Genomic DNA, 144,179 nt, shown 5'->3' on the forward strand with positions numbered 1-144,179 from the left:
CTCATGTTCTCTTTTTGTACATTTCTTTTACCAATAATAAGGTTGAGCATATTTTTCTAATGTTTATTAGCCATTTGCATTTTCTGCTGAGAATTGCTTATTTTATATCTTTTGCCCATTTTCAGTGAGTTGCTTCTATTTTTCTCATTAACTTGTGGCACTGTTTGAATGTGGGTCGAAACTCTGTGACGTATAATGTATAATTCAAATATTTTCATCCCAATCTGCCATTTCTCTTTTAACCTTGTTTATAATATTTTTGTTTAATGAAGTCAACTCTGTTAGCTTAATGGCTTCTGGATCTCCCATCTTATTTACAAAGACCTTCTCACCCAAGAATATTAAAAAAAAAAAAAGATTTGTTCATCTTTCCTTCCAACACTTGTATAGATTTGGTTTTTATGTTTCGAGCTTCATTCCATCTGGAATTTACTTTTGTGTATGGTATGAATCCAGATGGAGAGCCAGTTGTCCCAGTACCATTTACTGAACAGTCAACTCTTGAGCTCCTGATCTGAAATCCCTCCATAATATCTGTTACATTCCCCTGTTTCTTAGGTCTGTTTCTGGACTCTAATCTTTTTTAGTCATTTTATTTCTCTATCACTAATCTTGTGTACTAACTGTAACACTACAATCGTGTATTGCTTAAGATGGATACACAGCTTGTTTTGATAATTACTAGGGTAAGTCCCCACTTCGTCTAATTTTTTGTTTGTTTGTTTTTGCATGGCTATTGTCATGCGTTGCTGGAGATGATCCTTAGAATAGGCTGTTCAAGTCCTATTAAAAATCCCGTTGGAAATGGGATTGCATTTCAACTGATGAAAAAAACTGAGTGCAATTTTACATCTTAAATGCATCTGATTTAAAGTGCAAAGTTTCATAAAATGAAATATATTACAATGCTTTTAAAGGTTAAACCAATAAATAAATGGGATATTTTGTCATTTTTGTTAGGTCCTAGCAAGACTTTCAAGGAATAAGTGGAAACACCTCCTTTTGATTGGCTGCTCAAACAGTAGCTATTATCTGCTAGGAAACCATAGTGTATATTATGAGGACTAAGAGATGTACGTGGCCCTGTCCTTGGAAACTTATAACCTACTTCACCAGGTAAGATGTATATACATACACATATAAAGGCATACTGATATACACAAAATACATGTTGATATAAGCCAGCTTATATTAAGAATCAAATATGTTACCACAGACAACAAGAGCAACAAGAGTTCAAAGGCAGGAGGTTCACAGTAGGGAGACCTGAGAGGCTCGCTCTTGCTCTCAGTTTACAGAAGAGGACGTTCAGACCCAGTCAGATCAAGCCACGGAGCTAAGAAGTAACAAAGTGTCATGTCTGCTATTGCCCATTCCAGCGACCCATCCACTGCATCAAGCTGTCGCTCTTTTACACATTTATGTGCAGACCATTTTAGAGTGGTCGAGAAATCTGGATGTGTGAAGCAGAAGAGTCCTTTGGAAAACTCTCATTTATAACCACGTCAATACCCACACAGTAGTTTCCCCAAATGAGCTAAAAAAGAAAAGGTTGCATTCAAACAACTCTATTTGGGCTTTCTTTTGATCTAGATGACATCAAGTAACAGATATTAATGATGTTCCACTTTTCAACCAGTGGTTTTGACATTAGAACACATAGCCCAAGTCTAGGTAATAAAATGCCAGCAATTTTTTTGCCCCTTTAGGCAATTCATCCCCTTGTCATATTTTAAAGCCCTCAGGTAACAAACCCTAAGACCCACAGGAATCTTTACACCTGTGGAGAAGAGATTTCTAAAACTCAACATCAAATCCACTTTTGATTTTCCCTTGAGTTTGTTTCTGTCAATGTTAGGCAGGTAACACATTTCAGCTTTTAAGCCATGAAGTGATCTTTTTTCAGAAAAAAAAAAAACTGCATTCACAGCTTTAATCTTGTATTTCCATGCGTATTGAGTTAAATGTTGTAAAACTATCAATTCTGTCAAAACCTAGCAAAGAGAAAACAGGACACCATGCAATCTTAATGTCCAAACTGACTAGTGATTATCAGAAATTAAATGTGCAGGAATTCCAAATCTTTTTTTGATCTGAGATGTCTAGATAACTTTTGTTTTTCCATAATTGTACGAGGTTTCTACATAGTATTTAAGAATCAATTATATTGCAATTGATGTAATTAACTCTAATAATCCATTAAAAGTCAGTAGGAGGGCTATTCAAGTCAATAGAAAAGAAGGAGTATATTATGAAGGTGTTATTAACCTATACAGAATTTTACCAGACATTTTCTTTTCTTACATAATAAATACACAGCGGTTAGGAAGGCTGTCATTATAATTTTATGTGAACAATAGTCCATCACTTCTTTTCCTGTGCAACCCTTAACTAATTCCATGTACCATGCACAAGTAATATGAAACCTTTTCTAATCAGGGTACAGTCAAATCAATCATCTATTACTCCATGATTAAAGAAGAACTCCTTCCCAGCTGGGTGAAAGAGAACCGAGGACCGGTAGAAGTTTCCAGCCCACCTCTTCTTTCGGCTGACAAGTCTTTTCTGATGGCTGTCTGTATGTTGCAACTAATCCAAGATTAAACAGTCATCCAGAAAGTTCTGTTTAGAATCCTCTAGCAATCACTCAATTGCCTCTGAAAGGGTGGCTCCATGTTCCCTTGGGTGTCAAGTGAACTCCGGAGCATTCCGGACCTTTTCCATTACGTGAGAGGAAAAGGTGCCTCTCCCTCGCGGCGTTCCGCATGTCCACCCTCCTTCCTCAGGCACTGCGTTTGTCCTTCCTAGCTGGGACCCTCCCGGACATCTAACACAGCCAACCTCCACAGAGCTGGCCAGGTCATCCCTGGGGCTCCAGGTCACACGGCAAATGCTAGGGGCTCAGCCTGCTTCCCCTCCCTTCTCCATTCCCAGTACAGTAAAGTCAGGAGAGCACAGCACACCAGTCAGACAGTTCACAGGTCACCAAACACACAGACTGTCCTTCTCCGAAACGATGCTCATTTCTCACCAGGCACCCAGTTCTGCTTTTCCAATTTGATGATGAACCAAAAATACTGTACAGCGATATTTGCAGGAGAGGACACTTCGTTGCTGGTCTTAGCCAAGCATCCTACTCTAGACTTCATTAGGAGTACGGACTGTGTTGGCTTCTTCTGGCTTCACATCTGTATCACAGCAACTGTCCCCAGAGGTGGGGACAGCATGCAATAACAGGAATAACATTTCCCACACAAGTAACGGCGACACCTGCAAAGGTTCAGAGCTGCAGGGGTGGTGGGGGAAAGAGCATGGTCCCTGGAATCATAAGCCTTGGGGTGAGTACCGGCGCTGCCCTGCATTGGCTGTGTGACCCAGAGGCCATCACTCTGTCCCCTCATTTGTAAGGCGAGTAGAAAAAGAACCCACATCATAGGAGTGTTCTCAACTTAGTCCCTTTACATTAGGAGGAAATGAGACGAACATGAGAAATACGCTTTGTGCATCAGAAAACACTACACAAATCTGAGGCTGTGTTTATGTTGATAGCACTGTTCAAAGTCACCGAGAGCTCTCAAAGCCAAGGAGAAAAGGGATAAAGCAATAATGCTCAAACTTTGGTTCACATGAGATTCATCTCAGGACTTATTTCAAAGTACATATGCCTGTTTCCCAGGTGATTCTGATTCAAACTACAGGCTGAGAGACAGTGGGATAAGGGGTTGGCTGAAAATGGATTCCCATTCATTCATCAGATATTTTAAGCACTAGGAAGCCTTAGAGGATACAAATAATTACGAGATATGGTGCAATGTCGAGCTCTACATGTAGAAAGAAGACAAACATCCAGAAATAGATAAAATGCAAAGCTGTGGATGTCAAAGCAGAAAAGGCAGTTCATATATAAGACCTCTTTCGGTTTCTCCCTGGAGCCCTGAAAAATAAATTTTTATTCCCTGGAAGAAAATTCCAGTTCTCTCTTAATCCTCAGTTATGCACTGCATGAACCTCAGTCCTAGGCCCTGAGAGTCACCATGAGTCACAGAGTCTCAGGCAGGAGTCAAGGAGAGAGTTTGGGTCCCATCCCATCCCCTCTCCTGGAGAGCCAGGCCTCACCGTGAAGAGACATCTCTCTTGCTCAAAGGGTTCATCTCAGAGGTGGAACAAAGGACCCTTTTCATTCTGGAGAACTCCTGTTTTATGTGGTGCAGGGAAAGACCGGACGAACCCACCAGAGGCATGGGCAGCCACAGTGACTAGAATATGAGACTTCCCCTCTGAAGGTTTCACTTTGAATCTCCTCCCTAAGGCCAGTCCCGGAGAGAGCGTTTGGACACAGTAAAGCAGTGGCTTCAAAGTCACAGTGACTTTCTATGTGCCTGGGAGGAGATGGAGAATGTCACCTTCCTTTTTTCTGAAACTCCCATCATGACTTTGTACAGGTCCCAAGAACACAGAGAAAAGAGACCTGGTCCCAGAGTCAGGGGACCTGGGCTGTCGTTCTGCCCCGGCCAGTAATGAGCTGGGGAACCATCTCTCTGTCTTCGGCCACATCCTCTTCCAAAGAGAAAAACTGAGGGGACTGACGTCTCCCCAAGCTACTTCACAGGATTAACAGGAGGGCTAGATGAAAACCTCCTTTGAAAAGTAAAAAAAGATCACCGGGATATAAGAAATTAATATTCAAGCCCCCAGGTTAAAAATGTCAACTTCTCAATTATCCAATTTGATTATGAACCTCGTCCCCCAGGTCACCAAAGTTCTCTCTGCAGCTTTGCTTTGAAGGTAGAGGCTGGTCCTCTGATAAGTCACTGCCATTGATTCCTTTGCAGATAAAGACGTGCAGGACTAGAAGGCCGGGCCTATTGAATTCTCTCCGACTCTCGCGGGTGTGCTTTCCTCACTCCAGGCCGACAGACGCTTGAAATGGCCCTGCTCTCCCACCCCCGGCCTCCGCCCGACCACACAGACCTGGAGGGACCCAAGAACAGCTGACCCCGTCGCATTCATGTGACACCTTTGTTCAGCGCTGAAATCCACTTGAGAGGGGAAAAAAACACCTCAACCAGGAAATAAATCTTTTACTGCTATTTCATCCTCCCCTCACGTGGCGCTGGAATATCGCTTTAAAGAACATTCTTGCGGCCTTTCCAGGGCTTTTCCTTTAGGTCTGCAAACAGGAGTAGCCCGTCCAAGGGGAAACTACTGCCCAGCAGAGCAGTTCTTCAAAGGGGACTTCTTCGGGCAGGAAAAGGGAACGTCTGATACTGTAGCTGAATAAACAGACTCATCAAGCCCCGTGCCAGACTGGAAAACCAGGCCCCGTGCGCCTGCGGCCGCCAGCCACGCAGCGCGCGCACCCTGGCGCTGGCCCCCGGGGCTCGGGCCTGCCATCTCTCCGCTCTCTCTTCCGTTCTGCCATCTTCACCAGATGCCTTAATGTCCCTGGGTAGAGAGCTCCTGTTTTGATTATCATTACTTGGTTGATGTAAGAGGCTCTGCAAGTTTCCAAAAGGCTGCTTTGGAACCACAGACTGTCCCATCACCTCTACGCTCACCTTCTCTCTCAACCTTCACATATTCCCACAGTCACCGACCTTTCTCAGAAAGGAGCTCCATTTAGGGGCAGAACAGACAATTCGCACCCTCGATGTTGTAAGCCTTGCACGGGCGGCTAACAGGATCTGAGAGCTGGGCAGGCCCTTCAAAGGTCCTTATTTTTAGGAAAAGCTACAAATTTATAGACTCAGAAAAAGGTAATCGTCTACTCTGGTCCAGAGTCGACAATCCATTTGCAACACAGTTCAGTGTTTCACGGTCTATAGTAGAAGAACTTCCAAATACTTCAAATAAATTTACACTGTATTTAGTTTTTCCACTTGAATAGCTGGTCATAAGTGAAATTCCAAACTGAGGTCACAGTAAGGCTTAGGCTTAGAAATTGGAATTTGTCTTTTCCATATGGAAAAAATTTTTTTTTCTTTTTAAAAAAATTATGCCAGTAAATGTTAATGGTTATTTGGATAATCTGGACACTAACTAGTTTTATTACCTTATATGTCCACACATACTCATATGGACAGGGGCAATTCTCTGTGGATTTCCCAAGACACATTATCAATCCTATGAAGACTTTTTTTCAATCATCCAAAAATTAGGCAGAGCGTCTCACTCTGATTGCTTTAATCATAATGTTTAAACCCTCTCTCAAATATTTCTTTGAGAAAAAAATTCTTGGATGATAAATGTATTTGGAAAAATTGATAAAAGTCTGCAATACCTACTTTGAAAGTGAAAACTCAGCTCTTTAATTCACTTAGCTTCTATCCACCATTGGCTTCTGGCTCGTTTATTATCACACTTCATGACTGTACTATATAAAACGCCTCTTTAACTGGCTTTATAAACTTCAAATTCCAACAAAAGCAACAACAAAGAATTGAAAAAAATGAGCAGGATTAAGTAAATATTAGCTCAGTAAGGATATCTGAGACCCAAAGCATTTTTTCCCTCAATAATACGTTCAGCCACTCAATCACATCCCACTTCCCCATCAACGTTAATGCATAGGATGTCATCTTCTAAAAACTAGTGGAGTTTCACACCATATGTTTGTCCATGCTGAACATGCGTCAGTAATTACTACGGAGTAAGCGAAGAGCAATGCAGGTGTCCTTGCTGTCATTAATCACCACCGCCAACTGAAGTCCAAATTGGCCTTGAATTGGTAAACTTATTTTACTAGTTGCCCAGCACTATGCTGTATCTACCTTTGAGGAAGGAGAAAACAATTCTATTTCAGCTACTCAGATGCTGTCTGACGAGTAATACCTGGAGAGTTAGAAATAGCTCATCGACAAATAGATATCTTAAATAATTTTTGTATCAGCACGACCAAAAATTGCCTATCAAACTAAGAAGAAAAAAAGCCAGTGACTTTTGAACCAGTAGAATTTTAAAATGCACCTCCTCTCCATCTGACTTGCATAGATTAGGTTCTCAGTTATGCAATCATTGGCACAAACACCCCCTTAGACATGATGAAGGGAGAAGGTGGGAGACATTGGCTGCAGTTACCTTTGCCCAGGTTTTATTTGTTCTGCAGATAATAAACTTTGGACTTCTTTACCCAACCAGTCATCTTGCACAAACAGTAAACACTCTCAAAACTTTCTGTACCCAGGGGACTCCTGAGAAAACAAAACTGGGAGAAAAAAAGCATGATTAATATCTACTTTCTTCGGTCAACATCCTAAAATTGAGCAATTTCTCAACATCTTAAAAGGGACTGTCCTGCGTCAGGTTGAGAGTTAGTAAACTACCTATTGATCAATTAACTGAAATCAGTAGTAACTGGAGTCAGAATTTTGAGCTTGCAAACACTTGTTCTGTAACTATTTCCTGTTCCTCCACATAGCATCATGAAGACCTTGCCCACATTCATTCTTTGTAAGCAGTCGTTTCTAACCTTTTAGGTCACATCTCTCCATCAATAAAAAAAATTTGAGGCAACCTGTGTATTTTTACTTAAAAGTTGCATACGTATTTCTGTAAAACATTTCATGTAAGATGAAATTTAAAATTAAAATAAGCAGAAGATTTAATATCTTCTTTCTGTACTTTAATGGATCATTTTGGATTCTCCATAGGGTATGGATATCCTACTTCTGAAACCACTGCTTTAAGAATGCGATGACCCGCCATTCCTGCACTCGGTCACCACCTTGCCCTAAGCAAAACTTGTTTTCAAGAAAAGATCTGCTATCAGTTATTATCACTTTATGCAAATAAAGACCCATCATTATATTAATTCTTCCAATAGGATTTACACTAATTATGAGAAGAAAGCTTCAGTCCACATTAATGTAATATCAGTGATATGGAAATAATTCATGATATTTGGAGAAAGGAAAAGTGTTTCCTGGTGACCCTGAAATCAGACAAATCGGGATGCCCCTTATCAGTGAACAGGCAAGGGCAGCACCAATCTTTGATATAAAAAGCTTTCGGGGACAACCAATTAGTTAGAAGAAGGAAGAATAGAGATGATACGATGGTAGGAGATTTTTCCTGAGGCCAATCCTAAGCTTTTACTAAAATTGTAGGTTCAGCGTTACAGCTCTTTTAGAATTTGCCTAGTAGGTTTTCCGGTCTACACTGGAAAGCCCATATGGAAAAAAAAATTGTATGTTCATTTAGGGACTCAGAATTGTGGGAAGTATTTAAACATTATAGGGGAGGAGCTGAAGTTCTCCAAGCCATCCTTGTGGTTCCCTCACAACCAATGAAAACAAAGCTTGATAAATCTCACAAGGCCAACACGGAAACTCAAAGGCTTGGTAGCCTCAAGTTGAGAAGTAAGACTTCTATAAATCTAGGGGAAAAAAGAATCATTTTTGCCCCAAATAATCAGTCACAAGTACTTGCTCAAGTACTTATGTTTGTCATGGATTTATGAAAAGAATTTTCTCAGAGGAAGGAGGGGAGGGTATAGCTCAGTGGTTAGAGTACATGCTTAGCATGCACAAAGTCCTAGGTTCAATCCCCAGTACCTCCATTAAAAAAATTTTTAAATAGATGAATAAATAAAAATCTAATTACCTTCCCCCCCAAAAAAGAATCTTCCCTGCGGAAAAGATGAGCAATGATCTAGATTATTTTCATCTTTATGAAGTTGAGGTGCTCTAAAAATCTGAATAATCCATATAATATATACTGATCTAATTCATCAGGTAATTATACAATAGTCTATTTTATTATAAACTATAAAAACAAAAGATGTCAATCAACTGTGGAGAGATGGCTCCTGTGTATGTATACAATACTACACATTATTATGTGTGTATGTAAATATATATATGCATGTACATATATGTATATTTGTGTGTATACAGAAGCTCCTGCCAGTTTACCAACTAGTTGGGCAAATTAGATGCCCGTGAAAAGTTATAAAGTGCTATATCTATCGGCAGGCACAAAACAACAATCTGGCACAAAACAACAACCTAACACAAAACATGTCAAGTAAGCATGTGCTGGCCGAAGGAAGAATAGGATATAATTAAAATCTATTATGAATTTCCAGATAAGGTAGAAACAGGCATTTCAGATAGGTAAATAAATTGGTATGGGAAATGGAAAGAAGTTTCATTTAGTAAATCACACCCAGGGGACATAAGATTTCCTAGTGGGAGAAAAGTATGCATATTGATGAAGAATGAGCTACAAAGTTAAAGTGAATGGATTGATACAGGAGACTTGTTATATGACAATTAAGCCAAAATTTACTTTTGTTTGAATCAGTCCTGACCTTAAGGCAAAGTATACATTACTGTTGCTGTTTTACTTAAACTGTCCCCTATAATGTCTTTTCACGCTCTGTGAGATAATACAGCATAAAGACATAATCTAAGAAGGCCCAGTATGATACTAGTTCCATGGCAGGGAAGTTGACGAGTGTACCCAGGAATTCTGCGTGCTCTTGGACCTTTTCAGGCTTTGACCTTTGTCTCTGAAATGTCAAGGTATCTCTTGTGTCATCATGAGTCCCCTCCCCCAGCCCCTCATAGCTGGTACACCAAATGGACACAAACTATGCCAAAAACAATATGATCTGAGAATTGCTGAACAACGCTGATTCTTCTGTCAACACTCCTGTCCTGAAATCTCCTTTTACTTAACAAACCTAGATCACCTTCCTTTCATGATACAAGAGAGAAGAAAACTGAGGCAAATAATCCATTACTTCTCTCCGACAGGTAATTCTCAGGAGGGAAACTGACAGAGCCTTGCCTGTCTAGCTTATCATGTGTTGTCCAGGCTCCCTTCTTGCTTTGTAACGGTCACAAGTTGCTCCACTTGCGCTAAATCAGAAATGCTCAAAAGAACAGAAGCTTGTCAGGAGCAAAATCTGACTTTTCACCTTCTCTTATAGTCCTTATTACGAGTTTAAAAAGCTAATTTCTGCCTCCACACCTGGCAGGAACTCCATATGTTAAGCTACAGATGAATTTCCCAGTTTTATTCAGACCGTGTTTTTAAAAATACATGGATGAGACAGCTCATCAAATTGATTATCAAGTTATAGATTAGATAACTACAAATTTCATTCAGTTTGGTTATTGGGAAGGCCAAAATGACCAGAAAGTCAAATGATCAGAATAACTCTTTGCCAGTTTCATAACCAAATATACTTGGTATTGAGATTTACTGTTCAGCAGTGGATAGTAAAAACCATCATGTCAAACTAAAGTTAATTAAGCTAGATTTTAATCTCCACAAGGGCAGAGGCGGTGCCTGGTTTATACAACACTCTTCCTCAGCACCTATCATAGGGCTTGTCACATAGCAGGTGCCCGTGGTGGCTTGTCATTAAGATGACCATCATCAGTTCCTTCCCTCCTTGTAGGCACAAGCCATTCCACTATTGTGAGGTAAGATCTATTTCTTCTACTCCTGGAGTCTGGGCTGGCTGGTGACTGCTGTGACAAACAGAAGAGAGAAGTAACCTTCCTGACTTCTAGGTCAGAAGAGGCTTTGCAACTTCCACTTGGATTTTTTTAGAACACTTGTGCTGGAGAAAGCTGGTCACAAAGTAAGAAGGCTGATTACCAAAGTACCAACAGGCTCTGAGGATGCCCCAGCTAATCTCATGGAGAGAGAGAGAGAGATCCCTGAAGAGCCCAGTGAAGGAGTGAAGGAACCTTTATCTGGCTCTAGCCTCAACCACCATCTGACCGGAACTGTATGAAGTTCTTCAAGAAAGAGCTGCCCAGCTTTTGCCCACCAACACCAAGAAGGATGTGTGATCAGCATAAATGATTGCACTAAGTGACTAGGTTTTAGGGTAGTTTATTACACAGCAATAGATAACTGGAACAGTGTTCAATGTTTATGGAATAAATAAATTAATTGATAAAAGAAGCCTCTAAGAATAAAGGGTTCCCAAGTGAACCCAGCAAAATCCATTAAATAGATTATTAAGGTGATGTCAACAACAGTAGAGACTATCAGAAAATTGGACAACTCTGTGGATAATTAAGGCCAAGAGGAAATCTGCTACAGAGTAGAGAAAGTAATTTTTTTGAGAGTGGAATTTTCCAGATTCACTAACCATCTTGACTGTATTCACTAGATGACTGCTCAATGCCCTATTCCCCTTTACACAAAGTAAACTCATAATTGTGTTTTAGCCATGATTCTAAGTGCAACAGAGGAGAAAATATACTAACCAAGGAGGCACCTGGATAACCAAGGGAAAAAGACATTGTGAAGCCTGATTTTTCCAATGAAGACTCTCTTCTCTCTATTCTTTTAATTGTATAAAATAGACTTTGGTCCAGGTACACTGTGTAAAGCAACTAAATATAGCCAGAGATCAGGGTGGGTGGGAATGGAAAAGAGAGGCTAAATGCTGGGCACTAGCAGCTGTTACATCATCACATCCCCCATAATTGTGCTGTTATGCACACCGCTCTCTTCAGCTGGATACAGTCACCACCTGATAATGATGAAAAGATTAATTAGTGACATGATCCATATCTTTCATTTCTTTGATGGTTGTAAGTAAGCCTGAGTCATTCTACCATTATTTTTACTATAGGCACAATAGTCTTACCCTTTTTTGGTGAGGAAAATGAGTATCAAGAGGATGTCTTTAATCTTCCATAAAGTTTCAACTCTTAGCCTTTTCAGATGAAATCACACTGGGATCCCCACCCTCTCCTGAGTATCCTTTCCTCATGGCTGAACAGGTCCTTCCTAATAAAACCCAGACCCACCCTATCTCCTTTTTACTTTCAATACTCCAAACCTTGCCCCAGTGTGAACCCATAAACTCCACTTTCCCAAAGAGAACCCCAACCTGCCAAAGTATGAAGGTCGTGTTTGGAACCATATGAATAAAATATAGATACACTTTGACCAGCTCTACACAACCAACTTGATAACGCAGTTCAAAGCAAAAAAAATATGTAACTGACAGTCTCCATGGATCAAAACAAAGTGGACCATTGTCAAATCCTCCTCCTTCTGGATATGCAGACAGGACCTGAAACTCAGGCTTAAGGTCACTGGTTGAGCAAGTAGCCCTTCATGGTCACTCTGAGCAGGCTAGGAAGGAACATGGCTTAAGCTGGGGCAGAATCTAGGGCAGTCATTAGGGAGAATTAGCAGATTCGATGCCAGGAGACCTTGAAATTCAACTTCAGTACATAAGGACAGCTTTCTTATTTTTTACTGATTCTGTTGTCATTCCATCCAAATCAGCTCAGAACAACTTATTGTCTGCTTTTGTCTGGCACGGGGGTTAGAGACTTGATTAACATCTGCCCCCAAGAAGCTTTCAAGAGAAAACGGGTTCCAGAGGAATGACCACCTGAATTTCTATAGGAAGGACAAGAAGCATTTATACCAGAAATTTTTTGTTGGGACTCAGTAAGTACTGTCTTTGTCCTTCTAAGCATCCCTCTGTACCACAAGGGCTGAGAGCCTAAAAACTACATTTCCCAGGCTCCCTTGCCAATAGAGTTCGTGGTATAACCTGCCATTGGGAAGTGCAATCATTGGCAGGTAGAAGTAAAAACCATTTTTCTCTATCAGTAGTTACAAGCAGGTGTGTGGGCACTGGCACGGAGCAGACTTGGGTCTCCGTGTCAGCTTCTGAGCGTCCTTCTAAGAATCACCCCCTCTCAGTGCCGCAGGCAGCTGAGATCACCAGCAGCAACTTGGCTTCTTGGTGATTTTTCCACTTGAGATTTTTTGAAAGTTAGTAACAACCCCCTTGACCTTTATTCCCCAATGCTCTCATGATTCTACACACCTCTAACCCCCTACATTGCATTCCTTCCTGGTGGGAATATTTCAAGGATATTAGTCAGAATGGGATAGGTATGTTTCAGAACAACACCCAAACTCTGAAGAGTGAAACAAAATACACGTTACCTCTTGTTCAGGATGTGGGCTGAGTGGCTTCTAACTTGCGGCTACACTATCTGAACACACGGGTCCTCCCAGACCCCGGAGGAAGAGGAGGAGAGAACACAGAGAAAAAACACACCTACTCTCCAACTCCCTGGAACAAAGGTAGCACAGGACTCCTGCTGACATTCCGTTACAAAGAATTGGTCCTGGGGCCATCTCCTCCATTCAGCTCATATTCCACTTATAAGAGCTAGTCATATAGTCCCATATCAATGCAAGAGAGGCTGGAAGTGTAGTCTCTGGCTGAGCAATTGCTTCAGAAGCCATTCTGCACTGGGAAAGGGGAGGATAAATCTTGACTGGTCAGCTAGCCATCTCTGTTGCAGTACTAGAAAGTTTTCTTTTTTCTTTCCTTTGCTTATCTTTTCTGCCATGTAATTTGTTTCCCCTGCTTTAATAACATAGCTTCCTCCTATTCTTTCTAATTTTTCTTCCTTTTTCCTTTGACAGGCACTTTCTCTCTTTAGCCTCTGTTTGATTTTACTTTCCTCTCTTATTTCACTGTTAATGACAATTGTAGCCTTCTACTATCTGAGCAGTTTCTAAGTGTGAGGTCAAGAAAAAAAGACAGGGCTGTTATCTTGTCAGAACTGAGGAAAGAAGTCATCTCAATGCCTTTTTATTCCAACTCAAATCCTATCTATTTCTTACTGCTGGAAGTCACAGGCAGTAGAAAGGAGCGGTCAAAACAAATCTAAGAGAGCAAACAAAGTGTCTGCAAGATTGTTGATATTTGTTACACTTCCTTGTTCCATGTTCTTCAGTTTTTTTCAGGTTCCGTGCTAGCTTTGGGGCAAAAGTTTCAAGCGTTCATTTGTTTTCTCTCTTTATTCAATTAATAGAGACCAATAGAGACCTAGGGCAAAAGTGATTTAGACAGTTTTCAACTGTCCAATAACACAACTGTAGTGTGTAGAGGGTTTTCTCTCACTTGCAGATGCAACTTCTATCCATTTTTTAGTTTGAGGGAAGAAAGAAATAAGACATTTTTGAAAACGCAAAATTTGAACATTTCATAATGTGCAAATGCTACAGTCCTCCATGAGAGGAACCAGCACAAGTAACTATTTCTTCCTCACAACCTACCCTGCTCTATGCTTTATTTAGAGGGTTGAGGATAGAGGAATTCGCATCCCAATAGCTCCTACCCTTTGGAATAATCCCAATGTAATAAGCTGGGACTGGCCCACTCAGAAATGTGGGTTTTCCAACTTTAATTGAAATCCGTGTTGAGCAATACTGTGTCAAAGCTGTGTCATTATTTGGCAAAGAGTCCCAGTCAAGTCATGGCCTCACAGCATCTTTCCATTGCTATGCTTGCCCTCTTTTCTGGTGGGGTGGCTGACACAAAGCTAGAGCCCTGGAGCCTTGACAAGCTCCCAGAGGCACTTTTGGGTATAAGAGCACTACCCAGTATATTTCAAGCAGCAAAAATAATGATACATTACATGCTTTATATTCTTGCCAGACATCATGCGAGCAGTGTCTGAAATAAGTCTCTCAAAAACGTTATGAGGTAGGTATTTTTATTATCATCCTTATTTTACAGATGAAGAAACTGAGGCTTAAAGAAATTGTCACTTGTTGAGAAGATAGAGCGATTAAATGTTACTTTGAAAATTTAAATTTGGCTCTGTTTGACTGCAAAGGCTGGAGGGTAACCACTCTATCACTAGCCTATTTCCATAAAGTTAGCCTAGTCCCTAAGATTAGCATAATGATGATGGGAGTAGGGCAGGGTAAGTCAGCAGAAAATAAGAAAAAAAGGAAAATTCCCATGGAAATTAATCATAATAACAATAATTACTAACATTTCTTGAGCACTTACCATGTGTCAGGCACTGTTCTAAATCCTTTCCATGGATTAACACATGGCATCTTCACTACAAATCCTAAGAGATAACCGTGATTTTTATTAGCGTCTTAATTTTTTTTTGCAGAAACTGAAGCACAGAGGAAGGACTTAAGTAAGTTACAGGCTCACACACCTAGCAGTCTGTGGGCTGTAGAGGAGTTACAATAAGACCCTCACAAATCTGTTCGTCCTCCGTGGAGATAACTATGGGGAAACCGGAAAAATAACTTTCAGAAGTTCTCCAGTACAGCTTACTTTCTGTGATTTACTCACATTGTCAGAAATATCCGTAGGGAGCAAGACTCCAGAGCCCTGGCCCAGCCCCTTTCCCCAGTGTGAATGCAGGAAGTTTGGGATGACGCCTGTGTGCCCTCAGAACAGTCCCTTCACCATCCCTCCCGCACCAGACCCAGAGGGTTCCAGTGCCAAGGAGTTCTTCTGTCCTATTGAAAGCAAAGAATGCTTGCCTCTGAAATAAGTACAAAGAGCAAGCAAATTTAGTCAGTTTATGCAAAACACAAAATGGCATCTGCCATCTGGAAAAATACACCAAAGCCGTGAGCCGTCAAGGCCCTTTCAAGACTTTGGCACATAAAATCAACATTTTTTTTTAAGTCTGAAAGGTCCACGTGAAAGCTCCCAGCTTCACTAAATATAATTTTCCCTTCTCCCATTCCTGTTGCTGGCCATCCACTCTCCCATCACATACACTCCCAAGTGAAAATATATATATATATGTATTTTTCCCCCTTCTCAGTGGTACAAAGACCTCTTAGAAGATGGATTTGACAAAGAGGGTTTTTAAAAGGATGATAATTTTTTACATCCTTCCTAACTACCTTCTTTTTTACATTTAAAATGGTTTAAACAAATAAATTTGCCCTTGTATCGCATATATATATATATACACACACACACACATACATATATCTGGAAGCTAGTTTGGCATTGATATTCCCAAGGCCCAGAAGTTGTGGGTCTTTGCGATTCCAAGCTCCTGATACTGCCTCCATCTGCACTGGCTTCAAGGAGTTCAAGACAGATGAGAACAAGGAAGGCGGCTCAGGCTTTGCCTGGGGGCCAGGCTGGGTAAGCAGGGCATCCAAGCAGAAATGTGTCCATCCGACAGGAGTGGAAACAAGATGCTGGCAATGCTTATTGAAGAGTTATGGTTAAATGGACAGGAATGGAGGCCTGGAAGAATCACTGATGTGGGGTGAAGGGGAAGCTGGTCAAACCAAATGGACTGAGAAGCGACAGAATCACGGGCGAGGAGAAGTTATCTGTGGGCTTGGAACATGGTCAGAAAAAGCGAGTAAGACAAGAACACAGGATCAACCCATATGTCGTAGTAGCTAAAATGCCATGAGTTGGGGGAGGTTATAGCTCAATGGTAGAGTGTATGCTTAGCATGCATGAGATCCTGGGTTCAATCTCCAGTACTTCTTCTAAGAATAAATAAATAAATAACTAAACCTAATTACCTGTCCCCACCAAAAAATAAAATAAAATAAAATTTTAAACAATGCAATAAATGATTCCCATGGGCTAGCTACCTCCATGCATTATCTCACTGTCACAACAACTCTATGAGGGAGGAACTTTACATAGAAAACGGGGGTCCAGAGAAGCTGGGTTACACTGCTGATGGCAGTGTCTAGATTTAAAGATGGGAGCCTGATTTCAGAGTCTATCCTTGTAACTACCCTGTTTCACTGCTTGGCATGTATCTGGATAGCCTAGACTAGAAAGATATATGTAACACGAGACTGTCAATTTCCCCCTAATAGTAAAATAATAGGGGACTTTGATTTAATGCTTGCTCTGAATTTCCATATTCTCTGTTTTATAATCAAAATGTTTTGAAGAGTTACTGGGAAAGAAGCTAAAACTTGCTTAATGAAGCTGAAACTTGGTTATTGAAGAAAACTTGGTTTTCTCAGGTGCAGGAAACAATATGAGGCCAGAAGCTGAAGCGAGGGTGTGGTGGCAGCCAGGACCAGTCCTAGCACTGTTCAGATCCGAGCTCTTTGCTGTCTACCCCTCCAAGGCTGAGGCTCTAATTTCCAAGGTTGAACCTTTGGGAGTAGGGGAGGGATTGCGGGGGGCAGGGAGGACAGTCTGGGGAACAGTTCACACCTCCACATCTCCGCGGCTGATCTGATCAGAGCAGCAGATTCTCTGCTTCTTTTCTTCACACAGTCTATCCATGTTTGTTTGACCCCTGGCTGACTGATTCTCTGCCCCCATTTAGAAGGACCTGGTGATGGGATATTTCTCAGTTGCATTAAAATGAATGTTCTTTAGATCATTTCTTTACCCTTTAGATTAGGGAGACATGCTGAAGTCTCCTAAATGTCGGTGTGGTACACGTGGCCTGCTCTAATGCAAAGAGGCATAGTGTGGAGTCTGCCAGACGTCAGTTAAAATCTTGGCTCTGCCACTTGTCAGCTACAGAGAACTTATTTAATTCCCCTGGTCCTCAGTTTCCTTATCTGTAAAATGCAAGATGCTAGACAGAAGGTTTGGATTGGCACAATAAGTAATAATAATAATTATTATATAATATATAATAATTAACAACTATAAACACATTAGATTCTATCACACATAAATTCCAGCAGAAGACCCATTCCTGCCACTTCTGGGATGTTGCCAAGTTGCTACAGAAATGATGTGACAGTGGACTCCAATATATTATTGAAATGACATTCTCCAACTCCAGGGGCTGAGGAGTTTGTTGCTATCACAGAACCCCCTTTAGGCCAGTCTTTTGAGTGTCACTTACACCAGTTTGGAAGTAATCTGCTTGCTCGCCCTTCCAGCAAAGGATGTCATGATCAGCTAATGGAAAGTGACAAGAAGGGATATAATGAATGAGAGGGAGTTAAAGTTTGGGATGAAAAAAAAAAAAAGCCTTGTTCTTTTGGGGAATGCACAATGCTAAGCATACCATGTTAAATCGTGCGTGTCAAATAATGGACTAATTAAGAATCTTCATCCATTTTTTTCACATCTCATTTTTGTTGCCCTTTCAAAGATGTATTTTCAAATTAGCTCTTAGCTCTTTAAATAAGCACCGAGGGGAAAGAAAAAGAAAAAAGAAACCTTGTCTATCAGAGAAGCAGAAGATAAACGTAAAAGAAAAGACACAGGGAATGGACATGGGGGCTTTGTGGGAGATGTTGAGAAGTTTGATAATCGTAGCAGCAACTTCTTGAATAATGGAATTTAATAATGTATAATAAACCATGATCCGAGAGAACTCTGATTCAATCCCACTAATTGTCTGAGCCAGTGAAATGAAGGCAGGGTTTATCGTGCCAACACGCTGCTCTTGCCACTGCACCGCAGGGGACAGGCCATTGTTCCCAGCTGCCTACCTCCTCACACCCAGAGGGCACACGGTCCCTGCCCTCCAGACACCAGACTGAATCTCCAGCTTTCAATGACAGTCCTAGTTCTAGGACTTTAAAGTCACAGAAATGTAATTTTTGCAATCAACAAACTATTGTATTAAGTAGAGAACAGAGGGGTAACTAGATACAAAGCCTTCAATTAGGTTAGAAAGAATAATAACCAATATGCTTTCAGGCTAATGCCAAAAAGTACAAAAACCTATAATAAATCTAATTGAGCACATGATCGTAAGCACTGTTTTTCTACCTACATAGTTCTGCTATATTAAGGTAGACTCCAAATAGAGAAACATCGTTTTTTTTCATTGTTATTAAAAAGGGTAGGTTTTTTTTTTCTTTTTAATTTGGATCATTTTACCAATGTCAAAAAATGGGAAGGTATAATTAAGAAAAAATAATTTTCTCTGTCCTTACTCATTGATTATATTTAAGCATTAAAAAAAAAAGGAAGGAATTGAAGCAATTGTCTGGATATTTCAGGTCTCCCCCCAAAGATTAGAGGTTTCTAATAAAAATATATTGTTTTTGCCTGGATTATTAAGATAACAGCCTTAGTTTCCACATTATTTTATGAGTGTGGGCCTGTCTACTGATGAAAAATATTTTGTAACCATTTAAAAGATTTTTTAGGTTTTTCTGAGAAGTATATAATGTTTTGTACCTCGACTTTAACATATCTCAAAAATACACAGTCTAAAATTCCACAGAACATTTTGCAAAACAGCTATGTAGATTACTAAACCTTAAAAAAGGTTAAGTATTATCTTCCCTTTCCCAAAAAGGTCCACAAAAGTTTGGATGCATTTGGGGGCAGAAAGGGGAGAGAAATACCTCTGTAAACTGATAGTCTAAAAACAGGAAAATTAGTATTGTGCCACGGCTATGAGCAGCTAATAAAGAGAACATGGTTAAAAGAGATTAAGGTTCAAATTAAGGTCAGAAAAGAGACTGATTGAGGAAAACTGCCATGTTCCGTTGCATGGCAGTTTAAGTGAGACAGTTTCCCCCTGAATCAGTCTTAGGTTGAAAAATTACACTGTTGGGGTTAATAAAGAGGCCAGGCATTTGTTTGGACTGAGACTTCAATTAAAATGTTATTTGGGGCAGCCAGAGCTAATGTCTTGCTTAGAGGTACACTGAACTGCCTTTTAAGAGGATAGAAAAAAAAAAAAAGAAGAAGAAGAAGAAGAATAAAAAAGACCACCTAATCTGTCAAAGACCCTGAATAACTGGCAGAAAGAATTGTGTTTGCTGGACCTGTGCCCAACTCAGCAGTGAGCATTCTTAAGGGTTTTGTGACATCATCTGAGGCAGCTGAGGTTTTCTGAGTTTTTGATTGTTGCACTGGGTGAGGAATCTCGTGTTCAGCTGAGCCTTCTTTGAAACAAAGAAAAAAATCTGGTTGGTGTAATTCACCTTTTTTTTTTTTTAATGCCATAAAAAGGATGGGATCAAGAATTCTGGGTCTTCGTCTCATGAGTCTATCCCAGAGACAAAAATTGATGAATTTCTCCATCCATACGAATTTGCTCACAGTTAAACAAAAAGCACCAAAGTTTGCTTTCATTTCGTTTCTTCAGGGGGAGTGAAAATCTACCCTGAATAAGTTCCTTGCCCTCCACAGTCCCTCCTGTACTCCACAGAGATTCACAAAACATGCGTCCTCTGGCCAGCATTGGGTATACCTCGGCCAACAAGGCAGATGCGGTTTCCAACCTTTACGGGAAGGAAAACAGTCAATAAGGGAAAAGATAAAGAAATATAATTACAAATTGGTAAGATTGAAGCAAACAGGGTGAAAACGGAGAAAAACTCTATTGTCCTTCAACCTTTTTCTTAACCAGTCCCATGAGCAGCGACTGTTTGAAGCCCTCATTATTAGTGCCTGGGGTGACTGAGAAAGCTGGTTAATGCTAGATATAAAATATGTGATTTTTCTTTTGGGGAGCTGGCGATCTGGTCATGCAAAGAGTGGTACAAACAAAGCAATGGACGCCTACAGACGTGCAGACCCAGAAGAGGGCCCTGGGGCAGGCAAAAAAGATCTAGGAGTGGAGCCAGGTGACGGCACAAAGGAAAAGGTGCACTAGGGTCCAGTGACAAGGAAAGGAACCATTCCTGTTGCTCATTTCCTCCATGCTGTTCAATCTTTTTTTTAACCAACTCTAGAGAATGGACCTAATTTATCTGGATCTTAATTCACATTGACCCGCAAAAGTTCTTTCATTCAAATGAAAGAAGGTCATGAGGGATGAGCAGCCGAATTTCCCTCTCCCCCAATCCCATCAAAATGAAGACAACACAAGGCTGATAGAAGATGTTTCCTCTTTAGAATATTCTTTAAGAAGTCCACCTAGGTTGAAAGAGAAGTGCCTCCAGTCTGAGCCACAGAGAGGCACGATGCAAAATGGGGCCGATTTAGCACTTTGACAAATGAAATGCCAACAATGAGATCATCGCCACGGGAACCAGGGAACCAGCAAGCTGAGAAGTAACACGGCATCATGAGTGCTGCGTCTGTCCAAGTCGTGGCAAAAATCTGCCAGGCCCAGATTGACTTCATTAGTCACTGAGAAGCGCAAAGATCACACACACACACAAATTCTCCTCCTCCTCCTCACTGAGAAAGAGTTGATCATCAGTATAAATAGAAACTGATTAGAACACCAATTCTTCAAAGCATAAATATTTCATTCACCAACCAGTTGCCATTTGCCTACGGCAATTAAGAAGAAAGTAAAGCAAAGCTACCGCACCAAAGGTGTGACTATAATCAATCTGCACAGGGAATCGGGTTTGATGCAACTTCATATTGGATATGAGGCGAACACACAGACTGCATTGTCCCGGACGCAGTCAGGGACCCTGGGGAGAAACGAGCGTAACTACACAACATAGAGACTTCTTCACTTCCCTTCCCTCCCTGGGTCCACTTGAGCCACTATGATTGTCACTGAGCCAATGTTCGTCAGGGACTCTGCAGATGTCGGGCACCGTATTGGGTGCGGGGAGTTCTACCCTGAACAGGACAGCCACAAGCCCTTCTTTCTTATCATCTGCAGCTTATCTTCCGCCTTCCCTGACCCCTTACCCAGCCTAACTTTTTTCCAGAGTATGTATCACTACCTGACACTGTATCATATCTATATCTGTTTCTCGTTCATTGCCTCACTTATTAAAATACAAGCCTCTTGGGCAGGCACTTTGATGTCTCACTGTGTGGGATCCCCAACGTCTACGCCACAAGAAGGGCTCAAGGAATATTGGACAAATAAGGCTTATGATCAAATAACTTCCTTTCAGTTATGATAAGCAGAATGAAAGAAAACCACACTTGTTGGGAGCATGTATCACTAGAGTTTCTAACCTAGGAAATGAGGGAGGCCTTTCCTGAGCAAAGGACTTTTAAAGTCTCACCCTCATAAAGAGGCGGGGTTTGTCCGGAGAAGGAGCTGGAGGTGGGGGGTTTTCAAAGAGAAGCAGCAACGCTTAAAAAGGTGACTATGGTGTTGAAATAGCACGGAAAAGGCCAGTGACATGGACACGTAGGAAGAGTTTCAAGAGAAGAGGCAGGAGCCGTGGGCAGGAGCCAGATTAGGCAAAGTCCTGCAGGACACATTCAGGATTTGGGGCTTTATCCTAAGAGTAATAGGAAGAGTTTTGGGCAGTGAGTTGATCTCCAAGTCGTTAATCTCTCTGATAAGCACAAAAGCAAGCATTTCAGTGGGAGCATTCTGAAATCAACTGGGCTTGGGAAATAGCTGGACCCTTTCAGCAGGTGGAGAAGAGCAAAGTACAAAGACCCAGCCTTATTTACAGGGTATACAGCGGAGGCACCACATCCCAACAAGCAGCATGGGGAAGGTGGTAACAGCAAAAGGATGGGAGTCTTGGTCCCTGAAGAGAATGCAGCCAAACTACAGAAAGGCGATGTGCATTCCTGGAAAACTTAAAGGGAACTGAGAAATCCCAGATGAATGTGCCTGCCGTCTCCTTCCTGTTTTGAGGCCATCACTGTCACCGAAAGCCCCTCCTGGTCTACCAGGCCTCCCCTAGTGCTCTGAATTCCAGCAGGAAGAGGCCACCTCCAGTGTCCCCAGCACAGATGCAAAGTGCCTCTTCCAGGCTTTGCCCAAATTACTATCCCTCACTCCACTCTCATGGTGCCTCCTGACAAACTACTGGTCTCCTGCCCAGGACCAAGCACTAAGATGTGAAACGTAGTATGTACCCAATTAAGTATCTGTCAGATTAATGTTAAAGAGTGTGCTAAAATGTCATTCTTCATACCTTTCTAGCAATCATTTATTGCGTGTCTACTTTGTGCCAGACACAGTGTTGAGGTCTTTTCATACATTCTCATTTAATCCTCACAATAATCTCAAAAGGTGGATATTATTATTATCTCCAGTTTGCAGACAATGAAACTAAGGCTCAGAGAGGTGCAGCCACTCCCTTAAGATTTCTCTCACCCGTGCACCAGCGACGTGAATTCACTTCCATTCCTCTCCTAAGGCCCTGGTCAGATTCTTTACTTGTTTATGCTCACCTCCTCCCTGAAGGCCTCCTTGACACTCCAAACTGCCATGAAGAGAAGCCTCAGGGCTCCTCAAGTACTTCGTGTCAACATATGTTCATAACTGTCCTACCCAGTGTCTCCCCAGCCGCACTGGGGATGCCTCAGCAGGGGCATGCAGCGGGGGGGGGGGGTCTCATTTATCTTGTGTCCACCAAAGTTGAACACAGTGTCTGGCTCCAAATAACGGGAGTGTAAATTAATATTTACTGAAGAATAAATGGACAGATAAATAAGCCCTCTTAAGAAACTCATTAAGAAAACACAGTCTACACAAATTCTAACAGATAAATGGAAGCACGATCACTCACATTAACAAGAATTCTACACTTCTCACCTTTTCCCCCTCCCCACCTGCCACAATACTGGTTTCTGTGGTAAATTGAAAAATCTGGTTCATTTTCAAATTAGAGATAGTATACCGTTACATGGAGGGAGAAAAGGGAGTCAGGAAGACACTCATATGACCACACACAAGCCTTGGGTCCACGCTCAAACTGGCAGGACATCCAGCTGTGGAGCAGGCAGGAAAGGGAATTACTCACTACCACCTGATTCCCCCTCACAAGCACTGACAAAGCTCTACCACATTTAAAAAGGCAGGAAGATGAGAGACGATGCTTTTTTAGCTTGGGACGATTTATGTCCCACAGAAATATTTAACCCAGATGTACAAAAGCTGAAATACTCCAAACCAACCAGAATTCAGAGGCTGGAATCTCCCTGATGAGATTACCCTTCCAGAAACAACATGTTTATTGTTTCATAAAAGACGTGTCACCTAACAATTCATAATAAGGGGTCTGAGGGAAACAACTCACTCATTGTGAAGTCAATGTTCAAGTCAATATTCCTTGGAGAGAAAAATATTGCTCATTGATGGAGATTGATTTTTCTTTTCCTTACGAAATTCTCGAGGGGTAAACAACCTTTTTTTTTCCTTCATAGTGAAGGTAACTAAACAAGCCAATGTCAAGGTCTATATTCCCTATCATCATTAGTATGATACTCAAAAATTATTAGTGTAATTTACGAATGACTTTCAACCTGTTGAAAACAGATGCCAGTTCCATTTTAAAAAATCTCATTTTAATATCCAAGCAACAGGACTTGCAGATAACTTGATGTATGTCTTTTGCTTTACTTAACAGCACTGTCATTTGTAAGATGCTTTTTGATGTTTTAAAACAATCAAAAATTAGCACAAAAACTAAGAACACTGGATCCTAGATTTGTTTCCTTACAAATTGAATAATGACTAATTTTTTTTAAACTTCTCACTGTTTCTCACTTGTACCCCTAAATGTTTATAACAATATTGGATCTAGTGTTCATTGACTGCCTTCATGAAAGCTGGAAGTTTTAATAGGCAAAGGGAAAAGAAGTCTGGATTTAATTGGTTTTATATTTAACATGTTGCTTCAGGATGTTGAATCTTTCAGATTTATTTACAAGGCTACAGTAGATTACATTGCCTAATTCATAGATTGTCTTCTTAAGCTAAATGTGTGCCAGAAAGCAAGCTTGTCTTCTACCCTTTTGAAACTCAGAAGTTGCATAAGAAAGGACAGATGGATGATTTGGGGGAAAAAAACAAATGTCACTCAATTAATGTTTGTTGAAAAGGGAGCCACAGATCACTGGTGGAATTTCCACCCATTGGCAATTCCCCCAAGCAGCCAAAGATGAATTGAGCACCCAGGATACTGAGTTCTACAAGGAGAGGAGAATAATGTGTTGGTGATTGCAGAGGCTGAGCTGTGGAACCAGCAGAAACGTAGCTGGGTGAACCATCTTCTATATGCAAGAATAACACTGCTAATACCCCAGTAGCCAAACATGCCATTTTTGTTGGGGTTTTTTTTCCTGTGATGGAGATGGATTCATAACAAGCTACGCTCTCATGCCCTATTTCCCCCATGTCTAAAAGAGCACATTTTTCAAGAGGCTTGAACAGATAAAATGAGGAACAAAGTTCATTGATTGACATACAGCCGTGACCTACAACATGACTTTATGAAGAATTCAAACTACACTTATACTAATTTTTCTCACCTAATAGTTTAACTACAAGCACAGGGTAACATACTAAATGCTGTACAGAACAACGACAAAGTAAGACAATAACAAAAAACCAAAACATTTAAATTAAAAAAAAAAGGAAGACCTAACCCATCTTCGTAAAAACTTGCTTCTGTAGGAATTAAAAAGAACTTGATCCATGAGAAGTATTAAAATCAAATCTTTATTAAAATCCTACTTCTTTAAAATTGAAAAATTACCTGCATGCTTTGGTAAGGATGCGTGGTTGCTTATCACTTAAAACCTGTTTCTGCTTTTATCACAGATTGGAGGGTAGCTATCAAGGAGACACAAGGAATAGAAATATCTATAGACACGGAGAATAAACTACAGACTAAGATGAGCAAGGCAGGAGAGAGAAAATATGGTCCTCTAGGAAGAATAATGTCATAACCATAAGAAGACATCTGGGGTTTGATTCAAACTGACCACGAACTGAATAGGTCCCCAAGCTCTTTTGAACACACACACACACACACACACACACACTCTCTCTCTCTGAAATTTCCAAAAGTGAAATTTCCAGAAGTTATCCAAAGGAGTTAGCCTAATAAAAGATTTCACTGGCAGATACAGGAATAACTTTACCCCTTCTACGGTGATCCACGAGTAGACTGGATGGCAGGCTAAACAGACCTTCTATCAAAAGGTCCCACCTAACCCTCCCACTCCAGCAGGGTTCTGAAGGTGTCAGCAGGATTTGGTTGACTGGACCATTAATGGAGCTTCGGTTAATTATTGACTGATTAGAGATTTACCTTATCTTTCTATCAGAAGCTGGCTCAAGACTTAACGGTAAGCAATTTAGAGCCAGGGTGAACCTACCCACATGCCTTTTTCTTCTTCTCCTTTGGGTCACTTTAGCTTGTCCTTTCCTGTAATTCATGCTCAGGTCAGAATGGCAGGTCCTGACGGTGCTTGGGAGTCCTCAGAGGACTGGAGATGAGCAGGGCCAAGTTCATGGTGAGGCATCTCTAGAGACAGAGGCCCAGGACAGTGCTGCCTTTTGTGAAACTTTGCTTATGGGCCAGGTTCTCCCATTAAGTCCCTGGAAGAAAAGCAATGACTTTTTTGTCTCTAGAAATGCTGGTGATGCTCGTGGGTCAGCATCAGTCGAAGGCCTCTTGGCAAAGCCAGGGAATCAGCACAGGCGGCTTGGGCCCAGCTGCCCCAGATAAGAGGTGGCCCGTGTTAATCTACAGGCTTCCTCTGCACCTCAGCAGGGCCTTCCTTTTCTAAACAGTCTCCCTTTAATGTTGGCGAATGTTGTTTTTCCATTGACTCAACATCTCGCCTCTGGTGGTAAGCCAGTTGGGAAAGTTGGAGCGGGGGAGGGAGGGGGAAAGTGAGACAGAGTGATGCCAAGGCAGAGGAGAGAGGGATGGGGAGCCGCACTTCCAAACAAGCTGGACACCTGCTTTGGAAAGACAGTGCCCAAGACTAAAGTTCTTTCTTCCTCTTGATTTACATCAGCCTTTTGTTCCTGCACGGCTGTGCTCGGCCCTAGGCCCCCTCCCCACGACGCTGCCCCCTTCACTGGGAACTAATTCAATGTGGAAAACACCATGAGGGATTCATAGCTTTTTTCTATGAATTTCACTGTCTTATCTGAAGGAAAGAAAGAAAAAGAGGGCTATTGGAGGACACTAAAGAGGGAAAAAATTCTAGGGAAAAGATGAAAGCAAAGATGGGAGAAAAGCAAGAGAGAAGAGATTAGAGAGGAAAACAGAAGAGGAAAAAGGGACAAGTGAGGGGAAAAAAAGAGGTCTGGAAAAGAAAAGCAAAAGGGAGAGAATAAAAAGATAAAGCAAAAACTTGAAAAGAAAAGGAGAAAGGGGAAAGGAGAATGACTGCCAAAAAATGAAATCTGAAATGAGAGGCTTTCCCCAGAAGTTCGATTTTTCAAGCCACAGGACAGACCTCGGGTTGAGGATGGAGAGGAGTCCCCTTTGGGGCTTCTCTGGGCAAGACAAGGTCAAGGGGCATCTTCAAAACCAAATCGTGATTAGAGCTAGCTAAATGTTTTGACTTGAAGGAGACATGAAGGATTAAAAAGCAAAATAGAGCAGCATGAGCAAGAAAGAAACAGGAAAAGAAAGAAAATTGAAAAAAGCAACAAAACTCATGGGAGACACAAAGGGAATGAGAGAAAACACTTCTGAATCAGCGAGTCATCTACTAACAAGCTGCAAAGATTTCCAATGACAAGTTGTCACATTAGTTTAGTGAAACTGAAGCAGTACTTATCCCCTTTCCTGTGCTTAATCTCTCCCTGCGTGCCACAAAAACATGCTACCACGTTTAATAGGATTAGTTTCGTTCACTTTCTCCCCCCACCCCTTTTATTTTTTACAATTCTATTTTCAACAATACAGGGATCCTTGAATTCGACTTCCTGCCCTGCACAGCAAAACCTGGCATGCATGGTTTTTACCCTTTAAAGACTTTATTTGAATCTGAAAAATGTAATTTGACTATTTTGTACCTCCCCTTCTCCCCCAATGAATTACTTTCTCCTCCTGGAAATCTCCATAGCTTGGAGGGGATGTTGATGGTAAAAGGGTCAAGGGAGAACCAGGACTAGGAAAGAAGCTGACAAAACCCAATCCCTGCAGAGGCTGTGTGCCCTTAGGAGGAGCTGTTCTGGCTCTAAAGGCAGGCAAACCTGGGTTCTGATTCTGACAGCTACTTCCTGGCTTTGTGGCCTTGAGCACCTCGTGAAAACTTCCCCAGTCTCAGTTTACTCATCTGTACAATACAGTGGGGATAATTCTTAGCAGGGCTACTGGGAGAACTACACTTAATGTGCTTTATTCCTTCACTTAGAAGATTCACTTTTTCTCATATTTTATTGTGTTTCTGCAATCAATATTATCTTACAATCGATGGTGCATTTCAGGCCACTGTGTTTTCCTTTTCTCCCAAAGGGTATCTTTAAATGGATGGTCTGTGTTATAATCTATAGCATTTTAGAATGAAGAAAATGGACGTGCCGAGTACAGAGCATCTGGCACAGTTCTGAAGGAGGAAATACTCAGTAGATGCTAGAATTAGCTATCATTGCTTATCACTATGCCTACTCCCCTCCCTCCCATAGTCTTACAGAAAGACCACTTTGGAATATCCAGAGAAGGAGGTGTTGGCACTTTCGCCCCTCACCCAGATTCCTTTAGACAAAGGCTCCCAACTGAGGCTCCAGAAACCTGACTAAATCGAACACAGATCAAACTGTCCATCCTTGTTGAGTAAGAACCAAAATTGTCTGGTCCGCTCCCCTCTCAACAGGGCCACCAACTGCCTTGCTCAGCAGTGTTTTGCAAACAGTAATTATCTGTTGAACTCAATTATTCCGTCTTCTTTGCGTCCACTTTGGGTTCTGCACCCCCTCCTGCCCCAGGCACCCCTCTCCCCAGGCACCACCCCGGGGGATTAGCACAGAGACAAAGGGGTGAACTCGCCTTCTCCCGGAGGGAAAAGGACGCGGCCTCGGGGGACGTGGGGGAGTGAGGGAGCCACCCAGGGCCTAGGGTGGGGACGAAGAGGAGGTGGGGCAGGGAGGCAGGAGGAAGCTGGCTGCCCGGCCTCCCGTGCGGGGCGCTGTGGGGACCCCGCGGTCGGCAGCGGGCGGGGTGGGGGAGGGGCGCTACGAGAACCTGCCCATTGGGCACGCGACCCCCCTCACAGTGCCCCCCACGGGGGACGCGGGCTGCCTGCCCCGGCGAGCGGCGGCCGCGAGGGGAGGTCCAAGGCCTTCCCGCCAACCCGGCTCAGCGAGCGTGCAGGCAGGCGCCTTCCAGAGCCGTGGCCGGGCTGGCGAGGCGGGAGGATGCCCGGACGCGGCGCCCTTCGCCGGGGCTGGAGCAAGGGCCACATGGAGCCTCCAGCCTCGCCTTCTCTCCCGCTCCCCCGCCACTCCGTCCCTCAAACCATACTTCACATCCCGCGCGCCCCGTGGGAGCCTCCTCGCCCACCGCCACACCGCCATCCTGCAACCCCCACACCCCCCAGTCACCGGCTCCCGCCTTCGCACTCCCAGCCTGGCCTCCTCTTAACTCCACTCCCTCGACCCGCTCCAACAATCTACCCCCACACCCCCCACTCACCTACCGCACGACACCCACTCCCCCCACCTCACCCCTACCCAGCGCCCATTACACGCTCCTTTCCCACCCCCATCTACTCGCTCTCCTTACCTGACCTGTCCCCTCAAACTCTTCCTGTCAGCCTCTGCCCCTCAAAATACTCCTTCCACCACGAGGGTGCTTGGGAGTAAGAAACCAGAAGTTGATACCTGTCACCCTACAGCTTGGTCCCAGATACGTGTTTCTCCGTGGTTGTCTTGAGGGCCTTTGTACTGTCCCCTACGGTCCCAGACTGTCCACCGCTCCCACCCCCAGTAGCCCTTAAAGTAGCAATCTTCCACACCTGCCCAAAGAAATCCACAAACGCTGCGAGGACAGGCGTCCAGGGCTGATGCTCCGATTTTCCCTCACTCAAGAGAGTAGGGAGTGCCCACTCCCAACCCTGGGGTTCACTAGGGGCTGGGCCCACGGATGCCCCAAGCTGGAAATCTCTTTCTTACCCCTCCCCAGGAACACTCAGTCATTTCTTATCTCAAGCCTTCTGAGGATACCAGAACCCCATCCTTGGGATGCTTAATCAGCCCTCCACAGTCAGCCTTCTTGATCTGTTCTCTGCTGGTTCCACCCATTCCATTCCTCCGGGCTTTCTTCCCCCTCACACTGCTGCAGAGTCACAGCCAGTAATGGCCCTTTCCTGCCTATCTTTCTTGCCCTTTTCACAGCTGTCTTTGAGCTCTTTGGGATATGTGCCTATACAATGGGTCGCACATAATTTTATGAAGGGTTGTACTTTATACGACATAGATTTGGGGGAGTTGTTCATTCAGACATGTAAAAACATAGAATAGATGATACACATTTGCTTTTGTTTTACCTAGGAATGTTGACCTTTTTTGCCTTCTTATTGTTCCCTCCTTGAATAGAACTTTTTGTCCTGTGGTTTTGTTGGTCAGATGGGCGGCTTCTGTAGGAAAGGTTTGCCATCTATAAAGCAGGGAAGGTGAAAGGACAAAAAAAAAAAGAAAGAAAGAAAGAAAAAAGCAGATTTCAGATTGGTAAATGCCTCCTGTCTGCCAGTGGGCCTGATGGAAGTTTTAAGTCCAAGAGTACAGGGCCTAGTTTCCAAACATGCACCAGTTCCATTCCTATGGCCTAAAAAGTGAGAGGTGAGCATATAAAGTGTCCAAAGTAGCAACTATGCATAAGCTAAAATGTACATACACATACATATGGCAATCCAGTTAGCTTCACCATTTTGGGGGGGATGGGGGTCTGTACAGAGGGAGCACTGGCCGGTGCAAGTGTGTCAAGTACACATATGTAGACAAAATAGGTTCCAACCAATCATGTGCTGAACAGTATTACTTTTGTAAAACTCTCTACAATTATCCCCACTTAACAGATAAAAAGAACAGAGCCTCAGATAAAGTGGCACACCATGGCCACAGAGTCAGCAACTGGACCCCCAGATTCCTGGGTCCTCCCGCTGACTGCCTAGCTGGAGTGGGCCCAGAAATCTTAATTTTTGAAAAGCTCCCTTGATTATTTTTGATGACTAGTCTTGGGACCAGCGGCTCCACATCAAACCATCCGGCTATCCCTGTCACCAGTCTTGCCTCTTAGCTGCCTTCTCCACGTTGGCTAAAACATTTAAAACATATTTAAATAGCAATTTCGAAAAACTATGCAGCATATGGATTTTCCTTTTGATCTCAAAATGATGACAAACAGACACTTAGATACTTCATAAAAGAAATATTACCAGAAAAATTATAGAAATCTGGCTTTCAACTTGGTCTTGCTCTAATTTAAACAAAATGCAACTTTCCAGAGTCACTCTCTCCCCTCAAATAAATCCAAACTGGGACCTTCCTTTTCTTTTCCCTCCGTGAGCCTGGCCTACACCTATTTATTTCTGAATCGCTCGGCATCCTCAATAAAATGCGTTGTAAAATAGACAGTAGGGATGACTTAAGTCCTGCTATCAAAGTCCCTGAAAATAGAGTATCTCTTCCGAATTAATACCCTTGAGTTAAGAGACCAAAGAAAGAGGAGCTGGGAGTAACAACTAGCTATCCTTAGGCTGATAAAACAAGGGCGGTGGGCAGAAGGGGAAGTCTCCAGCCCTCTAGGCGTCCCCGCCCCTCCCTGGGTCCCCGGCGATGGCCCCCACCTCCCAGGTTGAGCGCGTCGGTCCGCTGCGAGCGCGCTGCCGCCTCGGCCACGCAGCAACAGGCGGGCGGCGCGGGCAGCCGCGTGGCAGCGCTGGCTCGGCGGCGTCGGACGTTCCCGGCTCCGCGCCGCGCGGGGAGCAGGTGGCTGCCCTCCGCGCCCGGCGTGCGCCGAGCTCAGGCCCGCGGAGCCCGGCGCCAGCCCCTGCGGCGGCCCCCCGGGGAGAGGCCCGGCTGCGAGGTCCGGGCGGGGCGACCCCGCGCCCCACGGGCCGCGCGGGCGGGAGGGGCGCGCCCTCCGCCCACAGCGCGGCGCCGCGGCCGCCGCTTCTCGCGCACGTTGTCTCCGGGCCCGAGAGGCCGCGACACCTAGCGCGGGGCCGAGGCGAGGAAGGAAGGGCTGGGAGGGAGGAGGAGACCGGGAGGAAGCTGCTGGCGAGGAAGCCCCGCTCCCGCCGAGGGGCCGGAGAGGAGACTCCCAGCCTTCCCTCCCGACCCGAAACTTTTCCAACACACGCAGGCGTGTTCCTCGCGGGCTTCGGCGGCCCGAGTCGCCATCGGGGAAGAAGCTCGTCAAACAAACCCGTCCCCCCCGGCACGCACGCGGAGGTACACAGGCACACCGGGAGGGAATGGGCCTCCGGGAAGTGCTAAGGGCCTGAAGGGAGCAGGCGCCACGCCGCACGAAAGGGGCTCCCCGCGTTCGAGAACCGGTGCTAAAAATCCTCCCAAAGCTCGGAAGTGTAGCGGTGCCCAGAGGCATTGCGTAACTTTGCCCACTGCGCCCCCGCGTGCAGAGGCGTCCCTTCACACTCACACCCTCACCCCCCCCACCCCGCCCCCCCACCTCTGCTGCAGCCCGAGCCTGTCCTTGTATTTCAGGGACGGGGAAAGAGAAGCTGATCCGCGCCAAAGAGGGAGGGGTGTAAATGGCGCGAATCCCACTCCCTGGCACCCTAAGATTCGAAGGGAGAGCGCCCGGTTCTTCCCGAAAGCGTCCCCTCCACTTCCCTCTGCCCTTGGCTTCTTCACTACTGTGAACTGAAGAAGGTAAAGCTCAAGCAGATCGATGTGTATTTTTTTCTGAAATCACGACCTCTCCAAATCCTAAACCTCAAAGAGCCTGGTTGGGTAGGAGAAAGGCAAGTTATTTCGGGCGGGGGCGGGGGGTGGGGCAACAGCACCCCTCCGAAGGCGCTCGCGCGGCCTGGCGGGCGCCTCGCCGGGCTCTGCGCGGCCGGGCGGAGTGGCTGGATTATGTAAGTAACAGCCCTCCATGTGCTCACCACCATCTGTTAATATCTTGATATTGGAAAGTTCGGTGCCTGAGGCAAAGCCAGGGTTGGCGACACAGGGCTCCCAGCCTACTCCTTTCTACTCCAGGGCAGGGAACGTACCTCCCTTTGAGTGTTTTCTCCCACATCCATAAAATCAAGTAGTAGTGTGCCCCTTCAATCACTGACAGCCAACCCCCTCTCCTCGCTGGTGTGTTTGTGGAAGAAGAGTGATTTTCTTCGAGGCCACTTTTTTGTAATGAATCCTTTCAATGCATTTATATTTTTATGACAATTCTAGGCTCCTTTAGGCTTTGTGGTGGACCCTGATTTGGGGGTGGGGGCTTTATTGTTTTAAACATTACTTTTCCTGGCAGCACCCCTGACCCCAGATTCTTCTAAGGGTTATATTTCAACTTCTTTGGAGTGATTCGCTTCTGTTTACTTTGAAAGCTGTTGGTTAAACAAACATCACTCGGAGGCTTCTAAGCAGTGGGGTTCCCAGGAGAGAAACCGTGCAGCTGCTACTTGCTACTGATCTCGTGGCATTTCACTCCCCCCCCCCCCCCATTCAGAGCAAACCCAGGTTGGGGCTTGGCGTCACACTGAGTGCAGGGGTTGAGAGACACACACAGAGAGACTATGGCAGTCACCCTGCCTTTAGACAGCCTGAAGCAGGCCGGCCTGCACCCTATAGTTGGTTTTTCTTTCTTTCTCTTTCTCTCTTAAGGGTGGTGGGGGATAGTGAATGGTGGATGGTGATGTGTGTGTGTCCAGGCTGCACTTCTCCAGCATTGTTCTCCTGAAATTCACATCCATGTGTGTCTCTCACCTGGATCTGGTTGAAATTCCCAGAATTGGTTTGTTTAGGACCTGCTGACAGTTGTTTGTAAGGTTTTAAATTATTTGTATGCAGTCTTCTCTCCTACCCCCAACTACTGGCTTGAAGAAAGAACCAGAGAGGGAAAAATACACCGGGGAAATGTCAAGGCGAAGTGTGTTTAACCCATTACCAGATTCATAAGTGATAACTGCTAGAGTTTGACTAAGAACGCACAGATAACCCTGCAGATAAATAAGTAAATGCAGCCTGCACGGATCGAGTTTGGTGGAAGACCGGTCAGAACTTGTGTTAAGTTTTTATGTTATTGGGGTTGTGTTGGCAATGGGGAGGAGAAAGGGACTGACCCCAGGCTTGGCTGCTGGTTTCAGAGATGGAGTCAATATCTAGGCGACTTCTCGTCTCCAGGCTGACTGATCGCTTCTCCCCTATCAGAAAACAAACTGGGAGAAGCCGGAGATAGGGGGCTCGGGCCTCATGCCTTGCTCCAGGGCCGCCCGAGACCCGGGAGAGCGCCGAAGCTCTGGGAAGAGAGGTTGCCAGGAGCCTGGCCTGTACGTCGCCGGGACGTTAGGGGACCGGACAGTGCTCCGTATACGCAGCTCGCGGTGATGGGCTGCAGACCGAGCTCGCTCGTCCAGCGTCGCGCGCGCTCCTATTTCAACGAGCCGCTCTTACACCCTGATTTGGGCTGCGAACCGCTGCAGCAGAGCTGGCGAGCCGCGAGCCTCCGCCGCCGAGGTTGGGGGTTGGAGAGCTTCCTTGTTTCCCAAGAGGGTTACTCCGACTTCGAGTCGGGCCTGCCTTCCCCCGGGAGCGATACATGACTTACTGGGGCTCGCAGGGAACTTCTCCAGCCGTCAGTTCCCGGGCGTAGTGTGTGCAAAACGTGCACCCGAGCGCTAGGTGCAATTGACATAAACTTGTGGGCTAAAGTTCAAGCCGTTTCCTTCCAGAGTCTGAACCTTTTCTCTCTCTCTCAGCTTCCTTTCTTCCCCCTTCTCCCCCTCCTCTCCCTGCCCTCCTCCCTTTTAAATGTCAAACTGAGCAGATGGTTTTAAGGTGTGGAGGGCATATATCCTTTACTGCTGCCAGTTTATTTGTGGCCTGGCGCTAACGTATACTTTCTGGGATACTTAAAGAAAGTAATAGGACGAAAAAGAAGAAAGGAAGTAGCTTCGATCCGTTCACAGAACCCAAATTTCCCCGCTCAGTACCCCCGCTTACCTCGAAAGGACCCAACCAATAGAAGCATTACTCCATCCTGCAGCTAATGGGCACGTTGATAGATTATTTCTATCCCCAGCCTAAATTTGTCACATCTCGATTAGAACACTTGATACAATAGCAGATCATTGGAAGTGTGAGTAGTGTGTTTGCGCGCGTCTATATTGTTTCCATAATGGGGTGGGGGCGGTGTCTAGAGGCGGCAAAGGGGGAGAAATGAAGGCTGGGGATGGTCAAGCAAGTCTTTTTTCTTATCCCCAAACACCTAACCGGGCCGGCCTGATTTTTCTTCTTCTTCTTTTCAATGTCTGAATCCCGTGCCAAAAGTTTCCTACGGGGTTTGGACTCGAACATACTGTTATCACTAGTCTTATTCAAAGATTAGACTTCTTCGCAGTTTGATGAATTTGAGGCTGAAATTGTAAATGTCCTAGGAAAAGTGTGTACATATGTGTTAGAGAAGATGCTGATAGTGGTCAGCCAGTGGACTTGTAACACAATTCATAAACACCCTGTCGTCAGGATGCAACATGATTCAACCTTTGATCTGATTAAATTCGAGGGACACACCAAAAGTACTTGTCCCCATCCTACAAAAAAAAAAAAGTGTCTAATCGCCTAGGTGTGAATGTTTCTGCTTCGCAGCCCTTGCAAGTCCTAGCTTTTATAGGATCTTTAAGTCATAAACGCGGTTGCTTTATTAAAAGCCGTTTACTGTGCCGGGTGAAAAAGACGTTCTAGCTGTGGCTGGAAACTTGCTCTTTAGCATTTGCAACTTTCAAATCCCAAGAAGCTCTTTAAGAGCCACATTAAAGAAATCTTGCTGGTTATTTTTCGTCCAAGAAATGTGAAAGCCAAGTGAATTTTCTATAGATTGACTTAGAAGCCCGAAATTTTAAGCGTTTGAAATTTCTTACCTAGGAAACTTTTAAGTTTGTTACCCAGGCATCAAAACTGTGTAAATCCTATAGGAAACCTGTCTTTGATCATTCTGGGATGAGTGAGTTACTGAGCGGTAGTCGCGTGGTAATGTTTGTAACATTATTTTTCCCGTAAAGGTTGTTGTACCTACAATCCAAAAATCGTCGTTAGAAGTAACCCAAGACAAATATTCTTCTTCCTAACAAATTTGACGGGAGATTGACTGGGATTCAGCCAGTACTGATCTTCTAATACCAGATGCAGCGGAGTCGGTGTGAAATCTCTGGCACCTATTATTTTAATCCCAAACCTACCTGTATTTATTGTCCACCTCCCCTTTAAAAGGAAGCAAGGGTGACATGTATTCCTGATACTAGCTATGATCATTTAAAAAGTGTAATGATTTGAAGATCTCCACTCCCTCCTCCTATACCACCCCACCCCTAAAAGCCCCCACATTTTCTCCAGTATACTTTTCCGTGCCTTCCTCCACCCCTGTCCGAGTAGCGCTCACTCGCTCGGCCGCTCGGCGAACTCGATCAGCTGTATCTGGGAAATGAAGGGGGGAAAAAAAAGGGGACCTACGTCCTGGAAGAGCGACTGTGAGCCGAGCGCCGCTCGCGCGGTCGCCCGCTCCGCACGGTGCCCGCGGATGGCTCGCTCCGGCCCCGGCGCGGCGATCCGGTCGCCCCGCAGCAGTGGCTGGGCGACGGTGAGGGTGGGGGCCGGGGATGGAGGCGGGGGAGGGGAGCGCGGGGCCCCTCTCCCCTCCTCTCCTCCCAGCCCCTCACCCCCACCCCTTTTATATATATTTTTTTTCCTCCCAAGTTCTCTTGCCTCACTATCCCCCCTTGAATCCGAAGGCGCCTCGCGATTGGGTGCTGGGGCCGGGTACGTCAGTCAGACTGTGACGTGCAGTCTTCCTGTTTCCTTCAGCTGTGTCTTAAAGTAAATCTTGTTGTGGAGCGGAGCCCTCAGCTGAGGGAGCGCTCTGAAATAATACACCATTGCAGCCGGGGAAAGCGGAGCGGCGCAAAAGAGCTCTCGCCGGGTCCGCCTGCTCCCTCTCCGCTTCGCTCCTCTTCTCTCCTCCTCTTTTCTCTCCCCCTCTTCTACTCTCTTCTCTCTTCTATTCTCCTCCCCTCTTCCTTTCTCTTCTCTTCCTTTCTCTTCTCTTTTCGTCTCTTCTCTTCTCTTCTCTCCTCTCGTCCCTTCCCTTCTCTCCTCTCCTTGCACACCCTCCTCTCTCTCTCTCCCCTCTCCCTCTCCCCATCGGCCCGCTCGCTCGCTCCCGCACCGACCCACCGTTCGCGGTCCAATTACCATATTCATCACCCGCAAGATCTCACCGTGTGTGTGCGCGCGCGGGTTTTCCTCTCTCCGCCTGCAAAAAAAGGCTCGGTCCCACTGCTCTCCGCACCGCGTAAGTATCTTCTCCCCCTCGCGAGTCCCCTCCCCTTTTCCAGATTCACTTGTACTGGCTTGTTCTTGAAGGAGAAGAAAAGAAAAGAGACTCCCATTACTCACACCCGTGTCAACATCTCCCCCCACCCCAACCCCAGAGAAAATGGTGTTCTTTAAATGAATCATAATAAAATAGCCTCTAAACAGTTTCTAAGCAGGAGCCTCAGTGGAACTCAGCGCTCCGCTCCTCCCAGTTCCTAAGAGTAAGTGATCCGCTTGGCTTTTATTTCTTTCTCTTTCCTGCTGGTGGCTGGGGGTGGTGTTGGCGATGGGGGGAGGCTGATAGCGCTGGACTTGCGCTGATCTTGTCACCTTTTGTGTACTGTTTCTGGGGAGTGAGGAGGCGTTTGCTTCCTTTCCTTCTTTCTCTTGTCCTCTCTTCTCAGGAGAGAGGACCGCGAGGGGGACCGGGTCGCTTTTTGTTCGTCTGGATCCCCGCTTTCCTCCCAGCCTCATCCTTCCCGTCTTCCCCGGTTAAAACTCCTGGGCTAGTCCCCGCGTCCTTTCTCTTTGTCTTGTTTATTATAGCTGCCTTTCTTCCAGGCTCTTCCAATTTGCTTGTCATTTGCATACCTTTCACTTCTCCTTTTTAACCCCAGCAGAGGGCCAGGGAGTAGGGAGGAAGGGAGAGGGAGGAGGGGGGCGCTCTATTACTTTCCTCTCAAAACGCTGTCGAAGCCAAAAGGTTGAAATCAGGGTTGCAGCAGTGGCGAGATGGTCCCGGGAAACGAGCGCGGCGCCCCTCTCCTGAGCTCCCAGGCACCAGGGCTAGGTCAAGTGGAGTAGGGTAAGGTGGCACCGGGAGCCCCGGGGTGGGGGGTCGTGTGGTGGAGGGGCCGGGGCTCGAGCTCCGCGGGAGGACGCAAGGATCGCGCTCCGGGTGGGGGTAGGGAATGTTCTTGGACAGCAGATGTGCGAGGCGAAGACTCTCACAGTTATCCCTGGCAGTTGGCGTGATTGGGCTGCTTCGATCTGATCTTGGTTCCTCTGGTTGGTACCTACAATTTTGTCCCACTTTGGAGGATCGGAGAGGGAGGAGAGGAGAGTTGAGGGTAACTGGTACTGGAAGAATAGTGAGGGGGGAGGGAAGAGCTGCTATCTTGCCTGAACAGACAAGGAGGGGGACGAGGGGGACAAGTTGAGGGGGCAGACATCATCCAAATCCCAGTTTAGCAAGTTGTTGCTTCTTCTGATGTGCCAGCCACTTACTCCTCCTGCTAAAACTGAAGGTAAGGGGATAGTGTAGATTGAAGGGGCGAGGTGGAGGGGGGCAGGAGGGAAGTGTAGGGAGAGTAGCTTTGGAGAGAGACTGACAGGTCTCTCGCCACTTCTCAGCTCTTTTCCAAAGTTGAGAGCCCTCCAGGCAGGCAGAGAGAAGAACTAGGAGCAGAGGCTGAGCGGCAGTCTTAAATAGCCCAAGGAGGCAGCTTGGGATGTGAAACTGCTGTTCTTGGCAATCCAGAACCCACTCCGCCTGGGGGAAGGCTGGGAACTCACCTGCTTGTTTTTATGTTTCCAAGAAGGTCTGTGTTGTCTCCTTGAGCTTATAAAAACAGTGCGGGCACAGGGTGGCCTTCTCTCAAAGTCAAGGCTAGAAGGCTCTTCTCTTGTTCTGTCCCCCCACCCCCTTTCCCCCGTCTATAACCTCCCTTACGAAAAAAATAATTTCCTTTCCTAGCCTAGGTAGGCAGAGCTCTATTAGTAGAGGGCTGTGCATGGGCAGGGCCTGACAGGTGTGTTGTGTCAAGAAAGACAGGTGCAAATTTCCTCTGTGTCTGTGTGTGTCTGTACAGTTCCAGACCACAATGCGTGCTCCAGGGTTGTAGAGGTTTATGAATTTATGGTTGCCCTGGTTAATAGGATTGTCTGGGCTAATGGGAACTGGGCTGTTGTTATGTTTCGAGCCCTGCCATGTGAGTTCTTTGGTTGGGGGTAGGGGACCCAGTTGGTATGTGTTTGTTTATTTTTCTTGAGGATGTTGGCAGGCTGCTCCTGAGGCTGTGTCTCAGGCTCCTGTCTGCCAGGCAGCTGAAAGTACCCCCACTTCAGGCAGCAGGTGGAAGGAGATTGACTTTCTCTTTGCTTCCCTCTAGTTTATGCCTGTCTCCCAGGTCTCCGGTGGAGGGGAGTGGTGAAAGCCGTCTTGTGTGTGTATGTGTGTGTGTGTGTGTGTTTTGGGCATCCATGGGTGGTGCGTGTAACTGCCAAGAATACCAAAGTCAGTTTGCAAGTGTTACTGCTGTTAAAGCTTATCTTTTTAGCATGCTTTCTCTCTGCCCAGAAAGAATAGGTATGTATATAAACTCTTTCAAGTCATATGTTAAATACTCTCATAAAGTAGAATGAGCCTGTCATTGTACCAGACATGTGCCAGATGTCCTAGTTATTACTTTGATGGAGAAGGAAAATCTCAAGTATGTGAGAGGTAACTGCGCTTTTCTGTTTGATGCAAGATGCAGGCAAGCAGCTTCATGAAGAGTTTCTTGCAAGAACTTCTGAGTATTTTCAAAATGAAGTGGGCTATGGGTGGTAAGGAAGAAAAAAAGGAGTTATCTGGTTAACCTGCAACACAGACCTGTTCCTACAATGGTTAAATAGACAAAGGTGACAACCGTGGCTTCGTGTGTGTGAGGGAAGTTAGTGAGAATTCAATATGAGCACTGTATCTGGATTCTTAAAACCTGACCTTTTACATTTTTCCTTAAATAAGCTATTTCTTGAGTTGCTCGGAAATAGATTAGATGGTGAATGGGTTTTGTTGGTTGGTTTGGTTGCTTGGATGATGATCTTTGTTTCATGAAAATGAGATAGTATGTGTCATTTAGTCTTTCAACTTAAACAGCAAAGTTCCTTCTACTACTTCCCTTGGATGCTTTTGAAGTTCTTTTATAATTAAAATGTCATCTATGGATGTGTTCATTTGCTTTATTTTTAACAAGGGTTATCTGTGCTTGGCACTTACTGATATTTTTATGTGTCCATTATGCAGAATTTATTTAGTTTAATCACCACCTTGTGGGGAAAAATTCATGCATACGTAACATGAATCTTTGTTCTCACTTTATTCATTCCCTAGCATCGTCCCTCCATAAGTAGCACTTACAATCTTAGAACATAACCTAGCTGCCAGGCTTGCTCTTTATTTGTTCAAAGTGAAATAGGCCTTTTTTCATGAATTTCTTATAGGCATTGTTTTGCATCTGCGCTTGCTAATGTAAGGACTTCTTAGGTTCAGGATTAACAAAAGATTGTAAAATGGTACTGTTTTTATAATATGAAGATGGGTTGTGCATGATATATTATTATTGGATTCTAATTAAGTTCCTATATAAACTGGAAAGGACATATATGTAAGAAATTAATCCATCCTTATTGCCTGGTGTATTCTAATGCCTTAGAGGACATTTAGAGTATTTCAGTTTTCTACAGAAAGAAAAGTGTTTTTTCTTGAGGTTATTTCTCACTCTCTTTTATTTACTAATTTGGTGAATTATTACGTTTTCAATAGGTAAAAATGAATATTTTAGGCATGTCTCAGAAAATCTCCTGTGTTCATTTTGCAGGTGAAAAATGTATGGAATTTTTGATAGGATGGAGGAATTTTAAATGAAATGGTGATGATTTGAGGGCTCTCTGATGATAGGAAATTTTAAAACCTGATATAAGATTTTAACAAAACAATCTTAGTTAATTTAAGTATTAATGAACATCAAGTGGGTTTTTCAAAATAAACACCAAAGGCTTTCTTAACCTGGTGGCTAAGCTAAAACATCTCCAAAGGAAAAGTTGCTAGTTAGCAGACATGCACTCTTCACACAGTGAGGAGGACAGCTTGGTAGGGGGCAGGGGCGGGGGAGTACCTAAATCAAATCATCTGATTTTCCCCCCTGAATTACTGACTTCCAGATGGATTTATAGTGTTCTTTGTTACTGATAATCCACTTGAAATTTCGTAACCAGGTTGACTCAAGGAGATCAGAGGCCCACTCAAGGGTGGTTTTCTAAAAGAAGAAGTAAAGTGTAGGTTTGAGCAATTTCTTCAAATAATTTTATCAACAAAGACAGGTAATCTCAATAATCCCAACAGGAGACCATGCCAGCCTGACACTTCCCCATCTCATGAAAGATTTGACTGAACAACTTGAATGATAACCATGATGAACACTTCTTTGTCCAGAATCTGGACTTCAGACAGATATGTAAAAGTTGCATGCCCCCTCCCCAAATAACTTCTTTATTAAAGCAGAGCGCTTCACTACTGTCTTGCTTCAGTGTTCCTTTGAAATTCTTCACTGAAAATTTCTTTCTACTAACATTGTCATCAGCTTCCTTAGGATTCTCCATGTTAAATTATCTGACATCCTTCAGATAATTCGGATTTTAATGAAGAATCTCTTGGAGTAGTTAAAATCCGACTTGATCGTACTTGGATGTGTGTTCTTATCTTTTTCTGGGAGGAATCTGCCACGTTAAAATACCCCTCGTACAGGAATTATTTAAACATTTGTGCAGTTAAATACTAAGTGGTACAGCCCAATATTTAATAATAAAAATATTTTACATAGATTTTCACATGCCTTAAAGAGACGTTTGCAGAATTAGTGTATGTGTATCCGATCAGCAGTAATTTGGGTTCAAATTCAACTGCAGTGTTTTTCTGCATACTTGCTGATACTGATGTTCACCAGTGCTGATCAAAAGGTTTCATATTGCCTGGTTAAACTCAAAATTAATATTACAATTCAAATATAATAAAAGTCAAGAATAACTGTAGTGGAAACATATGGCTTAGTACATATATTGAGAAATAAAGGAGTTTTTAAAAATCTTAATGGGCAGGATGGTATCAATGATAAATTCATTCCATAGCATTCTCTAAATCCTGAATTGGACAATCACAAAAGCACCCTTGAAAATGTTTTCAAGTGATTTAATTTACATTATAGTCATTTAACAACACGTTTTCTTATGTGGTAAATATATTCATATATATATATATGTATATATATCTTATTTATAAAATATGATGTTACTAAAGTACTATTGTCAACCAGTTATAATTATTTAATCTCACTTATAACCTCCATGGGTTATAATCCCAATGTGTATGACCACTATACCTTTATTTTTGAGTTTAGGTCAAAGCTATATAGAGAGGTATATTTATTTGCCCCTATTAATATAATGCCTTGTCTCGCTGGATCATATAATATTTCCTAGTTTTCCTGTTTGTGTTGTCCTTCTTATGTCTCAGTTGTACATTCTACAACAAGACCAAAAAGTATTTAAATTCTTTTCGCCCCAATCAGAAACAAATCATTACTTAATCTCAGAATGCTGACCAGTCGTAAGGGAATGGCAAAACTCAGTTCCGCTTGGTGAATTTGGAAGAAGTTAGGGGATATTTTCTTCTCAAGAGACCCCAAAGTATGTTTAATTAACACTCATTCTCCACTGAAGATGAGATCATTTCTTTCCACCTTAGGAAGAGTGCAGCACTCCTCTTGGCTCCAGCATGAGGCAGGGATGCAGCTGTTGATACCTAGGCTAGATGAGAGGAAGTGCAGTTGACACAGAGGTAAATGGCAGTTGGGAAAGGAAGGATGGCTGGGGGTGACCTTGTGCTCATCTCTTACACCAGCGTGTTGTTTCTGAGCCTCTGCTGCAGAGATGCTTTTCCTAGAGCAAGGATGGGTTGGAGGAAAACCCAGATTGGATCTTGAGGGGAACGGGGGAAGAAAAATCCTGCAGAAAGTTTGTTCAACATTTTGATGGGAAAGCTGTGTGCTTTTCAGGTGATATTAGAGAGAAAGTGATTTGCACACGAAAAGAAAAGAGGTAAAATTTTTAAATAATGGCAATAAACTCCATTTTTGAAAGGCTGATATACACACACAAAAGTCCTGCTTGCAAAGACCTCCCCCACGATATGCAAATCTTTCTGAGCTTTGAAATAACTCATCCTTTTTCTTGTTTGTCTCAGTCTCCACTTTTTTTTCCTCTCACCTGACAACTACACCCGACTTACCAGATCTAATGTGTTAGTGATACACTGCCATTGCATTTTTGTCCTTCTGAAACTGATTTCATTATTAATGTGTGAGGGGTCTCAATCATTGTGAATTCAGTTTTGAACCCTATGTTGAAGTTATCAAGATCTGTTTCCATTCTAAACTCAGGAAATTTTATCCTGAGGCATACAAAAAGTATTTTATCCTCAAGCATAGAAAAAAAAACATATAAAGAAGCATCATGTTGCTTTCATGGCACTCTAATACCTGCTTTATTTAAATGTTGTATCTTCATGTGCAAACTGAGAACAACGGCTGCATGATGAAATCTTTGTCGCTTAAAAAAATACATGTTGCCATCTAAGCATTGAGCCTTTTCTTGATTTTTACAGGTTATTTCATGCTGAAATTATGCCTATTTGCATGGATAGTCATTCTTTAAAACTAGCCACAGATGCAGTCCTAGGGAGCACGTAGATGTTTTTACAGGTGAACCGAAAGAGATGGGAGCTGTTCCAAACACTCTGCACGCTGCCTTTGGCAATAGACCCTGTTATTGTGAAGATGTGCTCTGTTAAGCAAACGTGAAGTTTAATATTAGATAAACCTCGTGTGAAAAAAATATTTTCATTTTCTCCATAAAATGTTAATTATAAGCAAAAAGATGCAACATCCTAACATTTATACAAAATTTGGGGTTAGCATCCCTGCTTAATAAGTCACAAAATATGTCAAGTGCTTTTAATAAAATGCAAGGAAGGATGTTCTCTTTTTATATTGTGTTCCCAAGAAACAATGGAAGTTCATATGCAGAGACGGTATTTCCCTTTCTCACATATTTAATTGATGTTATTTTCTTTCCTCTTTATGTATCTTCTTTCAGCCTTTTTTTCCCCCTTTGGCATAAGAAAAAAGATTCACAAATGGTGTATGTTAAAGAGTTTCTTTAGGCATTTGAAGTATTATTTTGGCAGATTATAAGGGGAAAAAAACTAGTACTGAAGATGTATTTATCCCTGCCTAAGTCAGTTTATTGTTCCACATACTGGTTTCTAAAATGTGACAGTGTCCTTCTTTTGCACTGAGTCCAACTTTATAATAACCTAAGTCATCAAAAAGACATCATGAAAATCTATAAATATTCTCACACTTACGTTAAAATCTAGCAACAGATCCCACCTTCAAATGTGATTTTAGTGATACCAATGCATATCTGTGCTAAATAAGCAGACTTGTAAAATGAGTATTTGGGCATTGATTTCAGTGTTAAATTGACCATTTCTGTTGGAAAGATGCTGATGGGAGTGTTCTCTTTCCCATTTCACATGTGACAAAAATATTTTAAAATTCAGTAATAAAGGGTGTGTGAAATATTTGCATTTTTAAGAGTCTTTTTTCCTCTAAGGGTGTAAAAGGCACAATAATTTTATTGCAGAAATGGAGTTTTTCATCCAAATTTCACGCATCCTCAAAATTCAGCCTTGTTTCTTAGGTATAGACCACTTTTATTTTCTTTTGTAATATGAATCTCAATGCCCAAAATTTAATCAATTGGTTGTCAGAGGCTGTGTTCTTATAATCTACTGTTTCTTCTGAAGATAAACAGTATCATTTTAGGCATTTGTGAAAGAGAATCATATTACTGGTGCTTAAGCAGTTTTTGCTTTTTTTTTTTAATCTTAATCCATCTTAAACCAGTGGAGCAGAAATATTTAAAAATGTTTCATTTCAAGCAGAGTGCATAATAAATTGCAATAATTGTAATGTGCCATAAATCCCAGAGCCTATGCATTTTGCATTTGATTCAGGATTGAGGTCAGGAAATTTGGAGAAATTTAAAGAAAATGATTCATCAGTCCTTTTGTTCTGTTGGCCAGGGTCCCGGGATTCTTGAGCTGTGCCCAGCTGACGAGCTTTTGAAGATGGCACAATAACTGTCCAGTGATGCCTGACCATGACAGCACAGCCCTCTTAAGCCGGCAAACCAAGAGGAGAAGAGTTGACATTGGAGTGAAAAGGACGGTAGGGACAGCATCTGCATTTTTTGCTAAGGCAAGAGCAACGTTTTTTAGTGCCATGAATCCCCAAGGTTCCGAGCAGGATGTTGAGTATTCAGTGGTGCAGCATGCAGATGGGGAAAAGTCAAATGTACTCCGCAAGCTGCTGAAGAGGGCGAACTCGTATGAAGATGCCATGATGCCTTTTCCAGGAGCAACCATAATTTCCCAGCTGTTGAAAAATAACATGAACAAAAATGGTGGCACAGAGCCCAGTTTCCAAGCCAGCGGTCTCTCCAGCACAGGCTCCGAAGTGCATCAGGAGGATATATGCAGCAACTCTTCAAGAGACAGCCCCCCAGAGTGTCTTTCCCCTTTTGGCAGGCCTACTATGAGCCAGTTCGATATGGATCGCTTATGCGACGAGCACCTGAGAGCAAAGCGCGCCCGGGTTGAGAACATAATCCGGGGTATGAGCCATTCCCCCAGCGTGGCGTTAAGGGGCAATGAAAATGAAAGAGAGATGGCCCCGCAGTCTGTGAGTCCCCGAGAAAGTTACCGAGAAAACAAACGCAAGCAGAAGCTGCCCCAGCAGCAGCAACAGAGTTTCCAGCAGCTGGTTTCAGCCCGCAAAGAACAGAAGCGAGAGGAGCGCCGACAGCTGAAACAGCAGCTGGAGGACATGCAGAAACAGCTGCGCCAGCTGCAGGAAAAGTTCTACCAGATCTATGACAGCACTGATTCTGAAAATGATGAAGATGGTAACCTGTCTGAAGACAGCATGCGCTCGGAGATCCTGGAGGCCCGGGCCCAGGACTCCGTGGGGAGGTCGGATAATGAGATGTGTGAGCTGGACCCCGGGCAGTTCATCGACCGAGCCCGGGCTCTGATCAGGGAGCAGGAAATGGCAGAAAACAAGCCCAAGCGGGAAGGCAGCAACAAAGAAAGAGACCACGGGCCAAACTCCTTACAACCAGAAGGCAAACATTTGGCCGAGACCTTGAAACAGGAACTGAACACGGCCATGTCGCAAGTCGTGGACACTGTGGTCAAAGTCTTCTCGGCCAAACCCTCCCGCCAGGTTCCTCAGGTCTTCCCACCGCTCCAGATCCCCCAGGCCAGATTTGCAGTCAACGGGGAGAACCACAATTTCCACACCGCCAACCAGCGCCTGCAGTGCTTTGGCGACGTCATCATTCCGAACCCCCTGGACACCTTTGGCAACGTGCAGATGCCCAGTTCCACAGACCAGACGGAAGCACTGCCCCTGGTGGTCCGCAAAAACTCATCTGACCAGTCTGCCTCCGGCCCCCCAGCTGGCGGCCACCACCAGCCCCTGCACCAGTCGCCTCTCTCTGCCACCGCAGGCTTCACCGCGTCCACCTTCCGCCACCCCTTCCCCCTCCCCTTGATGGCCTACCCGTTTCAGAGTCCACTAGGTGCTCCCTCCGGCTCCTTCTCGGGAAAAGACAGAGCCTCTCCCGAATCCCTAGACTTAACTCGGGAGACCACGAGTCTGAGGACCAAGATGTCATCCCACCACCTGAGCCACCATCCTTGTTCACCAGCACATCCACCCAGCACCGCCGAAGGGCTCTCCTTGTCTCTCATCAAATCCGAGTGTGGAGATCTTCAAGACATGTCCGAAATCTCACCTTATTCGGGAAGTGCAATATCCTTTCACTTGCCCCTCAGGGAAAACAAAGCCAAGCCAAAAAGGCTTCCCAAAAGGTCAGGTTTACACAATATTTAGAAAAATGTAGATTAGTATCTTCTCAAGAATGCGATCTTTCCTCTTATTCGGAGCCATGGGCTTTTATCAGCATATGTGTGGCACTTCTGGTTGTACAAAAGCTTCACAGGAAACCAACATCTTCACAACTTTCTCAAGTTGTTAATTGCCCCAAAGCGCTAGTCTTTAATTTGTGCTTTTTCAGCAGTGTTTTTCCTATGATTTCGTCCCGTACTATCTCCTAAATCCTTCCCCCCACTCCACCCAAAAGTAGATTTAGAGATGGAAAAGAATCTCATTGTAATACTGAATTCTATCAGATTTAATTTTATAAGATGGTAAGTTTTATCATGGACTAGAAAGAAAAGTCAGTCTTTGGATCTCTAAGATTCCATAAAGAAGAATTCTCCCTTTAACTGTCGACAAGACTGCTGGTTCGTTTAAAGAAGGCCTGGTTAAATCTTATGAGGAACACTTTACTGGTGGGAGGCTGCAGTGGGAGAAAGAGGGATGTGGATGGGGTGTTAGATTCTGTCTTTACTCTTTAAGTGAGATGCGAGTTTTTTTTTTTTTAAGGAAATACACAGGTACTGATTTATTCAGATGGCATCCGTCTCTCTCCCGTCCACCCAAGGTCTGTTCTGTGGGTCTGGTGCAGCTGCCTCTATGCATGATTAACCTCTGTTCAGCCATACACAGAAATCTTTTGTCCTAACATACACAAAGCAAATTATTTTGGAAAGCGAGAGAGCACAATTAAATATAAAACTCAGCTGTATTCGACTTTAAAAATGCCTCTTTTTATGTCTCTTTTATATTTTGAATCTGACTTTTCTGTAGAGATGCCAGTTGTATTTTTTTTATTAGACCTGTCCTGAACTCCAGCTATTTTTAACTCAACAATTTTTTTTCTCTGTAAATTGGTCCTTTCAGTAAATTTTTAAAAACCTGATGGTCGTTGATGTTTGGGGGGAGCAGAATAGTAGCATTTGGGGGCAAGGAGAGGCATGTTTCTTTCATAATAAATTGCCAGATGGATATAAAATTTAGCAATTAAGTTGGCCGTTGCTAAATTGAGGATTTTGAGCAATCGTCTTGATGACTAGAAATCGGCATTTTCATATCTGAGCCCACTTCAGAGGCTGCCATGGAAGTGCAAAGTACCAGCTGTGGTGGAAATGTGCTTTCCTGGGCAGTGAATGTCCACCTTCCAGCCGAGTCAGGGTAGCTGTGAAGATTTCCTGTATGGTGAATGCAAGCCCCAAGGATGAGACCCACTTGGGCATTTCATCAAAGAGCCTCTTTCTTTTCCCTAGAAGGGAAGAAGGGGATGCTGTCTTGAGAGAAAGAACAGAAAGATTTGAGGATTTAATATGTAAAATAGAAACTGAGTCTTGGTTTGGTTGCTGATTTCACATCTGCCTCTCAAAGATCTAGATTTTAATCCACCAGTCATGAATCAAAGCTGGGCCAAGTACCGTGCCTTCCACATCATAAGCAGGCCATAAACATTGATCAGATTGGAATATAGCTGTTGGTGACGAGCAAGGCAAAGTAAGAAGACACAAGGCCAGGCTCCGACAGGAGAGCATCCTCTGGGGTTCATACCAGGCTCCTGTCCAGGGCTAGACCCTGGTACTCCTGAGAGATGCCTTACTTATTTAGAAGCCAGTTGTAGTGGTGGTGGGTTGTTGTCCTCTTTCTATGTCTCTGTCTCTGTCTCTCTCACACACACACACACACAGAGGAAAGGGACATGCCTATTTGGGTGAATATTTGAAGCCAATTTTCAAACTGCTGTAAGTCCCATACTAAACTCTTTAACTCAGGATGCCAGTTTATGTTTTTTTTAAGTAGACTTGTCACTGTATCCAGATAATTCTGCTTCTGCTCTTTTTTTTTTTTTTAACAAGTTGGGTCTTCTAAGAGAAAAATCTTTGGATTGCGCCAAGTGTTGGCTAAGCTCATTGTCTCACCCTCTCTAAATCCCCTGAGGAATTTTGAGGATTTGAATGGAAAGAAGTTCCCTTTCTTTCTATACATATCAAAGTCCTTGAAGAAAATATCGGTGCTTCTTCTTCAGGAGAATAACTTCTCCTGTCTCCAACCATGTAAGATTATATGGAACAGCGATGGTTTAGCAACATCTGTGTTCACATGCAATGTTAGTTGCTTACACCTAGAGTTGTTTCTTTTCTGTCGCTACGTAATTTTGGCCTCTTGCTGCAATGAATGATTACGTTTTCCACCGTCTGGCCTTCTAGCCTCTGTTTCTCTTTTCTCCTCTACTACCTCACACTTTTAACCACTGATCTCATTGGTATATTATTTCTCAGGAAGAAGACACACAAGCACCCTTCCCTGTAGTCCACACAGTTCTGCAGCCAGTGAGGACCTGAGTACTTGCTGGGAGACTGGATCTACTTTCCTCCCATCTCCATCCTTGTGTGGCGATGAGTTCTCCCCTTGATTTACCTGGTGGTGTTTAGGCAAAATTCTCAAGCTTTTAGTTTCAAGAGATCTCTGGGAATCACAGCGAGTGATCTTACTTCCATATTGGAACCTGCTATGCAGTTTTTCTCAGAAAAGAGTGATAGAAATGAGGAGAAATGGGATAAAGTGGTACCATCATGATTGTCATTGTTATTTGTTTTATTTTTAGTTCATGGCTTTCCAAATTGTAGTGAATAATTTAATTCTTAAGGAGCGATTCTCACTCCCAAAGGCATCGTCTGTTTCTTTGAACAAAGTATCCGAGATAAGAGCTATTAAGAATGCCAGCTTATCAGATAAGTCCAGTCTGAGTTCAGCACATTAAGCATGTATGTTCCATATAATAGAGCACAGTCTCGTTACCCTTCCTAGTAGAAAGGAAACGGTGAATGTGTGCGTGTTCAACTGAATGTCAGTGCACCTGCTCTGAAAGCTCATGTCTTGGATACAAAAAATGCGTTCAGTGTCTTTGCATTTATTTAATCAAATTTTAAGTTTTATTCAAATTCCAAAAGAAACAACCAGCCAATTGTTTTTCCTCGTGATGTTCCTTGTCATTCATCCTCTTTGCATCTCAAGAAAAATAGCCTTGTTTGGGCCTCAGACATTTGCATGCACCCAATTAAAGCACAAGAGGAGTGTTCTACGCGCTTAAGACATGCACGTGAAGAAATTGGGCCTCTTCGTGGCAGCCAGCTTTCCCTACTTGACTTTTAGGGAGAATGTTGAAAATATTTGAAGTTTAACAAGGAAAAGGGTTGAGTAATTTGCAACTGAAATCCATCAGGAAAACATGAATTAAAAATGAATTTCTAAAATGGGAACTAATCCATAGAAGTTGATCTTTTACATTTTTGGACATCACGAGGGGTGCACAGTCATTCTGTTAGCTATATTAGCTCTAGGGAAATATATGTTAAAGGCTGAAGGCCTCTGGGTGCCTCCCCTCCCCCTCCCCCAAATTATGAAGTAAGTAAATTTTTTTTAATTTCCATAAGCATCCCACCAATTATGTTAAACTTCTCAGTGGAGCACCAACTTGCTCCATTTTGATTACATGTGAGCATTTAGGTATTTTCTCCCCATTTAAGGTTTCTAAAGGGGAAAGCTTCTTAGAAACATAGGAGATGAGAGCTTAAGGAAAAGGCTAAAATTCTTCACAGTTCAAAGTGTTTTAGAAATTGTAAGCAAGTAGTCCCATTTGGTTGGCACTGCAGCGTGTGAAACCTCTAGCCACAATTCCGAGTGCAGTTGGGGGGAAAAAAAAAGAATTTTCTTCCTGCAGCCTTCACAACCCATTATTCGCCCATTTGCCTTTTTTCTGCCTCCTCTGCTCCCCCGTCTGCTGCTGTTTAGGTGAGGTTATATCGTGCTCGGTAAACAGACAACACTCACATTCTCAGGTTGTTTGAACACCGTTTGAGGTTCAGCTGCAGCACCCTACTTCTCTGATCTTTTATATCCCCGAGCAGATGTCTTTCATTAATTTATGGATTTATCATCTTTTTTTCTTCTCCTTTTCTTTTCCTTTCTTTTTTTTCTTTTTCTTTTCTTTTTTTTTTTTTACACCTGGCAGCTGTCTCAAGTTTCAGCAGTTATTGTCTATTTTGCATTATACATAGAATTGAATGTCATCTGTCTTCACAAAGCTACGGCTAAGAGAATTGAGGCAAAGCCACATGAGCTGCCGGGACAGATCTTGTTTGCGTTCCATCCCCCCTCACCCCACCCCCCCCTTTACCTCCTTAATATTTATTTGTGCTCATTTTCTTTCCTGGCCTTGAATGGAGCTTAGCTCGTGTTCAGTACAGCTGTATGTTTACTGAATCTATTCCATCATGAGTCATTGTGCGTGTGTAAGTATCCTGGAAACAGCTAGAGCTTTCTTGGAAGAACAGTTGCTTTTCAGCACAAGCACTTAAAAGGGAAATTAACCAATTGGTCAGTTCAGATTTATTTTGAGGAGGAAAAAAAAGGATTATCTAACTGTTGGCTTTTAAATGTTTCATTAGCTATTTTTAATAGTTTATTAGAAACATATATTTTATGGGAACTTTATCTTAATTACACGAAGAGCAAGAAATAAAGATGTATTCTGTGTTCCGTTTCAGCTGATCGATTCCAAGTATTACCACCAGGAAGCATTTGAAAGCAAAAACGGACTTGAGAAATTCAAATTAGAATGATTTTTTTCATGAAATAAAAAGCCTCTAAATCCCAATCAAAATAAGATGGAAACGTGCTCTGTTTTTTTAAAATTTTTTTTCTAAATACAAAGAAGGAAAACATCTTAGCATAATTTAAAGGTATTGAAAGTTTGGTAGCTCAATAGCTGAGAACCACAACAAAAAAACAAAAAACAAATAAACAAAATTTGTATGAGACCAAATTTGAAAAGATTTGGGACCTTTCCCCCACTAATAATTAAATGTACAGGGTTGTTTGAATGTCATCGTCTGAGAGAACAGACTAGAACCCAGACCTGAGGATGTTTGTCGAAGTTTGGACTTGCCTAAAACTCTTATCACGAGGCAATAGGAGACAGCTTGTAACTATTATTTCACTTATCCATTTGGACAGATGGTCCTGAAGTGTGCCGGGCTCCTTTAGTCTTCCCCATCAGTCTAATGGAGGTTACTGGAGGGCCTTTCAGCTCTCTCCTTGGCACAAGAAGTATGTCAGTCATAAATTATCGTCTTTGTAATCATTAAGGATCTCAAACAAAAACACAAGTTCAGTTAAGCTGCTCTGGCTTACAGATAGAAAAATTAAAATTTCTTTCTTCGGTGTTGCGTTTCAGCGAAAAACAAAAGGCACAAGATTTAACTTTTCAATTTACAAACCAAGGTGATCTTTTTCAAATTGCATGATATTAAAGGGAAGGCTAATTGATCACATTCTCAGCAGAATATTTGGTTAAACACTCTGTTGTAAGCAGTCAAGGGCTTATCAATATTAATTTGATTACCCGTCTCCAGTACACTTTTTGGTTTCCCTCTGTTCCTAAGATTGGTCACGCTGTACTTGACGGAGATCATTTAGAAACCCTTACCTTTCCTAAATATCTGTGTTGCTTTGACCTTTCTTCACACAGTGCAAAATTTTTGTTTGGTTTGTTAGCAAAGTGTGCATGTGCTCATGTGCGCACACCCACACATGTGTATTTTCTTTTCTTTCTTTTTTTTTTTTTCTTTTTTTTCCCAGACTCTCTTTTAAGAGAAAATCCTTAGAGAAGCTTCTAGGAAGGACCCTTAATTGACCTTGTGGGGGACCACATTGATTTTCTCCACGTGCATCTTCATTTCTGATAAATTATAAAGCCATTAATTTGCTGAGGGAATGGCAGGGCCAGGCTGCAGCACAGATGTGACCAGAGCCATCCCAGCTCCGAGTCTGCTGAGGAGTGCCAAGAATCCGGGGGAGAATCAGGAAGCCTGGATTGTTATGGTTAGCCTCACATTCTCCCGGGAACTGTTTTAGTTGCTGCTGTTTACAGATCTAAAAGGTAATGATGTTTCCAGATAAATAGGCCTTCTTATTTTGGGTAAGTGGCCATTTATTGATCTGCTAACCCACATTTATTGATTTGCTAGCCCCAACCACTGTGCCACTCTCCAAGGAGTTAACTATAAATCCAGGAGAGGCAAATTGTATTTGGTTTTGGATCGTTCTTAAACAAAAGCAACACCCCCACCCCTGTTCTCTCGGTGCCCAAGCGACCCCTCCCAAGTTTTAGCCATTATTTAAAAGGAAACAATTAAACAGATATAACAATAAAAGAGGAAGAAAGTGAGTCAAGATGCTCCGCTGTATTAGCACTAAAAGGTAAAATGCGAAGCTTGCCTAAACAGTGTTCAAAATAATGCATTTTATATTTTCACGTACATTAGTATAGTAATTGGATGTCAACCGCAGAGAGCGGAGAGAAGAGCAAACAGAACTGTAATTGTAGAGAAGAAAAAAACTCTCATGATAAGAGTTGTGCAGTACCTGTTGGGTGCATTTGTCTCCTTAGCAACAAGTGAACGTATAGATAGCATAAGGGCCTCAAATGGGGAAATGGCTTGCCATCCTCACCACCAAGTAGCCAAGATTCTGCAGCTAAATTGTGCATCCCGGCCGTTACGTCTGGCAATTTCTTGAGAGGTCATTTTGAGCAAGCAGCAGCAAGTTAGTGATGGATTCTATGAACTGTGCCATTTATCTTCCAGAATTCCCATGGCTGCTCTGTGGGCCTCTAGATTCTTAGGGGAGAACGGGAGGAGTGTTAGGTGCTTGTGTTTCAAGAAATGTTTTCCTTAACCGTTTGCATCCTACATGCAGGAAGGATTGTCACCCAATCACTTGAAAAAAGCAAAGCTCATGTTCTTTTATACCCGTTATCCCAGCTCCAATATGCTGAAGACCTACTTCTCTGATGTAAAGGTAAGGGCATTTTTTAAATTACTAATTCTTTCAATTCCTGTGCGTGAGGCAGTGATGTGAACTCCTAGAAGTTCGTGGAGATGAGTGTGGAGCTGGTTCATTAATACACCTGTTTTGCAATTGATTTAATGCACTTGCCCTTTGGTCTAAAGCTGTCCCAAGCTAAGAGGAGGCTCCTTGACTATCAAGGCCAAAGGACTGGTCACATGGATTTTCATTGCAGTCAGGGAATCTCAGCCTCTATCTTTCTATGTCTTAATAACTTCTTGGAAGAAATTTCAGCTAGTACTGGTGGGATGTGCTTTAGAGAATGTTTTTGTTTTTTTTTCCTCCCCTCAGCAACAGTAAACTGTTTCTGTTTTTGTTTCTCTTCATTTCCCCATATTTGTGCTTAGGAAAGCAAATGCTAACACCTCTTTTTTCCCCCTGTCGAAAGGAGCGTACATTGAAATTCTCTATGCAGTAGCTGCTTAAAAACAAAAGTGATGATTGTCTCTTATTTACAACTTAATTTGTTGTTGATGTAGAGTACACTGAGCATAAGGAGAATGAATAAAGTGACAGATTCAGGACACATTATTCAAATGAGGATATGAAAGCTGTCGGCCTACAGCTGCAGCCTCCCTCATTCTACAGAATATGGGGACCTCCTGGTTCTGTCTGTGTGTGTGTGTGTGCATCTGTGTGTGCGTCTGTGTCTGTGTGTGGGTTTTAAGTAATTGTTTGCAACAACTTGATGTTGTGTTAATCATCTGTAACTTTTTAAAACATAGATTGGGTTTTGATGATGATAATGACACGCATGGTATCATTATCCAAGGAGCTTGATAAACATTACATTAGCTGAGATGAGTTTATTAGGGTTGGGTGCTCATCCCCCCACCCTCCCCTGCCCACCCCCCATACGTCCAAGTTCTTCCCTCTGCCATGGAGAACCCAAGAGCTGCCAAAACGTGCTCGTTCCCCCCACGGCTCCCCTCTCCGCCGTGTGTTTTGTGCCTGAGTGGTTTCACTGGCCCCTTTTGCAGGCCAGCCCATTTCAGCCTCCCTGGCTGGTGTTTTATTTGGCCTTATAAGAAAAGTTCTGTTTCCTCTCCTGTTTACTTTTGAATCTCATATCAACCTCAGCCTTTTATCTTTCTCCTTCCCTGGCTGAGCTCCTTAAGGGGAAGGCATGTCTCCCCCTCATTCAGTGCCAGCAGACGGGGCAGGATGGGGAGGCAGAGAAAGGCAGTATCTTAAACGGCTGGTTAAGAATCATTAGGCACAAGGAAGGCCGAGTGAAAGGGTTTGGACCTTGAGGGAGACCATCTAAAACTGACAAACTGAAGGGCATTTGCCAGCCGGCTGAGGACCGGCCAGCTTCTAGAGCTAGTTCTTCCAGGGAATCCTCCCAACGCTTGAGTTCTAGGCAAAGGAGAGAAGTGTTGTGCACACGTGCGTGTGCATGTGTGCGTAGGTGTCCGTTACTGCCTTGACGCCTCCTGGTGCAGTGACCTGCAGTGTTGTGATATAATAATGACAGTCCCTTATATAATTTATACAGTACCTTTCATCCGGAAGGAGGCCAAAGGGCTTTACAAACTGCATGCAGAGGGATCACGCACCTACCATTGCAATGCAGCCACCCGGAGAGGGGAAAGTAGCAGCCACGCTGAACCAGCAACAGCCCCCAACAGTGGATGTAAATGTTAGAAGCAGTCACGTGTTTGCGTGTGTGGTGGCTGGAAGGGCCAGGGTGGGAGAGGTTGTTGACTTGTAGTTTTATAAATACTAGGGCGTGTAAACCGACCAGAAATCCTTCCCATTCCTTTGAATACATCTAGTAATTCAGCTTTGCAAATAATCACTCAGTCTATGTAAATAACAATTAAATACCTGGGTGACTATTTCATTTTTTAAAAAGCACTAATATTCAGATTATAGATTCTATCCATACTCAATCCAGACTGGGAGAGTAGGCAGCTAAAGTATACGGGAGTCTGGTTCACTCCCAATTATCCACTCTAATGGAGGGGAAACAGTAGGGCATATAATGCAAAGCAGAAAATCACCGAAGGTCATTTCTCTTTTATTCTGGGGATGAATTATACATTTTTAACTTTCATAGTTGTGTTTTTTCTTTGGCTAGTAATAAATGAATTTGTATTCCTGGAGCTTTCACTAATGATCGTGGAAAGTCATGCATAGAAAGGGAAGGATAGTCCAGGCAAGGTGTTCCAGAACCTTTCTAGGAAGCAATGGCAGGCTTTTCTTGGATCTCTTTAATATGAAGGAAAATCCAGACTTGAATGTTAATGATGCATATACTCATAACACATGTGTGTGTGTATTATGGTTTATATATATTTGTAGTGTGTTTGTATGTATATTATATACACATATCTCTATCTGGATGTAGATATATAAATGTGGATACTTATTTGCAAGGCTGAAATAACTAGAGATTCTCTATCTATGAATATACTCTCTGTGAATATTTGTTTCAGTCCCGATTCAAGAAACCGCAGGATCGAGAGCATCCTAAAAATTGGAGAAGAGACCTTAGGGTTTATGAGAAATGAAACCCTGCGTCACATATCTTGAAAAAGACGTATTCCTGTGTCTATGCACCAAGTAATACTTGTCACAATGGCACAAGCATATTCTTGTTTGTGTCCACGTATCATGAGGAGAAAATTCCTAATTCTAGCAAAATGCACCCTTCTAAATCATAAAGTCACTTCATTTCAAATAGTGCTCGGAAGTTTGTTTTACAAATAAAAACAAAACAAAACAAAACAATACGAGCGGAAAATATTTTGTTTCATGAATAAGGTGTAGCCTGCGTGTCCATCCAAGACACAGCTGGGGGACAGTGCTAGACTGAGTTAATCCTCCCTCCAGCCAGCTCCGGAAGGTGGGCCCGGCCAGGGCAAGGCTCCCTCCCTGGTATTTTTCCTTAGGAACAGATACCCTGCGTCAGTCTCCACACATGACCTCTGTTTGGGAAGGAAGCAAAGGCTTTTCAATTACCTTGGAAAGAAAGAGTAGGAGGAAATGCTATACAATTCTGAGATGTTGGCTTGGTGAGAGAAATTCTACAGCGATGATATATAACCCCAAGGCTGTCTCAGTTTAACTCCCAGAGTAAGACTTTAAACAAAGTTCCGTATTCTCATAGAGACTCCAGCTTAATTCCCTCGCCACAACAGTTAGCCAGACAAAAAGCTCAGCTCATCAGGGCTTCAGATCCTTTCAGAAGGGCAGGGGGGCACATGGAAGACAGAGGCCAAGAACCGATGGAGCACCCCCCTACCACGGCCCCGCATCTTCCCGGGCACTCCTGGGTGCTGATTTGAATGTATAAATTAATAACTCTTAGGCCACTAAGTACAACAGATTTGGTGTCATCTTAGCTTTGAAGAACAGACGCTCACAGCGTTTCAAGCCGGCGGTGCTAAATGATGTATCTCAGTCCCTCCACCCCTTGAGTCAACTGCCGCCTGGCCAGATTAAGGTGTCAGATTGATTTGTTTTATACATCTTTTGACCATGCTCACTGAATATTTAGGAAGTTTCTTCAGCCCATATTGAGGCTGAGATGTCCCGTGGGAAGCATTAATCAAAGTCACAGAGCCCCGTCCACTGTGGAAACACAGCCTCTTTATTGTGGCGATTAGTTTCTGCAGTAACACATTAACACACTACAGAGCTTTCCGTGATGGAACAATTGATCCTTTTCTCATAAGCCACTACAGAGCGGGGGGACATTAACTCTTTAAAGCTGAACACTTCTTCTCCCCCAAGAAGAATCTCTGGAAAAGAGGCGGGGGGGGGGTTCTGCCTCTGCTCACGTCACCAGCGGCGAAAACCGGACAAATTTCAGTCCCCCGCCTGGTGGAGGCGAACCCTGTTCTTCAAGCTGTTGTGCTGGTCATTTCACGTGTCTCGTGTTTGGGGCGTCTGTTGTTTTTGCCCATTCTTCCTCTCTGGTATTTCCATTCTCTAACAATAAGCTTTAAATCTCCCTTTATGTCCCATTTCTAAATAATGGCAAGTGCACTTACTTTTTTGTCCCTCCCCATTAGGTCATTCATGACCATTCTAGAAAAAAAACACCCTTCTATTTTTTTCCCCTACAGTACTCTTGTCCATATGAGACAATGTCTTGTAACAATGCAGAAGCCTAATCTCCATGTCAAAGCAATTTTCATTCCCCAGTGCACAGCCTGCTATCATTTTGTAATGTTTTGTTTCTTATTCTAAAAGAATTAAAAAGGAACAGTAAGCCGTCACGGGGGCCTGTAGTCCTTATCTCAGTGTCTGGAAATTTGGACAGTGTATTTTACTGCTGAGATAAAATGGAAAGAACTCCAAGTTCAGCAAATCGTAATGGGTTTAAGTTCTATTGAAATCGGCAACCAGAAGATCAGATAACGGGGGTCCTTCAGTTGTCTTTTTAATCGGGTTCCCCGCAAGGCTGAATAGAGACAGAGCAGACACACAGAGTAAAAATATAATTCTTGGATAGGTTAAGTACATGTTTGAACTCTTGCAAGCAGAAGCGATTTGCTGATGACTTAATCATTTTCTGGTCAATTATCTATAAGGGCCCTTGCAACTCCACGGCAATTATGATGCAAGTTGGCCTTTTGGGAGAAACACCAGTCCCCCTGCTTCTGTTTCCTTGTCCCTTCCATTCTCGGCCATAAATTTTCATTCATTTATTATCTTTGCTGGTAGAGAAACAACTTTCTGTGCAGTAGTTACAGCCCCAGTGCACACTTTAGCTGTCATCTTGTTGGAGTCTGGGTGTTCTCATGGCCAGTGTTTGATAAGTGGTCTTTGTTGATTTTTGATGAATGTACATCTTTTTCTGGGGACCCAGGGAAGGGAATGCCTGTGATGACAAAAGGCAGGGGGTTGTCTGTCAGCCTGCCTGATAGAAAGCTATGGATTTATTGGTTTTGACTTGGCAAGTTGAGATGCATCTGTCCTTTACACGAGCAGAGGACTGTCAATAAGCTTGGTATCATTTGCAGTGAATCCAGGAAGACATCACCATGTGAAAGGTCATCGGGAAACCTTGATAAACAAAGTTTAAAGCCTAATCATGTTGTGTTGTGGTAATCTGGCATTTAAAAAATGTAATAAAGATTCCGTCTATGCCGCCTGTGGACTGTGTCTTAACCACGCCTCCCAAACTGCATAGACTCCAATGGAAGGGGCCAGGGGTCCTCTCCAATGCTGGCGGTAGGAAGTGTGTGAGCAGGTACGGAGGTCTGACCAGACGGCATCTGACGTGAGCACCCTGTGCAGACATTAAGTAGAATGATAGCCAATGGCCATGAAGATGCCCCATTACCAAAAAATAAGTAAATGCCAGATTCTTCCCATTTTGTCTGGAAGCCATTTTCCAGCATTGTATGAGGTTATCATGTGGTGACACAAATTCTCTTAAAAAAAAAAAATTCATGCTAGTGGTGAAGTCACGTGACTCACCATCTCTGGTACTCGAATGTAACAACTTCCCAGGGTTCTATGACTTGAACGAATTTCCATAAGAAGTATACAAATGCAATTTGTTCTACTGAAAGATGAAGAACAATGTTTCAAAGAAGACATTCAGCTTCAGGAAAATCAGATTTAGAATGTGAGTTTCCATTTGGAAGGTGGAGGGTTGGGATGCAGCCTCCATTGTTGGTAAGCTTTATAATAATATCCCAGAAGTATATCATTGTGTTGCCTCTCTTGTCACCATTTTGGTGGAATTAAAAACATACCTTTCCATGGAAGGCAGGGAGGGGAGTTTTAAAGATGCTTCAAATGCTTAAAGAATGAATGAAGAAAATGACAACGTTCTTACTCTTTTTCAACATTTAAATTTTAACAGTTCAACAGATGCATTACCTCTCAGCTCATCAAGTGGTTTAGCAACTTCCGCGAGTTTTACTACATTCAGATGGAGAAGTACGCGCGTCAAGCCATCAATGATGGGGTCACCAGTACCGAGGAGCTGTCTATAACCAGAGACTGTGAGCTGTACAGGGCTCTGAACATGCACTACAACAAAGCAAATGACTTTGAGGTAGGAACTCATCTTTATTTTTGGTCATCTCCTCTTATTAAAAAAAAAAAATTTACTTTCTTTACAAATGCCCCCAGATCTGTTTTTTGCCTTGGTGTCTCACAGAAGCGTTCCCCCAAATAGGGCAAGAGGTAGGGCGGCAATGAGGAGCCCCCATGGGGTCCAGACAGAGTCCTGGGAGCTGACCCACTTGTGTTTCCTCTCCTGTTCCCCGGCGCTGCTGCTTTGTGTGGAAGACCCACATGGCCACACTAGAGGGAACTGGAGACTCCGAGGAAAATGGCAGCAAGGAACACACACAGAGTGATTCCCTTTCCAGAGAAGAGGTCCCTCCCCTAATGGGCCTTTTTCATATTTAGGTTCTGGCACGTGGACTGAGCTGACATATGCTGTGTTCAATGATAGCTGCCAAAGTTGCTTTCCTTAAAAGTCCAGAAATATTGATGGAGGAGTGATTCTGCGGTTTCTAACATTAATCAGCATTCATTTCCTTTACAGCAGAAATGGTATGGGAAATTTACTTAAGTATGTATTATAAGTGATCTCTTGACACCTTTTTTTTTGTTCGTTTCTGTTTTTGCCCTTTGTGGAGGAGAGCCTCGTGTGTTCGTTTTGCATACGTGCAGCTTCACTAGCATGCTGCCCTTTGTTCATACAGCCTTACACACTCCGGTGTGTCTACGACAGGCGTGTTCTAGACACACACGAAGCAGTGTAGACGATCCCCAGAAAGCAGTGTCTGTGCAGTGCGGAGAGATGTGTGGCTGTGAGTAAGGCATTTCTTTGCTGGCTGATGTGGTGCCTTAGCAAGCATTTTTCATCGCAGCATGATGGCACCCCATGAGATAGCACTAGCGAATCTCCCAGTACCCACAAAGGCATTTTGCTGAGCCCTGCCGGCTGAGACGACAATGGTTAGAGGTGAGGCTGTGACCAGGGTTCTGCAGGCTGAACCCCCTGATGATGAGAGTAGACAGGCTGTGGCTTGACAGAGTTGGTCCTTTTCTTGTATTATCTTGTGGGTAGAATTGTTTTCTCCCATATCTGCTTGTACAGGGACCTTATGTTAATTTCCTTGCTTTCCTTACATAGATAGTTACCCCAGAACGCCCAGGAACTTCTCAACGTCGAAGGAGAGAGGGGCAGCTTGGTCTGGCCTTGTCAATAACGACCTGACCCTGCTGCCCTCTCTCCTTGTCTTTTTCTCTGGGGGCCCTTCTCCCAGTGGTATTAGCAGTGCAGATCAGTCTGGGTGACTTATAAAGACCTGAATGTGAAAGCTTATCAGCAGGGAAGTCATGGTTTTTCCTTGAAAACCATTTCAAGCATTGAATGGTTGCACAGCTAGCCACCAATTTCTCTTTGCTATCCAAGACCAATATATTTTTCTGGCCAAATGGGTTCTAAGCAAAGTTTTTCTTTGGCTGAACACATTAAAAGTGAGGCTCCTTCTTGCACTTACTGTTCCAGTCTTTTAAAGTCTCTGTTGTCACAGAGCAGAGGTTTACTGTATTGACAGAACACTGGTGGATTTCTTCTAAAGCTGAAGAGTATGACTACGGCTAAACATTTTAAAGAAATCTGATTAAGAGGCTTCATTTCTTCCCCTCCCCCTTTCTGATGAGTCTGTTGCTGTCAACTTTCAGCTGAGAGAATTCAGCAGTGTGCTGGGGACCTGGTCACACTTCACAATGCTCAGTGTTCGTTTGGCAGCAGGCGCCAAGCTTCATAAAAGAACTGCCCAAGGTGCATGGGATGGTTTCTGCACTTTTGCTGAGTAACCTACTCAAGAGAACAAATCCTCACAGTGCCCATTAGGATTCTGTAGGGTGGTTTAAGACCTTACTGGTTGATTTTAATCCCCTACTCAATGCGAGGGCCAAAATGAACAGGGGATGGCTGGCATCAAGAGGGACCCGACAAACTGCTCCATTTAGCGTCATCTAAACCCCCCTTTAATATGATTAACATCTGATATTCCTCTCTCTGTGAACCATATCCGCTTCCAGCCAGGCCACCTCTCCTTTATCTGCACTGTCTATTTTAAGACCGCTTCAGCGCAAAGAGTATGGGGCCCAGGGAGCAATTTTGTCACTTCTCATGTGACTTCAGACAAGTTATTGGACTATTCTGGGCCTTATTCCTCCTTTAGTAAAAACTAGGCTTGTTCTGGAAATGCAGTAAGAACGAAGCAGGAGCATGGATTCTGCCCTGCCCCCTCCACTCTGATGCTCACACGCACCTGTGTACACACAGACGTGCACCCACTGCCCCACAGGATCCTGACATCATGAAATAACTTTTCATTTAGCTTCTCAGTTTGGGGCCTTTACTAACAAAAGCTTCAGATAAGACAATCCTTCTTTTCTGTGCCTTTGTGCATGGAGGTCAGTGCTTAAGTGAGATGCTTAAAAAGCCACTGGTCTTATCATTGTCGCTGTCCCACTGTGGGCCGTGGCTGCCAGCCAGAAGCAGACCCAGCACCTCGAGCGGATACCTCCACTGATACTGTGTGCACTGCTTGACTTTTGCCTCTAAGTTTCTCCTCTGGAAGATCGAGTCAAATGAATCTGTAGTCTAATCCAAGCAAGTGAAGAAGATGGCAAAATAGAGAACCGTACACCTTGTTTCTTTGGAAATTTTTCAGCAGAGGAGGGTCCTGGTAGAGCGACTCTGAAGTTGTGTCTACCTGATGCTCAAAGAGCCAGTCAAGTCAGAGGAATATCTTAACCCAACTGAGTATTAGCAGGCCACAGAAGGAAACTGTCTTCTTAACTGCATTTTAAAATTTCTCCATCACTTCAACAGTGGTTTGTAGCAGCAATAAAATTACTGTTTATTATGTTCTGGGCACTCTTCTAAGAGTTCTACCAATATTAACTTATTTAATGGGAGCACTGATAATGATGTGAAGATCAGTGCAAGAAGAACTTCAGTTTGCCTAAAACTTTATGCTGGTTTTAAAGTAGTTCTAAATGGGTGGGGCTGGGGAGGGGGAGTCAGAGAGGAGAGCAGGGTGTGAGGGTGAGTGAGGCAAATGCTTTCTCTCCTTCGCTGCCACTTCTTCCTTCCTTCCTTCTCTCCTCCTGCCCATGTCTTTTTTTTCCAGCCTTCTGCTCCATCTCTCTCTGTCATAGCTTGCTGGTGGCACCTCTGTCACTGCTTAGCACCCTCCCCCTCCAGCCCCGGCTGCTGATGGCTCTCCAGACTAGAGTGGTTGCTGACCTCTGGCCTACAGGAAAAGAAAGCAGATGGGGAAGGTTTATCACTAGTGCAGAGGGAGTGGCCTGACTCTCCTCTCCTGGACCCCGCGTTTCCTGGCCTGCAGGAGTCGGGACCTTCTCCGTGATAGGAGAGCTTGCTCTGCCTTTTGTATCAGTTTACACACTCGCCAAGATTCTTGGCACGGCACTCAGACTTGGGGTGGTGAGAGCTTGAGAAGACCCAGAGGAGGTGGAAGAAGGCGCTGAAGGGGGCGGGGGTATGAACCACACTTTCAGCTTGTGCTCAAGGGAAGAAAGTTGGCTACGGGACCAGGGTCGGGCATCTCGCTCCCAACGGGAGCCTGCGAAGGTGTGCGTATTCAGTGACAGGCTGCATCTTTCACTCCCGCGTCTCACATTTGGTGAGGCTGGCAACAATCAATTTGTCTTTCCAGGTGTTATGGTATATACTTCCATGCCTCGTTTTCAATTCTCTTGGAAGAGCTTCCAGAATTGGTTTTTATGGGGAGGGAAAGGCTTGGGATTCCTTCCCAGTCTTTAAATCACACTGATACCTCTGACTTTAGGGGCACAGGAGTTGGATTTTTTGACTTCCATGTTGCCCTCACAGCTGTGGCCAGGAAAGAAGGTAATGTCAATATCCAATTCTGCTGTCAGTTTGCAAGGCGGGTTTGCGTGTTTTTGCAAAGAACTCAACTAAGGCAAGCAATCCATTTAAGTCGCCAAGGTTAAATTCACTGCTTAAGGACTGGGAAGACATCCACTCTGGTTTGACTGCAGCAGGCTGACCACTGTATATGGGGCTACTGAGAAAGGCAGAACGGTCCTGAGGTTGGGGGTCTGAGATGGTCTCCGTGTAGGCTGAGAAGAGGGTGTGGTCGACACCTTCACCCAGGCTGATCCTTCTGAGTGGAGGGGCCTATGCATTGGATTGTGTTGCTTTTTTGTTTCCCTCTCTGCTGTGGCAGGAAAGAAAGCGATGCTCACTGTCCGTTTGCAAGGCCGCACTGAGCGCTCCTTCTCGCTCTCCAGTTCCACAAGCTAGGTCTTGCCCCACTGTGGTCAGCCAGGCATCCTGCACAGGCCGTCCGTGGCTGGTCAGTTCACTGTGGGCCAGGTCCAAATGCCCAGAAAGAGTGACTGACTTCCCTTGCCCTCAATTAAGACCCAGGGCTTTGGATGGAAGGCTGAGAAACAAATAGAAACAAATGAATTAGCGGACTTGTAAATGCCATTCCCTAAGATACTAGTAACTCACGGGGCAGAAGCTCCATTGTGGAACCTGTGGTTTGGCTTTTTCCTAGGTGCCACGTGACCGGCAGGAAGGAGACCTCTGCGGGTCTCTTTCTGTGTTTCCTCACTTTCCTCTTAGAAAATGAAAAGGCAGCAGTCCTCACTTCCAACCCCCTCACCCACCCAAACACACGACACTCCCGTACTCGGACTGAATCTGTTCTCTCCACCATGCCCACCCCTATTCCCAACCCACTCCCGCGTTCAACTACAACACACATTTAAGAAGATGTAACACATTTGGAAGTCTTTCATTCGCTTTGTCATCTCTTTACAGAAAAATGAGGACAGGTGGATTTAGGAAGCGCTTCCCTCTGCTCCAAATAGATACTTAAATATGAGTGATCATTTGGAAAACTGGCGCACGAGTGAAACCCTTTTACGGCTGTTGCAGTCTTTTGGCCTCAAAGCCGCTGCACCATTTAAATGATCGCACGGCACACTCTTGGTGGGTGGCGAGGAGGAGAAGAAACCTTTACCATTTCCTTCCCTGCCAGTCCCACCATTGACAAGCCAAATTGATCTTTTAAGAGACTAAATGAATGTTCTCTCAATATATGTACGCACATGGCTGTCTGGGAACATATTCCTTCTACAGAATGATTGCCTAGAATTTGAAGGAGGGAGCAGTAAAGACTGAACAGGGGGTTGCGGGGGCGGGGAGGGGGGAGGGCAGAGGTAAAATCGCGTGCCCGAAGCTTCATTTTTGCCCCGCTGTCCTTTTGGGATTCAAGGTGTTGATCGGTATAATGAAGCGGGCCGATTGATTTATCATCTATTTGGTAATGTCATTGCATTTTTAGCTCCCTGTGTCTTTTTTGTCATTGGGTTACATTCAAGCACAGTCAGATCAACTTTAAAACCTCCTTACTCCACAGCTTTATTAGTTACAGCATTCCATGACCTTTCTCCACATTCTTAAAGGAAAAGATACAGCGTAATGTCGCTTTACTTTGCTTATTGTCCTTTGTCGGGGTGAACAAAGCATTTTCTACAGTGGCTATAGCACATAATTATACAGCTTTCAATGGCAGTGTCTTGGCACATATCAAAGTTCAGAGGAGCCTTTAGAAAAAAAAAGATGTTTTGTGGCAGCCTAGGGAGGGTCTCATCTTTCCTTCAGAAAATAGTTCAAGGCTCTTCTGTCAAGCTTCCCTACTTAGAGCTTTTTCTCCTCCTGCTTCATAAAGTTTAAAGCGGATTCAGTGGAGTTCTATGATCTATTTCCTTTGAAAGATTGTTCCTCGGCACAGAGAGGCCCTTTGACTTCAAGAGTTCACAGATTCATGTCTTTAGGTATCATATGTCTGACCTTATCAGTTACTCCATTTAATGTCGGAGAAAAAGTCTCAACTCTTTGTGTTTGTCTGTTTTGCCTCTGTGAAATGATTTGGTGAAAAGACCATCCTTTTTAACACACCACTGAGAGGCCGTTTCTGCTGCAACCTACCCTGTGGCTTTTCTCTCTTTAAAAAAAAAAAATTGTCCTTGTGTTTTGTGTATGGATGAGTTCACAGTGAGAATAGAATTATACAAGGGCAGGCGCACACACAAAAAAAAATCTTTCGCTTTCCTCCCTCACCTCCCCCCCTCCATGATCTATTGGCTCTCTTGGTGGCTGTACCCCAACAGGCGAAGCCATTTAGCAAACACAGAGGTGGCAGCCGCGGTGCTGGGACGGCAGTGGGTTGTCCCTTGCTTCGACCTACCCCTAAGGCCTTGGTAATTAATTGTCCTTCAGAGAGGAGGAAAGTTCAGAGACAGAGTGTGGAGTGATGGCCATTGTCTGACACTCCGTCCTCCTCGCCTCGCCTCTTTCTCTTCGTCCCACAAAAGGTTATCAATAGGAGAAAGGGAGCAATCCTCCGCTGAGAGCCGCTGGTGGTGGCTGGAGCGGTCAGCTGGGCTGGGGTCACGGTGTGCGGCCCCTCCTGGACGGAATGTCTGCAGAAGTTCCATCAACCTTTTGAAAGCCAGCCTGTTTATTTCGCCCAGATTAAACAAACTCATTTCTCGGACCCAAAGTGCGTTCAAAAGTCGGCGTTCCCTTTTCACGTGGCAGATGACATTTTAAATCAAATTTCCTCATTTCCTCACCCCACTCCACCCCCACCCCAGGATTTTAGTTCCCTTTAACCCTTGGGTTCTTTTTCAGCCCTAGGGCAGACCATGGAAGGATGATTCACTCATTTCCCTTAACTACCTCCATGGACATTTGCAAGGATTTCTGCAGACATTCTTTTTGGTGAAGCACAGGACTTTGGTTCTTGAAAGTAGCTTATCCCAGTTTTGAAAGATTGTTTCACCTTCAATAATTGCCTCAAGCCAATCTTCAGGGCTATTTGGTAACGTGACATAAAACAAATACAATCTGTTCCCCACCCTCCCCCCTCACCCTCCGCCCTTCTGGCTGAGACACAAAATAAAGATGCACTGTCAGACAGCGATTTGAAAAGTAAAGGGAGAAGAGAGCGATGAATGGTTATTATAGTACTGTCCCTGTTAAATAGAGTGAAGCCAAGACAACAAATGGAATCCAAGGAGCCGCTGAACTAGCACATTAGGAAGGTTTCAGATCACTTTGCTGGGGTGTTCACGGCGACCTCCAGGCTTAGAGAACATCTCTGTGTCCCTCAGAGCAGTGTCTCCTGGAGAACGGGGCCTACAGGACGGCCAGAGGCAATTCTGTCCCCGCTGCTCTTTGAAGACACTCTCACAACAGACCCTTTGGTATTTAAAGAGAACCGGTATCTGGAAGTTGACACAACTAATACAGTCATACCAAAAAGGAGGGGGTCATAAAAAATTAAAGTTATTCTTATGAATCTTTCATTAGAAGCAATGAAAAGGGACACTAGTGGAGCCTAAGTCCTTTGTGTGGCAGGCCCTTCTTCCGGCCTCTGGGCTATTGTTCTTTCAGCTCCTCAAACAGACTTTCACTTTCCAACTGACAAAAGTCACTTAAAAGCCAGACAGCTGTACTAACACACCCACCTTACGGGGCAGGGGCCACGGCAGGTGACAGGGGCCAGCTGAGGGACCTCGTTCAGATGGACGGGGGCGGCTTCCTCTGGCCCTCGCACGGCTTTCGTCCTTACTCGGAGGTGGACCACTCCCTGCTTGTGTGTGCTCCCCCCACCGGGCTCCCCAGGGTATCTCTTACGTTTTCTTTGCAGCAGGAAACACTGACAGCCATGCTAATATTCAGACCTCAGTTTGTCCGGCTGGGATCAGGTTCACGGAAGTTGGAGGACAGAACTTAGCAGAAGGCAGGGGGAATTTGACTCAAAACCCACTCCTTCCATCTCTCCCCTTCCTTCTGTTTTTTCAGTCTTTTCCAGCCCAGTCTGCATCTCTCAGGGGCTTTTCCGATTTCTGTTGCCTCATCTGGGATTGGATGAAAAGCAGGCACCAATGGTGGGAACGAGCCTCACTTTAGGATGTAAGGTTCGGCTTGAGAGAGGCAGGCAGGGAGTTGTGCCTGCGTCCCAGGCCTGAGGGCGGCAGCCGCCGTGGGCCTCGGCGAGGCCTCCCTGTGTGTGTATTACGGCCCCCCCTCCCCTGTCACCTTGTGTACAGTCTGGTCTGTGACACTGATGGTGATTATGTCATTATTTTGCTCTGGGGGCCCTGGCACATCTGCAGAGCCCAAGCACATCTTCTTTGTTGCGCTGGCAATCGTCCCACACCGCAAATGCTTCATTAGCCCTGCTGGCGGCCTCCTTGCCAGACGCGAGTGCCCAAATCCAGGCTTCTTTCTGCTCCGTTCTTTTGTGTGGCTGATGATCGTGGATTCATCTTCCTGGTTCTTCCCCATTTCCCTCGACTTCTGAACTCCAGATGTCCCAGTATCCTTGCCCAAAGCCCTGGAGAGCGCACAGCGTGAAGCAAGGTGCCTTTTTACTTAACCCGTCCCCGCCCCTTACCACCTTCCTCCTTTTCCCTTCCCTGCAGGGAGCATGACTCTGAGTCGCTCCCCAACGGGATGACGAACGTTTTCAAACTTGAAATTTGAAAGATACCCAGGGATGACCCCCAGTTTTTGATGGTTGTTAGGGTTATAATGAGGAGTTATTAGATATTGCCTTCAGATTTATGCCTTTCCCCTCCAGCCCCACCTCTCCCCGCCCCTGCCCTCTCCTTGGCTTTTTTGTTGCCTTCTGCACATTGCCACACTTTACCAGTTTTCAGAAAGCAGTTTAAAATGTGAGTACAGAAAATATTCTGCGTGCCTGGACGAGCACGTTATAGTCATCTGAAGGTTCCTTTTCTCTGGATGGAATCTTCGTCTCCACTCTGCCCCCTACCAAAATCCCCTGCCCCCTCCTTCTGCTGTCATACCACCCCCCCAAGCCCCCAACAGTGACCTATTATGAGATATTGAAAGTGACTAATGCTTGGCTGTTTTGGAAACAGAGCTAAAACATTTCTCTCAAGTTTTATTCTATATATTTGACAGAGCCACAGCTTTTGTTAAGGTGTGCTGATTTCTGTGTCAACCGCAGTAAATTTTAGAGCTTAATATCTTGGGCTGTGATGGGTACTACGTAATTGGTATGTTTAATTTCCCCTTAAATGTGAATTAATTGTTCTGGGTTAGCATATTATGAGCAGCTTCTCCAATAGAGAGTTTAACCAATTTATCCCCCAGCTACAGCAACGTAAGATGTTTCAAATGTCTCTATGATCAAATAAAACATAGATTTTTAGTTTTAAGGTCTACCGAAAGGAGTAAGTTCATATTTTTATGGGAATCATGACCAGATCATTGTCCGGAATTCTAATCCAGAATCCTAGGACAAAGACCCTGGTAAGGATGAAAGGAAACCCCCTTCCTGGAATGAGTTGCCATTTTGTACCAGGCTTCTAAGCTTCCCCGTCACTGAGTCCTGTCCTGAATTTTAGGAACAAGCCAGCTGACAAAGTGAAGAGTTTGCCCTGATCAGTAGGTCCCGAGCCCTGGGCAGGGAGCATGTCAAGAGATGCAGGTACCTGTCATTGACTGAATCATTTTCAAAAGACACAGGATGTCCCCATAACATTCCTAATCTCCCATTATCATTACGGTTTTTTATCACCCCTGGGTTTATTTAAACCTTTGTCAAATCTAACTCCATTCTCAGAGTACACCGCTCCTCAAGATAATAATTCTCTCAATGTATTGCCTGCTGTGAAAATAGTATCTTCTTTTTATGGCTGTTAAGGTGATTTCCCTGGAACTCCAAAGGGATAGCCCTGGTTAGAATGTCCTGGGATTTATCAGCAGGACTGTGGCCATATTCTCCATTTCCTTTCTGATTTCATAGACTTTGATCATTGCTCCCTCTTAATCTTCATCTCTCCAGATTAAGGAGCTCTAATCCTTTTTAAAAGTCTAATCTCATACAGTAAGTGGGCTGCCCCTGATCATTTTAGCTCCCCTTCCGTAATGCGCTTCCAGCAGGACCATATTTTCCTGAGGGACAGTCACAATCACAGGACAAAGGGGCAGCCCACACCACGGTTTTGGTGATTCTGCCTCATACGTCTCCAGTGGGACTTTTCTGATTGCCCCGGAAGTTTGTCCTCACAAGTTGGATTTCTTGAGTAGCATCTCGGTAGCACTTACTGGTTAAAATGATCCTGTGAGACCAATTTGTGAGACTCTTAGCAAGTATTCTGGCAAATCCGATTGTGTCTAGGGAGCACATCCAACCACATAAAAAGTGCACAGATCCACTCTGCCATGCACATGTTTTTAGTGTTTTTGTAGGTAAAGCACTGGAGTGGTAACCATCATGAAGACACAGCCTTAGTCTGAGTCTATAAAAATGCTGACTAAGGCAAGAAAACTCTGGTCTCTATATTTTTCTCAAGCAGGAAGCAAAATGCTCACTTAGAAGTAGGTAGGTGTTATTTTATATAGAAGCATCACCTTGAAATCTTAAAAGAGGATTCTTTGGGGAGAGTCTTTCCAATGTCAGTGGTCCTGGACTAATAGAAGTGTAGAACTTGAGAGTCCCTGGGATCATGCCACTTTCCAGCAGCAAAACCTTAGCAAGTGTCTTACCCTCTCTGTGCCTGCCTCAGTGTCCTCATATGTAAAATGGGGGAAGTGACAGCCCCTACCTCATAGAGTTGTCTTGAGAATCCAATGAACGTACATGAATATATTAGCACAAAGACAGTGCTATATAAGCATTTGCTTGAACTCATTTGTAGAGCCGAATAAAAGTTACCTTGTCCCCGCTGTCTGTCGCCCAACCACCGCATCATTTCCTGCTGACCCTAAATAGGAAAAAACAAAAAACAAAAACAAACAGAAGGACACACTGGGAGTTCTCATCAGAACTGGGACGAAGAGTCGATGCAAAACTGGTTTTGAAAAGAGAGAGTGATTCCTCGCACCTCAAGTGTGGCTGTGCAGGTGACAGCAGCCTGTAGCAGCTCTGGGCTTCTGGAGTCATGGGTTCCAGAGAAAGGCAGCAGTCAGATGCCAGGGTGGGTTGGAGGGTCTGCCTCGGGCATCACCTGCCTCCCTGGGCTCTGCTTTGCCCCCCAGCGAAGTGGTAAGGCTAAAGACAGAGCTCTGTCCTAGCTCTGAGACATCTGTGGTTCTAGAAGACTGTCTGCACTCTCTGCAGTAGTCCTGTGCGTGATGCAGAGCTTTAAGCAGTGATGAAGGAGCCCCTGGGAATACAGGTGGTGGCCACATGGAGCCACTTCCACCCTTGTGGCTCTGCCGTGGCTTAATTATCTCTGGAGAAGTCTCCTGGGCGCCCATTTCAGTGTTCTCCCCAGGCCCTCTTTGCAGATATTTCAGCAGTGCCCTTGGAGACGTGGCAACTCCCTTGCTGGGATTAGAGAGACGAATTTTTCAAATTCATAGACAATTTATTGTCATTATGTTTGCTGCGCACTTTGTTGTGTTGGCCAGGGCAGCCAAACAATGAGCACATTCATCCATGAAGCTCTCATGCCTGTGGGTTTTCTCGGAGATGGTGTGGACCTGAGCGAACGCACAGGGAGTCTGTATAACTGTCCCCACACACTTTCAACCCAGACAGTCAGCATGTGTCGTATGTATTGACTTCCGTATAACATACATCTCCCCTCCTTCAGGACAGAACTCATGGCTTTTGGATTGTATAACTACCTTCACTACTAGGTTTGGCTGGTAATTTTTGCAAAATCAGCATCATCCTCTCCTTTAATTAAACATTCCCCAAGTGATAGTCATCTGCATCTTCTTGAAAGTCTTTTCCACTGGGATTTTGTGCATATGAGTTTGTGGTAGGTAGCACATCCCTACACAAGTCATTCGGGTGTGTATTTTTCATCTTTCTTATGGTAATTTTACACAACTTGTGGGGTTTTTTTTTCTTTTTTAAGTCTACCTTGACATTTTAAAATGAAATCTGGTACAAAAAATGACTTTTAATAGAAGGTAATCTATTCACTGAGAACAAATGTGGGGGGTTGAGTCAGGGTGAAGGCAGAGGGATGATCAGAAGCAGAAGTAGGTGGAAGAAGATGAAAGGCTATGGTTTCAAGGCCACTGCATTTCCTTTAACATAGCAGGTATTTTTCAAAGATTTGTCATCTTAAGGGAGCTGAAGATGTACAAAATACTCTGTATGCAGAGTCCTGAAATGGCCTTTCAGCAGGGCCAGGCCCAGGTCTGCAGAGCATCCCAGGTCTTCCCACCCTAGATATTACCTCAAGACCCTTCGGGTGTTGGTAAGGTTCTAGAGGGCCTCCAAAGGCCCCCTGGGCCATTCTGGAATCTGTTTCTCTGCCTTTCCAAGCTATTTACCTTCCCTGAAAAAGGAATTTCAAAGCCCTTCACAAACCCTTAAGTTGCTTTGGAGATATGGCTCATGCTTAGTTTTGCAAAGGGTAATTGTGGGGGAGAAACCCATAGGACTCCCTAGAAACACAAAACAGAATTTCTCTGGCTTTTCTGCCTTGAATCCCAGTCCTTTCCCGAAACAACCCAGGTACTGGGGAGGCATGGGCAACTGTCAGCAGAGTGGCCATGTCTGCCGTGACCTGGTGTTCTCTGAAGCTCTGCTTGATTATCCCAGTGCCTTTTGCGGTGCTTACTGTGAGCAATCCTCTTCTCATTGTCTTGCCCGAACCCCACTTCCTAGCTGCTTCTCCCTAGGCTTCTCACTGACATTGCTCTGTCAACACAAATAAAGGGCACGCAGGCCAGTTTTAATGTTAGCCTAGGCGAAGCTTCATTATGAAGGTAAATCTCCTGCAGACAACAATCACGTAATGCATTCTCGAACGAAACAGGAGTAACTGTGGATTATCTGTGCCCCAGCTTCCCTTCATGCAATATTGGAGAGTTGATGCCATGTTGTTCTTGAATAATCTCCCATCCGAGAATGTCACCAAGCTTGGCCCTGTCTGTTTTACCGCCTCACCCAGTAATTGTAGCAGAAGTGAAGCTTCAGGCACTATCAGCCCGTCTGGAACTCGGACATGGCCGGCACATAATTCACGGGGCTGCCTTGAAGGGAAGTTCGTTAACGCCGCAGAGTGACTGGTGTGCTGCATCTTTTTCCATCGAAGCTGATTCATTACCTGTGTCACGAAGAGGGGATAGATTCCTTCAGTGAGTTCATTTGAATATTTGCTGGCAGGAAAGCTCTTGAGGAAGAGCTCTCATTCTAAGCAGGGCAAGAGGGGCGTCCTCCCAGGATGCCAAGATGTGGGTCATTGTCTGTTCCTGTAGACTTGCGCAGCCTCACGCGCATCCGAGTGGCGTGACGGTGCGGGTGGAATTCGGGGAGGTCGATCCCAGCTCCTCTTGCAAGAACAGCTAATGTGCTGACCCAGTGAGGGATGCAGGATTAGTGAAGAATGAGAGAGCATTAGGCCTTCAGAAAAGTGGTTAGCTCTTAAGTTTGGCTGAGAGCAGGGGCTGGCACGCTGTAGCTTACAGGCAAGATCTGGCACTGGGTCTGTTTTTTATGACCCTTACTAAGAATGGTCTTTAATATTTTTAAAGGGTTGTGAAAAAGAAGAAGAACATGCAACAAAGGCCCAACGTGGCCCGCAGAGCCTACGTACATACTATCTAGGCCTTCACAGAAAAAAATTTGCCATCCCCTGGCTGAGACTCTTTTTCTTTGGTAGAGCGTGAGCTCTGAGAGCCTTTCTACTTCTGAGGTTCTACGATTCCTTGAGACAATAGTCTTGTCCAGCTCTTACCGTAACGGCCTGCCAGATGTGTAATTCCAGCAGAGAGCTTGCTGTTGTTTTTCAGGTGGGAGAGCAGCTTAATAGCATCTTGGGGGTGGAGGGATAGGAGAAAAGATTAGATTTTCATATTTGATGCTTTTTCTCTAACTTTGTTTTTGTTTTATTTTGTTTGTTGCTCACTGAGTCACTCTTTGAAACATACGCAGAGTTGGGGAGAGAAGGCAAATTTATTCATTACAACAAATAACACAACTATAATTAGATTTCCTAATGCTGCATCCAATGCCAGAACCTCCAAGCATGAGCAAATCAACTGGCCACTTTAAGCATATTTGGTGAACCAAGTTTCAGCCCCACAAAATAATTCTGACAGTTTCACAGAGTTTATCGTGAAGACGTTTGTCCTTCTGTTCCCAGCAAACTATTACTTCCTTTCCTGAGGCTCTGGGAGGGATGGTTTTATTTATCTTGATATCTGTAAACAGAGTCGCCAGTGGAATGTCCACATGGTTTAAAATGTATATGCAGATTATTAACAGGTAGAGTAGATGTCAAGACATTCTTTTTTTATCACCTAAAGTCACACTCAAAATGTTCCATTCTAGCATATTGTTGACAGCCTTGCAGTGTTTTTATCAATATGTGTGTTGTCAACATCTTTAAGGTGTAGAAATTCTATTGTGAATTCTGTGTTTTCCAAATAACTACTCTTTTTTTTTTCTTTTGGACAATGTCAAGGTCTTTTTTTAAACATTGAAGTGTAATTCACATACAGTAAAATGCACAGATCTTTTAGTGTGTAGTTTCATGAGTTTTGACAAAGACATGAGCTATCCAAATAACTACTCTTAAAAGATAAAGAGTTAAATTAGGGCGAGGAAGCAAAGACACTCGCAAGGCAGGCCTTGGCCCTTCCTTCGTGCTACTGAGGGAAGTCCATGCGAGAGGTGACAGCCAGCCCCTCACTGCCCAGGTGGGCTGACCAGAGGCCCCTTCCTGTGATCCATTTTCATGGCACTCCGCTGGCCTTCCAAGGTAGATCCTATCCTCCCTCCTTGCAGGGTCCATGTGGCTGTTCATTCTTCTTACTACATGTCCTCCAGTGGGACTTTTCCCCCGTTGTCCTATCTGGTGGCCACTTTGCCGGCACTTATATTATAAGGGCTGGTGTGGCATGGGGGGTGTCAGGCAGTTTAACTTGGAGGTGTATTACTGCAGTGGAGGTCCCTGCCGTGGCGACAGGAGACGGGAGACATACTTCCCTTTTGCCACTTTTCCTAATTACCCCGGATGCTCTTTCAGCCTGGCTGAGAGCAACCTTGAGGCTGTCACATGGATCTCGCTCAGGGTCCTTCCCCAGCACTCCCTGGGTTGGTGCCCCCACCCCACCCCCACCCACAGCCCATGAACATGACATTGCATGGTGCGCACAGACTGGGAGCAGCTTCCACCAGCTGGAACCTCTGATCCCAAACCCACTAGAGAGTTTGGCTTTTGGATTTTGGCAAGAAGGCCTGTTGCCCATCAGGTCAGCATGAATAAAGATTTCTTTCTTCCTCTCTTTTTTTAAAGTCAGGCATCAACCGACACTGCCCCCAGAGCTCTTTTTCTCAAGGCAGTTTAACCCCTTCTCTTGAGTACCTTTATTTTCTATACTGAACGTGCGCACAGTATTTTGTCTCACAGTAATTCTTTCCCTGTGAGACAACCAAGAGATCTACTATATGTAAGGTTTGAAAGCCAAATCAATTCTCAACCATCTTATCATTTTTAAAGTCTGTTTATCCAGCTTTGTAGGAGGAACGAGCAGACTGTTTGAAGGCCACATACTTTCCAAACCTTGGTTGCAACACGTTTGCCCCGTTTTGAAACTGTCTTTATCAGGCCGAGAAAACGAAAATCTATTTGACAAAGTGACACTCTGGCCAGTTTATCTTGCAATATGGCTTTAGCTCACTGAGTCTATTGATTTCCTTAAATTAATGTTTACAGAATGCTACTGAATTTTGCTCAACAGAACATTGTTCTTTTGAAGGTTTATAAAAAAAATGATACAGACTGTTATCGCCATGTGTTCCTTTGCTTAGACTAAGGAAACATGGGGGTGGGGCGGGTAACTGGGTTTTTTTGTTGTTGTTGTTTTGTTTTAAGGGCAGCCTTGAACTCTAGCCACTTCCTATAAGCATTTAGTCTTCACATAGTTAAGTAGCAAAACACATAAGTAGGAGGTGAGCCCACTCTTAAGCCTAAAACTGCGTGGGCATCACACTGATCTAATCCTGTAAGGTCCCCGAAAGCTGAATGCCACCTGGAGCATCAGAGTCAAAGAGACTTCAGTCCAGAGCCCAGTTGTGGCTGCAGAATTGTCCTTGGCCTCATTCAGTGTAGCCCGGCAGGCATCTGCAAACGATTTCGTAGCCAGTGTTCTCTGGATAACTCCAGTCCTTCCAAGCAGAGGTGTGAGCATCCTATTAAAATTTAAACGCCACGTAGCCATTTAGTGGGAACTCTTAACTGAAACACCTTGCTCTTTGACCGTGGCGCTCAGTGCCTAATACACCAAACCTAGTCTCTAGAGGTGATTTTCAAACTAGCCTTCCTGGGGTAGCATCTGTGGCCGTTCAGCCCCTGACAGGATTCAGGTCACAATCATGAAATGACCAAAGTCAAACTTAGGAAACACAAGGCAACTTTTCTCAACGTGTTGACTCAGCCAATAAAATCACGCACGTGAACCTCCTCAAAACATTTCTCAAAACCCTGCTTTGCCTACATGTATTTATCACAGTGAAACAGCTCCCAGGAACTGGGCTCTTCCTTAAGGTTCAAACCACCACCTTCCCTTCAGATACAGTTTTATGCTTTCCAAAGCACATCCGTGCTTGTTTTCCCATCTGATTCATCTCCATAATGAGAAGGCACTGGAGCCCAATCCCATGATTCACGCTGGGTAGCATCCGGCACCCTTTCGCCCCTTGCCTTCCCGCCATTCACCCAGGATAAATGCCTGCGTGACTGCGGAGGAGACCCCCAGGAACGACATCTTGTCACCACCTCTCATAGCCCCGTGGGTCCGTGCTTCTGCCTCTGGCAGGAGAATTCGGTGAGGGTGAGACAGTGGAGAGGAACAGCAATTGGGTATCTGTTCTTGCCTTTTCGGCTGATAATCTCTATGAGGAGTCACCAAAGCATGTGAGTTTATCCATTTAAGTCCACTCTGTCTGCCGTCTAAGTCCCCAGCTTGTGCCCCTGCCGTCAGGAGATATGTCTCTCCTTGATCAATATTTACTTAACAAACAGCAGGGATGGGAGAGTTTGTTTAGAGGAATCATGTGCACACGAGGGTGAATGGATGCTCGGGAAAGTACTTCAACTTCGTCTCATTTCCTAGGATCTTCGTGTGCATGTGCACGTGTGCCTGTGTGTGCACACGCACACACGCACGTAGAGACGCCCTTTCCCTTTTTAATTCTCCAAAGACACTTGGAGGTCATGGAGCAAAATGCCTTGCTCTATATGATCAGTACATTGTTTACACCAGAAGAGACCTCGTGATACAAATTCAGCTTTGAAAAACCCAGCCCAAAGTTTCATTTTCCTTTTGTGCGCCTCTACAGGTTAAACATTTTGGACAGGCTTTTAGGGCGAATTAGATGCACGAGCCTCTTCCTTTGACCCCTTTCAGATGAGTGGAAGGGAAGAAAATGCAGATGGAAACAATAAAAGCCATTTGACAAGGCAACTCTAACAATATATTTTTGATGGCATTACATTTTATTTATCTATTTTTCAGACAGTCCAAGGAGCAAAGTAGCTCTCGAGAATTTCAAAGCCCCTTACCCAGTTTTCAGAATCAGCTGTGTTTAACTCTAGTAATAAATAAGAATACCACGGTGCTGAAGTTTAGAGAGCTCCATTCTTTCAACTTCACTCAAACAATTGCTTGAAGGCTCAAGTCAGTGCCTTCAATGCAGTTGACTTGGAGGCATCTGGGTCTAGTTTGATGGGTTTTGTTTCTGCGTGTGGGTAGAGGCTGGGGTGGGGGCGAGGCTGGGGGAGTTATTTATTTATTTGATTTTGTGAATCGGAGTTGTAAAAGCCATCTGAAATATTCATGCAGAATTGTCTGAGAAGCCCGTTCCTGTTTTATTTACTGCACAGTAGAGCAGCCACAGCGGATTAGTTCTACAATACCCGTAACAAAAGCCCAACAGCTGATGCATGTGATGTTAGGAGGTGACAAAACAGTTAAAGTATGCTGCTGGCTACAGGCAGGCAGTCAGCAGATGCAGACAAAAGGGTTTGTGACAAGAATAACTCTCTCTCCAAGGCGAGCAGTGAAGAGTATCCAAAATACCGCTACCCTTTTCTCCTTGACATTGTCTTCTTACAGTCAGCATTTTATTGCCCTTTTATAGTATTTTTTTTTCTTTAAGAGGTGGAGGAGAAAGAAGAAAGAAAACCCACACAGAAAGTAATTCACCAAAATATTAGGCAGGATTGCACTTGTCCATCAGTTAGTCATTTCTGCCCATACGTACCTTTTCTTTTCCATGTCCTCACTGAAGTTTGAAAAAAAAATAGTTTAAGAGATGGACTGGAAAGATGAGCTCCCTTGATAGGATTGCAATCTATTGATTGATAAGCTTGATGAGCCATTCGAGCCTTTGGTTGTTGGGGAGGGGCTGGTGAGAGAGGTCTCAACCTGGTTTGTTTACTGTCCATTTCAGCAAAGATCATGTCCCTGATGAAACTAGGCCAGTGGACCAATTTTTAAAGGGGATGGAGGATGGAAAGGTATCCACGGGGAGCTGTGCGAGGGGCAAGGTTTAGGTCTCCCGCAGGAGGCTGGTGGATGTTTCAGAGGTGTGAAAAATCAGCTTCTCTGTCTCCAGAAAATAGGAGAGGCTGTCTTCTTTTTAACCTTTGTAATTCCCCTTCTATTCTCTGTGACATTCATTCAGCTGCCAAGAGCGTTTGGCAAGGTTTGGGCCAGCGAGCACACTTCCAGTGACCGCTAACCTTGGTATGTCCTGACACTTATGATGAGTGTCTGCAGGACACAGAAGGCAGGCAGCCTGCTATGTCAGGCTTTTATTATGTACTGCAGAGGCTAGGGACAGTCAGTTTAATAAAACAAATCATCCTTGAAGGTAAAGCAACTGGGAAGAGGAGGAGGAAGACGGGGGGAAAATGTGTCTTTGCCACTCATACTGATTAAAAAAAAAAAAAAGAACAGTCAAACAACCACCCACCCAACCCACGGTGTGTGCGAGCGTGCGTGCATGCGTGTGTGTGTGTGTGTGTGTGTGCGCGCTTCGGTGCAACCCAGCCACGGACTCAGCAGGCTTGAAAACGCCCTCCCATTTCCCCCATTTCGTCTAAGCCCACAAGGCCCTCCTTTGCTCTGAGACTCAAGCACAAACAATGGTGATGATATGGGTGGCTGCTGCGGGCCAGCCCCCTTCAGATGTATGAGTGCATTCAAGTACCTCCTCGCAATTATCCCCTCCTCCAAATATCAGGGCAAGGAGACGCGAGACCATCTGGGGTAAGGTTCCTATATTGGGAGGCCTTTTATCAAAGCGAAGTTTCCACTCTCCTCTCCTGAAGAACACTCAGCACCGCAGCTCCCACAATAGCTGCAGAGTTGCAGCCAGAGACTTTGGGAGCCTTTTGTTTTTCCCCTGTGGCATGTCCAAAGGCACGGCCCTCCCTCCCCCTCCCAGCGGCCGGCATTGTCTTGCATTCCAGGGACTTGATTGACTGTTGCCACCTGATGCTGAGGAGATACTCTAGGGTTCATTCTGCAGATTGTTGGGTTCTATTAAAAGAAACCCAGATAAGGGATTACTTGTCACTAAGGGATTTTCTGCAGATGTTTATTAGTGATTGGAAATCCATTAGGTGTGAAGAAGTACAGAAAAACACAGGCAGCACCATTCTCATAAGCCTGAAGTCGAAGACAGCGCCCCCCAAAAAGTCAGAAAGGACCCCCTTCACTTACTCCCTTAAATGGAGTTGGGGAAACTTTTCTAGCAGAGAGGTAAGGGTCTCTTTTCCATGGGTGATATTTCTACCTGAGGGTGGAATTCCCTGGCACTCTCTCAGAGGATCAGTTGTTACTCATCAATTTACCTCTCTGGAGCCACCAAAAAACGATTAATTGCTCTAGTGCTAGAGGATCTCATTAGAACTTTCTTTTATTTAGCCCAATCCACTCCCTGAGTATTGCCACAAAATAAGCACTGAATTAGCAAAAAGCATTTCATTTGTTCCCAAAGAATTCATCCCTTCCCAAACATAAACCACTACTGGGGTCTCCTCCTGGGAATCTTTGGTGTCATTCTCACTTATTTTGAAGCAACTAGCTCTTCTGTGGTTTTTTCTCAATCCCGGGTCCACAGCTTGTCAAGGCTTTGATGCCTCATATACATTAGAAATTACTGAAAATACATTAAAAAGGAGGCAGCGTGATTTAATGGAAAGACACCTGAACAGGTTATTGGACTTGAGTCTCTTCATCTTATAGACTCTCATCATCTCATCATTTTTCCATCCGTAAAATGAGTTCTGAGATCTAGTTCAGCTCTTTAAATTCTGTTTTTTTAATCATTATTTTAAAATTCCTTTTTAAAAAGTATTTAGGGAGAAGACAAGTGTGACTCTAGAAAAGATGCACAGTAAAGCAGAAGGCAGGGTCTCTGTATGAGCTGTTTATCAGAGACGGTGCAGAAGAACTCTGTTAAGCATTGTGAGGGGTCCACAGACTAGAAATCAGGACTTTTTAATCTGAAGACATCATATGATAAGTTCATTACAACTCAATATAAGGAGGTGAAAAGTTAAATAACAAAAAGATACGCATACAGACAGCCCAAGATTACTAACAAAAGAAATGAATGTTTAAAACAGGGTAAAACCCCACTAAAAACCATTAACCCACCTGGTGAATGACTAGGTGGAGGCTGCACACACCCCACAAAGACATTACCTTGATTTGTCCTCAGGCAAACCCTAGAGCTGCGCTTCCTTCCCTCCCGTGGTGCTGATGCTGCTCTAGCTGCATCTCCCTCCTCTGACTGTCTTACCCTCGGCCCCTGGCTCCTCACATCTCCCCTGGGGTCCTTGCAGGGTGTGGGGCTTCTGGTCTCCCTTCCCTACAGCTCTGCCACATCGTGCCACGCCGCATCCCCAAGGGTTCAAGGAACAGAGGTCTTCATCATGAATCTGTTGCTAATGGCCAGGAAAACTACACTTCTTGAAATGTTTATTTTAATAAATGCCTCTGGTTATGTTTCTGTAGCATTTGGCTAACAGCTCCCAAACCAAATAGTTAGAGTGGGGAGTTGCACTGCCTAACTGTTCTCCAGCCAGACACCCTCTCTCAGTGGTGCCCATTTGATAAAATGTGGAGGATTATCTTTGGGGAAGAGGGGAGGGTACTCTAAAAAGGCTGCCTAATGACTTTTCATTCATGATCAGGTGCGTGGGAGGGCTCGTTGCTCCTCCAGGCCCTTCGCATCCTGCAAATACTCCTGTATGTGCAGGAGAATTGAGAGAAAATCATCAAAGTTCAGTAGAAAACACAAATGACATCTCAGCGGGGAATGGCCATTGGGGTGTGTGGCTTTGCACACCCGTTGAGGGGGGTATAACATGGTGCTTCAACGCTTTTTCAGGCATTGCTGGTAACTTTGTCCTGAGAAACTGGCCAATATATCGGTCTTTGGGAGGGGCTACCGAATTTTTCACTTTTTCTAGATTCTGATCGGCCCTACATGGGGCCCCTTTTTTGTTTTCCTAAGGAGTTATCAGGTTTCTTTCAAAGGGCAAGTGAATTACCATTGGAAGCCCTGAACTTCTCTGTCCAACTCCAAATGTGTAAAGTAGGGGCGTCTGGTGATCATTTTAGTCTTCTTTATCAGTTACTATCATTATAAAAGGTCAACTATGCAAATTGAGAAAAGGTGGGGAGAAAGGGGTCAGATATGTTCAAAATGACAATCCCTCCTTTTACTGTGGGTAAGTGGCCAGTCTGAACTGATATGAAAATCTCCCCGTCCTTGTATGTGTGTAGACAGATCTATAGGGCATCTGCTTCCTCACATGTCTGTACTTCCTGTAAAAATAAAACATTATTAATGTATAAGTGCCCCACTGGAAGAAATCTACAGATTGTCTGGGTGTACTTGGAAAATTATGAGTTCATGGAATGATTCTGTGAATCCGTTATCTTGTTGTGGGGAAAGACAGGCCATGATTTACCATGTACCTTGTGAAGAATACCAAGTGAGTGCATCATTCACCCTTCCTTTCCTTGGGCCGGCCTATTAAATAAATGACTATTAATAAACAATTAATAAACACACACACAAAACACACACACATATGTATTGCTGTGAGAGAAAAGGATTAACATATAGGGATTCTGAAAAGAATGTTTGGAGAATGTTTTATCTTAGAACACATGACCTCAAACAATTCCCTTAATCTCTCTGAGCCTCAGTTTTCTCCCTGTAAAATGGGGTGAATAATCACAGAGATGTTGGGGGAACTGAGCGACTTAATTCACATTCAGTACGTAACACAGTGCCTGACACATAATGAGCACTCCAAAAATGTTGGTTTTTATTATTTTCAGCTGCATAAGTCACATTCTTATGGAACAATCCTAATCTCAAGGTAAAGATATTTTCCAATGTAGGATTTTAGTTTTTAGTACAAATTTTGTGTTTTGGGGCTTAGGTGTGAATGTCATTCTCTTACTCTTTTTTGTACATAAGGTACAGGCAGACCTCGGAGACAGTGCAGATTCTGGTCCAGACCACCACAATTAAGTGAATGTTGTGATAAAACAAGTCACATGATTTTTTAAAAATTTTTCCAGTGTATATAAAAGTTACGTTTACACTTTAGTAGTCTATTAAGTGTGCAACAGCAGTAAGTCTAAAAAGACATACGTATCTTACTAAAAAAGACGATTGCTAAAAACGCTAACAAGCATCTGAGTCTTCATTAAATTGTCACCTTTTTGCAATAGTAACATCGAACATCACTGATCAGGGATCACCAGAACAAATATAATATTAATGAAAATGTTGGAAATACTTCAAGAATTACCACAACGTGACACGGAGACATGAAGTGGGCAAATGCTGTTTGAAAAATGGTGCCAATTGACTTGTCCATGCAGGGTTGCCACAAACCTTCAATTTGTAAAATAAAAAGAAATTAAAAAAAACAAAACAAAACCGCAGTATCTGAAGCAGATCAGTAAAGTGAAGCAGAATAAAACGAGGTCTGCCTGTACTTTACAGTGAAGATCATTTTAACATACAATTTAGGACTTGAGTCATCAATCCTCTGCTACAAGCAGGAAACCAAGATTTTGGTGTTCTTCCCTCTACAATGTGGGTTTAGTTTATATCAAAAGCCAATTGTTTTCTACTTTTGAGAACACACTTTGCTTTCATAATGGAAATATGATTCAAATTCTGAAAGATGAGGTGGAGACTTGCTCCGGGAATACTCCTGTTTAATGAAGTGAGGCATTCCAACAATCTGTCCCCTTTTTCTACCCGAATATTCACAACGGAATCCCAGTTTTTAAGTCTGCGTGTATCTCTTGTGCCCGTCTTTTTCTAAAACTCTACAGAGATATCAACTCCACGTTACGATGCTACTATATATAACGTCTTTACATAAGAGAATAGAGGCCGGCCATTTTTAGAAAATGCAGGTGCCATGTAAGCCCCTTTCTGAAAGAAAGAACTTAGCTCAATTTCCTTTGAAGAACTGGAGACTTGAAACTGAAAACTTTATTAATGCCATTGTCTCCTTGTATCAGCAGGTTCCAGAGAGATTCCTGGAAGTTGCGCAGATCACATTACGGGAGTTTTTCAATGCCATTATCGCAGGCAAAGATGTTGATCCTTCCTGGAAGAAGGCCATATACAAGGTCATCTGCAAGCTGGATAGTGAAGTCCCTGAGATTTTCAAATCCCCAAACTGCCTACAAGAGCTGCTTCATGAGTAGAAATTTTCAACAACTCTTTTCGAATGTATGAATAGTAGCAGCCCCCTGTGGGTGTCCGAGTTTTATGTGTCTAGATTTTGATTTCATATGTATGTGTCTGGGAGGCATGGATATGTTATGAAATCAGCTGGTAATTCCTCCTCATCATCTTTCTCTCATTTTTCTCTTGTTTTCCATTGCAAGGGGATGGTTCTTTTCCTTCCGCCTTTAGTTTACTTTTGCCCAAGGCCCTTAACATTTGGAGACTTAAAATAGGGTTAATTTTCAGGGAAAAAGAATGTTGACGTGTATAAAGTCTACATTAGCGAGGAAGGGCATTCGTTAAGGATGCTTCTGCTTGATTGATGGTTTATTGCAAATGGCGGTTGGCGGAGGGAACCCATGACACAGCACAACGCTGAAGTCAGTGATGTGTCTCTTGTTTTTCCTGCTACGAAGGTCAGAAAACTCAATGAAACCACTTGATAAACTTTGTTTAATATTTTGTTTGGTTTGAACTCAGTAAGTAGCTTTTTATGACATGTTTAAAGATAACACCAGTGGCAGATGGACAGCTCACTTTTCAAAAGTATCCCAAAAGGCCCAATTTTAAAAAGAAACAGGATCACTAACTATCATGCCTTTCCTGACGGAAATGGCAAACACCCCCAACTAGTACCAATTTCTTCTGGAGGCAAAGCAACTTAGCGCAAAACTGACTCTTTCACAAGGTGAGACTGGAAAATCACGTGACCTCTGGTCACCTCTCAATTTTGCAATAGGTTCTTCTCTATAATAAATGAGTATATGTCATTCTTCATAGAGAAAACCCCTATCACGTGTTATTTTTCATTTATCTTGCTTCAGATATTAAAAGGCACATAAGTTTCAAATGTACTCTTTCCTCAACCTTGTTTATATGCTTAAAAAGAATTATTATTTCTGTTTAATATTTAACACTTTAAAAAAAAAACCACTATTTTCTGAATACCTTTCTATGGTAAGGAAGAAAGGACATCCCAACTTGACCATAAAATTCCTGCCCACACTAGAAGTTTGGCAGCTGAGATGAGTACACATGAGAATGACCTATTTTCACATACATTTCCACACCACCCTGATGGATATTCAAAGTGGTGACAGTCGGATTAAGTGTTTCTTCGTTTTAGATACAGCATTTTAAAGCAATTGATAAAGTCTCTTCTAATTGAGAAGCTAGTATTGACCAAAACGTGAGAAGAGTGTATAGGATGGGAGAGTTTGGGAGTTCACCCAAAAGACACAATCTCAGCACACATAAGAAAGCCAGCTGCTATTTCGTGCTTTCTTCAATGGTTCTCCTCTTTTTTTTTTCTTCCCCCCTCCCCAGATTTTCAAAGGTATACAACGTCCAATCCTTGCTTTTAAAAAGCCAAACAGCATTCACACTTGTTTTCTTCAGTGGATTTTGTGTGCAGATGCAGTAAGAATTCCTTTTTCATTCTAATAGTGTTTTCCAGAACCCTCCCTCCCCTTAGGGAATTTGATGTACGTTTCCTAAAATAACACAGCAACAAACCTGGTATTTAGATCATATACAACATAAATACTGTTTTCCCTTGATTTTTATAAAAATTACATTTGACTTTGGAGAATGCAGGTTGACCCATGTGACTAACTAGCTGACCCAATCGCTGTAATTTCACATCATTTATAAATTCTGCTGATGGACAGGAATGTATGAAGGCAATTATTGTCAGCACAAAGCCTTAAAACCTGCTGACTTTAAGTTAAACAGCGCAGTCCTGTGATGCCTGCCTCATTCAGGAGACACAGCCGCTCGCGGGGTGGACAGAGTGCAGGGGCGCCGGCCGGAACACCCCCGGCTTCGCTCTGCACCCACAGCCAAACCCATCACCCAGCTTGCACTCTCCAACACAGCAGCGCACACAGAGCCATCAGATCCGATTTGTTCTTGTTCCTGCTTGTTTGGGGCAAAAAAAAAAAAAAAATTGGATAATGATCACATTGGAATATAATGCAAAACTTTCCACCACCCGCCCCCCCCCCCAAATCCAATCAGCACAAAGTAGGGAAGCAATCTCAACTTGTGGTCACGCTCTTTTGCCTTGCTTCATGTACGAATGTATGACTTTCATCATTGGCTTTAGGATACAACTGGGTCTCTGCTATCCCGTGTAATTCACATCACCATTGTGTTACTATTTGCAAGGTAAAAGGCAAAACCATAGTGTATTCACACATATAGGCAGATTGCTGGATCTTCTTGATCTGGGGCAAAATTCGGTACTGATTCCAGACTTATTTGGGTTTTTAGTGTGATTCTCCCCTGCCTTTCTAATTGAAATAGATGAATTAAGCAAAAGTATGTGTTCACAACCAAATGTTGATGTGCTTATCTGTGGTAATATCCTCCCAATGTTCACTAAGGCATAGAAATTATTTCAGAGTAGAAATTGCAGTGTGAGAATAAGCTCACCTCATTGTCCTGGAAATAGAACACAATCATTTTGCTTTTAGGTGATTTATTTTCTTTTATTCTCTTTTACAATCAGAAAATCTTGTGCCTCCCAGTGCATTGGAAAATGACAAAAGCCTGTCTCTCAAAAAACTCCTATTTAACAAGTTTGTTTTTTTTTTAATCACCATCTTTCAAATCTTAGCTCAACTCTCACCAAGTAAAAATTGGCTACTTGCGAGAAAGTTAACTTTCTCTGGTGGGAGGGTGAAGGCTGAGGGACAGTTTACATAGAGAAACAGTCTAAAGTCCATGTTGAAATACCACATTTCTACTTATTTTCTGCTAACCCTAAATTATTTTTGATCTACACTTGAGGTTATAGTCTGTGCCTAGACCTAAATGCACCAGCGGGGGGATTTTTTAAAAATCCTTCAAAATACCAGTTTTTTCCCACAAGTACAATTGTTCTTGTGCCTTCTGTGGCTTTTGATTTCATCCTTTTGACTTTATTTCCAATTACTACAGCTGCAATAAACACTAGATTTTTTTTTCTGGCTGTTTGACATAACGTTGATAGCTATGCATATTTTGTGTCTTTTTAAAACAAAGCGGGAGAATACGTTTTTGAAGAAGAGAATTTTTAGAACAGTTTGATACCGCAAATTATTTTTTCCTCAATTGTTTGAGCAGCATTCGAGTTTTGAAAATTCTTGTAGAAGCCAATTTTTTGTAACTGTGGTGCAAATCTTGTGTTTTCTTAGCCTAATGAGAAGTAGTATAGAAGCAATATTTCATACCATGTGCTGTATATGTGTGTACAGATGTGTGAACATAAAAACACATACACACATATACACACATGTAAAAATATACATATATATATGCGTGTGAAGTGGAAAGCTTACCTTTTCCTATCTAGATTTAAGGACCTATTTTAGACATTTGTTATGTTTTGTGAAAAGAATGTTCTATTTGCAACAACAAAACATTTAATTCTTACTGTATCTCTGGCTGTTTAATGAGGACGTTTCACTTAAATGGTAAAACCACGTGGAAGATGGTAGAATGTAGAAATTATTTAAGGAAATGTTCACCCACATATTCCTGAAGTTTGCTTTGTGCCTCCAGTATTATTTAATTAAAGTGTTTTATGTTTGCAGAATCTCTGTTGCTGTGCTGGGGATGTGGGTGAATATCATTTTTTTAATGTTAAAAACAAAAAAAAAAGCAAAACAAAAACACTAAAGCAAGAGGGGAACTTTTATAAAGCAATGTAAATATTTAACCTCATGGCTGTTGTTACATAAGACATGAGATTTTAATAAATAACTACATTCTCACAACATCTGTTGAGTTTATTAGGAACACTACGGTGACTGTGTAGACAGTTGAAAGCATTCTTGAAAATCCTGCTCTCTACTTTGAAAAGATAACAGTCTCTTTCATCAGATGTCAAGGGCAAGGGTAATGCAGTTTCTGTAAATTTATGAAATTTCTTTTCTATGTACATGAAGACATTTAGGATATAACCCCCCTCCCCATGCACACACACACACACACACACACACATACATACAGGTCGAATTAAATCATAAAGCTAAAGATTGGGGGAGCGTTAAAAATAGGATGTTCCCCAAAAGCAATCATAAATTCATCCAAGGAAAAGTGGTTTACAGACTCCCCTGAAAGAAGCAGCGTGCAGGTGAGGACAGAGCAGAATCTCTTTGCCGTGTATATTATAGAATATTCATTGGTGTGAATAGTACAAATGTTTCGTTCTGGTACAAACTCTGTGTTTGCAAATTACAAGAAGCACTGTTTTCAAAAAGCTCCCCTTAAAAGAACGTAACTGGTTCATATGAGTGAGCAGTTACTGTCTTGCACTTACATGTGATGTTGAAGGAAATGCAGTTTTGTTTTCTGTAGATCTGTTGGTTGTAAACCATCTATAAAACTAAAGCTAAGATACTCGTGTTCAGAGCTGGGATCAAAACTGGTATTTAACCTTTGCATCTTCTTATAATCGTCCTTCTAAGGATATAACAGAATCTGGAAGCATCTGGACTTTGAGTCTTTTCAACTAAGCCCTCTCTCAAATCTGATACCCCCTAAAATGCACAAACATGAGCAGAAAAAGTAAGCAGATTGGCCTTCTTTTGTGAAAATGGATTCATTCTTTATTTTTAAAATATTTGAATCCTCCCCCTAGCGGGGCAAAAGCATTTTAAAATTGTATATTACCACCTCAAAATTAGAATTAGGAAAGCAAATATTTTGGGGGTTGTTCTCTGCAATACCTAGAAGAATCAAAGGTCGTGGCTTCCCCCAATATTGTCCCAGCCATTTCTTGTATGTATATAGTATAAACCGTGACAAAACACTGCCTTTATATTATTTAGCAATATGTTGTAAATAGCATTATTAAGCTCTTTTTTTTGTAATAAAGACCCTTTGATTTGAATATAGTACAATAACTGAACTGATAAAGTCAATTTTTGATTTTTTTTTTTTAGCTAGAGGCAATTTCAACTGTGGATTTTTGTTGTTGTCTATTGTTCTGAAGACTTTGCATAATTTATTGGTTTAATTTATCCTAATTTATTTGATGAAGGTGTACAATTTTGTATTACCAAGGATGTACTGTAATATTAATTGATATGATAAAAAAAAAAACAATGAGACTCCCTGTCCATATTAAAAAGTAAATAAAAAAGGTGCAGTAGACAATTGATTTTAAAGTAAAAGTAAAAAATTTAGTTTGGCAGCTACTAAATTTTAAAACAAGAAAAAAAAAGTTGTCGGGGGGAGGGTGGGAAGCGGGTTTTACTTTGTGTGTTTCAGCTTTTGTATTCTCTCCGAACTTTTACCTTTTGCTTTGTACCACTTAAAGGATACAGTAGTCCAATTGCCTTGTGTGCCTTCCATCTTCTCTTAAACTGAATGTATGTGCAGTATATATGCAAGCTTGTGCAAAATAAACTATACATTACAAGCTCAGTGCCGTTTGATTTTTTTTTAAAACTGTGACATGTAGTTTTTGGATCTGTGTTCAATTAGTGGACAGCAGGCTAATTGAGACTGTAACATCAGTTTTCCTGTTATTACAGTTCTTCATTAGACAGACCACACATCAATGCATGCAGCTCCTAAAAATGAGCTTTTTTTTACCTCAGATGCTTGTAGCAGTGGGCCAGATTTCTGTCTGAAACCTCTTCTCACAGGTTTAACTTAAGCCCTCAAAATTTAAAGACAACAAAAGCTTTGGCTTAGAACAAGGTTGTGAGCTAAATTGAATTGAACAATTGTTAATGTCGAACGATTCAAAGAACAAGGAATTATGGTCCCAAAAGTCACAGAATGGCAAATACATTACTTGAAATATGGGGAGTGAGAGCTTGTATTGTTTCTACTCTGGTTGAACTCAGAACTCAGTGCCAGAGGGGAGGGCATAGCTCAAGTGATGGAGAGCTTGCTTAGCGTGCACGGGGTCCTCAGTTCAATCCCCAGTACCTCCTCCAAAAACAAAAGTAAATGAATAAACCTAATTACCTCCCCCCAACAAAATTAAAAAAAAAAAATAAAGAAAAAAAATTTTTTAAAAGTACCAATGTAAATTCAAAACCTTTCTAAAATGTTTCTTTAGACGATGACTGGCAACAGGTTTCATACTTAGAACACTGGTTGTATGGCTTTTGAAAATTTTCTTTACCTCTTTGGCTTTGGTTTAAAGTCGTGGCGTCTCCTTGAGCCTCACATCAGAAACATGAAGAATCGGCAGAAATCATTTGCCCACTTGAGAACCTGACTGAGCGTCATTCGCAGCTGCCCCTCCCTTGCCGTCCGCCATGTCATTGTACACTGAGCCCTCCTCATGTCTCACGGGTCTTCTTTTGCTTTCCCCTAAATGATGGAAACTTTATATTTTGACCCTGTTGTCATGAGGGTGTTTAGAATCTCAAAATTATTAAATAGTAACAATATTTTTCCAGTTTCAGCTCTTTTTCTATCAATGGCATATATTTAAATTCCAGTGTTCCTAACTAAATGGTGCAAAAGAGCATGCCTAGGTCCCTCTATGCCAAAGTATTTATTCCCTGAGTGGAGGGAAGAAGGAATCCCCCCACTGCCTCCTAACCTCCTTTGAAAGGGAGAAGGCATTTGCAGTAATGTAATGGCATCTTGTACTTATTTAACACCAGTCTGTTTTAAATCAGATTGGATAATCCATGTAGCGACTAAAGTTACTAGGAAGTTACAGCAGGTGGTAATGTTTTCTGATAGGAGGTTTATTTAAAATGTAGCTTCAGATCATTGCTTTTGTGACTCTAAATTATCTGACGGTGCTGATCTAGAATAATATGTACCACCCTTCTTGGCATTGATCCGAAACCTGATCACAAACCTTGTTCCACATACATGTCTCGACACCTGTCAGTACTCATGTTATACTTGAAAGTATAAGCTTCACCAACGCATAGTAAAGAAAGGCTGATTTCTTCATTGTTATCTCTATTTATCATCCTAAATGATGTACAAGTTTTCTTTAAGATTGACAGCTAAAAATCATCACATTTTTACAATTAACTTACTCACACATGCAGAGGTGAGGAATAGATGTCTCTGAATGCAAGTCACAGGAAAGCATCAAATATTCACCACGGGTTGCCAAGTTCTGGGGTCCACAAACACTCCTAAAGACATAAAATACAAAGGAAATGTCTGTAAAGGAAAACAGATGATACAATTTTAGAGAGCAACTGATACAATATCTAAGCAAAATTGTGAAAAGGTACTGAAGAAATAAATTGTGCCATACCTGGCCCTCACCAGCAACATAACCATTTGGAGGGAAGATCAAGACACTGGAGTAAAAAACCTAAAGGGTAACTTTTTTAACTAAAGGGAAAATAAAGAGAGCACTGCTCTGGGTGTCGGAAGACCTGCCTCCAATAAATTCATTTCTAAAAATCTTGATGTGGCCTCCGAGGGAAACGTGGGCAAGTCACTGAAACCTTGAGTGTCCACGAGGGTCAAAAAAATTATGAAAGGTTAAAGGCTTCTTAGAATCAGAGCAGCCACCATGTTGATTTTCTCCGAAGGATTCCTACATACCATATTTTTTTTTCCAAAAAGTTTTTTTTTTTTTGAAATGTTTTTGCTTCTCGTAAGAAAGGCAATTTAAGTTACAGAGCAAGGCAAGGGCAAAATTCTGAAGCTGACCAAGTGTGACTTTGGATTTTTTTTTTTTCTCTCTGTTCATAATCCATTCTCCCTTCAGGAAGAGTCTCTGCCCCTTGCCAAGCATTTAGTGCCCTAGCTTGGCCCCAGGCCTCCCTCTGTTCACAGGGATGGAGCCATCTACTGACGTTAACATGAAGAGATCACTGACTTGGTATGTTTCTCTCCCAGTGGTAGATGCATAAAAAGATACATGGTACACAGGAATAAATTTACATTTTCAGATTCGGTCCAAGGACACCCAAGCGATTAGGGGCTGGAAGCTGTCCCCACCAAACGCAAGGTCTTCTGAGCTAGTGCCATCACTCGTGGCTGCCCCTTGCCTGCACGCAGTATTGTCTGTCAAAGTGTCTCTGCCTCCCGTATTTCCTTCTTGTCTCTCTCCAGGTCTCATTTCCTGCCCATGGTCATAGACTCCTTCCAGATGTCTCCAAAATCACTTAGAAGGAGGGACCCTTCCCCGCTGGGGACATTGGTTTATTTTTCTGGTTACAGAGGAAAATAAGTAGAGCTGAAGAAATTTTAGAGAGAATCTAACTCAGCGGCTTTTATCCTGGGATCTCTGGGGTATTATCTCAGGGGCCACGAGATTGAGACCTCTTTTAACCTAAGGAGCTTCACCTTTATATGGGGGTGCAATAAAAGTTCACTTACAGAAAGGAGTTCTCTACTTGAAATAACAGTGATCTCATCAGGGATGATAGAACAGATAGCTAAGTATGAATGTAAATACTGAATAAGTTCCGTTGAACTGTCATTTAAAGAGAGGAGTTCTTTGCTAAACAGCAGCGCAACACTCATTGGGTAGAGTAAGAGATCCTTACGGAAGAATGTGAACATTAAAACAGTAGCTCATGTGAGTTCTATCAACCCTTCAAAAAAAAAAAAAAAGAAAGAAAGGAGACGGTTTTTTATACCATAGGAACAACCAGAGCCTGCCTGGAATGTGGGTTTGTGCCGAATCATTATTGGTTCCCTTTCTTCTCCCCCAGTCAGTGGCTTTTGTCATCTTGCCATATCGTTTTAAATTGTGATCGAAGAATGACACCCAGACCCACGGCAGCTTCCCCGGATGTTCAAATTTTGAAGAACACAGAAGTTCTCCAGGAGCTGCAAGTTTCTGCCCATGCTTACTGTTTGCCCAGGCCCTTGCTCTCAGCCTCAAGCCTGAAGCTTCTGTGGCCACACCTCCGGCCAGCCATGCTTGAGTAAGCCCCAGAATAGGAGTGGAGCAGCTTAGAAGATTAAGGTGCCATAGCAGGCTGAAACAATCACTCAGGCTGCCTCTACCCTGGCAAAGAGGGGGGTATTATTTGCAAAGCCCCCTGCTGAGTGGCCCAGGTGCTAGCTAGACAGGCTCAGGAGATAGTTTGGCAGCCACCCTGGAAAAAATGCCTGTGTCTCTGCAAATAAATCCACCGGTGGAGAAAGCACTGGGTTTTCCCCAGTGCTTGTGCAAATAGTGCTCTGCTTTGCTGGTATTGGAAATTCCTTGGTGTGAGTAGCTCTAGACCATGAAAATTGGAGCTATGGATTTCTTGTCATTGTTGTTACCCTTGACCTGTTGGGAAATAATTTCAAAAATCAATGGTCTCATTTCCAATTACTCACAATGAGAACATCTCATTGGTAACCAGAAGAAATGTTTTCTCTAAATCCCCATTCATGGCTCAGCAACTGACAGGAAGGAAGAGAGTCTTGAAGTCTGACACAAAGGATGGTTAATGATCATATGTACAAGCATGGTCTGGGCAAGTACGTCTGAGTGTAGGTATCTGCATTCTAGAAAAAAATCATGAAGAATACATAGGTTTCCAACTGAGCAATTTATGTCTTTCTCCACTTGGTATCCAAGAATTTGTAGAATCAAAACACTATGGTTCAATATGTGAGAAATCACAGTGAAGTGGATGTATTTCTAAGCAAAAAGAAGGTATCAAAATTTACTCTAGAAGTACAAATTTTAATAGGACCAAGGTCCTAAAAGAAATTGGAGTAGTTTTTCAAAAAAAAAACAAAAAAAAAACAAAATCTCTCCTCCAAAGGTACCTGGCCTTCATAGTTTTATGGGTGAATTCTATCAAATATTTTAAAATATTGGCTAAACAGGAGATATATATATATATATATATATATATATATGTATACACATATACATATATATATATACACTTTAATCCCAATTTTTAATGAAGTTCACATTTATTAATACAATTGCAAAAATCCTAAGTAAAAATATAAACAATTTCAGTCCACCAGTATAGTTAAAAAAAAAAACTATACTATGAACAAGCAGGATTTGAAACAAACTGAGATGAAGGAAGACCTACACTTACTGATTTTCTGGGTAAAAAACAGGAAAAGTTTACTAATATGTTGATTTGCTTTTTTCTACCTTCTAATGACAATGGAAGCAAATACATCTTCCTGGGGCTGTCAGCTAACTCAACCACTGTGTGCTATTGCCTCCTAATTTTTCCTCTTCCTAAGGCCAAGTAGCCTTTGCTCTTTTAGCCATTTTAGTTTGCCAGGTTGCCTAACTCAGAGGCCATGTCTCATTTTATTATGTCTTCTTGGAAATCTGAGTCTTTAGAAAAAGTCAGATTCATCTAATAGAACTTTAACTTTAATAATTAAAAAAAAAGAAGACAAAGGAAAAGAAATCCAGAAAAGTAATGTTAATTAAAAATAGGCTATTTTTTCTACATAAAATGAATCATGACTTTTTCATTTTTCTGGAATATTGACTTAAAATGAAAGCCTTTCTGTTCTATTATAAGAGGAAAAGATAAGATACCAGGCTCTAAAGAAGTACTGACTTGGCCAGCACTGACCCCCAGGCCTTCTGGTGAAGCTTATGAGAATTGCCACTGCTTAGAACTTTGGAGAGAGACTTGGCACTATCGTTAATTTTTTCTAAGCGTGTGTGCTTTTGCCCCACCAATTCCACACCTAGCTATCAACCTTATGGAAATAATTGAACACATAAGCAGACAGGAATCACAAAGGCACATATTTAGTTAGGTTAAAGTGTGTGATTTTTTTTCCTATAACTCAGCTTAATCTCTGTCTCAAGCTCCTTTTTCAACCTGATGGTAGAAGATAATCTAGTCACTTTCAGGTGTGCTCAGCCTTTGCAGAGGAAGTGCCATCCCTTTCTGCTCCCTTCCTTAGGGTGGCCTCTCAGTTCTTGGGTGTTAGCAAGGAGGTCTCTGGTTCTTGGCTGATCTTAAGTCAATGCCAGGTCTGCTTGGTACTGGAGCAGAGTCCCGAGCACAGTCTGACTGCAAGGTGTCATCCAGGTACCATGCTTTGTTTGAGAAAATGGCCATTACTGCACTGGCCTTCTGGCCTGCAGGGTTCACACCACTTTCCACTAAGGTATCATCAGGCCATGGCTAGCTCACTTTCTTCCCCATCATGGGGTGGTCTGGACACAGGCATGTTTGATTCTTTTCAAGCCACTCTGAGGTCTAGGCCCTCTGCCCTGGCTCTCAGTCTGTACCCTACCGCAGTACCAACACCATGTTGGCCCAGGGCATTTCTGCATGGCCACTCTATTCTAGGTGCCAGACAGAACATAGATACAAATCCCTTCTTCTACTTTCAATCGTACTTGGCTGTTCTGTCACCTCTACTCAAACTCCAGGCTCAGCCCGGGACAGAAGACTCGGGGCCCCTTTGGAGGGAAAAGGTCGGATTGAGTCTCTCTTCTCTTAGCCATTCTGTCCCCTGGTCCAGGAGAACTTCCTCCAGCCAGTGAAGGCGGGCCAGGCAGGCTCCTAACCTGTCACCACTCCGCTCTCTGTTTGGGTGAGGCTTTCTGCCTCGACACCTTTGGTGCTTAACTTTTTTTTTTAATCGAAGTTTAGTTGATTTGTATTGTGTTTCTGGTATACAGCATAGTGATTTGTTTATACATATACATATATTCTTTTTCATGTTCTTTTCATCGTAGGTTATTACAAGGTATCGAATGTAGTTCCCCATGCTATACATGGATGGACCTAGAGATTATCACACCAAGTCAGACAAAGACAAATATCATATGATACCACTTATATGTGGAATCTAAAAAAAAATGATACAAATGAACTTATTTACAAAACAGAAAGTGACTCACAGGTGCTTAATTTTTGAAACTAAAAACACCTTTTTCTATCACAAAAAAGTCAGGCTCTGGCAAATTAAAAGCCTTGACTTTCAAGACTAGTGTCTCAACACTGAGTTTTAAGACCCTGTTTAAAAATTCAAAAGTCAAAACCTTGATTCTTTATCCTCTGTATTTGCTCCATGAATCCCTTTAGAAGTGGTGCTTGCCCACGCCTGAACAAGGACAAGTCACAAATACTGGTTTGAAGCTGGGGGACCTCAGTTAATACATCTAAATTGTATGTGACATGTTCAGGAATATACATTGCAGAACTGTATATAATAATGGAAACTGGGAGACAAACTCAATGTCCATCACAAGCTGAACTGTTGAAACAAGTTGTGTTACTTTACGCCCCTTTAAGGTGAACTTAACTTGGGTAGGACTGACCCCAAGAATAACTGGTTCCCTGATATGTCACCACAGCTGCACAAAAATTATATTTGTGTTTCTTCAAAGTTTTAGTTTTGCTTTCAGTTGTGAGGTTTGTATTTTGATTCCATGGCCTGTGCATCTACTAAAATTTTGAGGATGAGCTATAGCTACGTAGTGAAATGGAAAGTCATCCACGATATGTTACTGAGTTTTAAAGTAAACATAGTAGTATGATCATATTACATGACTCCACTTTGGAGTATTTTTAATTAATATATCTTTATCTATGTCTACAAAGCTCACACACACACACACGCATAGACACCCCACTGTAGTAAATGCTAATTTTGAGGAGTAGAAATAGGCAAGGAAGCATTTAGGTGAGGAGGTAATTGTCACATTTATTTTATTATTTTTTTGAAGTATAGTTAATTACAATGCATCAATTTCTGGTGTACAGCATAATATCCCAGTCATGCATATACATACATGTATTCATTTTCATGTTCCTTTTCATTAAAGGTTATTACAAGATATCGAATATAGTTCCCTGTGCTATACAGAAGAAATTTGCTTTTTATTTATTTTTATAAACATTTAATTTATACATTTCTACAGTGTGTTTTTTTTCAGGGCATAAGCACAACTTTTCTTTGTAAGAGATGTGTACACTGAGACCAATGCACAGAGGGAACGTGCGCCCTTCACTTCAGAGAGGAAACGAGGTCTTGCCCCGGATCGATGGTCCCCAGGTCCTGTTTGTGTCCTCCGGTGGGCCGTCCGCACTGCCAGCTCGCCCCGGCAGACACGGACTCCTGCAGAAAGTAGGAGGCACAGAGCCAGACGGACCTGTGCCTGAAGCCTAATCCATGACTTGTTAGGTTTTTAGTCTTTTTGAATCATCATTCATTCTTTCACAAAATAACACCTGCCTCTCAAACGGAGGAGTAAATGAGATGTGCTGTGTGACCTGCCTGGTTATAAAATGAGCTCAATAAACGGCAGGAGGACGAGGAGGTCAGGTGGGAAGACTTACTGTTAACCTTGGGGAGCGAGAGCCAGGACTGTCCCCACAGGGTGCTCACTGACATTTTAAATGCACCCTTGGGGTCTTATTCCTTTTTCTTTTGTTTAATTTTTTCTCAGTTGTATAGCCCAAATCGACCCTTGTTGAGCACCTAGAAAAGGATGTCAGCAGGATACGCAAACAAGGGTGAGCTCGGCATCCCTCCTAAAAGGAGTCCACTGCATGGACATGAGTGTGCGTGTCACGGATGGGAGGGAGGACATCAAACACGCAGCAGACATATGCTGTGTTTTGCTTGGTCAGTGTGATCGTGGGTGTGCAGTTTCCTCCCACGTGTAAGGAAGACGTAAGGAAAGAGACAGGGGAACTTTATTTAGGAAGACCGGAGTTGTGAGTGAGTGATAGAAAAAGAAATGAACTTATGAAGCAGATGGCACAAAAATCATGCTCTCCTAAGTCTGAGTGGAGGGCCAAATGCGGGAAGAGAGGAGATGGTGAAGGACGCAGTCTCAGATGACGAAACTTGCTCTGGACTCAGTGAGATGTACCACTCACACTTCTGGGAATCAGAGGCTCGGGCAGAGCTGGAAGGCAGAGGAAATCTAGGCCACCCACACCCCCACCTGCCCTGACCTCTCACCCTAAAGCCTCAGGAAAGGGAAAATCAATGGGCTCATGAAGGGCAGGAGCCGGGGTCCAGGGCTGGAATCTGACCCATGCAGAGTGTTTACTGATCTAGAGACGGATAGGTTCAAATGAGCTCATCTTTATCTTGAGAGGAAATTAGGGAGCCCTGACCAAGACAAAGCCACATTTTATTCAATGAAAATTTACCACCGCAACCACCACCACCACCGCCTCCCACTCCACAAAGCACCTGATGCATCACACTCACATCTACCCAAGTAAACACATCTCCCAAGTTCTGTTCTGAAAGATCAACAAATCAGGAGTTAGGAGCTTACAGAAAACCAAAAAAGTTATTCCAGGATATCTTTTTACCCCTCTTGCTGATCAGTATCCTCTTTTTTTTTTTACCCCTACAGTTTTTGCAAATATTGACTAAGTTCAAGGGCAGTGGTAGAAGGTCTAACTTCAGAGTTAGCATGAGGTGAAATACTTAAGGTGGTGTAATCCTGTCCTGATGGAGAGCATATCAGATCCCAAGGTTGGTTATGGGAAGTTCTTGTCCCCTGACCCAGTTGATATTTGTTTTATCAAGTCAGGGACTATTTTTGTCATCATTGTTAAGCTTCCTCTTGCCAGCTCTGTTTTGGCCGAGGGCATGCACTTGAGGTATGTTAGAAGAATGGAGTGCAGTATTGTGGGAAAGAATTATCGCTAATTCTGTCTGCCCACGGCTTCCTCAGCCCTGTTCATCTGATCTTAACACACTAAGCAAAATTGTAGATGGAAACTCCTACAAGTCCATGACCTGGTTCCAAGAAGCAGACTTTGGAGCCAGATAAGCAATATAGCAGCCATCCCATGATGACTCAAGGTCTTCATTCTGTTGGAAAAAAAATTGACTTGTCCATCAGGGGAGAGCTTGACAGACATTTTGCCAATAAAGAAACACACTGCTAAGTGGATCGGTCCAACTCACTCAGACTCAACTTTGGCTTCAATGTTGCACAGATCTTGTCTTAAGAATTCCTAGAGACTTGGCCTGAGTCTGGTCAATCTGGCTGGAACTGAGAATGAGCGGGTTCGTCTGACCCATGGGTTTTGGTGTTAAGTAGCCCCTGGTTCAAATCTTAATTTCTCTGAGCCTCAGTTTCTTCCTATGTGAAAATAATCATAACAATGCTCTCCTTACAAGATAGCCATGAGGATTAAGTGTGGTATTGTATCTGAAAGTATTTACACAGTGCCTGTTGTTTCAAATGGGATTAATACGTTTTAGTCCCCTTCCTTCCGCTCAGCTACTCCAGCTGCTGGTGTATCCCCTTTCTCTGCTGCATACATTTGACATAGTGGAATCACGCCAGTGACACTTGAGGGGATACCATCAGAGTAAGAATGAATAGAGAAAAGAAAAGGTTGAGCACTGTTCAGAACAGCAATCATCACTTCTAAATGATCTGAGTATAAACTGAGTGAACTCCACTGACATTTGAAAGAACACAAATACACAAATACATAAGTAAACTCCAGTTGTCTGACTGCTTCCTAGACCTGGACACAGCTAACAAAACATCTCCACGTGGAGATCTCTGTTTGGGGATATTTTTAATCTAAACACCATAGAGGTCATCACACTCTTCTGATGATATTAATAAAGTAAACTAATGGATAAATCTCCTGGAGAGTTTGTTCCAAGGAGAGGTGATATTCTTTCAGACTCACATAGTCTCACCCGCTATGTCCCGCCTAGAGTTCCACACACTTTCTCTTGTTTGAAAATATCATGTCTAAAAGTTCTGGTAGATTATGTAACCCTTAGCCACTTCCTCTCTTAGCGTTACAGGAATGGCTGGAATCCACCAAACTATATCCTCTTGTTGGGCATCCTGAGTTCTCCCAGGTGTCTCAAAACCAACTTACTTCCTAACCTTTAGATAAATGGCTACTTGCAAAGTAGATGGTCAAATGTGTATTTTGTATAAGCCAGTCTTCTAAGGTCCTGATGGCAATAATTACTTCCATATGCAATACAATCAATTCTCCAATGTACACCATCTGGTTAGAAGGAAGATTAATATGAACAATTGAGCATTCAAGACGTATTTATGTTTGATTTTGGAGTGATAACCCATCAGCCTTGAGAGGAAGTCACACAGAAACTCCTGAATCTGGCTTCTGTTTCTCAACTCTTGGTAATTTCCAGTATCACCAGAGCGCGACTGGAGGAAGGAATGGGAGGAAACCACACAGGAGACTCAATAAATATGTGGAGAATTAACATATATTTCAATTTCTTTTTCTACTTGTTAACCACAAACAACTAAAACAAAAAAAAAATGGAAATAAAATGACAACCAAACCTAGAAAATATTAGGAATAAGGCTATAAAATAGTGCTGTAAAGACATAAAGAAGACCTAAAAAATTGAGTCAGATGTAATAACAATAATAGTGATAATAGCAACTAACATTTATTATGTTCTTGTAACATGACAGGAATTATCTAGCTGATTTCTTTAATCTCAGAAATTGTATGTGGTACTAATACTATTATCCTCATTTAAAAAAAAAAAAAAGGAAACTGGGGCACATAAAAGAAAGGTAACTTTTGAAAGATCCAAAATGAGAAATGTTTTATTGTGTCTTATTTGCTGAATAACTTCATGCAATCAATTTACTCTATAAATTAATGCAGTCCCAATTAAATTTAGAGGACTGTTTATGGAACTTGAACAACTTTAGAGTTCACCTAAAAAGAAAATGCTACCAAAAAAGAAAACCAAGAAAGTACTGAAAAAAAGAAAGGGAATCAATTTTAAAACTATTAAAATTTATATTAAGATTTAGGATGGTTGTTAGATACATTCAAGGACTTATAACAGAGCCCAGCACATAAAGGACACTCAATAAATATTTAGAGAATTAATGTGTATTTCTATCTATTTTTTCTATGTCTTGCCCTAATAGATACAGAAACAAAATATAAAGTTACAGTAATTAAATACTATGTTACTAACACAAGGACTGAGAAAATTAGTTCAAGAAAGCAGATTAGAAAATCCAGAAATGGATACATAGGAAACATAAGAATTTACTCTTCAGTAAAGATTTCTCTCTCAAGTCAGGAGGAAAAGACAAATTATTCAACAAGTAACATTGGGAAAATTTGCGAACGATATGGCAAAACAAAGTTAGATTCCCATCTCGTAATGTATGCAAAAATAAATGGCTGATAGACAAAAGTTTGAAAATATATATTCACACACATTCACATGTGCACAAACCCATACACACACACACACACACACACACACACATACACACACACAGATAACACACACTTGAACATTCTGGAAAACTAATTTTACCATTCTACCCTTTGGAAGACATTTAAGCAACATGAAACCCAGAAGCCATAAAGAAGTAAAATAAAAGATATGGCTACACAAAAAGTTACATCACAGCAATAATAACGAAAAAGCCTGGAAAAAAGAGAAAATAAACAAAGAGAATATACATATTAGACACATATGGACTATTAACTTTATACATAAAAAGCATCTATAAATCAAGAAAAATTTGTGCCACTCAATGGTAAAATGGTCAAAGGACATGAATAGTCAAAATACCAGAGAAGAAATAAAAGTGGCAAATGATTATCTGAAAATATGCTTAACTTCATCAGTAATTAGAGAAATATAAATTTTTAAGAAGTATTATTTTTGCCAATTAGATTTTTAAAAAATTTTAAAAAATAGATAACACCCAGTTTTGACAAGTACATGGGAAATTGAGCACTCTCAGACATTATTACCAGATTATAAATAGATTTTTTTAAGAAGACAAATTAGACAATAATTGTCAAAATTTACTTTGATTTAGTAATTCTACATCTTGGACCTGGAGATATTCACAAAATGCACAAAAATATATAAAAATATTCATTAAAGCATTGTTTTCAAATGCCAAAATAAAATCTCTCAGTAGATGAATGATTAAATAAATTATTTTATATCCTTGTACGGGATACCATAGAGCAATTTTTCAAATGAAATAGATCCTTATGTATCAACACAGAAAAACCTCCAAGGCAAATTACTAACCAAAAAAGTCTAGGAGCAGAATAATATAATACTCTATTTTGTTGATTCTAAAAATCACTCACATTCCAATGTGACTTTCGGATGTATCATGCAATCAACAGTGTCTAGTAATTGTAATAGACAGAATGTTTTTCTTAATAAAACATAAAATGGTGGCATGCCTTACAATTGATGCATCTTAGACTCGATGCAATACAGTAAGTCATATAATCCCACTTATATTTAAAATGATATTTATCTATATATCTAACAGAATGAGTAATTGAGAACTTAATTGATGCCTCTCTTGTTTACCACTCTCAAAGGGAGATGAAGAGGGAGGAGGAGGAGGACGTGGAGGAGGAAGGGAGGGAAGAGAAGGAGGAACAGAATTTTCCTCCTTTCCCTTTAAGGGCAGTCTGGTCTTTATGTTCATGAATTTGGCTCACTCATTCCGTATACACCTTTAACTGTCAGATCTCTGGGTTGATAGCAGGTGTCCCTGAGAAAAAAAGGATGGAGGCTTTTCTACCTCAAGGGGAAGAGAAGATGTAGACCAAGTCCGTGCCCTGGTGACTAAGAGGAGATAGGAATGTAAGGTTTGGGTTAGGAGGCCAGAAAGCAGCTTCCCTGCTGTGGAATTGCTACATAGGTGCCTCTAAGCGTCCAGTGTTAAAACACAGAAGCAAAGACGGTTGCAACCAAGCTTGTCAACCAGCAGACCCACCTGCCTTAGCAGCCTTTGGAGTTATAAACAGGAAGCACGGAATATAGAAGAATAATTAACTGGAGACCCAAGGCCCATCCTCAGCCTTCCTGGATAAGTCCTTGATCAACCTGAAGGGAGAGAGAGAGTCCCCTCCAGGTAATCAAGTCTAGATGTCCAGCCAGCTCGGGTAGAGGGGGCTGGGGGACATTGTACAGGAAATGCCTTACCTATACTGCTTGATGCTGAATGTTCTGCACCCATTTGTACCAGAGAGAGACAGGTTAGATACATGGATAGATAGATAGATAGGTAGATAGATAGATAGGTATGATAGATTGATTGATTGATTTATTGATAGAAAATAGGTAGATAAAAAACAGATATGATAGGTACAGAAAAATAACAGATAAATGACAGATACTTGGGATTAGAGAGGAAAATGAATGGTCTCTTTCATTGTTTATTGTATAATCCTTTTACTGTTTGAATTTTTATTGCCTTTGTCATTTTAAAAGTACTTTTAAAAGAAGAAATTTTACTTTAAAAAAAATGAGAAGATGGCAGATCAGCAGCTCCGTCTCCACGTACGTATCTGCAGATCTAGCACGTTATGTGTTGAGCTCACCTTACGTGCCCAGTGCTCAGCTTGGTCCAGGGGGAGGCCGTGGACAAGACCCAGGCTTCCCTCAGGGAGCTCACGGTCTACAAGATGGCAAACGTGCCCCAAGGAAAGCGCTTCAGTCACGTGTGACCCTCATCTCGTCGCAACACTGCGAGCCTCCTGCTGGTTGCTGCCCAGAGTGACCAGGGAGCTGGGTGGCTTCCCCAACTCAGAATTTGAAGCGGTGCCTCCTGGAGGCCTTGAGGTTACAGTTTTGCTTGAACTGTGTGCCGTGGCCCCAGCACGGCCTGTGGGAAGCTGCTGTCTGGGAATCAGCCACGAGACTTCTCAACAGCTGTTGAGAGTCATCAGAGGGCTCATTTCACCCTGGGGGCAGAGAGCCTCTGTGGTCACAGCCAGACTAAGCTTCAAGGCGTTCTTCTCTTTCATTCCTTCAATAAACATTTGTTCTAGGCTTCGTGGAAACTGGTGAGTAAAGCAGACGTGGTCCTCATCCTGATGGAGGAGGTGCTCCAGTGCTGGGAGAAGAACCTGTGTTTGGAGGAAATGGCCTTCAAAGCATTCAAAGGCCTGAGAGAAGACTGTGGCTCTGGACCAGGGAGCCAGAGAGAGGATGTTTCCAGGAGAAGGTGTTGTAATGGCAAGGATGCTCTATTGCTCTGGAGGAGGAAAAACGCTCGTCTGCTTTGTTTTATTCTGTTCTGTTTCTTGCTTCACCCGACAGATACAAGCGATTTATATTTAAGGAGAGAAGAAAAGAGCCACGCTTGACTGATCTGCTCCATCCCAGACTATGACATCCTTCCCCCAAAACGTCTTCTCCTCAGTAAAGGGTGTCATCATCCACCCATCTACTGGCCCAAACCAAGAACCCATAAGTCATTCTGTCTCGCCTTTCAATTCCTACATCTAATCAACCATTACTGGGCTGTCAATTCACTTCCCTTATATCACTCAAACCCATTCACGTCTCCCTAGCCACAGTTCTTACTTAACTCAAGTCCCCATCAACTCTGATCTCTGGTTCTACAATGGCAAGAAGTAAACAATACCGTGTTTGGTCTTTTTACCTCCAGTCTTTCCACTCCATCGTGAATTCATTCTCCTGTACTGTATCCAGAGTCTCCTGTCTAAAGCATTAATCTGTTCCTCTGTTCAAAATCTGGGGTTTTACCATCACTCCAGAGTAAAGTTCAAACTTCTTAGTGTGGCTTCTTATCATCCCTTATGATCTGTCCCTGGTTATTTCTCTACCATTCCCCACTCCTGCGATAGTAACCCGCTCCTTCTGTGCTGCTTCCCTTTCCTTCCAGTCTCCTGGCCATCCTCCACACTACTGTCGTAAGCAATCAGATTTTCTATATCACATCTCTGGTATTTCCCCGATTAAAACCAATCTGAGGCTCCCTTTCACTGCAGAATTACAGCCAATCCCCTTAGCACAGCAGATAAGACCCTTTAGGAGATTACCCCTACCTTTTCCTTCTGCAGTGTCTCCCACTACTTTCTCCCTTCCCTCTAATTCTTGCCCTTTATGTCCTACAGTATTGAGTTGCTTGCGGTTCCCTGTTATTTCGTGTCTCAGTACATTTGCATAGATGTTCCCACTGCCTAAATGTTTTTCTTTTCTTATTTGTTGCTCGAACTCTTGGTTACTCCCTAAAATACTATTCAGATGTTAAATAGGAAAACCTAGAATGTAGTATTAATCCAAACTATCAATCAAGCATAAGAATAAAGGCTCCAATGTGCTCTGATTCAAAAGTGTATTTTCCATGTCCTCTTTCTGGTTTCTCTGCCCATGTGAACATTCTTCCGTGGTCTACGCACCTCCTACAAACTTGCACGACTTTATTTAAAGACTCATCTTACAGGGTCTGGGGAGCGGGTAATATTCAGTGGAATATTCAGAGAGGGGCTCCATCAGTCCAGTTTGAAGCACCACTGTCCCCTCAATCATCCCCTCGGTAACTGTGGCCCCCACCACAGTGCTGAGCACAAAGCTGCCTCACCAGTCCTGACTGGCTGTTCGGTCGATCACCTCGGCCCCACCACTCTGCCGGGCACGTGGCCTGAACTGAGAGATCAGATTGCCAGCCTCTGTACTTCACAACCTGACATTCACTTGGTCAGCCTCAGTGCTCACAGCAACCCTGGGAGACTCCTGGAGCAGGAAGGGCCTGATGCTTCCTCTCTGCTGGGTAAGTTCATAAATCTGGTTAATGACAGGTTTTGAGAGCAAACCCAAGATTTCTGAATCCTTGTCCAGGCGGCTTTCTGGCACCCTGCCTTCTGTGGCCACTTGCCTTCCATTTTCCTCCTCACCCTGGATCATCTGTTAATGTCTCACAGTTCAGTAAATTAACGATCAAACCACAGAAAGCTTCCAGTCATTGCAGAGGTTCTAGACGGAGGTGATGGAGAAGTCTGCCTCTCCCTCTCACCTCTGCCATCAGCCAGCTTCCTAGGCAGGCGGCCTGCGCGGTCAGTCACTCAGGGCCCCACATTCGCTTTACTGCTCTGCTACCACCCTCTTGCCATTCTTAATAATTTTTAAACAGAGGGCCACATATTTTCATTTTGAACTGAGCTCTGCAAATAACATCACCAGTCCCGTCTGCAGGAAAGATACAGAGGGCTTCAACATATACTTGCAACTTGGAGAGACCATTGAAATCCCTTTTTTTATCAGTTGCTCAAACCCTGTACCTTAATTATAACTTAGCATCTTATCAGCTTTACCCTCAATAAAACCAGGTGTATTTCTTTGACCAGTTAACCAATAAAGTTGACCAGAAAGAAGAGGTTTTTGTAAGAGTAGCTTGTAAAACATCCCAAGATGACCCTCCACCCCCAGAATACCTGACTCCTCCTCTCTGTGCCCTCCTTATTCACCCCCACCCTGGACCCACCTAGGGCTACTCTCTCTCCACCCTGCCCCACCGGAGTCCCTCGAAATCTCCTCCAGTGCATCTTGGCTCGCTGGTTCTTTCCCTCATCTCCTATGGCTCATTTGTGTTTGTTAAACATTATTTGGCACACAGGAAGCTCTTCAGAACTAGAGACTTGGGACGGGCAGTGGGCTTCCAAGTCGTGCAGGAACGAAGCTGAGCTACCCTCACCTCCCTCCCGTCCCCTCCCCCACCCACACCTACACCGTAACACAGGCCCAGTGTTGAGGAAAAAAAGCCATATAAAGCTTTGGAAACCAGGCCTGGTAACTTACCTAGATGTAAAAGCTCCGTTTCTGAAGGAGGCTGGAACAGAGGCTGTCGAATCCACATTCTTCTTTTCCAAGTGCGTCTGTTTCCTGGCCACTCCACTCAGGACCTCCACCGAGAAGTTTCTATCATTGGCCAGGATCTGATGGTACCACAATTATCTAAATCACTGGTTCCTCCAAAGTCCCTAGTTTGAAAAAGTGAAATGACCATTTGGAGGGCATACTATTCCAGCCAGGGGTTCTGCTGGCCTTACGTCATTTGATAAGCACTTCTGACACCACAGCATTTTGCAGGGACCTACATGGAAAGAGTGGATTTCGGATTGAGACTTCCCAAGGTACAGGGCAACTTCTCTCAGCGAAAGACACCAAACTCTCCTGTTCTCAGACCTTGACAATGACAATCACGTGTGTGTCAACAGCACTTTCTATCTCCCAAGACCCTTTCCAATCCAGCATCCTATGTGATCTTCTTAGCTCTTCTGAGAGATCAGCAGGGCCAGCATTAGCCCCATTTCACAGATGAGACTGTTGAGTCTCCCTGATGCCCGTGCCATGCTAAGAGCAACCTCAGCACGTGCGCAATGGCACGTTAAAGCCATAACCTGACTGCTGCTTAGAAGTCGAGTTCTCACTGCAAAGCAGGAACGACGGAGTCTTTCTCCTTGGTCTACCAGAACACTAGCAGCCGCTTCCTCTTTTCCCTAACTTTGGACACGGGCCTGCCTTGGATGAGACCATGCATCTTCTGATTGACGCCGTCATTGGGAAAGACGTGATGGCAGGTGAGACAATTTGCGGAAGGGAGAGAGGAGTTTTTTTTTAAAAAAAAAAAAAAAGCCTATGTACAAGAGGCTGGAAAGGGAGGCGGGGCATGGGAGAGCGGAGAGAGGCCCCAATTGAAAAGAAAAGGGGAAAATTATCCCAATTCTAGCACTGCTGGAAAATGGGAAAGTTATTGCCGCACAAAGACCCTCTCGAACCGCCTGCCTTCCAAAATTTCTGCTGCACTCTCTGCAGTTACTTGTGTATGGCAGAAGCAGCATCTTTGTATTATATGAACAGTCTGCTTCATAATCAAATACCATCTGTCGCTACATCTGAACTTGTTTTCAACATCTGTGCGTTCTGGTCTTAACAAAGCTTTAAAAACTAATTCAAAAACTTTCACAGATCACTGACTAAATATGTCCATTGACCATCTCTCCACGTTGGTGTGCCGCGTTTCTTCTATAGGTGCCTCCCTCTGCCCGGGAAGAGTGAAGGCATATACACTTGGAGGCTTTATTTAGCTTATTTCCTAATGGCCCTGGGTAGCCAAGTGCAAGAGAGGGACACTTGCTTATGCACGGAGAGGACCCATCATATCCTTTCTTGGTGCCAATATGGTCCCTTTCTGCCAATGAGAAACCTGTAAGTTGATCAGCTACCATACCCCAATTACTCAAAATGACACTACAGATAAAACGGCAACCAAGGGGAGAATCAACTGTATGGCTTCTATGCAGCTAAAGTGTGTTTGAACAAATGGTGAAGTAAAACCATGAGAGCTCTCGGGAGGATAAGGACGCTGTTACTTTGCACATGCTTCAGAAACGTGAAGTACATCTTTACAGAACTTTTGGCCAACCCCCTGGCAGATGTTGACCAGTTTTGCTTATGTATACATCAGTTGCAGAACACTAAAACAGAGATTGGAAATTTTAATTTAGTCAAGGCAGTTGGGCTAAAATGATGGCTTTTGTGGAAACCATTAAATAGAGCTTCCTAATCAAGTACCGTACGGGGCTGGCAAACGGAGCCCTGTTGGGAGGCAGCCGCTTTCAAGCAGGAGAGGGGGCAGGCAGTGGCCGTGCGGGTTTCAGAGTGCAGGCAGCACGGCTTCCCCGGACAGACAGAAAGGCTCGGGGTGCGGGGGCGGAGAGGAACGGGGGCTTGGAAGCAAGACCAGAGGGGTGTCCTTCCACAACACCGACAATGGTGGAGTCACGGCGCATGCGTGTGTGTGCGCGCGCGCGCGCGCGTGCGCGTGTGTGATAGGGCAAGGGAAGGTTTTATTTTGGGAATCATTCTCTCGTAAGTTTCCGATGCCTGTTTGCAAGGGGCCAGGAGGGACGTGTTGGTGTAGTGAGCAGGTGCACAGCCCCTTGAAGGTGATTTGGGTGAGTGTGGATCACAGAGATGGGAGGGTGGTGGCGGGTTGTAAGGCTAGGGAGCTCGTGGGAGGGGTGGGAGGCTGCCGGATTAATGAGTCCGGTGATTGATTCTGCAGCTTCACCACGCTTGCCCTTCCCACGGCTGCTTGACGGCAAGTAGCCGTTAGGTGTGCCCGGGCTCTCCTTCCTTCCCCACTCAGGGTCAGGAGACGCACAGCGAAGATAGCCTCAGTATTGATAGAAACCCGCTTTAGCGTCATGGGCCTGACTGATCGCTGTTTAGAGGACTGGACACTGACTTCTTGCAGGGTGGCGAAGACATTAAAAGCACTAGACTGTGCACATTTTTCAGTTGTTTTCCTGTTTTAGTGGGAATTTTTCACCATGTGATCACTTAAGACTCCAGCAGTTCTGAATGTTTTAAAAGAACAAACAATACTATGTTTTAGTGAAGGTGGCTCTCTATTATTGTTTAGGTATAATTATTTGCAGCATGTGAATAAGTGAAATTGTGTTCAGTAAACACCCATTATTGGCCAGGTATTACAGGGAATAGAGGGAGAGTCAGTTCTTGTTTATCTTGCAGGAAATAACATGAAACAGCAGTTTATTCTCTTATTTTGAAAACCACCAAAGGAATGAGTTAATCGTTGTTTGAAATGATTGTCTGAGATTAAGTGCTGTGTATTTTTTCAAGCTAGCTCAGATGTGTAGACACAGCCTAGGTTTAGTTTAATAACTAACAAACACAAAAACACATACACACAAAAGCATGTTACTGCTATTTAGTCTTTGGGATGCGTATATGTACCATGTTGTTGGATTTTTGTCAGGGAGGGGATCAGACTCCTAATTCTTCAAGTGAAACCAGCAAAAGCCCAAGATGAAACCCTGAAAGTTCTGTGTTCCAGAATATATTTCCTGCCTTTCAGAGACAAGGACCCCTTTATAAACTCCAGCATCCTGTAACATTAATTCTTTTTATTTATTTATTTAATTTTTTAAATTGAAGTGTAGTCAGTTACAGCATGTCAATTTCTGGTGTACAGCACAATGTCCCCGTCTTGCATATACATGAATATATTCGTTTCCGTATTCTTTTTCATTAAAGGTTATTACAAGATATTGAATAGAGTTCCCTGTGCTATGCAGAAGAAATTTGGTTTTTATCTATTTTTATATAGTGGTTAACATTCTGTAACATTAATTCTTTACATAGATGATGCTTCATGGACACAGGGAGTCACTAACCCAAAGCTGGCAACCACTGCTCCAGAACGGTGAGCATTCTAACTTGCACTTTGAGCTCCAGTTGATTCTAGATCTTTCATAATTATGGAGCTGTATCAATCCCACCCAGTGAAATGTGTAAAAGTTAATTCTATTGCATTAAGAAATATTTGCATTCTACTCAGGTAAATATTGAATTAAGTTTGGATTTAAAAAAAAAACATATTTACTAAGAGTCTGGGGGAACAACCGCAAGAGAGTTGTAGGTGGGACAAGAAACCAGTGTGGAATTAATATTTCCTAAAATATTCTCGCTCTCAAAAACGAATTCTTCCCTCCCCACCCCAATACCCCACAGGCGATTGCAATTGGTCTGTCTAATATTTTTCCCACTGCTTCAGTTAAATATCCAGATTTGTCTCAAAATGAACAAACTTTCAGGAGGTAGGGATAAGGGGAAAGCAGGAGAATTCCAGTTAGATGCTGCATATTTCTTTTTCTTTTGTATCTATGAAAGAGAGAACAGCAGATGCAATTTTGAAAGCCAAATTATTTGAAGGGGGGTGAGAAGAAAAATCAGAACTCAGTCGACACTGATGATCACCCTGATGTACAGTTTCCAGTTCGTTCCATTCTCCTAGGATGTAGTGTCCGTAGACAGCACTGCTCTTAAAGGTTTGCCAGGATTACTGTGTGAACCCTCCATCCTTTCTGCTGGGGCTTTGCTCTAACTTGGCAATTTGTAAGCACATTGGGCTGGAGCGTGGTATACACATTGTCAGTCCAGATGCAATTTTCTGTTGCAATTAACCAAAAATGAAATCAAAGAAGCTGTTTGGGGTTTTAGTTGATGGGGACCTTCGTGAAAGAGGAATATTTGTGTTGCTGTTTTCTTGCTGCTTATTTTTTATTCCTTGATTATTTTCAGCTTTATTGCGGTTATCCTCATCTTAGAAAAACTGAAGTTTTAAACACATATTTAAAAATCAAGTTATGTTTCATTATAGAATACATCTCTGTGATGGTGCAAATATGGTTTAAATATGGCTTTTGCTGCTAGAAGGTGAGGGCTGCACACATACCCTCCTCCCCAGGATAAGATCTTTGGCTTCCGCTCAACCACCGCAGAAATCTTCCCAGCACCCTGCTGTTCCCTCCCATGTTTCTTGGGATTCTCTCAGCACCCTACATTTTAGTCTCTGTGGGTTTACCGGAAGGCAGGGGTCACATCTAGGCAAACCATCGTATACAAGGCCACGTACTATGTCACCCACCCTGGCCACACCAGTGTGCAGCTCTTAACTGAACAGTCACGTTTCCTTAACAATTAACTTAATAGAGTTTTCAACTGAATTAACCAAATCAACAGATTCCTATGACTTTGTAGACTTTAAGAAAAATGTGTATTGACTGAAATATAAAGGAAGGGATCGCTAGAGCCATTGACAGCTTAGTAAAGACTCTTGGATTCAGAGAAGGAAAAATTTTCATTGACATCAGTGAAGTAGGCCATGTTGTCGAAATGGAGTTATTCTTCAAAGATAAAACTTAAACTGTGTTGCCAAGTCAGTTTTTCTCAAACTAAGGGTGAAAAACTCCAGGAAATGGATGAGGGTGACTTCTGAGGGAGCCTGGCACGTAGGCAATACACAATGAGTATTGGCTGGATGAGCAACGGGCCCCAAGAAACAGACTGTGAAATTCGGTGGCACTCACTCACACCAGGGCACCTCCTGAGATGAGAGGTGTCATTTCACAGGTGTCTTACCTGCCTAGGTCTTGGTATTTAAGTACTTAGGAGAGTCAGGGTCCTGCGTGAATCCTGGGAAACCTTTAGTGTCACGAGGACTCTTCTATCAGAGATTTATCCAGTTCTTCATGGTTCACCATCTTCTCCTTTCTCTGTTCTATTCTTTAAAAATGGAAAAGAGAAGAAGGTGGAAAAATGGAAAACAGAATAGAAGGAAGAAAGAAAAGGAGAGAGGGAAGAAAGGAAAAAGGGAAGGCAAAGAAAGAAAACTCATCAACTCTCCGTACATATTCAGGGACTTCCATTTGATTTCTGATTTCAAAGATAGTTCCTCCAATCACCTTGTTCTCTGACATGCTGAGCTGAAAGGCATTTGAGGAGTAACAGAAAGAGAAAAACCTTGGCCCTGCTGACAAGACATTGCAGCATCTGGGGTGCTCCTGGGAGACCTGTGGCCAGGCTAACCTGGCTTCACTTTGCTGAGCTTGCAAAACCTAGAGGATGAGGTCACATTTGGCCATGACTATAAATAGACATCAGTGACAACTAAAACCAAAAGGGAGCTCTGCCTCTGATTCACGGGCTGACATCTCCGAGCAAAGGAACTGGGCATCCATCATTATCTAGAAATCTCAAGAGGAGCAAAACGCTCTCTGGAAGGTAATATTTGCCCCTTTCCTCTTCTGCTTCCCCTGACGTCCTTTGACCTTTGAATGATATCCCTTGGATTCCGATACCAAGACGAGGAAGGATTCTGAGGAAGTCCCCATTGCCTGGGATGCCCTAAGGAACATATCCAACCCCTGCCTCACGGCAAATGGGATCAAAGCCACACAATGACTTTATCACAGGAGTAACTTTATATATTATCTATTCACAGTGAGACCTAACAGGACAGTGTACATCCCCTCTCCAGCCCTCGGAGTTACTTATGTTACACAGAACGAATTACCTCCCGAGAGCCCACCCTTGGCTAACAACTTAGCGGAGCTGAACCAGAGTGAAATAGCCTCCCTCGCTTCCAACACCGCCTGGAAGACCCGGGGTCCAGCCATCTGCAGCACCTGTTCACAGACAGCTCAGCAGAGGTATTTGTCTTCCAAATCACAAAGAGAATTCACACGGGGAGCCAAGGTTCTTCCATTTTATGGAGTGGCGGGCTCGGCTGCCTGGAGGTCATCCTTCCATCTCCCCCGAAGCACAAGCTGCCGCTGCTCCCCGAGAGACTCTGAACCCCCCTTCACCTGAACAGCAGTGTCGACCCTCCACTGATGGGGACACAGGAGCCCGAGCCCCAAGTTCTAACATTAATAACAGTCTCCGAGCAAAGTCTGTTCAATCAGAAAATGCAAGTAAAACTCTAAAAAACTGCCATCTGGACTAGGCAAACATGTCATCTTTCAGACTATGCATAGCATCAGTGTTTTTCTTTTCACAAATTTAGCACTCTGCCCCCTCCCCCCTGCTGCCTCGCACCCCCCACTACCTCCCCCTTCACCCTCTCCACAGCTCTGTCATTTGAGAAGCCCTGTCTTCACTCTTCTTTGTATTTAATTTTTCATATCATTCACAGGACGTATCACATATTTGTTGTGATTTATTCAATACCCATCCCTCCTCTGACTTTGGAGAAGGCGATCACCTTCCCCTCCTGCTCTGGGAGAATCTGCCAAGTCCGCAGTTTGTGATTTTTGTCATAATCCATGTGCTTAAACAGACAGGAGTCTGTCTCAAGATTCTGCAGGTCCCCGAAGCTGCCTTCCACCCACTTGGGTTTAATTCCAAGAGGGAGACGCGGTAAGCCTGGGCTGAGGACCACGTGATGTGACCTCACTGAGAATAAGAAACTCACTTTTTTTTTCTTCTTATTTATTCCCTAGGAATGAAGGTATTCGGATTTGCTGAAATGTGTACCACTGTAACACTTGCCCTAATGTACTGGGGACACTTAAGGATTAGAAAATAAAATTCTACCACTTGCATTTAATCATGGTGGGTATTGGCTTCATCTTCAAAATGGCAGAATATTCGTATTTAGAGTAAGTGAGAGAAAGAGACAGAGAGAGAAGGGTAAGGAGCGGGAGACAGAGACATGACTAAGAAAAAGAAACACTCAAACCACCAGTGTAGGTCAGTTGTCTATCAAGGTCATTCTGTGTAAGAGACCTTAAGGGGCCGAAAAGGAAAAGAAAACCATCATCTGCATGTCAGCAAAGTTTTATGAGCATCAGCCAGGTGCAGCGTCCTCCTGGGGAAACCTTAGCCTGCCACGCGGGAAAGACCTAGATGACGCGTGTTACAAGCTATCATGGAGACAGGGGACCAAGACAAGCCTTTCTAGTTCTCGCCTTCCCCCCTGCTCTTTGTTATACAGGCACATATTTTGGCCCTTTCCTGGAAGGTAAATTGCTTGAAGGCAAAATCCTTAACCTTAGTGGTAGAGACTAACAGGCAGTGGCTTCCCAACGAATTTAAACGAGTGGATGGTCGTCTGGGATGGACGAGCTCATCAGGCAGGTCAGGCCACTCTCTGTGATCCAGCAGAGGAGAGGCCACAGGGAGGGCCCTCAGGGATTCCACCCACCATCGTTCCCACACCACCTCTGTCGGCAGCTGTAAAGTGACTGACTGGCGTGCCACCACAGACGCCCCCAGGCCACATACACAAAATAGTATTTTTTCCCAAGGCGACACTGTGACGTGCAAACTCAAGGCGTTCACATACCGACGACGCTCCGTTTCTTTGGGTTCTGCATCTTCAGGTACAACTAGCTGGGGATCAAAAATATTTGGGAAAAAAATCCAGAAATTTCCAAACAGCAAAGCATGAATTTGTTGAGCTGGCAGCTATTGACATAGCACTTACATTGTGTTTACAACTATTTACATAGCATTTACATGGTATGAGGTATTAAAAGTCACCTAGATATGATTTAAAGCATATAGGAGGATGTGCGTAAGTTATATGCAAACACTACTTCGCCGTTTTATAGAAGGGACTTGAGCATCATAAATTTTGGTACCCTCAGGGTTCCTGGAACTAATCCCCCAAGGATACTGAGGATGACTATACACCCCAAATGGATTTGCAGTCCATTTTAAGCCTCTGACCTAGATGAACCCCCCCCCAGCCCGCTTGTTACTCTTGCCCAGTTTGGCTTCTCTGTGGCCTCTGTTCCTCAGCCATGCTCCCTTCTGCCAAGTCATGAGAAACAGAATCTCAGTGTCTCAAGGTTTCCTTCTGCCCTTACTACTTCTTTTCTCCAGAAATGTTGTCAATCCGCATGGGATATCCAGAAATCAACCCCACTGCTGATTCTGATCTTGGGCTGGTCCCTCACCCAGTCAACGCCTCCCCTTCTCGAAAATGCAAAAAATACTGGCCCACCTTTCCTGCTTCCACCACAGGATTCTGTGCGACTCAAATGAGGCGAAATTATATGATTGTGGAGAGAAAAACTGTAGAACGTTTTCCAAATGCAAGGTGTGACTCTTATCCTGAGCTATCCAAGGATTTATTTTGTGAAATTGAGACTTTCCCTTGACATTCGTGAGTCTTTGTTTTGCCCACCTATCAAGGCAGAAATTTGCTTTGAGATCTTGAGCAAAAGATACGGTCGTACTACAAATTACCATGATCTAATTAGGCCTCCCTCCATAAATCTGTCATTTGAAAGCTATTCAGGCCTGCTCAGCCCAGCCCTTGATTTAAACTGCTCCAGGAGTCTAGCCGAAGATATGTCCAGGACAGAATCCAACACAATATTCTGGTCTCCTCCCACTGCTCCCTCGAGGATGGGCTGTTCACCAATTTTGGCCACAGTAACAGTTATGTAGAAGAGAGATTCATTATAGGTTGGGCATAGATCTTAACCAGTGCCCGTGCAACCTCGTGACAACATTATTTAGCATTCAGATTGGATGTGAGCTCTTATTGGGAGAAGAATATTGCTAAAGATTAGCGTCCCTAGGCCCTTGAAGCAAAGAGAGACAGATAGGAAAGATGTATATTTTCTCTGTTGAATTGACAGGTGTACCCAGCATCTCCTAAGGATGATGGATGCTTTGCAATGACATATAAAACAGAACTATGGTTTAAAAAAAAAAACTGCTGAGTGCTGGCCAAATCAAATAATATCCATTCCTGGTTGTTCTGGATGAAGAAGATAAAAGAAAAAAGAGGTATGGAAAATCCAGAGCAGTGGGTGACCCAGAACTCCTCTATCCTGGGCTTTAGAATGCGTGTTCATACCTGTCTATGATGATGGGTGTCTCTGAGGTTCTGCGAATCCATACGTACCAATGCGGCAACGCCACTGTGTTCTCCCTCTGGAAAATCTGGGAAGCAAAGAAACTCCCCATTTGTTCCTCTTCTCACCCTCTTCCCCACTACTGACATTTCTGCTTTCCTAACCTTGCCCCACCATCCACAAACACACCCCACACTTCCACCTTAATATCTTTCCGCACCTCATTCCAGGCTATTTGGGTTTCAAAGTAATGGTCTGTGTGCAAAGCAAACAGAAAGAGGTGGAATATCAACAAAGCTTTATTAAACAGCTAATGGACTTATACTCTCTGGAGGAGTCGATGCTGGGCTGCGAGAGCCCGATTCAGTGCACACACACACTTCACGAGATGCGTCTCCCGTGGCCTTCTTTTCCCTCAGAACTGGGAAGGACAGAGGATAACCGTGTAACAGATGAAGACGGCGTGTGGAGACGACACGTGTGAGGGTGAGGCCGGAGTTGTGGTGTGGGAGGCCTAGGAGACAACCAGGTCATTTCGTCAGGGGCTGGGACAGGAATCAGCACTTCGTGTGGCTGTGAAGGGGCTGGGGCGTAAGATGTCAGAGACCCTGGAAATACCGAGGGGCCACACTGGGCTTTGCCCCCTACACCCCTGGAGGTTCTCCTAGGCAGTCCTTGGTTCTAATCAGCAAAGGCCAACATGAAGATCCCAGTGTTGGTCTAAGTGCTGAGGGATAAGGTGACTGGGGGGAGGAGGGAGAGGAGAAACGAAGCCGAAGGATCAGAGGAAAGAAGAGGGGGAGGAATTAACCAGTCAAGGGCCATGTTGGCGTCCCCTTTCTTGTGGCTCAGATTACTGGGGAAGGCGAGCGCCCACACACATCAAGGAGGGCGCAGAACCCAGCTTTCTCAGTGGAGCCTCGCAGGAAGGAAAGTCTGAGGAACTGTGAGCAGGGACTTGAAACCTTCCTCAGGAAAGGGGTCAATGAATGTTTTCAAAATAAAAAAAGGCTGAGGAGAGAACAGTGAACGGGGTAGCACCAGAGGTCAACTGGCACATACAAGTGTTTTATTGTTACTATCAAAAAGATGCTTGGAAAGGAAAAGGAGGAAGGAAAAAAAATGCTTTTAAATTTTAAGTTTCTTTTTTTCTTTCCTCAAAAAGAGGCATTTGAGAGATGGAGCTGAGGGTTATTTTCGTCTATTTTGGGAGACGATGCTAGTGTCATTGGACTCCAACCAGCCGGGGAGAGGACGGGTGAGGGGGCAGCCGAGTCCAAGCCTGAATTTCTGAGGCTGAAAGTGGCGGCGATGTGTGCACGGGCACCAGGGCCCAACCGCAGCTGGGACGTGTGCGAGGGAGAGCTGGGGGCCCTCAGCCCCCCGGGCGACATGGCCCAGACGCAGGCCCAGCTACCATTTTTGTGGCTCTGCCCTTCAGCTCTCTCCAGTCCCCAGGGGGAGAAAAAATTATGGGGGGAGGAAAAAACAACGCTTCCTGAAGGAGCGCCCTGGACTGAGTGCCAACCTGAGACAGCAGCTGATGTGGAACAACAACATCGAGGACCCACTGTCCCTTCCTGCCCCCCCTCCTCCTCCACCACCACTGAAAGAACTGTGAAAAGACCAAGAGTTGGTGGGCAGCCAACAAGAACTAAAGAACTTGCAGCTGGTAAAACCACCTGTGCCTTGTCAAATTCCAGCCAAAACAATCCCTTCCCCCGAGTCTCCCGTTAAGGAAAAGGGGAGAAAAATCTGATAATAAGATGAGAATCAAGGGGGTGGAAAGTGAGTCGAGTGGCTCCAGACCAAGCCCTAAGCCAGCCGGGGAAGAGAAGATTGGGAAATTGTGCCAACGGAGGTAAAAAACTCAGCACTGTGTTCTTGAGAGAGGAAGAGAGCAGCTACTGTGGGCGACCGAGCCAGACGGGCTGCGCTCAGAGTCCAGCTCTCCTGGTGGGCAGGGCTCTGCAGCACCCAGGCTGATGTCTGGATCGGTGTGGCAAACGGCGTGGGGAAGGCGGCACAAGTTCCAATGCCGGGTGCCTGTAGGAACATTACAGAAAGGGCCCCCTCGCCCCTTTCAACAGCAAAAATCAAAAGCTGGCTAGAGGTTTAATGCTCTCCCATTGCACTGCTTCTCCCTCATGCGTGGTCTACCTGGGAAGGTTTTGCTCGGAAGGCCAAGGTCCCATGGCCAGGCTTCATAAAAGGTGCATGAACGACAGTAATAAAGAAGACATCTGAAGATCGCAGAGAAATAAAACATCTTCGAATGAAATGTGTTCTCAGATTCAGACTCTACTGTGATTTCTTCCTCTTTCAACCCCGTTTCTTTTGTTTCTTCCACTTGCTGAGAAATAACGTTGCCGTAAGTTTAGTTATCACTCCTCTAGCAGTGGTGTCTAAACGTAATCACCCATTCATTTGAAGTGCTAATAAATGCTGGTGCTAAAAGTAGAAAGTGCTCCTTGTTCTTTGAAGATTAGCTGAATCTCTCACCACTGTTGTCATTGGCCAGGTAATGTTGGCACAAGCCTGAACTGAGTTTTTGCTGGCATCCCCAGCTGAAATCCCCATCGCAGCTACTGCCGTTAAAGATTAGTAGGTCGTTCCCTGTGTTAAGACTTCATTTTCCAAGTATTTATTCATTTAACTGATGACTGCCATCTCGTCTGACTTTTTCTTTGGAGCATCCGAGGGACTGCCTTGATCAGAAAGACTGGTGAGAATAAATAAACCCATGGTCAGCATCCACTGTAAACACCCAGAGCAACATCCTATCTTTTGTCCTGGGGAAACTGTGGTGCAATTGGTGAAAACAGAGAAAGAGGATTTCTTTTTCTCTAGTATTAAAATCTTCCATTTTACGTACAAAAGTAAATCTTCATTTTAACGAGTTCAGATAATATATGTTTATGAAAAGTAAATTGCTTTTATTTATTTATTTTTATTGAAGTACATTCAGTTACAATGTGTCCATTTCTGGTGTACAGCACTATGTCCCAGTCATGCATATACACAACGCAGAGTACCAACCACTATACGATCACGGTGCGCCACCGGCCCAGCGACCAAGTCATGCATATACAGACATGTATTCCTTGTATTTGTTTTCATATTCTTTTTCATTAAAGGTTATTGCAAGATATTGAACATAATTCCCTAAAGGCACAATGCTTTTAATGGTAACAGTGCTTTTGTTGTATTCCTGCAGAAAGTATGTGACTTAAATCTATTTTTGAGCAAACAAACCCAAATTAAGGGATTTTCTATGAAATAACTGACCCGCACTCTTCAAAAAACTGGCAAGGTCAAGAAAGATCCTGAAAGCCTGAAGACCTGCTCCAGATTAAATGAGATGAAAGATTCATGATCACTAGATGAAATACATGATCCTGGGTTGGATCCTGGGCCAGGAAGGAAAAGATAGCTACGAAGGAATTCCCGAAAAATTAGTTGAAATTTGAATGTGGATTCTGTAATAGTATAATGCTAATGTTTAATTTTCTGATTCATTTTAATATTTTACTATGGTTATGTATGAACTGTCTTTGTTCTTAGAAAAGGGACACTTTACCTTGAGAGGTAAAGGGGCATTATAGTTCCAGCTTAACTCTCAAATGGTTCAGAAAGAAAAGATTACATGAATATATAGAGAGAGAAAGAATGATAAAACAAGGGAGAAAAATGGAAACAATTGGTTAATCTGGGTAAACATGGATATACGAAGTCCTTGGAGTCTTCTTGCAACCTTTCTTTAAGTTTGGAATAATATTTTTAAAAGCAAAACTGTCTCCAGTTCTCTGCCTTGGAGATAACTATGTACATATTTACAGTTCAATGCTTATTCTGTGGTAAGCAGATTCTAAAATGGTTCCAAATGCAGCCAGGCTCCTGGTATTCAAGCCCCTGTGTGATCCCCTCCCCGTTGTGTGTGGGCTGAAGCTCATCAGTTGCGTCTAAAGCCTAGAGGACTGCAGAAATGATGGGTGTCACTTCTGAACTTCGGTGACTTCCACCTCACTCACACTGTCTCCGGCTCTCTCCTGCTCGTTCTAAGGGAAGCCAGCCACCGTGTTTCACATTGCCTCATGGAGAGGCCTGTGTGGCGGCGAACTAAGGGTGGTCTCCAGTCAACAGCCGTTGAGGATCCAAGGCCCTCGGTGCCACAGCAGGCAAGGAGCTGAATCCTGCCAATGACCCCATGCATGAGCTTGGAAGCTGATCCCTCCTTGATTGAGCCTTGAGATAACAACAGTCCTGGCCAACACCTTGACGACAGCCTTTAGAGGGGCTCTGAGCCGGAGGACCCAGCTAAGCTGTACCAGGAATTCTGACCCACAGAAACTGTAAGAAAATAAATATTTGTTGCTTTAAGACACTATGTTTTGGGAAATTTTGTTATGGAGAAATAATGAATACATTTGCCAACTTTCTTCTCTTCTTGTATATTGTTTTTCTTTTCTTGTGGGGGAGGAGGTTGCAGTATCATGGACAGCTTTCCATGTCATTATATAAAACACTATTTTGTTATTTTTAACAGCCAGTGTCATTAAGTATTGTTCTGCTTCTGCATTGTGAAGGAGCCCCAGGCAAAGGTGGATAAAGGGAGTTAAAATCTAGCCCATGCTCCATTCACCACATTGCGTTTCCCAGAATTTGGCTTTGTTTACCCAGAGGAGGGAATGTCTTTTCTAATTCACATAAAGGTGCCCTTTGGGCTAGTGACACCCTGTTAACAGCTGCATAATATTCCATGGTATGGCTCTACTATAATTTACTTAACCAGACTCATCTTGCTGGCCTTTTAGATTGCTTCCTGTGTTGTTATTGCAAACAACACTGTAATGAGCTATAGTAAGCATCCTTGTCTATAGATCTTTGTATTCCTGTACAAACATTTCTGTAGAAAAGATTCCAGAATGGGGTTGCTGGACCATAGATTGTGTCTATCTTTCATTCTGGTAGATCCTGACAAATTAACCTTGCTGAAGGTTTTCACCTGTTTATACTCCTAGCAAGTATAAAGAAGTTGCTTATTTCCTTATCCCCTCACCAACATCGGAAGAGATCAATCTTTTAAATATTTGCCCATCTGATAAGTAAAAAATTTTATCTCAATTTTATAGATCATTTGTAGGAAACCAAATATTTCTAACTTTCTGTTCTCTGAGTCAGGACAATTTCCTAGTAATACTGAGTCAATCTTTTTCCCGCAAATATGCAGGCAATGTTGAATAAATCTGTTGGAGATCGGAGACTCAGACCTTACCCAACCAAAGTCTGTTCACTCAGTCCTATCTCTTATGTGAAATGTGAGTAAAAGAGAGAAGTACAATGCCAAGGGAGGATAGTGAAGTGTACAATTTCAGCAAAGGTCTTCTAGCATTTGACTTTCCGATCACGTCTCAATAAAAATTTCATTGACTCTTCACCAGATTTGCTTGTTTAGCTGCCACCAGCCCCTTTGCAAAGAAGATCACTTTCATTCAGCTATTCTGATGTAGGTTATGTCAGCAGAACCAACTGCTAGTGACAATACGAGGGTTTAGGATCCACGTGACTAGAAGCCTTGCTCTTCTATTAGGTGAGTGTGTTAGTGCCAGTCCTCGGGGAAACAGACACCAAGACAGGGTTATATGTATAAGAATTGTATTAGGGGAAAGCTCTGTGGTAGAAAAATGGCAAGGGAACCAGGGAAATCTGGAGGAGCTGCCAGGCAATGAGGCAAGTCTGACCCCAAGGGAAGGAGAGAAGGAGGGTGGGTTGGGTAGAAGCATCCTAGACTGCCAGGCAGTCCGAGGTTCAGCAAGACCTCAGGAGATCCTCAAACCAAAGTCAGCCGTGAGAGGAGTCCAGGGTCTCCCAGCTGCAATTAGCCTCCGTATTCCTGCCATACTCAGTCCTCGGCCGGGAGGGGCTCGTGGGAAGCACAGCCCTGGTGGGAATGGGGAAATAGATTTCAGAGCACAGCAGCTGGGTGCCTTGGTCAGTTGCGCTCCCGAGGATTGGAGGCCTCCTAGGCTCATTGTCGAGGCCACTGCCGCACATTCTCAGTGAGCTAATCCGCAGACAGAGCCTCAGTAGAATTACAAACATAGACATTAGAGAGAGAATTTGTGTTTCATTTTTGGTTTCTTGCCTCCGAAAGTTCTATGTAACTGCTTGCCTTATTTCCAAATAATGAAAGAAAGCATTTCTATCTGGTTAATGATTGCACGGCATCCCTAAGTCCCACGGGTAAAAGATGAAGACATGTAGAACAGAAAAGTAGCTGAAATTCTGCGTGCAAGAAACAAAGAAATGAATAGGAACTGGGGGTTGTAGAAGAACAAAGAAGAAAGAAGAGGGGAAGTCAGAGGAAACCTAGAAATCCTCAGAGGCAGGTGGGCAGCAAAAGGCTGGGCGAAGGATTCCGAGGAGTAAGAATTTCCAAGCATCAGAATAATGGTTATTTTATGCAAAGCACCAGTATCACATATTCAAACTGCCAGTTTTTCACTAGGTTTTTAAGTGCTAGATTTTGGGGAGAGGGGGTTAAATACTAGTTCCTCTCTAAAATATATGTCTTAGCTTTTACTTTTGAGTTCTTTTTGCCTCGTCTTCAGGGGGATATTTCTGTATGCTGAACTTTAAGGAACAATCCATTTTTTTGTTGTTAAATTCAAATTTATCTTTAAAGTATCCTCTTAGAATAGTTATAAGAATATTTGGAAGCCATAACTTGGAAATATCTTGTGCTGTACAAATACTGTCAGAATTGTTCAATCTGTGTATGTGTTGGTGCTGGTCAAATCTTAATCTTTTAGATTGTAAAAGTCTTTAGGAGCATCTTTAAAATATAAATATTTCTGTAGCCCCTGCATTCATCACAACAGGATTATTATTTGATTATGATCGTGAATCCTGAAAGTCTGTGTATAAAAGTAAAATATTTTAGGGCAGCGGGGGTTATAGGTCAGTGGTAGAACATGTGCCTAGCAGGCACAAGGTCCTGGGTTCAATCCCCAGTACCTCCACTAAAAGCAGCAAAAAAAAGAATATTTTATACACATGTTGATACAAATCCAGTGGGCGTCCTCTTACCTGGTTCCTCCGTCAGCGTTTTGCTGCATTTGATACTGTCGATCAATCACTTATTGAGTGATACTTCTTCCTAGGATCCCAATATATTCACTTCTTGGCTCTCCTCCCAGCTCCCTGCTTCCTCCCTCCTGAACTATCATTGGCTTTCTATCACCTCTTAATTTTGAATAGCACACATTGATCTTCCTGAAGTTTTCGTTTTCATTTCTCCCATCATCACCTCTAACCTAATGCTCCTATTTTATATTCCCAAATCTTACTTAGCTTTGATCCTATAGTTTCAACGTCCTCCAGGATGTGTCCCCTAAAACATTCTGCCATCATTGCTAATTAATACAATTTGGTCCGAAGCTGCCTCTTGCTATCACTTATCAATGGCACTGTCATTGCCTTCCACTCCTGCAAGGGAAACTTTGATGGTAGCTTTGAATTGTTCTTTTTTATTCCTCTACCCACATCTGACTGCTTTACCAAATTGTAGTTCTCTTTTCTTTGTGAAGTAATATTTCAGCCACCTGTCTGAGCTCAATCCATTACTTAATGAGATTGTGTGGTCCTTCAAAATGGGTTTCAAATCCCCTTTCTCCATTTAAGAAAAATCTCGGGGTCTTTCCCAGTGCTTCTGGAGTTTTCTGGAGACCTTCCATTTCCGCCAGTCATCTTGGCTCCTATTTGCTGCTTCTGATGAACATTCAGTCTCCCTCACAGTTCACTTTGAGGCTATTCACACGGTGTACCCCAAATGGGCCCCCAGATGTGATGTAACCACTTTGCTTAATTTTACCCCAAACACCTGTCACCCAACAAAGCCCCTTGAGCAAACTTGACTGAGGATTTCAACAGTAATGGCAAGGGGCCCACGTGATTGCCCTCGGAGCAGATAATAAAACTGAATATTCAACTGCTCTGTTTTTAAGGGCTATGTATTCATTCGTGTCACCAGGGAATATTCACTAGCCATTCCTTCTGCTGGGGCTCCAGCCCCCATCATCTGTCTGAGTTCTAGTTCTCATTTAATCTCCTGCCTTATTCTCAACCTACTCACCCTCAACCCCCAAACTTCCTTCTCCCTTAAGTAGGTAAGGTAGATAAGGTGGGACCAACTGTTGAAGACTCTCGAAACTGTCTCATGATCACTTTGTCTCACAACATGGAGAGCTTCTTACACGTGGGTTTCACATCTGAGTTGTTTTTGCAATCCCTGCGGAGTTTGGCCTGATGACTGCTGCATTGTAGGTGCTTGATAAATAGCCAATAAATTTAGTCTGGTCTTGGTTAATTCTCTTTGGAAATGGGAATTGTTTTTTCACTCTGTAATTTGCCTCTCAATGACAGCGACTGTACTCTGACAGCTCCTTCCATCAGGTAGCTCCCTTGGGAAGGTTCAAAAGTATATGATATACTATATGATACCAAATAACCTGTTAGACTGATTTTTTGGCATTGAAATAATCATTTCCTTGGAGCTCTTTAGTAGAACGTTTTGACGTATTCATTCAGTAAATAGTCATTAGGCAAATCATTATAAGGCAAACGTGCAGTGTCCAGAGGGGGCTGACTCTCACTTGGGGCAGGAAAGATGTGACTCAGACCTGCAGGCACGCAGGTGTCAGGGTGCCCTAGTGGTCCCGCTGACCATCCCTTCCTCCTGCTCTGATGTTGACATGCTGTCATCAGAGAGCTTGTATCACCTTCATTTTGCTTTATTTTTTACTTTATCTTGAAAAGTTTGCCGTTTTAAATATCTGTATAGAGCAAATAGACTCTTGACTTAGATTTCACATTTCAATGTTTTCTCTGATTTAAAAAAATTTTTTTTTCCTATCAACACAACTAACACTGTTCGTCTGCCCACTAAAGGGATCTGCGGTGGCTCTGAAATACAGTCAGATGCGCCGAGGCCCCTCCCAGGCCAGCAGGCTTATGACCTCAACAAATCAAACCTGACCACCTCCAAGTGATAAAAGGCCAGTTGGTTGGACCCCATTCAAACACTGAACCTGCCCCTGTAATGCCCTTGCCAGCGACTGTGCACCTAGCATTGGACACCCCCCTGAGAAAGGTCTCACTGCCTCTTGAGGTGCCCATTCTAATGCCACAATCTCTCTTAGAAATATCCTCCCTTATACAGTGTGAACATCTACCTGTCAGCATCTTCATCCACTGTTCCCAGTTCTATCCCGTGGAGTCATTCAGAAGAAAAGTGTAATCACTTTTCCAAGGACAAGTACTGTATTTTTTCATAACTATGCTGCTCCCTCCTTGAGTTTTCTCTTCTCCAGAATAAAACTTCCCATGCCTTCAACCACACTTCACTAGACTGGGTTTTGAGCCTTTTTCTAGCCTGCACACCTTCTTTGGAACATTCTATACTTTATTTCTTTTAAAATATATAGCATCTGGATGACATACTTCATGCATGTTCTAAATATGATAGAATACAACAAGCCTATTGCCTCCCTGATTTTTGACATGAGCCACTATAATGCTTATAAAAAGCATGTTCCTTTTTGTAAGGGAGGGGGAGATGTCATTCACGATCTTTTTTTCCATTGAGCTTTATGTTAGAATCTCTAGCTCTTTTCCACGCGTGCTGTGGCTGAGCTGTATGTACTTGGTGTGTGGTAAGAGCATGATAAATGTTAGCTCACATTTTAGCAGTTATCCTTTTTTGAGACAATCAATTTGATAAATATGCTCTCCACAAGTTTAGCTAAACCATCTATCTAAATCTTAAAAAATTAATCCTAGTACAGTTGGCGATAGAGTCCAGGACGTCTTCTACACCCTGCTCTCCTGACAGACGTCAATCGTGTATTTAAACTGCTTTGGGCATGGACATTCACTAGTTACTAATTTATCCTATTATCTTTGGGAAACCAACCTTGCCTCCATTTCCCTAGCTCTGGATATGACGAGGTCCCAGAGCACACAAGTATCACTCCCTGTTTGCCTCCCTTACCTGGACAGAGCCTCCCAGGCCAGCAGAACTGCCTCCTCTTCTCTTCCTCCCTCCACCTTCACCTTGACCTCCAAGTACAATTCTTCCAGGTGTTCCCCCAAAGAAGTCTAATATTTGCTCATTTGTATGCCCCTTCAGCCACTCGGGGCCATTCACCAGGCACCACTGCCAATGCCACCGTGTCCTATCGCTTTTGGTGAGCACAGCTCCCATCAGCACCGCGTATAGCGCCAGCTGCCTCTGCCAGCACCCACTGCCGTCTTCCACCTGGCGTGATGGTCTCCCATAAAGCACTGTTCCTGCTGGTGCCAACTCTCGTCCACCTCCGCTAAGGCTACGCTGGAGTCTTCAACTTGCCGAAGTGGGCTGTGCTTTGTGGCAGATCAACATTCTCGTGTTTTCGAGCTACAATCTGTTCAAAGGGCCCAGTGCAGTGATCATTAGATTCCTAAGACCTTAATAAATTTTGGTGTGATTTTTTTTCCAGTTTTTAAAAACTCTGACCTGTATAATCTTCCTCTCCAGGGCCCAGACATGAGCTCTGGACAAGGAGACAAGTCAGACTTGCTCTTCCCCTTTCTTTCTTGGATATTTTTTTGTATCTCTGACATTGGTTGTAATGCCCCCCTTTTCATTTCTTATTTTGTTTATTTTGGGTCTCTGTCTTTTTTCTTCTGAAGGGGCCTGGCTAAAGGCTTATCGATTTTCTTCGTCTTTTTAAAAAACAAGCTCTTGGTTTCATTGGTCTTTTCTACTGGTTTATTTTTTTTCAAGTCTCTATTTATTTCCTTCTGAACTATATTATTTCCTTCCTTCTGCTGACTATTGACATTGTTTGCTTTTCTTTTTCTAATTCTTTTAGATGGTAAGTTTGGGTGTTTGAGATTTTTCTTGTTTTTTGAGGTAGTCTATATTGCTATCAACTTCCCTCTTAGAACTGCTTTTGCTGCATCCCATAGATTTTATAAAGTTGTGTTTTTATTTTCATTTGTCTCGAGGTATTTTCTGATTTCCTGTCATAGATCCCACTCAGATGTCAAAAGGATGGAGAAATAAATACCTTATGCTGAAGAAGAGGCAAAGTCACATCGCAGAAGAGGGTGGGAGATCGGAGAAATGGTTGCACTCATCTTTGGAAAATATAATGAGCCACAGTTGCTATCCAATGACACCCAAAGTTAGAATGGCCTCTCCGTCAGTCAGACTCCTCCCCTGCCAGACTGTCTGCCTACTTCTCTTGCTTGCTATGTTGCAGCCATAACATCTTCTCTCTTTTCTTTATTCCTACCTCAGAGTTTCGGGACTTCCTCTGCACAAAATACCCCTTCTGTTATTTCTTTCCATGGAGGCTTCCCTCTTACCATTGAAGCCTCAGCTCAAATATCACCTCTCTGGGGAGACCTTCCCTGACTTCATTTACATCCTCCATAACCCTTTGATCTTTGGGCGCATCTTAGACAATTAGACACATCTTTAATCTTAGGACACATCTTAGACAATTGCTAAATTTACCTACATAGTCAAAAAACCTCTTATTGTTTATTTACTAAGACTGATTCAGGGGTTTTCAGACTGTACCTCTAAATGCTATGGCTCTGTGACTCCCATCCCCAGGAAAAGGCTCAGGGGGGGCAAAGGAGAAAAGGAAAGACAAAGGCCCTCGCCATCATTTTAATCACAGCAACAGTCCTTTTGCTTGATTCACCTATTGGGACTTTGTATAACAGTTAGTTTGAAAAACAGTTCCATTGCTAAAAATAAGTCTAAATGGTCTCTTTGACTCTGTTATTTCTATACTTTCATGATGATGTTTCTCACAGTATGGTCTTCCAATCCCCTGCCAGAATCAATGCTTTGGATTCTTATGGAAAATGCAGATTCTCTGGCCCCTATGAATTAAAGTTTCTGGCCATAGGGCCAAGGGATCTATTAACAAGCACTTTAGGGGCTTCTTAGGTGCTTGGAAGTTTGAGAATCACTGCTCTATGATGTGAGAACAATCTGATAAAACACAGAAATAAGTTGCCATGCAAAGTAGAACTATTTTTCCTTTGGGATGATGGTTAGCAAAAAGGAATGTCTTTTCTCGATACATATCCCTCCATATCCTTGAGGGATTGGTTCCAGGAACTCCACCCAGATACCAAAATCTGCAAATGCTCAGGTCCCTTATATAAATGTTGTTGTAGCATCTGCTGTCTGTAACTGTGGAGGCAGAACCCAACGGGCTCAGAGGGCTGACTTTCTATACAGCATTTTTTGGAGGAGTAGGCATGGCTGGTTGACCTCAAGATATCCAGAATGTGGACTTTTATCTCTTGGCTGGAGGCCCTGATTGCTCTCACAAATATCTCTCTGTGGCCAAGTAACTGAAGCTAGAGCATACATATGTGTACACACACACACACACACTTGCCAGGGGCCAACGTCACAGCCAACTTACCACCTCCATCAGCTGTGTGCCACCAATTAAGTACTTCTGGAGTGGTGTAAGAGCAGGGCCCTTAAAATTCCAAGCATAAAACAGCTAATAAGAGTGTCTTGTTTAACAAAGTAATAAAAAAATAAAGCAGAGACAAAAAAGCTGCAAAGTTTTCTTTGTGATCATTGTTTAACACTGTATGTAATTAAATATTAATGAAAGTATGCTACTTTCATTTTGTGAGCAATTTAATTCAATTAAAAATAAATGGGTCTCCTTGGCTCAGTGGGCATACTGATACACAGAACAGCACTGCCCTTAACTTGGTTTCCACTGTGTTTAAATCCAGCACTGAGCAAAGCTACTGAAATACAACCCCAGGCTTACTTGATTAACCCGTTAAGAACCAAGAGCCAACCTCAGACAGTCAACCGAGGATAGCGCTCGGCAGTGTTCACTGGGTACAAAGCACAATGCATTTTACTTGAAAAATATGTCTATCAAACATTTGCTAGGTGGGATGAAAAGACATTTAAGACATCTCTTAGATATCAAAACAGTGGTTATTTCTGGGGGTGGGATGGGCATTGACTGGGAAGGCATAGGAGGAATCTGGAAAGACTCTGTATCTTGACCTGGGTATTGGTTAGCAAATACACACAGACACACACACACACACACAGACACACACACACACACACACATATTGAGCTGTACTCTGCATACATATACATACTTCAGATTAGTGCACTTTACACATTTGACAGCAAACATCTTGTACATTATTGGGGGTAAAAGAGACACTTTTTCTGCCCACAGGACCCTGCAGTCTGGTATTATTAGGTACATGAGAGGCAACATGGCACCAGTTGGTTCCCAGTTTATGATCTGGCTGAGAAGTCACACAAAAATATGTTAAGGGCGTTGACACTGTGATGAGAACATAAATACAGATCTTAAAGTGCCCTGAGGAAGAAACCAACAAAGAAAAGGCAGTGACTTTTTTGCACTCAGTGCTCAAGAATGCGTGCAGTATATAGGACACCCTGAGTCCGGGAGAGGAAAGAAGGTTCATTGAGAGCACAGAAAATGGTGCGGGGCAGAAGCTGGGAGTAAGGAAACCAGCTAGCTGGGGAGCAAGGAGCCCAACGACAGGCCTGGCCTGAGCCTGAGCATCCAGGAAGGGCTGCTGGATGTGGGATGTGCCGCTGGGAGGTGGGATGTGCTGTCGTTGGTGGGATGCGCCCGGCGCTAGGACCAGCGAGGAGGAGGGGCAGGTGCACCCATCCCGGGCACAGGTTCCAGCCCAGGTTCCGGGGATAACTTTCCCGGGCCGGTTTCTTGTCCAGGAGCCGTCTGTGCCCGCAGGCCCGGGCAGTAATGGATACGGGCCGCCACCACGATAACCAGAGCTGCTCTTTCATCGCACCAGAAGGGCCGTTGTTTGGGAATGACCTCCGGGATTCCAGAGGCCACATCTAATAATAACAATGTTATCAACGCTGCAAGGCTGAGCCGGGCCGAGTGTGTGTGTGTCTCTGGGTACCCAGGGGCCAGCGCCCAGCCCTGAAAGCAGAGCCGGCCAGGCATGAATGGGGAGGAAAATGCCAATCTCTTGACAAAAAGTTCGCTGCTAAAAAAGAAACCCTGGCCAACATTTTACAACCTGGACGCATTGTTAATGCGCTGGTTTATCTAGCAGGAATAGGAAGCCGTGTTTGAAAACAATGTATTCTTTTTAGGTGCAAGGTCAAAGTCTGTTGGCCCTTGGGGTGTCCGCCAGCCCCCCGCTGCATGGGAGAAGGCTCCAAAGGCCGGCCAAGGAGCTTCCTGGGCGGAGTGAAGCCCGCAGAGCCAGCCACAAGGGAGGCAAGGTGCTATCCTCGCCCTCCTGCGGGGAGCCCCATGCACACAGGCCCCCCTGAGGCCTGTGAGGGGCTCCTGTGCCCACTGGAGGGGCGGTGGGGCAGAGCCTGCAGAGAGAGGACACCCCGTATCACGTGGCATAAAGGCCTTTGCTTTCGTGCAGACCAAGCACGTGGCCCACTCACTGCAGGGCAGGCGGGGAGCCGCCTCAGAGCAGGTGGAGAGCGGGGAGAATTCAGAAGTGCCTCTCCTCACTTGTTCTCGGTGGGGAAGAAAACCCAGGTGGTGGCCAGCGAGTCCTGAGAAGGAGTGCGGACCCTGTCACTGAGCAGCCGGGTGACCTTGCGCAAGAGATTTAACCTCTAAAGTGCCTTTGGTCTACTGACATGCAAGAGGGGAAAGATGACAGTACCTGTCGCCCAGGGCCACCGCCGGGACTGAGTGAGATCATGGAAGTGAAGCACTCAGGGCAGGGCCTTTGTACCTGCCTTCCCCTCCGCCCGGAACGCTCTTAGAGAGGCTTGTTCCCTGCCTCCTGCAGGTCCCTCCCCTAGTTTATCTGTCTCCGTAGTGCTATCTAATGTACTCCCTCTCGCCATCTAATATATGATGTCTTCTACCTTTTTATCTTATTTATTATCTGTCTTTCCCAGACCAGAGCAAAGTTCTGTGAGAACAGAGACGCATATTCTTTGTCTGTGGCTGAATCCCCAGAACCCAGAAATGTGCCAAGAGTCCAACAGGTGCTCAATAAACATTAAATAAAGGATAGATGATGATGATTATGAAGATGAGGAGCAGAGTGTAAAAAGCCCCAGGTTAATCTGATGTCAAATTTCACAGGGTCGCCACTCCTGGGTTGTAAGCCATGTGGATGCAGGAACAGCATCGTGTATAACTGGATCCTCCGTAGCTAAGTTTGGCAGATTTAGCAAACAAAAATACCGGATATTCAGCTAAATTTTATTTTTTCAGTACAAGCATATCCCAAATATTGTATGGGACATACTCACATGAAAACATTATTCATTGTTTATCTAAAATTAAAATTTAACTGGTGTCCTGTATTTTATCTGGTGACCCTGTCCCTAACTCTTATATAGAGCAGGCTCAAAATAAGTCGTTGTTGCATACATGAATAATATGGTCAAAGCCCAGAGAAATCAGAGTAAACCTGAATTAAATAGCGAGATCAGGCCAGCGGTACACTGGTGACATCTCACAACTGAATCATCAAGGGAAAAACAAAGTGCCTTAATTTGCACTTACCTGTTTCGAAGGCGGAAGTACTCCCACCAAGGCCGACTTCAAGCTGGGGCACGTGACCCCGTGCAGAGCTGGGGAGAGATGGCCGTAATTGGCTAGGACAAGCCAGCCTGCGCTGGCTTTGGCGCAGAACTCACCCACTTGCGCTCTGCCACACCAAGAGTTTGCTGGCCCCATCCTTAAACATGTTATCTCAACCTCATAGCAGCTCTAAGATGCAGAAATGGTTGGTTCCAGTTTTGTTAAATACAAATGGGGAAAATGGGGTCAGAGAGAGTTTAAAAATTGCCTAGTCACATAGCTAATAAACCAGCCCAAAGCCCTCTCTCTTTCCCCCAAAGCAGGCTTCATCTGCCATCACTGGATATGGAAGCCAAAGGGACTTCAGAGGTCAGAGATCAGCAGGTCAACCCGGCCATTCCTCAGGAGAGAAGACTGTGGCAAGGAGTGAAAGGCTCAGCAAACTCCCGCCAGAGCTGGGATTAGAACATGTATCTCTCGACTCCCACCCAGTGTGTGCGAGTGTGCGAGTGTGTGTGTGTGTGTGTTTGTGTGTGTTTTGTAGAGAAATTCTCAAAGTACGTTCAACCAACGTGAGGAGACAGAATATGCTTGGGCACCCCTCCCCCACTAAAAGAGTCAACACGGGGTAAATATGAATCTGCTGGGTCTTTTCAAAAGCACATTTAATGCAAACCTGGACTAGGGTTTCTGCTTTCTTGACTTCACCCCAGTGATTTGAAAACTTAGTCCAGAACAGAGAATACTTGTTTACAAGGAAGTGGCCCTGGGCAGGGAGGGAGGAGGGTGTCTCTTTTTCTTTACAAAAGAAGAGCAATGTTGACTCAAGACTTGAAAGGAGAGCCCACTAATTTCCCCTAAAGCCCCCACATATGTCTCTCTTTTCTTGTCCTCCTGAAGGCACCCCAGAGGACAGAGTCGTGGACAGCACCTTGGCTCTGCCAGTGACCCTGTGTGGCCGTGAGCAAGTCCCTGCCCTTCTCACACCGGTGTTTCCCCAGCTAGAAGATGAAAATATGACTTCTGGGGCCTCTTCCACCCATGACATCTATGATGCTCTCTCTGAACCCCTCCCTCCATCTTCTCTCTTCTCCCTTCCTCATTATCTTCTTTTTTCCCTCAGTTTAAAAAAATCCCCTTTCCCTTCCCCCTCCCCTCTCCACACCACAGACTCACTTCTCTCTGCCCTTGTCCACCCCCAACCCCGCCACACACACACACATGCACGCACGCACACTCGCATGCACACACACACACGTGCACACACATGCAAGTGCACACACACTCATGGGCACATAGTGCTGGAACTAACACTGGCCGTCGATTAGACAGAAACTCTCCCAATAAAACAGAGAAAGAAAATAGAGAAAGTAGGAGCGCTCGGCGCAGGCGCCGCCTCGGCGGAAAGGCAGCTCTCCTTCCAAGCACGCAGCTCCCCAATCCTACTCTTCTATTCATATATATTAACTCTGCCCTTCTCTTTTATCTGGAGAGCACTTTGCCAGCCATACAAACAAAAGATTATGCAGATTATCATGAGTATAAAGAAAAAAAATTATCTTAACTGAACATCCCCAAAAGTAAGCCCTTGAATGGGAAAACTTGGGCTTCCCAAGGCCACGAGTGCCCTGCAGAAGGAGAAGGGCACCAGCCTTCGCCCCTTGCCTCGCATGGGGGGCACACGGAACCCCGAGAGGCAAGTGTGCAAGGAGCTTTCCTAGCTTGCTGGAAATTCTGAAAGCAAATGAGAGCCCTCAAGGCTCACTAGACCTATTTAAACAGTTCTTCATGGGGAAAAATTAAATCTCCCAAACACAGATAGAGACACCCCTGTGACAAATGAACTAGCGAGTCACGTTTAAACCCCGGCTCCAACACTGACAAGTGGGCTACTTGAGCCCCCTCCCCCAGGCAAGATAAATGTGTTTCTTTATTTTGAATTCCCTTTAGTTGGGAGACAAGGAACCTAGGGGCTACCACATGCATGTGAGGATGGAGGCTGGACATGGGGAGAGGGGTGGGAGTGGGCCACGCTGTGAGGCAGAAAAAGCTGGTGCAAATCACCTTCTCAGGCAGGCAGCCAAACCACAAGACCGCTCCCCGCCTCGCTCTGCCCAGGCCTTCTGCTAACCTTGAGGGTCTCTCAGCCCAGCTGCGCTGGCCGCCAGCTGTCCTCTCCTGACACGCAATCTCCTCCGACAGCACAGAGTGACACAGGATGCCCTCAAAATGGCTCGTGGCCTGCCCCTCTGTATTTCTCAACAGGGCCTATCTTTTCCAGGAAACACTCCTTTTCTGGGAAAGGTTGGCAACATCAGAGAATGATCCTAGCAGGAAATGGCCAGTCACATCTGAGGACCTCTGAGAAGAAAGCAGAGATAAGCTAGAAGAGAAGAAAGAGAAGGCTTTGGCTGACTCTGGGGCACCTCCATTCCCGGAGTGGCCGCCGCGTGGTCTAGAGCTGCGGGCTCCAGGACAGTGGCCCCTACCCACGGGCGGCTGCGGAGCACTTGAGAGGTGATGAGCCTGAATTAAGATGGACTGAAAATGTAAGTGTGTGAAATGCACACTGAATTTGGAAAGCTTAGTACCAAAAACAAAAAGAATGTGAACTAGCTCATTCGTCACCTTTGTAGACCGATGACACGTTGAAATGCTATTTTGAATATATGCATTGGGTTAAATAGAATATATTACTCAAGTTAATGCCACCTGCTTTTTGTTGTTGTTGTTCCTCTTTAAATGTGACTACCGGCAAATTTTAAATTGCGCAGGGCTCATCTATTTTTATTGGATAGGGCCCCTCCTGAGAATCTTTAGTGTCAACCCATTTGAAGCCAGTTCTCTCAAGAGCATGTGTTCAGATGGCAGAATTGATCTGTGTCTTCCCCCCCCCACCCCAGCATAGGACCCCTACAGTTCACCCCAAGCCATGAACTAGAAGGCTAGACCCAGGAGTTCCTCACTCCACTGCCCCTCTTCAGTTCCCTATGCTCTTTGTCTCTCCCCAGCGTCTGTTATGCTCGCGTCCTCCCACACTCGCCCTCAGATCACCGGCTCTTACATGCTGGCCTTTGGTTTAGAACCAGCAGAATGAAAAGCCTGCTAAGAACCTGGGGAGGCCATCAAACCCATTCAAATCGGTCCACTTGACCCAACCCCAGCAAAACACAGCTGCATTGGTCTAATTCTTTTTTAAAAAGCAATAATTCCCTTTTTTTTTTCATGTAGTAAATAATACTTATTCATCATAGAAAAATGGTAAAATGGAAGCCAAAAGAAGAAAATAGAAATCACCCACAATCCCAAGCCTCAGGCTGGCCATTACTGGCTTTTAAGAGTACATCCTACCAAAGGTTTATTTCCTACAACAAAAATAATTGTAGCATTTGCTGAGCACTTACTATGTCCAGGCACCATGCTGAGTGTTTTTAACATAGTTTTCTTCATAAGAACCCTGAAGTTGGCTTTATTATTATCCTCATGTTACTGCTGGGGAAAACTGAGACTTAGCAAGGTTAAAGATCATATCCAAAGACAGACAGCTCCGAGTGAGAGGAAGAGATCAACGCAGATCAAAAGGGACTTGGCTGAAGCTCTCCTGGGAGAGCCACACTGTCACCTCCCTCCCGAGCTTGTTCCTTTGAAGGTATCCATCTCTTCCCAACCCTCCTAAATTCACAGTACCTACCTCTGTCCACTCAGGCTGTGATAACAGAATACTCTAATCTGAGTGGCTAATATACACAGGAATTTATTGCTCACAGTTCTGGAAGCTGGAAAGTCCAAGATTGAGACACCAGCAGAGTCAGTGTCGGTGAGAACCTGCGTCCTGGTTCATAGACGGCCGTGTTCTCCCTGTGTCCTCCCACGGAGGAAGGGGTGAGGGAGCATCCTGGGGTCTCTTTAATAGTGGGCACTAATCCACCATGAGATCTCTGCCCTCACGACCTAATCCACTCCAGAGGCCCCACTTCCAAATACCATCCTGCTGGGAGCGAGGCTTCAACATACGAATTTTGGAGGGGCACAAACATTCAGTCTGTGCCATTCTTTACACACGTCCTAATCCACCGGTAACTACCTTTTATTTGCATTTTCATCTATTCAACAGATATTCATCAGGCAGTCGCTCTGCACCAGGTGATATTCTAGGCAATTGGAAAATAACAATGAACACAATGAACAAAGTTCCTTTACTCTTGCGGAGCTTGGATTGCAGTTTAGGGAGACAGTAAATAATCAAGCAAATGTGAATGAGATGAGATAGTAAGTGAGACAAACTAATACGAGGAGAAATTGAGCTGGGTGAGGGGCACACCCAGCGATGGGAAGGGGGCTGGTGGTCAGCACCATGTGTGGGTTGCTTTAGTATCACCTGCAATTGTCTTCCCGCCTGCCATAGAAAAACCCGGCTCAGACAGGTTGCTGAGGTTGGTCAGGGAAGACCTCACAGGTCAGATGACACTTGAGCAGACACCTTGAAAGAAGTGAGGAGACAAGCCATTAAGTTATTTGGGAGAAGAACTTTCTAGGGCTGGGTATGTAACATAAGCAGAAGCCCAGAGATGGGCGTGAGTCTGGTGTGTCTGGGGAGAGTCCAGGGGCCAGTATGGCAAGAGCAAAAGGAGGGAGGTGGACAGCGGTAGGGGATTAGCTTAGAGTTTTCCAGGGTGAGAATGGATTCCATAGGCCCTTTAGGGCCACTGCAAAACTCTGGCTGTTACCAGGTGAGCCGAAATGCCACTGGAAGGTTTCTAGTGAGGATGTGATGTATCCGTTAAAAGGATCACTTCAGCTAGTGTCCTAAGAATGTATCTGGGGGGCAAGTGATCTATTTTGAACCAACAGGATTTGCTGATGGATCAGATGTGGGGCATGAGAAAAAGTGTCAGGGAAGACTCCAAGCTTCCTGGTTTTGAGCAACTAGAAAGAGGGGATTACCATTAACTAAGATAGGAAAACCACAGGAAGATTTTTTTTTTTGAGGGAGTATAGGAATCAGGGACTTGTCTAGGGGCACATTAAGTTGGGGATACCTCTCAGACATCAAAGTAGACGTGACAAGTGAAAAGTTGTATATTATCTGAGTTCAGGGAACAGCCTTGGCTTTGCCAAATGTGAATTTGGACGTTTTTGGAAGGTAGATGGTATATGAAACCATGACCCTGAATGAGGTTATCTTGCTAGGGATTAGCTAGAACAGAGATGAGATCTTTGGACTAAATCCTTGGGCCTTCCAGCTGGAAGATCTTGCAGAGGGGAGAAAGAAACAGCAGAGGAGACCAAGAGGGACAAGCTAGTGAAATAAATGAATAACCAGAGAGAGTGGGTAACCAGGCCAGGTGAAGAAATCTTTGCAAGTCAATGAGAGTGATCACCTTGTCAATACTGCTGATAGAATATGATATGGATTGAGAATCAGCCATTGGCTCTGGTAATTTTGAGAGCATGTACATTCCCAGTATAAGCAAGAGAGATAAACCAAGAGATCCCTGCAAAAAAGGCACCGGGCTGGGGAGGCAGTGAATCCACCCTTCCATCCTTCTTGTCTCATGGTTCTTAGGAACACCAGAGGGTCAACTAGTCTCTTTAAATCATCCTTACTAGTCTAATTCGGCTACCTGGATGACAGACAATCTCTCGTTATCACCCTAGAAATATTGGTGACAAAATTCATCATTTTGATGATAGTGATAGCTTTTAAAAAGCTAATGATTGGTGGTGAGTCTCCTATTTGAACTTCTCAGGACCCAGTGTACCTTCCAAACTTTGGTGAGTTGGCAGCTCTTGGAAGGAAGAACACATTTTCCAGCCTTTTGTGAACTTACAAAGCAGAATATTTTCAGGGGACCATACCTATACCCAGGAGAGGATTCATTTCAACAGCAGAAAATTATAACATGTATGTGGCTAATACCTTGTTGCACTAACAGTAAGTGAAGTCGTCATAATAGAAGTAAATGGCCTGGGCTCCATAAACAGACCTAGTAAACCCAACAAGTGCAAATTAACTCTAACTGTCTCATTTCCTTCTTGGTCGCCTGACAATAATAAGATGATCCTTTTCTGTCCAATTCCACCTTAAAAATGTATCTAAAACCTTATAGACCGTTGGCCCTCCAATTTCATGTGTATGTGCTGTGTCAAGCTTAGTTTTTTGCATCTAACCCATTTTGCAAAGTCCAACTTGGTTCTCAAGATCTACCTCTCAGGCTTCCTTTGCCCTCTTCTTACATAATCCATCCATAAGCATGTCACTGTCCTTGGCTAAATAAGGTCCAGACCACGTGAAATGGGGACGTGACTCACTCAGCAAGGCCACACTTGGAATTCACTCAGTCCTTCAGTGTTAAGAGCAGGCAGGAGAGGTCTGATCCGGATGATGATGGAGGACAATTTCCAGAGGCTGAAGGAAATGCCAATCCCGGGCACGCTTCCTTCCTCCAAGAACAAGAAAATTTGGCTCTGGGAAAAAGCCAGACAGACCTGCTCTGTTTGTATCCAGAGCCTTGTCTTCTCAATCCAGAGGCCTCTAGAAACTTTCCAGAAGCAACATAACTAAGAATATAGACTTCTCTCAAAAATAGTTATTTTGAGTAATTACAGTTTTCTCTCTCTGAAACGCCACATGCTCTTTCGATGAACTACACTGCTTTTCCAGCCTTCTGGAAAGGTGCAGGAGTGCTCTCCAGATGCATTTCATCCACCCTGCTCTAGAAAACTCTCTTTTCATGGAGCTCAGCTTCTTTAAAAGGGCCAGCTTAGTGTTTGCGTACGCAGAGCTTTTGAAATGTTTGAGAACTGTTGTGGATCTTGGCTGCCCATTAGTACAACAACTTCACAATCTGTATGCTCTGTTAAGAAGTTTCTCAAAGCATTCATTCACTCAATAAATATTCACAGAGCACTTACTGTCCAAGGCATCATTCCAGGCTCTGGAGAGTACAGTAGTGAATAAAACAGATAAAAATTATTTTTCTCGTGGAGTTTACATTCCAGTGGGACAAGACTGAAAACAAACAAAATAAAGAAGCAGAAATATAATGAGTTAGATGGTGATAAGTGCTATGGAGAAAAACCACCAGGGAAGGAGGAGAGGGAGTGCCTTGGATGAAGGGGTGGAAAGAAGGCTGTAATTTGCAGTAAGGGGGTCAGGGAAGAGTTTGTTGAAAAGGTATGCTTTGAGCAAAGATCAGAAGACAGTGAGGGTGTGAGCTCTGTAGAAATCTGGGAGGAGAGCCGACCAGAAAGAAGAAACTACAATAACACAAGTCCTGAGGACAGAGCCTGAGATGTTCAAGGTGCAGCAGGAAGGCCAGGGTGGCGCAGGCAGTGTGAACGGGGGAGGGGGCAGCAGGAGAGAGGTCGCCAGGGCCCGAGCCACTCAAGTCTCTTTGGGCACTTGAGCGTTTGCTCTAGTGAGATGGGGACCCGCTGGGGGATTCTGAACAGCTAAGTGACAGATCCTCACTTATACTGCAATGCCAACTTATAGTCTAACTTACATTTCACACTTGGCTGCTATATGAAAAAGAGATGACACCAAGGACACCTGTTAAGAGGCTGCCGCAATAAGCCAAGTGAATATTGTCGGTAGCAGGTCACCCATCAAAATTATGGAGTCCCTGGGCAAACGACAATTTCCAGAGCCAAACTTAGGTCCACTGGCCCAGAAGATGGGGTCCCAGGACTCTGACCCTTTCACAAGTACTCCCCATGTATTGCTTCAGTATGCTAGAGCTTAAAAATCACTCTTCTAGAATGTGCCGCTTATCAATGTATTGCCTCTCCGCTCCAAATTCATTCTGCACTGCCTGCATGACAAGAAATAGATCTGGGCCCTTTAAACGTTTTTCCGTCACCACCTGTCACAGTGTTACACTTTGTCGGTAGAGAGCACCAGAGAGACTCTGCAGGAGGAAGGGGACTTGCGTCCCGGTTCTGGTGCTCTGGTTCAGCAGGCTCGTGGGGTACCAGCAGCCTCTCCATTGTCCACTCCTGCAGCGTGCAGGATTTCCCCGGTAGCCCGTCCTGCGGGACAGACACCTTCTCCAGCACCAGGCTCCTACAGCACATGTGCCTTTCCCAGAAGCACAGTAGCTTCTCGAGCATCAAGTTCCTTCAGTGCTTGGCAGCCAGCAGTACCCCGCATCCAACTGCTTCCCTAACACCTCGGGTAGTTTCACACTAAGTGCCTTCAGAGAGATACCACCTCCTGCACACCTTTCCCTGCATCCTAGAGAACTGATTTACAGCAAGTTCCAGAGCACAAATTTCTAGCAAATTCCATTGACACAGCTGCTCCTCTTCCATCCAATGGGCCATAGCCACATCCAGCAAGCCACTTCCCCAAGACATCCAGATCTCAGCCTGAGGGAAGGTGGGAGGAAGGGCAAGTTATTTAACCTTTCCTGAGCCTCAGTTTCTCATCCGTAAAATCTGCATAACAGTAGATCTTACTTCCATAGGCCTATCGTGAGGACTCAATGAAATTGCACTTTTGCTGAAGAATTGTGTATATGGTCAAGAATTTCACCTGGCACCTGTGAATGTGACGGTGGCTGTGGTTGCTGGAAAATGCAATACTACGTTCTTACCTGTTTGTTTAATCACTGTGCTGTCAAGTACAAGTCTATTTGTAACGAAGTTGAGTGACCAGTTTGGGCCCCAGTAGAGAAACTAGCACCATTTCCATGGGTGACGCTCACTGTGTCTACACTTCCCCCCTCAGTTCCTACTCCAGATGTGACGAATCATTGAAAAACATCAATTCTTGAGATACATGACCTCTAGAGACAATTTATCAGAAAAATCTAGAAAGCACTGTTTGATAGAAAAATGGGAGCCACACTTGTCACTTTCAATGTTCTACTAGTCACATTTTTAAAAGTAAAAATAAATGGGTAATTAATCTTGATAATATAGTTTTTACACATATATGCAATATGTATAAATTATCATTTAAAATGTAATCAATATTTAAAACCCTAGTGAGATAGCTCAGGTTCTTCTTTCTGGTCTTGGAAATCTCGTATGTGTTGAGCACTGACAGCCTTTCTCAGTTCAGGCCAGCCACATCAAGTGCTCAATAGCCACATGTGACAAGAGGCAATCTTATTGGAGTTCTAGACTATCTAGCCCAGGCCTCTCATTTTAAGAAGAGGACACAAAAGCTTAAAGAACTTTTATGAATTGTCCTTACAATTCATTAAGTTACAAAATCAGGACCAGAATCCAACTTACCTGACACCTGGGTTTAAAGCCAACCCTACCCTTTATAAGCTATGTGACTCAGGACAAATGTCCTTACCTCTCTGAGCTTCAACTTCCTTTTCTATAAAGTGGAAATGATAATACAGTCTTAAGAGTTGTGCTAAGGATTAAGTAAGGGGAATGGATGTAAAACTCTGAGCCCACAGCAGGCACTGGCTAAACAGAGTAATAAGTTATCGTAACGGACTTCACCAGCCACTCTGCCTGCCTTTCATCCAACCTCAGCCGCGTCTAGCAGGAGGCAGAGAAGGGGCGGCCCTTCCACTGCACACCGCTGGCTTTGGATGTGGCCCTAGTCTAGCCAGCAAAAGCAATGTCATAATACTACACCTGCCCCTCAAAGCCTTAGCACAGCTCTTCCTGTTTCTGAGTTAGACCACAGAAGGCTGATTTGCCTTTTAAGATTCTCTTTGTAAAAGAACCATAATGAATTTTTTAAATTTCAGCAAGGAGAACAAAGTTATAGGAAGCAAGTCATTAAGAGTCCCACCCATCACTGTCCCTGGTGACTCTGAGGGCCCCTGACTCACCTGGCTTACCCTCTTGTCCCTCCTTGCCCAGCCAGAAGCCACAGTGCTTGCTCAAAAGGAGATAAACATCATTTGTTGACATATCCCAGGTAACAACAAAGTCAAGCCCTCTTTTAGGGATCTATGTCTTTGCATATAACTAGCAGATCAAATTACCCTCAGGGAATTGAGGTGTGGAATTTCTCATTGTCAAGAGGAACCATAGCCTGCAGAGAAACGGGGTGGAGACGGAACCACCTCCACTTCTTTGGGCCTTTCTTCATTTAAGGATCTCAGATGAATAAGGGAGGAGCACAGGGCTCCAGGCTCTACTTCTCATTTACCTAAAAAATGTACTTCCCAGGACGCAGAGAGCTTAAACTGAGATCAGCAAATAGAATACTTCCCTTTCCATTAACAGATAACTTAAGGCATTCTACCATTTGCAAAATACTTGGCTAAAAATTATTACTTTTTGTTGTTGGAGATATTTTGCTTTTTATATTTCCCTCCTGGGAATATGACATAATTTTTGGTTTTTCTTAACCAGTATTCTTGTACCATGAAGTTACTTTTAATTTTCTTTAAAAGCACCTACTATAATGCTCTTATTAATATATTTTTAATGTAATATAAAATGTTTTGGTTATATAAAATATGTTTTCAAGTATATTTTTATTGGAGTATAGTCAGTTTACAATGTTGGGTCAGTTTCCAGTGTACAGCACAATACTTCAGTCATATAGGAACATACATATATTCATTTTCATATTCTTTTTAATCATAAGTTACTACAAGATATTGAATATAGTTCCCTGCACTATACAGTATAAACTTGTTGTTTAAGAAATATGTGAATGGTGAACAAGAATGGCTAATTTGAAAAATCTGCTAAAAAAAGATCAATTGTATAATGTGTATAAATACGATAAAAATTATTTTAAATAAAATGAATAAAAATTATTTTAAAATTCCAAGAAACTTACAATCTACTTCGGAAGAAATAGGTTTACATAATATAGATGGCAATATGATATAATGTGTCTCATATACTATATTAATTATTGATATATAATCATATCTATATAATTACAAATAGAATATTAGACAGTTAATTGAGAGAACTAAAGGCCTGCTGCCTCCAAGTGCTTAGGAATGAAGATGTGTGAACTGACATCAGGCAGGGGTTGTCTTTGTTTTTGTTTTAAATTTGTGAAATGTGATGTGTTTATAAATTGCAGTATATTTAAACAGGAAAGAAATTTTGACACAGGCTACAAAATGTGTGAACCTTGAAGATATTATGCTAAGTGAAACAAAGCCAGTTTCAAAAAGAAAAAGACACCGTCATCCCACTTACATAGACACTTAGGGGAGTCCAGTTTATACAGGCAGAGAGAATGGTGGTTGCCAGGGGCTGGGAATTGGTATAAACAGTGACTGTTTAATGGGTAAGTGGCACAGAGGTTTCTCGCAACACAAAAAACATAGGTATTTTGAGTTTATTTTTGTGTATGGAGTAAGGGAGTATTCTAACTTCATTGGAAAGGGGGTGGGAAGGGATAAATTTGGGAGCTTGAGATTTACAAATGTTAGCCACTATACATAAAAATAGATTTTTTTAAAAAAGTTTCTTCTGTATAGCACAGGGAACTATGTTTAATATCTTGTAATAACCTTTAATAAAAAAATATAAAAATGAATATATGTATATGTATCCATGACTGGGACATTGTGCTGTACACCAGAAATAGACACACTGTAATTGACTGTACTTCAATAAAAAAATAAATTTAAAGAAAAGACACAGGTAAAAGCTTTAGGGAGGAGGTAGAGTTTGAAACATCAGTTGAGTTTAAATGAATTCAAAGGAATTCCAGGAGAATGTGTGGAGAAGGGACTGGAGGCGAAACTCAAAGGCAGGAAAGTTGTGGCCTGTGTAGGGGACTGAAGAGATGGATACGGTTGCCAGGAACTGGGGAGTGAGACATGCATTGGAGAGGTGTGTTGTGCCCTGCTTTGTCAATGGGCCAATTTAACGCCCCCTCCATGCCCCATCCTATGCTTGGCCTTAGAGATGGAGTTGTTTGCAAAGCCCCCACAAGGTCCCCACCCCAGCCTGATGCCAGGCTTCCGAGGTCTGGTCGCATATTTTAATTTTATAATAACCAGGCTTCACACTGCGAGACTTGTCACCGGGGCGCCTGATCCTTCGTCTCGCGCGTCTAACCACGGGGAGATTCACCCAACAATGGAGTGAGAGATGGAGATTTGACCTTGGAGGACAGAATCAACAATGGGAGCAAAAAGAATAAAGGTGAAAAGTGGGAGAAGATACACTGGACTTTGACTCAGAAAAGAACCAGTGGCGGTAGGATCTTGGGAATCTGAGAGCTTTTCATAAATGTCATCTTATTGCATTTGCGTCCTGGGCTTGACTCACTGGAGAGCACACTATGGAGGGTCCGTGAAACCCAGGATCTAATGAACAGGCCTCCTCCCCACAACTAGAGGCAGTTTGAGCTATACTGACTTTTAATTCACCCAAGGCATTCTGCCTCACATTGTATTGCACTGATAGCTGCTTCACTTTGCAGAGTAAATAACCATCACAGGAGCTGATCCTAATTACCTCGTGCCCCTTGGGTACCTTACTGATGCCCCCACTTTTAAATAATGTTTGCACTTTCAGACTTGTCTTTCCGTCTTGCAGAGTTTTTCTGAAGAGTCCAGCAGGATTCTTTCAAAAAGGAAATTTTAAAGCAAACATCCATTTTAGAGACCTCTGATCTGAAAAATCTTCCCAGTGAATCTCTGATTCCCTGACAGACTTCTTGGCTATCTGTAAATGGTGCTGACAAAGGGAAATCAGATTAAAGTGTGAGCCCCAGAATTTCATCGCATGAGTAGGTTTGAGTGGCTCTCTCATCAGACTTGGATCTGGCTTGAGCCATTAGCACTTTCCCTACGAGTAGACAACTTTCTGAAGTTACACCTGAAACAGAAAAAGCTGATGTCAGCCAAAGGCTGTCATTCCCTTCGTCATGGCGTGTCTCTCCCTTTGCTAAAGAACTGAAATCAGATGAGTTGCTGACATCTGGTGGTTGCTAAGGAGAGTGTAAGCTCCGTCTTGGAAGGACTTCTCCCTCAGATTACAGTAAACTCCCCAGCCTCTCATTCCTGGAGGCCTCGTCTCCAACTAGGAACATTTTTGTATCCAAAGGGAAAGCAAGAATGCAAACTAAGAAGCAACGGAAACAATTCTCTGGCACTGAGAAGAGGTGTGCTGGCCACCAGAACAAAAAGGGAGAAGTCAGCTTCCCGGGAGGCATCCAAGACTCCTTGGATTGGGACACAGATCAGACTTGGTCCCAACACAGCTGATGAGTCGTGGAAGGCGAATAACACAGGGGAATCCTTTTTGGTTAAAGGTAACGTTTTCATGGCAGCTGGAAATAATTCTACTCCTATTCATTTCCCCTTTGCTGCTCAGATAGTTTCAAATGCTCTCCATT

The 144,179-nt window shown here is 43.6% G+C and overlaps 1 protein-coding gene and 1 non-coding gene across 5 annotated transcripts; both read left to right on the plus strand.

Annotated features, from left to right (window-relative positions):
- The first annotated feature begins 8,108 nt into the window (after positions 1 to 8,108).
- Positions 8,109 to 8,170, plus strand: LOC116285275 (U7 small nuclear RNA). The gene has a single exon (XR_004194940.1). It is a non-coding gene; the product is annotated as a U7 small nuclear RNA (small nuclear RNA).
- A 28,192-nt stretch (positions 8,171 to 36,362) lies between these two features.
- On the plus strand, positions 36,363 to 83,516 carry PROX1 (prospero homeobox 1). Of its 4 annotated transcripts, none has more exons than XM_015234760.3 (5): positions 36,367 to 36,852; positions 44,782 to 46,573; positions 53,444 to 53,551; positions 59,427 to 59,621; positions 83,184 to 83,516. In XM_015234760.3, the coding sequence occupies exons 2-5, from the start codon at positions 44,849 to 44,851 to the stop codon at positions 83,370 to 83,372; spliced, it is 2,217 nt and encodes a 738-aa protein (XP_015090246.1). In that variant the 5' UTR covers positions 36,367 to 36,852; positions 44,782 to 44,848; the 3' UTR covers positions 83,373 to 83,516. The 4 variants fall into 4 exon arrangements, with proteins under 4 accessions (XP_072804631.1, XP_072804630.1, XP_015090246.1 ...); XM_031690027.2 differs by having other exon boundaries at positions 36,369 to 36,852; positions 83,187 to 83,516; XM_072948529.1 differs by lacking the exons at positions 59,427 to 59,621; positions 83,184 to 83,516 and adding an exon at positions 56,041 to 56,285 and having other exon boundaries at positions 36,366 to 36,852.
- The last annotated feature ends 60,663 nt before the right edge of the window (positions 83,517 to 144,179 follow it).

The sequence above is a fragment of the Vicugna pacos genome, chromosome 23 (genome assembly GCF_048564905.1).
Source record: "Vicugna pacos chromosome 23, VicPac4, whole genome shotgun sequence".
NCBI lineage: Eukaryota > Metazoa > Chordata > Mammalia > Artiodactyla > Camelidae > Vicugna > Vicugna pacos.

Bases quoted from the DNA above. Each gene is read 5' to 3' on its own strand.
- PROX1 (XM_015234760.3), top strand. From the start codon at position 44,849: ATGCCTGACCATGACAGCACAGCCCTCTTAAGCCGGCAAACCAAGAGG. The intron at 46,574-53,443 runs ATATCCTTTCAC...TTTGCATCCTAC, and splicing joins CACCTTATTCGGGAAGTGCA to ATGCAGGAAGGATTGTCACC. The intron at 59,622-83,183 runs GTAGGAACTCAT...TCCTTGTATCAG, and splicing joins ACAAAGCAAATGACTTTGAG to CAGGTTCCAGAGAGATTCCT.